Genomic DNA, 144179 nt, shown 5'->3' with positions numbered 1-144179 from the left:
TATTTTTTTACCACCATGTGGGGAGTAGACATCCATAACCCCCTTGTCATTCAAAGGTCAACTGTACTTTCCAGAAACTTCCATGAGTGCCTACTGGATACAGTGAATGAGGGGAACAGTCCTTGCCACTCTATCACCCTGCTTGAGAGAGAAACTTGGCTGATAATTAAGGGAAGATACTTAGAACCCTACTATTATTCCTAGTCCTGATAAAGTAATGGCAGTGTTAAATGCAGAGTTATTCAGACATCATTAAGGTGTTCAAATTCTGAGGCTCTGCTATTTCTGCAGGTTCCAAAAATTTGGTCACATGAAAGAGGCTTTAAGTGGCCCCTGTACTTGCCTTTTGCATGCAGTCATATCCAGAAAGGACAATGGCAAAGCATGGTGAGTGAAGGGAGAAAGCTTTGTCTACTCTTACTTACTAACCATTTCATTTGTCCACTACTCAATTACTGAAGACCCCTGAATTTTCTTTTTTTTTTTTTTTTTTTTTAAATTTTTTTTTTTTTTTTCCAACGTTTATTTATTTTTGGGACAGAGAGAGACAGAGCATGAACGGGCGAGGGGCAGAGAGAGAGAGGGAGACACAGAATCGGAAACAGGCTCCAGGCTCTGAGCCATCAGCCCAGAGCCCGACGCGGGGCTCGAACTCACGGACCGCGAGATCGTGACCTGGCTGAAGTCGGATGCTTAACCGACTGCGCCACCCAGGCGCCCCTGGACCCCTGAATTTTCAAAGTGGTCTTACTTTCAGTGATTTACTCTGAAAGATCTGAGAGAAATATGTTTGAATCAACATTAAATGTTACTCAAATATGAATACAATCCCTTGCTAAGCTAACGTTTATATACATGGAGGAAGAGATCCACTGAAGAATTTATACTCACTTGTAAAATGAATAAACACAATTCAGCAATAACAAAGAGGAAAAAAATCATTCTGTTTTCAAATCCTGGTTTTGCTACTTACTAATTACTAACCAGAAATTTACAATTTTGTACCGGTTATTTGATTTTAGCTAATCTGTGAATTTGCTATCAACTGTGTGAGATTTGGCTTCCTGCCTTATAAACTGGGTAACAAAAATTGCTATTTACATATTTTTAATATCCACATTTTACAGATGAGGATTCAAGCCATGGAGAGATTAAGTAACTTCTCCAAGATCACATAGCTAACAAGTGGGTAGAACCAGGTTTTGACCCAGGTAGTATTCCCCCGGAGTCCATGTGCCTATCTCTATGCCAAGATAAATCAGCAAAGGAAACTGGGAAGCAGCATTGTCACCGCAGACTGTAAGTTGGAATATTGAAAATTTCTAATTCACTTTCATAGCCTAAAATTTACATCATCAAACTGTTAATAGAACAATAGCATGAATTAGTCTGTTATTACTATAGTAAGGTTATGGAAGTGATTTTGAAGAAGAGATTAATATATTTAGCATAATTTTGTATCACTAAACTACACAATAGAAACTATCAAATCATACAACTGAGGGATCATGACGCGAAGAGGTTGAAGATGTTTTCTCCTTATTCCTCAATGACAACCTCCTTAGATTGGAAGGAACTAGAAAAAGTCATGTTTCTATGTATATCATGTACCATGTTCCATGGGTCTACGTACATGAGGTAACTATTCTGAGGCAACCATTTGAGTAGTGGTTCTTTCTATTAGATGAGTCAACATCTTCTAAGCAACATGTTTCAGCATCTGTCATTGTAAAGAGAGTCAAGGTGTTGTTCTTAAATTATAGCTTATTGTGCACATTTTCAGATAATTAACATTCAGACCATTGTGATTTAACTAATTATTTCTGAAAATAGCACATTTTGATGTATACCATAATCCTGCACTTACTTGAAGTCACAGAACACAGAAAAATCATATTTCTGACTTTTTTGAGTAGTTTTGAGAACAGTTAGTTTGAAAAGAAAAAAAAAAGCCTCAGAGTAAAAGAATATTTTATAAGGACATTTTTGATCCATTAGTATTCTAGCTCTTTTTCCTACTATTCTTAGATGTCATGACCTTTTTATTTCCTATTCACCACATGCATTGTATTTAATATAATATATTATGACTTAATTTGAATTCATTAAACTATACAATTAGCTGCATATATTAATATTTTTTTGCCTGCCTTTTTTCCCGAAATGATTCTCAGAAATTTACACATTAAAAGCAAATGAAATGTCCTTGACGAAGGTTCAATAACTGGGCCTTAGTAAATATTATAAAAACAATAACTTCTTCATCAGTATGGGGAACCAGTTTCAAAAGCCTGAAGAATATGAATTAAATGTTCTCTGGGAGAAATGGAAAAGGTTAAAATTCATCATTTTAACGGATAGGCTTTCTATGGGAAAATAAGCAATGCAAAGAATACCAAATATAGTTTTAATTTTACAGTCTTCCCAAAAACATTTTCTAGGGGAAAAATAATTTTATTATTTCAATTGTAAATAAGCTTCTTATGATAATTATTGATTCTATATTTAGTTCTAATTAGATATATTTTTGAGTTTAAAAAACATTGAATGAAAAAAATAGCACCTTTCTTCTTCTAAATTCAGTGCAACCATGAATGGTAATTTTAACTCTTTCATGTTTGATGTGCTAAGTCTCATTGTTTAAGTTTGAGCCTGTCTTTCATGAGTACAAGGAATAGAATTAACTTCAGCTATAAATTTATAACATCAATATCTTCTTAGGAATATGAATCAGATTCTTTAAAAACTTCCATAATTCTTACATATTTTTTAGCTTTAGTAAATTTGTTGGGGACTAAAGTAAGAAAAAGTTTAAGATCATTAACAGTCTCCTGATTTCATCAGAATAAAAGGCAATTAGTAGTGTAAACTATGGAGACCAAGATAAAGAATTTTTCTTAAGTTCCAACCTTGGTCTGATTCATGCTAGGCCAAAGATTGTTCCTGTCATAGAGAGGTTCTGGTATCATTCATTCCCTTTACTTAGAACAAAAATGAGAAAGGTCCTCAACCCCAAGAGTAAATATCAAATTATAGATTAGCTATAGACAACAGGAGTTAGAGAATTGGCATATTGCATAGGCATTTTTGTTGAGATTACTCCTCTTGTCTCCTAGTTTCTTTCTTTCTTTCTTTCTTTCTTTCTTTCTTTCTTTCTTTCTTTCTTTCTTTCCTTCTTTCTTTCTTTCTTTCTTTCTTTTCTTTCTTTTTTTGTTTATTAATTTTGAGAGAAAGAGAGCATAAGTGGGGAAGAGGCAGAGAGGATCTGAAGTGGGCTCTGTGCTGACAGCAGGGCTTAAACTCAAGACCCCTGAGATCATGACCTGAGCTGAGGTCTGAAATCCAAGGCTCAACAGACTGAGTCATCCAGGTGCCCCATTGTCTCTTACTTTCTTCATCTAGGGCCAAAGAGCCTGTGGGGAGGCCCACAAACTGTGTTTCTTGCACAAAAGAAAATCACAAATTTCCTGAAAATAGTTATTGAAAGGCATGTGACCTTAAATGTTATTAATACAACAGCTTTGGTTTTGTTTAAGGAAAGAGGAACTTGTGCAAATAATTGCAAAGGGAGCTTGTGAGACCTGGAAGAGTCTAGGAACAGGATAGAAATGAATCCCCAAGGACACAGAATTCCTTTCATATCAGGGTCTATATTGAACTAAATTAAGTTGTGGGGTTCTTTTGTTAAGGGTTAAAAAAGAATTGGCAGAGTGATTTTTCCAGAAGCATCTTTGTTTCTGTGAAAGAGAGAGAGAAAGAAAGATTTGAAAGAGTATATCCTTGATTCTATTACCAGACCAAAAACTAAAATGGAGTCCAAGGGCTAAGGTTGGCCAGGAAGTATTGAGGCACAGGTTAGAATGGACCGACTGTGATTAAATACAGAGAAAAATACTGAGGAGAGGTATTCTTGGTCAGTATTAGTGGAACTTCAATGTAAAAACACATTCCCAATGTCCATTTTCACTCATATGATTTTTCTTATTGCCCAACATCTAGTTTTCCATAGTTTCTGTGATACCTTAGCTTTTAAGAGAAATGGAATTTGCCTATTAAAATGGCATATGGAGCATTTAAGGTTAATCTTTTTGTAATCTTACTTTTTAACCTTAGATTTGTTTTCCAAATATGACCATGATTTAAATGTTATTAACCAGGTCATTACTAGCTCTGTCATCTTGAAAAGTTTTCTAACCTCTCTGAATCTCTCAATTGTAAAATGAAGATAATTATGCAACCACATGTTTTGGGAGGATTAAATAGCATGAGACGTGTGATTTTCTGGTAGTCAGCAATAATATATATTTATTACCATTAAATGTACAGTTCTGTCTAGTTTCTTAATTTTATACTTCTTTAATTCTTCAACCTGCTAGGAAAACCCAAAGTGTAAGATTGGTTTTAGTGATATTTTGGGCATTTCATAATGACACAGCCCATTTTCCTAGTTGTCTTGGCAAATTTGGCATTGTAGCTATCCTCTACTGTGGGGCCAGTTTGCTTTATCCCAGTGCTGGAGAAGAGAAGGGTGAGGTCAATAAAGTCTCCTTAGCACCCTGAAGCAATTCACCATAATGAGCAATTAATTTTCACTCTTGATGTTTTCATAATAAGTCTCCACTGGACATAAAAAGAACACAAACTATAAATTTGACACGTTAGCTAATAAAAAGTCTAAATAAATATACATCTACAGACAAAATAGATTATCTTCTCTTATAAATCTGTATTTATAATTTTTATTTTAATAGAGATTGAAGTAGCCTTAATTATTGATATTTTTAAGTAGTTTTTACTGTTGTGAGAGATTATTATCTTTAAGATTCTTAAGTACAATTATTTCAACCACAATTTAGCTGACTAGATTTTACACATGGTCTAATAAAGGCAAAATTAATCATAACATGTTCCCTTCTCAGTTCTGTATCTCCTTTGTTCATACAACCATGTATTTTTAAAGTTCTGTTTCATTACTACCATTTCTATTTAACTCCGTTGGTTAGCTCATGCTGCTAATGAAGCCAAGGGCCTGGGTGATATCCGTTTTCAGGCCAATTAGTTTTACTCTGTCCACAGACTGTAACCCTAACCTAAGGCAAATTGTACAAAAATTGAACGCCCTCTATTATAAAGCAGCCAGCACAGGGAAATGTGTGATTCCTTTGTTCCATCTGGAAAAACAATTTAGCATCTATGTCTGTACAAGTCAAATCACTGTAGTCTTACATAAACACAGCGCATTATTGTTTTTTTTAAATTACCTTTTCATGCACAAGTTTTTACTTTTTTTTTTCTCAGATTCTTTTGAAACAAATTCATTGATTTTCAAAACATTTTATTTTGATTAACCTTTGCACATAAACTCCAAATCACAAACAAGTAAATAGTAATTCTTACTATGGGTATTCTATCTGGATTTAGAGTCATCATCTTACAAAAATAGTTTAACTTTCATTTCTTTCTTCATGAGTCCACAAATAAAAATGTTATTTTAAATGTGAGGCCAGTTTCTGTTTTAGCGTTAAGTCGGAATGATGACTTCTCTTTGTAGTAGTGGTGCGAGTTAGGCTTACGATTCCTATGGAGGTGTTGGCTTTTAGAACTACACATATACTTCTTACCATTAGTAAGTCCTAAAAGTGTGGCTGAACATTTCAAAACACTTTATAAATCATTACAATTAACAACTTTTAAACTGCCCATCCAAAGCAACTGGCTTGACGTGCCATCTGTTATTTTTCCTTTAAAACCCTCTAGTCTGTTTATCTAAGGCAGCCATTTAACATTTAAAATGATGTTTCTTTTTAAGGTATGTGATGGGCTGATGAAGACAAGCTTTTGTTTTAATTATCAACAATTTCTGTGATGCGATATAATTTTTGCAGTGCTCAGGGCCCTTTACAAATCAAAAGGAATCCAACTAAAACAGTAATTAATGTCAAATGACTAGTCACAAAAGGCCCTATTTAATTAAAAAGTTCTAATCTTTGATTAAACCTCATCACACATTCTCCTGATTGCAAACTGTTGTCTCAAAAAGGGATGTAATTGGGTACATAGTATATTGTCTATCTAAAATGACACCTGCAAATTATATCAAATCACTATGGTTTGCTTAAAAGTTGAAAATCACTTGTAAGTTATATTTTTATATTGTTTTTCTCTTTCTGCTAATAAGGATATTTTGGACGAACTGTATATTCTGAAGTTGAAATAAAAGAGAGTAGGCTCATTTTTATAAAATCAAGCTCTGAGAAAAATGCCAATTTGGGTCAAATCATTATGACATATCATGTGCTTATATTCGGAAATATTTCAAAATATAATATTTTTTAAAATTCCCACATTATTTCTTATACTTCTTAGGTTTGAAGGCATATTGTCTTTTATTGTACATTGAAATCACTGATTATAAATTCAGTTTTCTTTTATATATTGCTTTCCACTGCACTTATCTTATTTTGTGATCATAGTGTTAGACTTAGTTATAGTTCTCCTAAATTTGGATACAGATAATGGTTATTCTAACTGGGTCATTAAAAAATAGGTATAATCCTAACTGGACACAAAGACAAAGACTTGTTGGCTTATTCGGGGAAGTTCTTATTGCCATGTTTTTCCTCCATTGTAATCATTAGTATCTAAACCATATGCAATCCAATAACACAATGCTCATTCAAGATTTGATATCACTGATTGACAAACTAATCTTCAATACAGTGTTTTATTATTATAGTTCAACCCATATTGTCATTGTTTTTATCCATATCCAACCAACTTTATGCTAATTTAATGTACCACTCCAACCTAACCTGTGTCATTCCAATCATTTCTATTCTTCTCAATGCTTGAATAAGGGAAAGATTTAAGAAAAGCTGAGATCAAAGTCATTCCCTCTGTGTCTACTGTTTAGTAGACAGTATTACTGTGTCTACTAAATACCTTATGTGTGGCATTTAATGTATATCCTTTCATTTAACCTATCAAATCATTCACCATACTGTAAATGAAAAAAACTCATTTTATATATTTATCACATGGAATATATATAAAAGTAGAATATGTGCATATTTTTTCATTATATAAATTAAAACCATAGAAATGTAACAAACTTTAACAGCAAGCTGTTGTGTTTTTGACAATTAGTGTCTCATAATTTTTTTTTTTTTTGGCTCTAAGATCAAGCTAATAACTAAAGAAATAGAAATGCTTTATTGAGTCTTTAGCTTAAGGTAGAATTAAGTCCTTGATTAATTATCATAACACATCTTATACTATAACATCAAATAATTTATATGTATGACTTATATGAGTAAAGTAGTTTGCTAAAATTTGTGGATCTGACACTTCAGTAAAGAATGAAATTAATTTCATAAAGATAATTGAAACAATAAAGCAAGTTAAAAGACATATTGTAAAATGATTCCAAAATTAATCCTGTCATGTACTTAACATATGATGTCAAAATTGATAACTATTTACCTAAAATGAAAATATAAATAAAAATTCTTACTGAATTTTGATGAGTCTCTTCTTTGAAAATTTAACAGACCGCTATAATTTTTTTTACACACAAAACGGTAATAAATTCTCTACTTCTGGAGACAACTTCTGTGATCAGATGTATAAAAGAAAAATTCTACCACCCTAGTTAAATAGGAAATGATAACTTCATAAAGATTATTACAATAGGGGAGAAACATTGAACTCAACCTCACTGAAACAAAAGACAGGAGAGTTTGTAAATGCCAATGTGATTTAGTGCAAAATTACTAGAGGACATTCATGGGGTAGTTTGGTCAATGTGATTTATCTGTATTTGTTAATTGTCACTTATGGAAGTTAGGCTCTACACTAGCACAGAAATTGGGAGATGGGGGTCCTTATCCTTCTAGACGGTTTCATTTCAAAGAGATGACTCTCAAAATTTTGAGAAAGATATTCTTTGGTCGTAGAAAATAAATATCTCATAGGAGCAGATAAAGAAATTACAACTTCAAGTTTTCTAAAGTTTTAAAAAGTTCTAAGAAAAAAGAGGTCAGGGGCCTGGAGTCAGTAAGAAGCCTGTTGAAGTCTAGTCAAGCTGAGGGGAATGTAAGGCCATCTTGGTCAGATGATCTGTTTCACCTTTACTTAAAATGAACTTTCTGTGAAGAGGTAGGGAATGACACTAATAATAGTTTGTCATTTTTTTTACTGTTCACTTCAAATTCCAATGAGTCTGTCTCAATTATGAAGCCATCTTGAATACCAGAATTTTAAAAAATATTAGGCTTCTTCCAGTTGTGATTCTTAGGACACCAGAACTGAACTAGACCATGTGTTATAATCACTTGACACAAACTCCCTGAATCTTTATAACACCACCTTGAAGTAGATATTTCTGTTGTCTGCAATTAACAGTTGAGGAAATAGGAGTATAGAAATGTTTAAGTAACTTGCCCAAAGACACACATCTAGCATTTGCCTGAGCCTATGTACAAACCAGGGTAGTGCACAAAAAACAAACACATTTCTCGGCTTAATAGTAAAAGCATCATTCCAATGACAAAATTAACATCAACTATGAAAGGAATTGGGGTTTTGTTTTTTGTTTTTGTCTCGGAAAACAGAAAGCAGAAAAAAGATCTAAATAGCACTCTGTATGTATACATTTTTCCTTTGTATTGATTGGGCATATCATATACCTTTTCCTTAAAAGATTATAACAGATCATGATAAAGATGATGATGATGATGATGATGATGATGACGAAAACTGAACTTATTATGGGTTCTGAGCTAGGAGATTTACATTCAATAGCTGATGTAACATTGAAATATCATGAGCTACTTTTTCTTCCCAATGGTGTTGATTTGATTGATTTCATTAGATCAATGCCATTTATTCTAAATCATAGCAATAGTAATAATAAAAAACATTTATTTGGTACTTATTACTTCTCAAGACTTGGATCAAGGCTTTTACATCTATTAGCTCATTAACTGCATAAATAACACACAGGCACAGACAAAATTTTTTAACTGGTATAGAGTAACACAGCAAGTCGATGCTGGAACCAGGATTTGAACTGAGGAAATCTGACTTTGTAACCTTCACTCTGAAATGCAAAGCTCGGCTGTCTTGTCAGATAGTCCTGGTTTTACATTATTAATGCAGAGTAAGATAAAATAGATTCAAAAGACCATGGATCCTTTGGTGATATGAACTTAGTCGTACTTACTGAATAGGGTTTTAACTCTGCATTTAATAGCCCTGTAACCCTGAGAAAGTCATTTGATCTCTCTGATCCTCAGGTTCCTCTTTAAGAAATGAGAAAGATGACTTCTGGCATATCTATTTCAGAAGAGTATTGCATAATTAGAATAAAAGAACTATAAAAGTGTTTTATAAACTGCCAGGTAGAATAGAAGTTCTAGTTAGCATTGCTTTTGTCATTTTCTTGGCCTCTAAATATAAATATAAATAAAAATAAAAACTAGGCCACTAGACCCAGATAATTGCAACTTAACCCCAATTTCCTTATTTTTTAAAAAAGTTTATTTTTTAGTAATCTCTACACTCGACCTGGGGCTCGAACTCACCACCCCAAGATCAAGAGTTGCATACTCTTCCTACTGAGCCAGCCAGGTGCCCCAACCCCAAATTTCTATCAGGGAAAAATAGTTCATTTTGGCTTTAAGAAGTAAGTAATTGTATTTAAACATATATTTAGGTCAAATTTAACAAACTATTTTTGAATGCTTTTAAAGTTTTCCTATTTCCTGTCTTTAAACTCAATACATATATGTATTTAGTTCAATAAATGTATTGGTGTATAAGCAAAGCACTTGATTTAGGCTATGTTTTTCTGCTTTATCAAGGTATTGTGTCTTACATAGACAAACATTTGACTAAACAAAAACAAGCTTCCTAAAAATGAAGTGTATGCTTGATTTTTAGAAATGCATGCCATTTATATGTAAAAATATAATTTGCTAATAATCAAATTATAATTTTTCACTTGTCAGTTTGGCAATGAAGAAAAATATTTTGTAATATCTACCAATGGGAAAATATGCAGAAATAGACAGTCAATACCCAGTGAGGTTATAATTTGGCCCTGCTTTATTTCTCTTAATTTTTATTTTGAGAGTCAAAGGTAAAGAGTCATTGCAAGAATAGCACAAAGAACCACCATGTACTTTTACCCAGTAAGCCCAGGTTTCTTGGTAAAGTTCTCTGTAGTCAAAGATCCAATCCAGAATTACCAATGCACCCCATGTGTTGCTGTCATTCAACTGGGAACAGTCTGTCAGTTTCTTTGATTTTTCCAAATTCAGCATGTTTGTGTATTATATGTCAGTCATTTTTTAGAATGCCCTTATGTAAGTTTCTTGCTGCTGTTGCAAATTACCACAGGCTTAGCGGCTTAAAGCAATATAAATTTTACAGTTCTGGAGGTCAGAACAAATGAGTCTCACTAGGTAAAACCAAAGTGCCAACCTGACTGTGGCTTCCTAGAGTCCCAAGGAAAGAGTCTGTTTCCTTTCTTTTTTGAGCTAGAAGCTACTCTCATTCTTTGGCTTGTGTTCCATACCTCCATCTTTGAAATCAGCAACCTTGCACTAAGCCTTCTCATTCTGCCACCTTTCTGGTACTCTCTCTTCTGACTCCTTTCTTTCACTTGTAAAGTACACATGATTATATTGGTACCACTGAAATAATCCGGGGTCATCTCTCCATGTGAGTTGATTAACAGGCTTAATTCCATTTGTTAATTTAATTTTCCTTTGCCATGTAACCATGCCTATCAACAGATTCTGGGATTAGGATGTGGTCATCTTTGGGGAGGCCATTATTCTGATGACTACAGCCTCTCATTTGGGGTTTCCCTGATGTTTCTTTAATTATTTTCGACAGGAATACTCTGACACTGTTTCTTTTTATCGCATACCAATGAGTAGCACCCAATATCTATTTGTCCCTTTATGGTGGCAATTTTAACATTTGATGATGATAAATCAGTCAGGTTTTTCCACTGTAGTGTAACTTCTTCCCATTTTGCATTTAATACTTATTTTTGTGGTGAGATTCTTGAAATTATGTAAATATTCCATCCTCTTCACTTTCATTCACTCCTTTTAGTATCCATTTCTGGGTCTTGAATGAATGATCATTCAGACAATTGCCAAATGATGATCTTCAACACCATCACTTCCTCCACATTTATTATTTGGTTTTCTAAGTAGCACTTTTGCTCTCCCTTGTTTATATATTTGTATCAGTGAGCACTTGTAGTTTCCTATATCATCCGATTGGTTATAATCTACCAGTGCCATTTTGATAGTCTAATGTGTCAATTTGGCCAGTGGAAACCTTTTATAGGTTGTCTTTTTTTTTATAATATCCCTATTATTTCTTGAACATCTTTTAACTTTTTTACAAAACAAGATTTTTCAGGCTCATTTTACTCATTTCTCTACCTTAGCCCTAGACGCCACGATGTCTTCAAGGATACCTGCTTCCTTAATTGGAGAGTGATATATGAAAAGCAAGTGGGCACGAGATGAGCTCACTGCTACTGGTTTGTCACTTGTCCTGGGCTTTTTCAGTGGAAACAGCCAGAAAATACATGTATGTGCATGTATACACACACATTCCCATGTATTTTTTTATCTATGCATGTATGTTGATAGCCAAGTATATATACCAGTACTTCCAATTCCACTGCTAAACTACAGAGTTCACACTGCCTCTACCAACTTCCAAGTTTGGGCCTCCCTTGGTGGAGTGTGAAATACTGCTCTCATCACCTCCACCCTCTTGATTGTAGCCAATTTCCCATCGCTGCCAGGCTGTGGCACTCCCACACAGGGGCCCCCTACACTGACTTACACCTCCCCTACCCTGGGGGCTGCTTCTCTCTTTTGAGTTTGCCAGATGGACTTTTGCCAGTAGAAGGAAGGAAAAAAAAGGAGAGCAGAACATAGATGGAGAAAAGCTGTAAGCACTGTTAAAAGGGAAGGGTAAAAGAAAGAGGAACAAGAATAGTTAGGTCTGTTTTTGTGAGAGCAATTTGTGAATATCTGTTGATTTTTGCAAGTTTTTACCTGGAAATAATTTCAGACTTGCCGAAAAGTTGCAACTATAACAGTAGTGCAAAGAACACCTATAAATCCTTTACTAGGCTTACCTTTTATAAACACTTTACCACTTTGCTTTCTCTTTCTCTCATCTTCTCTCTGTTCTCTATATGGCATGTATCTGTATAAATATGCATCTATGTAAGCACATATGCATACACATACGGATCTGTGTATACACACGCTTTTTTCCAGAATCGTTTGAAAGTAAGTTTTTTATGCCATGGTCATTTACTACTAAATAGTGTTGTGTATATTTCCTTAAGATAAGAGTATTGTCTTGAATAACACCAGTACAGTTACTGGCATTAAAAAGTAACATTGAGGGGCGCCTGGGTGGCTCAGTCGGTTGAGCCTCCGACTTCGGCTCAGGTCATGGTCTCACAGTCTGTGAGTTCAAGCCCCGCATCGGGCTCTGTGCTGATGGCTCAGAGCCTGGAGCCTACTTCGGATTCTGTGTCTCCCTTTCTCTCTCTGCCCCTTCCCCGCTCATGCTCTGTCTCTCTCTGTCTCAAAAATAAATAAAAAACATTAAGAAAAAAAAAAAACTAAAAAAACAAAGTAACATTGATACTTTTTTTGTCTAATCACCTATATGTATTTCAATTTAGTCATTCTATCCAATAATGTCCTTTATAGCATTTTAAAAATTAGGTACAGAATTCTGTCCAGGATCAGGTATTACAATAAATTGTCATGCCTCGTCAGTCTCCTTTAATCTGAAATATTTTATTTCCAAAGCTTTCCTTTGTGACATTGACATTTATGAAGAATACAGTTCCTTTAACATTTTAGTAGAACACATCGATTTGTTATTAAAATATATATTTCTTTTGACATAGCTAATTACTTTCTCGTAAGTTAATTTCATGTGAAAGAGGTTTCCACACATATATAAAAATATGCTAATAATTGTGTCAATTTCAGTATTTTGTAAAAACATCAGAAGTAATCTATATACCTATTGAGAGGAAATTAGCTACCTAAATGATTATGTGTCTACACAATAAAATTCTACATATTTTTTCAAAATCATAATGTTCTGGTGTAGAAAGATGTGCTTGATTTATCCTTACTGAGAAAAAAATAAATTATATAAAGGTGTGATTAGTACTTTTATCACATACATACTCTATTTAAGTGGCATGGAGTGTATTGTTACTTTTATAAATACTACAACTGATCCACATTTGAAAACATTATATTAATATTACTTTGTCCTAAATACTATTTCATATAAAACACAAATTTAGAATAATATCCAAATTATATTTCAATATGAATCTAAATAATTAAATGCTCTCCTATTCGAATATTTTAGTATTTTATAATATTTTATAAATGCTTTGTTGAATATCAGATTTCTGACGTTAGATATCTATTAGAATTTCAGTAACATCTAAAACTATTATTATAATTTCTAGAATTTTATTCAGGATAGGACTTCCAATAGCAAATTCTCTTTATATATTCAGAAAAACAATATCTAATAGTGTTTTGGAATATGTAAAAGTATTATTAATTAACTTAGCGGATAATATTTTATAATATACCTAGTATGAAGTCAAATTACACATTGAAGCTAAATGTATATGCATCAAATAATCTATCTAAACAAAGTGTATAAGTTATCTATTGAATAAACTTAAAGACATTTAACAGAAAAAGCCCCATGTAGAAATGCCTTCCATAAAATCAACAAGCATGTCAATTTCCCCCCTTCCCAGATCATGCAATAGGCAGCAGAATATTGCTGCTAATTGGTATATGTTTTTCTTCTGGACGTGAAAATTCTAACCTTTTACTTGACAGATGTTTGGGTAAAATGCCATGTAACATTTTGAGAGCTTATCTGTGCTCTTTACAGTTATGTTTATACTGCCACACATTCAGAAGCAAACAAATGAAATAGTAAACAAAAGTGAAAATATGACCTAGTTAGCTATTTACAGATAAACATATAAATCAAAAGCAAGTTAATTTCAAATATGTAAAATATTTGGTAGAGTAATCAAATAAGATATCAACCTTTTTGGAACATTTGAGAACAAATGACATATATGATGGTCAGGTGATGAGTAATTATAAATACAAAACTCACAATTCGTAAAATTTTCATTATACCCATTTTTGTCATATTTTAGCTGCAAAATGGACTAGTACCATAATAACAGTGAACTGGTTTTTAGAGTTAGCAAAATCTTTTCCAAATGTCCTCTGGTCCCTATAAATTTGGGAGAGAGGAACATCAAATACTTTATTAGTATTTTTGAGATGATAAAATGTAGTCTCTGGGAGGTTGACCAACTTGTCTACTGGATGAGATGAAACCAAATCTTCCGATAACATTTTCAGCATCATGAATGACATACGTTACCCTGAACAAACCACCCATGCCCCATGCCAAGACTGTCAGAAAATTTTAGGTGTAATTAAGACTGCCAATGATCCTATGCTCTGTATTTTGTAATATTTTATAAATGCTTTGTAGAATAAATTTATTTATTAATACTTTTGTTGAAAATATTAAGTCCACATAAACCAATTAGCTTTGTTCTTCTGTCATACGTATTTTTTTTTAACATGTATTTATTTTTGAGAGATAGAGAGAGACAGAGCATGAGCAGGGGAGGGGCAGAGAGAGAGAGGGAGACACAGAATCCAAAGCAGGTTCCAGGCTCCCAGCTGTCAGCACAGAGCCCCACGCGGGGCTCGAACTCACAAACCGTGAGATCATGGCCTATGCTGAAGTCGGACGCTTTACTGACTGAGCCAGCCAGGCTCCCCATTGTGTCATAAGTATCTTAAACTCATCAGGATGAATGATAAATGTATTCAACGAGGCAGAAATGAAGGCAGATGTAAGTTTCAATAAACTAATCCACACTTTTATAAGAAAAATAGCACTTTACTAAAATGGCATTAATCTCATTGAATCACTAAAGAAACCTATCAGATATTGGACCTCACATATACAACAACACTGAAACATAGCAATTTAGTATGCCTTATCTAAAGAGTTAAGTCACATAAATAAAAGTGGGAAGTACTAATAAATCTTTTTCTTTTGAAATGTTATGTTAAGGTGTACCAAGTCAAATGGGTTCTTATTTCATTTACCTATAAATTAATTCCCCTCTTTAGCATTGTTTGGTTTCCCAGCAATACACTAAAATAAAAAAGAATGTTAATCATGGACACACACCAAGGATGCTGTTATTCTACTTGGGGAATAAATTATTTATGATGAATGTAACAGTGAAAAACAAGAGAAAGTAGTTCTAAGCAATCAGTTGTTTCTTGTGGAACTTTGGCATTTTAGAAAACTGAGTGATCTCTGTGAGAAAAAGGACTTGCCTGGTGGGGAGAAGAACAAAAGCCAACATGGAAATTAATATTGCTTAAATGAGAGATAGTGAAGTGATTGAAATTAATGTGTTAGTGAGGGCAAATGGTACCGTTAGTTTACTTATGTATTTTTAACATAAATTATTATGTATTCATAATAGAAAATTTATATAATTGAAGATAAGAAGTCACCCATCACCCTACCACCTAGAATTAAACGCAAAGGACATAGCCTTATAAATGCTTGGTGTTTGTATCCCCACTTATTTTTTACGTACAAATGTGTATACACAGGTTGTAAGAAAATTCTAATAGTGTATACACTGCTTCTATTAAATGCTGTTTAATTTAAAATTTTTAATGTTATTCCATTTTATTAATGTTTCTTCTATTAGAATGCTAACAGATAGCTGTTGTATAATGTATTTATCCACTCCTTCTGTGGTAGCAAAAATGCTCCCTCCAAAGATATCCACATCCTAATCCCCGGAAATCTGCAAATACGGTATAGTACATGGAAAAATGGACTTCACAGATGTAAATAAGGTTGCAGACTTTTATTTAGAGAGATCATCTGAGTTATCCGAATGGACCCAATCTAATAACATGAGCTCTTAAAGCCAGGAAATTTTCTCCAGCTGGAGTCAAAATAGATGCAGCAGAAGGGGAAGTCAAAGAGATTCGAAGTTGGAAAAGCATCTGGCTTTTCTAGTTTGAAGATGGAGAGGGCAAATGACAAGGCATGCAGACAGCCTTGTGGAGCTGAGAAAATCTCCTGACTGACAACCAGCGAGGAAATGAGGACCTCATTCCTACAGTTACACACAACCGAATTTGACCAACAATCCTGGACCATGGACAAAGAGCTTTCCTTGTCTTCCTTGTTCATTATAATTCCAGAATCTACAATGTATCTCTCCTTTGCCAAATCAAGAATGAATGAATTGGGGCACCTGGGTGGCTCAATCGATTGAGTGTCCAACTCTTGATTTTGGCTCAGGTCGTGATCTCGAGGTTCGTGAGTTCAAGCCCTGCATCTGGCTCTGCGCTGACAGTGCAGAGCCTGCTTGGGATTCTCTCCCTTCTCTCTCCCCTGCACCTCCCCTGTGCACGCTCTCCCTCTCTTTCTCTCTCAAAATAAATAAATAAACAAACGTTAAAACAAAAAGAATGCGTGAACTGTATTTCTGCTTTTGTAGATTGTTACTATCGCTTTAGTGTTGTAAGTTTAGCTTGATTTGGTCTCCTGAGAGATGATTCCATTTTTCTTGATTTGTAGGAGCTAGAAGCTCTGTATTAAATTTGTAGTGTTGTTAGGATGAGAAAGTTGGAAGAGGAATCTATTTTAAAGGAGGAAAGAAATGCACCAAAATAAGTTACTAAAAATAAAAATAATTCAATAAAATCAAGAAAATTCTATATTGTTCAGCTATCCTATGGACAGAGAAACAAAATAAGAAGAAACATGCAGAACTGTGGAAATTTCTTATATACACCAGCGTTCCCGGTTCCAGGGAGGAGCATAGAATGAAGTCATGAGGGGAGAAATGTATATTATTTATAGAAGTCTTATATCGAGCCCCAGTGCTAGAGAGCTTCAGGGGTATGGTAGCCCTGTGGTTTCTTTCACAGTTTAGCTACAATGGTTTGCCTGCGAGGCAAGCTGTGTTGTTCATCTTCTCATCAGCTTGCTCCCTGAAAATGTCACTTGTCCTGGAGATGATAGGAGCCCTACACTGCGTTGTCCTGTGTGTTTGGGGCATGAGGAAATGCAGCAGGCTGCTTCTGTCCATCCTGCTCTCTCTGCCCACAGGGCAGAGCCCAGATGAAGCAGCCCTGGAGAGGATAACTTGGAGTTAATAATTAATATGTATATATTATATATATTATAATATATATATATTATATATAATAATATATATAATATATATATATTATAATATATATATATTTCATTATCCTTGAAGTTCAAAAATCAAGGGACAATTTACGTGGTTTTTGTTTGTTTTTGTTTTTGTTTTTTTACATTTTGTCTGGTAGTCAATGACCTTTTTAAATTCACAAGTCTTGGTCTTTTTTTTTTTTTAACCCCAGGGCACCCCTCTCTCATATTTTCACGGTAATAGATTTTCCTCATTTTCTCCATTCTGTTTTATACTTTCTGTTATTTATCATTGTGTTCTGTTAATGGGTGCCCTGCACCTGTCATTGTGTTTATTTTTCTCTGATTTTATTTCTCCCCTCATTGGCCCCTTCCTCTGAGTTATAGGAAAATAGCTAAACTTTTTCATGTAATTTTCCACAGCTGACACTTTGGCTTCTCCTCCCTAGGGTACATGATATTTACGTTTTTCCAAGTTTCCTCTTTTTCCTAGAAAAGTGGCTCTAGGAAGTTGGCAATTGAGAAGTTTCCTTAAATCTAGTCCAATCTCAACTGTATTTATAAAACACCGTCAATTATTCAAATGTCATTATTGCCCTTTCCAAAATGATGCAGGAATTTCTATATTTTCCTTTACTTTTCTAATGATATTTTCTTTTCTTTTCTTTTAACTTTACTCATTCATTTTGAGAGAAAGAGAGAGAGCCCTTGTGCGCAAGTGGAAAAATGGCAGAGAGAGAGAGAGAAAGAGAGAGAGAGAATCCCAAGCAGGCTCTGCACAGTCAGCATGGAGCCAGACGCGGGTTATCGAACCCACTGACCTCACAAAAGGTGAGATCATGACTTGAGCTGAAACCAAGAATTGATGCCTAACTCACTGAGCCACCCAGGTGCCCCTCCATGATGTTTTCAGTGGCAGTTTAGCAAGGTTAGAGGCAAGAGAGAAATTAGTGGCATCTACATATCACCAATTCACTTTGAAGCTAGGATGAGATTTTAGACTATGATTAATTATCAATATTGCTTTCCTTTAATGTATGTAAATATTTAAAACCAAATATTTTGATTTTCTTTCCTTAAATGGTTTTATTCTTAACACAGACTACTTGGAGAGATACCCTAAGCTACCCACAGTTCTTGAGATTTCTCTAATCAGGAGTCCACAGACCACAAGGAATTCTATGGGTTGCTTCTTCACAAATATTCCCTTAAAAATTATGTAATGTTTTCAATCTATGTTTATATATGTGAATATATTAGAAATAAGTTACGGGGCGCCTGGGTGGCGCAGTCGGTTAAGCGTCCGGCTTCAGCCAGGTCACGATCTCACGGTCCGTGAGTTCGAGCCCCGCGTCAGGCTCTGGGCTGATGGCTCGGAGCCTGGAGCCTGTTTCCGATTCTGTGTCTCCCTCTCTCTCTGCCCCTCCCCCGTTCATGCTCTGTCTCTCTCTGTCCCAAAAAAAATAAATAAAAACGTTGAAAAAAAAAAATTAAAAAAAAAAAAAAAAAAAAAAAGAAATAAGTTCCAAAGCATTCAGCAGATTCTTGGAAAGATCTATGGCTTAAGAGCCTAGCTACCACTTTTAGAATATTGTTAATTTATACTTGTTGAAATGGATAAGCCATAAATTTTTTTTTTTAAATCCTCACCATTTTTATGTCTCTGATTGCTCTTGCCTGCTCATATCAGCAGGGCCCTTTACCTCTAATTGGGTGGAATTATATGTCCATTGTTCACCGTCAGAGTGAAAAAAGCTCTCTAATCTCAATAAACCTGTTGCTACTAACCCCAAAAAGTAAAATGAAAGGACTGCCCCCTGAGCAATCTTTTCCTTTCCTAATGGTCATGAGATTTACTTGTATCACAATAGTTATAATCAATTAAGCTTCCACTGCAAATGAAGCCTCTGATTAGTGTACAGGAAGCTTTTTCTTTTAAAAAATGAATTTTTTAATTATTAAAATATATCTCATACAGTGTAGTGCATCTCATAAACTCATCTCACCTCTCTTAAAAATTTAGTATCTGGGTGCCTGGGTAGCTCAGTCGGTTGAGCGTCCAATTTTGACCCAATTTTGGTCTCGCGTTCCCAGGTTCAAGACCATATCAGGCTCTGTGCTGACAGCTCAGAGCCTGGAGCCTGCTTTGCATTCTGTGTCTCCCTCACTCTCTGCCCCTCCCTTGCTCCTGCTCTGTCTCGTTCATTCTGTCTCCCAAAAAATAAAACATGAAAAAAAAAATTATTATCAGCAGAGCAAAACTACTTTTTGATAATCTTCCAAAACAGAGTTACTTCAGTGTTTGTACATGAGTACAAAATCAAGTATATACAATTCCTGCAAGTGTTCATGAACATATTTATACAAACTGAATTTATAGGTCACCATCAAATTTATTGGAAAGGCGTTCTGTAGCATTCAGCAGATTCTTGAAAGGATCCTGCCACAAAAGATTTTAATTACCACTGTTTATTATTGATATACCTTCAAAATAGTGTTAATTTATATTTGTATAAATGGCTGAGCAGTACAATAAACTTTAAATACTTTCTTTCTGAGGCTCTTCTCTGATTCTTGTGCCCCAATCAAATCATTTAGAAGGGGCAAATAAATCATCCCGACTCATCTAATTATTATAGCCAATATATTTCAGATTTATTTGTGGTTTTCTAAGATGAGCTGGCCAACATTCAAATAAGCATGTAAATATCCAAATTATTTTTCTTTCATACTACAATAACTAGTTTTGTTGATAAAGATACCTCACTCACTACCAAAGTTGGACTTACGTTCTTCAATGTTTCAACTTAAAATATTATAAATCATTATATGTCTTTTAGTATTGGCAACGTGTAAATGACCATGTCCTTTTTTTCTGTATATTTTGTTCTCCTCTTTTCTGGAAACAGGTGACACTGACTCAGAAACCTGTGGACTCTCTAAGAATCTGAGGTTAGAAGTGAAGTTTCATAGGTAGCTACGTAAATCAATTGAGCCATGGTAATTTTAAGGATAATTCAATCCATTGATTCCTTTTATTTAACATTTAGCATGACTTTAAAACCATTTCTTGACTAACAACAGAAATAATTTTAGTGAGTATGTTATGCACCTGTTTATGTATGTTTTGGGGTAGGGGAGACTAAACAAAGGTGCTTTACCTAAAACAAAACTGTGCTACTTCTCGGGACATGGGCGATAGCTGTTTAATAGCGCTTGGTTTTCAATTGAACTGCTCCAAATTTGTAAAAGATAAGAGGAAATAATATGCTTAGCTCACTGAAAAGAGGAATTTACATAAGTAGCACATAATTATCCAAGGAAGACCTTGTCGCTGAGACTTGGGAGGGTTAATGATTATGATGATAATTAAAATGCAGAGGATTTGTAGAGCACTTATTTGCTTTCTGAAGAGCTCAGTGTACTTCCCATATATTCTTCTCATAGTTCTCTATGTGATAGCTATATAACAGGACATTTAAATATCTCAGAATAATAGACAGAAAGGTGTGACCTGTTATAACAATAAGTGATTATAAGCTTTTGGGTTTTGCCTCACCTGAAAGGCAAGACCTCCAGTGACAAAGCTTTTTGAAACATTTCAGGTCATCATAGCAGAACTGACTCTGAGGAAAGAGTGCCACCTACTGAATCAAACTGCCCAGGTTCCCACCAAGGGCTGGCCTTGCAGCTTTAGAATTGTCCTGACTTGCTTAACTGTAAGAAACAATGGGATGGCTGCACCATGCATGAAATACTTACTATCTTTGTTTCTCACCTTAGCCATTTTATTTTAACCATCCAGCATTCACATATATAAATTAACTATTTCATTCATAAACTTTTCATTTGTTTTAAAAAGTTGTATACAAAGATTGAATAAGCCTAACTCTCCTACGAAGGAAATTTTGAAAACAAATGCCTGAATGTCTTTATTGTCGAAGTGACCACAAGGGGGAGCTAGCATGTAACGTCTCATGGGGCAGGAGAGTTGAGGTTTCACAATTAATTGAACCATTCATTGTATTTCTGGTTAAGTCGTGAGAGGACATAAATATGACATCTGGAATTTATGAAGCTGAAGATAAGCTTTCTCGGAATCTCATTTTGCACAATGTAATCCAACTTCCCTCTCTTAATTATACGTTACTTAATACATTAGATGTAACATATTTTTTCACGTGACAATTCTTGTTTCTGTGTGGTCTCTTTCAAGTACTCTACACACAAGTACACACACAATTTGTTTACACCATACCAAATAACCTTAAACTGTCAAATTTAAACGCAGAATTGTTAAATTAACTTTTAAATTTGTCTTAGTACTTAAAAAGCAACATCCTGAAATATGTATCATGATTCAAAAATTGATCATTGATGACTAATTTATGAATATATTCTTCGGACTAACATACTTAAAAATGTATGTAAAATACATGAACACCAGTTGGAAATTGAGTTCATTTCTTGTGTGAATTTCAAATTAATAAATCTTTTATGTTTTTGTAGGGTTAGTAACTTTATTTTTGATGTTCAATAATAGGAACACACTTTGTATGTATGGAGGGGAGGGCACATGTATACGTATATATTATTATATCATAACATAACATATAATAGAGAATAAGAGTAAAATATATTATTTCCTAACAAATATTTTTCTAATAGCAAGATTTCATAATTTTAATAAAAATTCAAAAAAATAGCATTGAATTTAAAATACTGTTTATTTATGAAGATATTTTATATTTTTTCTCATTTTGTTGTGTGGGAGAGGTTGAGGTCTCATAAACGTTTTAAATTATAAAACATTTCCCCTGAAGCTTAACAATTATTGTTACTTTGCATTTTCATTATTATTCACATTTATCATAACAGAGAAAGATATGTTTTAGTGATTATCCGATTAGTGGCATCAATGTGTCATTCCTTAAAAGAGAAAGCTTTGGTTAAAAGTCAGAAATTGGCCAATTGCTCTGTGTTAGAGGGAAGCCACAAACATCTCTAAAAGGCAATGGGAATTAGGAGAAGTAACCGTTAATGAAATACTGTTATTCATTTTAGGGTTTAAATGTGATATTGAAACTTTTGAAACTTATTAGATGTACAACAGTTTAATCATTAAAATTATTTTTGAAGATTTTCTATAAACAAATAAAAATGAGATCATGATAAAAGTGATGGAAAAGGAAATAGAGAGGATATTTTTCATTCATATAAACAGTGGTTGTGTTGAAAACATCAGCATTAAAATTTCTTTTCAGAACTGTATTTTCTTGAACTCAAGAATACAGCAAACAGGACAAGTTTTTGAAAATGTTAAGTGCTGCCTTTATGGCTGCCTGCACAAATTCTCAGAACTATAGCTACAACTAGTAAGTAATGAAATACGAAGAGTCAGAGACAAAATTAAATAACTTAAATAACATGAGATTTACTTAAAAAGTATCCTTAAGATTATTTATTAATAATATTAAATTATTGATTTAATATAGAAGCATTAATCAGCCTTTATTCATCTATAAAATAGACCATAATGCCTCTGTTCGAAGCTATTCTAACATAACAATCCATTTATTTTAAAACTCACTAAGACCAGCATATCTTGTTAATTAAATGATTTTATATTTATAGTATAAGTCTTTTTCCAAGTACTTTTTCTCAGTAAGTGTGCACACACATCATATGTTGATTAAATCCATGAAATCTTTGGATGTTCAATATATGTTTAGTAAAGAAAGAATAATACAGTTTTGGTTTAAGGTTGAGACTACCATCTGTAATTATAAATTATGATTTTCAACCAATCTCTTCTTGAGAAATCTGAGATTGTAGATACTGTTCGTTATGCATAATACCACATTCTTCTAGATTCTTCAACCCCAGTACGTATGTTCATAGCCTACTATGGTATAAAATCCAACAGAATCTTTGAACTATTTAACCATATGTATATTGATTTTTAAAATGAGCTTAATATAAGCATAGTTAAAAGTAAATACTTAATAACTATATACCAAGCAAAAATATTGGGGATTAAAAATAAAACTTATGAGATGGCAAAAGCAAATAGTAGTGATTATAGTTTAAAAAATTGTGTCTGGTTAAGAGGAAGCAAAAGAATTGAAAATATCAGTTGATTCAATTTCCTTTAAAAATAAAGTAGGGATGAGACATAAGGATAAACATTAATTAGTTTGGGTACATGTCAGTATTTAATAACTGAACTCAATACTACAACTTAAATAAAATGTAAGTAACATATCTGATAAATTTTCATTTTACTCCCTTTCACAGATGCCCTGTGGCATGGTAGTTCTCTTTCTATACACTAGGGGGAAGTGTGACATAGTTACTCTGGGAGGGTGGTAGGCAAACTGTCTGTGGGGATGTATTTCCTATCACTGGTTTCTCCTTAGACACTGTGTTTTCTTCCCTCATTTGTGTAGCAGCATTTCTAATGAATTAAGGCTAATCAATAAGCCATATTACTCTTTCCCTGAAATGTTTTCATTCTCTTGTTTTTGCCTTATCGTGAACCTAAGTAAAGATATTTTATGAATTTCCTTGAATTAGTATATGATGCAAAATAGCCATAGATTTGTCATATTAAAAAAAAAAGTAATGATTAATAAGTGAGTGTGTAATTACTACTCTTTATTTAAGTTAACTGCTGCTTTTAAAGCATCAAAGCCTTAGCTGCCAAGATACATGTTTTGGGACAGAGGTACAAAGCCCAAAGAGATGTAAACGTTCAGTTGCACAAAGCAGCATGGTTAGATACCCACTCAGCAAAACAACCCAGATTTCTACAAAGCTTTAGCTTCCCTAACAAAAACACATGCACAAGCTACCTATTTAGAAAATACAAAGACACTTTAGGATTTGAAGGTCTGGCTGTAAATAGCTCCTCTTCAAATTATTAAACTGTTAAAGATCATCTCTTTAAGGGAGTGATGAATTTTGGATTCAGATTAGATTATAAACTCAGACTATAGGTTATTTCATTGAATCCTCCAGGAAATAAATAGCTCCTTTACTTGAATCTTGAAGCAATTATCCCAACAACAATCATCAGAACTTTCTGTAATTGTCTGGATTTGATTTTCTTTGAATCCTGAATGATTCATGTAACAGACTTGTACGTTAGTCATTCACAATTTATAAATGGCAACTTAACTTTAGTATTTATGAATTGCGATCAATACTCTAGCAATCAAAACACTCACCTTTTCTATTTCAATACTTCAATTTTCTTTTTCCTTCTAAACTCTTTCCCAGAACCACAGGATCGCGAGCAAACCAGTCTTCACTTGTGGATATTTATGTTAATAGTTTGGGAAGAAAGAACCTCTGAGATTGGAAACTGAAGTTGATGAAGTAAATGAATCAGGAGCCTCTGTGTATGGGTGTGTGTGTGTGTGTGTGTGTGTGTGCGCGCGCGATGGTGATAGTGGTGGTAGTAGTGTTACTAAACATGAATCTTAATGGATCTCCCACTGATCTGTCTTATGGTTCAGCTTTCATGCATTGGAGCTTTAGCAAATGTGGTTATCAACATTTATTTTGTATTGAGATGAAATTCAGATTGCCATATAGAACTTCAATAACAAGATGTAGTAGAGTAACAAAACAGGGAAAGTATGGGGGGGGGGGGAGAGGGAAATGTCCCCTTTACTTTAAATCTGGACTGAGCTGCAGGAGACAGAAAAAGGTAGAGTCCTAAGTGTTATTTAGTCAGACTTAAGCTTTAACAAACTACAAAGCTTGAATTGACAGTGAGCCTTTCTCCTTAAAGGAGAGGAGTTTTTTCCTCTGGGGAGACACGGCCTCTCTTTCACTGGGCTTTTGCTTTTCTTCTGAAACACTTTCATAATCAAGTGACTTTCCTTGCATGGGTGCCTGGGGACAGCTGATTTTTTCTCTGAGGATAAAGAAAGTTACATATTGATTGCTGTTGCTCCCCGTGTGTTTGCACCAGCTCCTGCAGAAGCGGGAGCGCGAGCGCCCTCGCATTCACACACACTCGCTTAAGTACACCTCACACACCCCAGAAACACGCATACACACACACACACAAACACACTTACACCACACACACACACACACACACACACACACCCCTCTGCACTTGCAATCAGAAGGATCCACACGCAGTCAGATCTGCACCTCTTGGCATAGGTGTGTGTTTGGTACCGGTGTGTGTGTGTGTGTGTGTGTGTGTGTGTGTGTGTGTGTGAGTGTGTGTACAGAAACCCATCAGGAAGACCGCAGCTACCTTATTCTGCAAGCACGCTGCGATTCCGGTTCCTGTGTACATGGAACAAAAAACAAAAAACAAAAAAAACAAAAAACAAAAAAAAATAAATAAATCGCTGTCAAACTTTTTTTCTTTTAATTCGCCTTTTCCTAAAGGAAGACGGTGGAAGAGCTTCTCTCAGTAGTTAAGGACTCGGGAGACCCGGCGGCGAGGCCCTGGGCGCCGCTGCCCAGACCGAGCGCTGGGCTCGGGTAGCCCAGCTGGTCTCCCATCTAACTGATCTAATCAATGACTCTGAAGAGCTGGGGCTCCTGGCTCCGCCCCCGCCTGTCCCTTCTCCGCCTTCTATTGGGCGTGGGCCGAGGAGGCAGGGCCTTGTTCCTCACGCTGATTGGCTGGCAGGGAATCAGTATCAATGTTTAAGCGGCGGCGTGAGGTGAATAGAGTCAGTCAGCAAGAGGCGCTGGGGAGAGAGCTGGGACTGCGAGCCCGGCGGATGCGGCAGCGGCGGAGGGCGGCTGGGGAGACGCTACTCCAACTGTTGAATTTTCACCTTTCATTTCCTCCGATGCCTTGCTTGCGGAAATGGATTTATTTGCTTTGAAACCCGCACGTCTTTCGCAGGCTATGAGCTGATCCTGACAGGCACCAGATTAAACGAGACCACCCGTGACAGAAAAGGAGGAAAAAAAAAAAAAAAAAAGAAAGAAAGCCCTCCACAACGGACTGCACAATTAACTATGCACACCGGTGCTGGACTTTGTGAATAGAGAACATTGAGAGGAAAATCGTGAACTATGATGCGGGGCTAAGCTGTGAACAGTCCCTGGAATCCTGAATTTTTTCTTTCCCCCCCCCCAAGACTCTGAAAGATTTGGGGGTTCCTCACGCCTAACCAAAAGGAAAGGTTTTTTGGTTTTTTTTTTTGTTTTTTTTTTTTAAATAAATAAGTAAATACACCTAGCAAAACAGACGTCTTGTTTTCCAGAGCCTCGGACCCCGGCAGAAAGAGGTAGAGTAAAAGTGCTGCTGGATTCAGCTACACCTTCCTCCTTCCCTCCCTCCCTTCTCTCTCGCTTTTTTTTTTTTTTTTTCTTTTCCTCCAAAACGTGGATCTGGCTTTTCTTTCCATAGAGTGAGTCAGAGAAAGCGGGAGGAAGAAGCCGCAACTAATGTCTGTGAAGGGAGGACCATGAGGCGAGAGTGAATACGATTCGTTCCACTGCTTGTGACTCATCGGGCAGATCGCAACACCTGCATTTCTGGATGTGTCATTCCCGTGCGTCGAGGCGCCTCGAGAACCCGAGATGATGTGTAGACAGACCCGTGCCTAACATCCCCTCGGAGAGAGGGAGCTCTCGGGGGAGGCGGTGGGCGCCCCTGGCTGGACCGCCGCGGCCGCAGCGCCTCGCCCCCTCCCTGCCCTCCTCGAGCCGCCCAGAGAGACTGTGAGAGCGAGACTGCAGAACGCATCACGCCAAACCTTGATGTGGCTCTTTCATCCAGCCCACTCCTACTATTAAAAAAAAAAAAAAAAAAAAAAAAAAATTGACGGAAGAAAAAAAAACAAAAAACAAAACAAAACCCGCACTTTATTCGCTTCGAATATCCACCACTTTTATTCCTCGCCAAGGTTTTCCTTTCTAGATGAAGAGGACTGGGAGGCAGGGCCATTGGAAGGAGATGCTGAATAGAAAGAAAAGAGAGGCACTTGACAGCCCAGCCCTGTGAATGCAGAGACTGTTTCCCTTCTAGCGAGAGAGACAGGGAGAGTGTGTGTGCGAGCCCTGGGAGGGTGGCTCCCCCTTCCTTTTTATTCCGCCTCCCCCTCCCCCTCCAGATCGGCACATCCAACCATGAGTTGCCTGTTGATTTCCTCTCGCCTGGGAAGAAAAGCAAACTGGAATTAAACTGCATCGAGACAAGTCCTCGCTCTCGGGGAGAGAATGGGATGGTAGCGGCGGCTCCTGGCTCGGCGTAGAGAAACCACAGAGTGTGTGTGTTCCACGAACAGAGGCGGAGATAGAGCTATATATCCGCCCCCCACCCCCCTCCCAACAGACTCACACCGCAAACGCCGATCAGGCTGTGGTTTTCCGGGGAGAGCCTTTTCCGAGGAAGAGAGGGAGGAGCGTGGTGGAGGGAGGAAACTACAAATCGGGACACTAGTTCCTTGCGCTGCATTTCCTCCCCTCCCTTTGGCTGCTCGGAAAGGAGACAGAGAGAGAGAGAGAGAGAGAGAGAGAGAGAGAGGAGAGAAAATACGCTTGGCTGGGAGATGCAGTCCGCCGCCGCCTCTGCCTCCGCCAGCAATGCAAGATTAGATCTCTAAATGCAGCAAAACACTGCCTGAAAACCCAACAGCCCGCGAAGCCAGCAGACATTTCACAGGGCTCCGGCGAAGCTTCAAAATCTATCTGACTCTGTCTCCGGGGCTCCGCGTCCCCACCAGTCTCATCACAGGAGACGAGAAACAAGTAAGGATTTCACTTTCCCATCTGCCTGAAGACACACCTCCCCGCTTCCTCCCCCACCCGAGGTGAAGAGTATTCCGGCGGCTGCCGCGGGAGTGGATTTGCAGCGCCCTAGCGGGAGCCAGCAAAAGCTAGGGGTTCTCGACCACCCCTTCTAAACGCGATTTCCGTCTTATCGCCGGCCTCATCGCTCAACTTCGAGTGGCCCCAAGTCCCGGCGGAACAGACAAAGCCCCGGGCTCGCCCCCCAGCCGCAGGGAGCCGCCGCCTTGCTCCGCGCCCCTGCAGCTTGGCTGCGCCGCCGCTTCTCGCCCGGTGCGGATGCTGTAGATCAACAGGTTCGGGGAACTTGAACGGAATAAGGAGACCGCCCGGTGCCGCAGCCCCGGAGCAGAGGGAAGGAAGGACCCACAGACTTGTGGCTCGTGTCGCGCGCGCACGCCGCGCCGGAGCCCCAGGCTGGCGCGCACCCACTCGCTCGCCCCTCCAGTTCGGCTGCTCCTGCCCCCACCCCACCGGTCTGGGATGTACCTTTCCATCTGTTGCTGTTTCCTCCTGTGGGCCCCTGCCCTGACGCTCAAAAACCTCAACTACTCGGTGCCGGAGGAGCAAGGGGCCGGCACGGTGATCGGCAACATCGGCAAGGATGCTCGACTGCAGCCAGGGCTTCCGCCCGCAGAGCGCGGCGGCGGCGGCGGCGGCGGCGGCGGCGGCGGCGGCGGCGGCGGCGGGCGAAGCAAGTCGGGTAGCTACCGGGTGCTGGAGAACTCAGCGCCGCACCTGCTGGACGTGGACGCTGACAGCGGGCTCCTCTACACCAAGCAGCGCATCGACCGTGAGTCCCTGTGCCGCCACAATGCCAAGTGCCAGCTGTCCCTCGAGGTGTTCGCCAACGACAAGGAGATCTGCATGATCAAGGTGGAGATCCAGGACATCAACGACAATGCCCCCTCCTTCCCCTCGGACCAGATCGAGATGGACATCTCGGAGAACGCTGCCCCCGGCACCCGCTTCCCTCTCACCAGTGCACATGACCCCGACGCCGGCGAGAACGGGCTCCGCACCTATCTGCTCACGCGCGACGACCACGGGCTCTTCGCGCTGGACGTCAAGTCCCGCGGCGACGGTACCAAGTTCCCTGAGCTGGTAATCCAGAAGGCGCTGGACCGCGAGCAGCAGAACCACCACACGCTTGTGCTGACCGCCCTGGACGGCGGCGAGCCGCCGAGATCCGCCACCGTGCAAATCAACGTGAAGGTGATCGACTCTAACGACAACAGCCCGGTCTTCGAGGCGCCTTCCTACCTGGTGGAGCTGCCAGAGAATGCCCCGCTGGGCACCGTGGTCATTGATCTGAACGCCACCGACGCCGACGAGGGTCCCAATGGCGAAGTGCTCTACTCCTTCAGCAGCTATGTGCCTGACCGCGTGAGAGAGCTTTTCTCCATCGATCCTAAGACCGGCCTGATCCGTGTCAAGGGCAACCTGGACTATGAGGAGAATGGGATGCTGGAGATCGACGTGCAGGCCCGAGACTTGGGGCCCAACCCCATCCCAGCCCACTGCAAGGTCACAGTCAAGCTTATCGACCGCAACGACAACGCGCCGTCCATCGGTTTCGTCTCCGTGCGCCAGGGGGCGCTGAGCGAGGCCGCCCCGCCCGGCACCGTCATCGCCCTAGTGCGGGTCACTGACCGGGACTCGGGCAAGAACGGGCAGCTGCAGTGCAGGGTACTGGGCGGAGGCGGGACGGGCGGCGGCGGCGGCCTGGGCGGGCCCGGAGGTTCGGTGCCCTTCAAGCTTGAGGAGAACTACGACAACTTCTACACGGTGGTGACCGACCGCCCGCTGGACCGCGAGACACAGGACGAGTACAACGTGACAATCGTGGCGCGGGACGGGGGCTCGCCTCCACTCAACTCCACCAAGTCGTTTGCTGTCAAGATTCTGGACGAGAACGACAACCCTCCTCGTTTCACCAAGGGACTGTATGTGCTGCAGGTGCACGAAAACAACATCCCAGGAGAGTACCTGGGCTCAGTGCTCGCGCAGGACCCCGACCTGGGCCAAAACGGCACAGTGTCCTACTCCATCCTGCCCTCGCACATCGGCGACGTGTCCATCTACACCTATGTGTCTGTGAACCCCACCAACGGGGCCATCTACGCCCTGCGCTCTTTTAACTACGAGCAGACGAAGGCTTTTGAGTTCAAGGTGCTCGCGAAGGACTCGGGGGCGCCCGCGCACTTGGAGAGCAACGCAACGGTGAGGGTGACCGTGCTAGACGTGAACGACAACGCGCCGGTGATCGTGCTGCCCACGCTGCAGAACGACACCGCTGAGCTGCAGGTGCCGCGCAACGCCGGCCTGGGCTACCTGGTGAGCACCGTGCGCGCCCTTGACAGCGACTTCGGCGAGAGTGGGCGCCTCACCTACGAGATCGTAGATGGTAACGACGACCACCTGTTTGAAATCGATCCCTCCAGCGGCGAGATCCGCACGCTGCACCCCTTCTGGGAGGACGTGACGCCAGTGGTGGAGCTGGTAGTGAAGGTGACGGACCACGGGAAGCCCACCCTGTCCGCGGTGGCCAAGCTTATCATCCGCTCGGTGAGCGGCTCCTTGCCCGAAGGGGTTCCTCGGGTCAACGGCGAGCAGCACCACTGGGACATGTCGCTGCCGCTCATCGTGACTCTGAGCACTATCTCCATCATTCTCCTAGCGGCCATGATCACCATTGCCGTCAAGTGCAAGCGCGAGAACAAGGAGATTCGCACTTACAACTGCCGTATCGCCGAGTACAGCCACCCGCAGCTGGGCGGGGGCAAGGGCAAGAAGAAGAAGATCAACAAAAATGATATCATGCTGGTGCAGAGCGAGGTGGAAGAGAGGAACGCCATGAACGTCATGAACGTGGTGAGCAGCCCCTCCCTGGCCACCTCCCCTATGTACTTCGACTACCAGACCCGCCTGCCCCTCAGCTCGCCCCGGTCGGAGGTGATGTATCTCAAACCGGCCTCCAACAACCTGACTGTTCCTCAGGGGCACGCGGGCTGCCACACCAGCTTCACGGGACAAGGAACTAATGCAAGCGAGACCCCTGCCACTCGGATGTCCATAATTCAGGTAAGAGGCTGTTAGCATAACTCGGACTTGACTTTATTGCTGATTTTGGAGCTGTCCTGAAACCTTTGGAACAGGACAAGCCGCACTGCCAGCAGCAGTGAGGGGGAAATTTTTAAATGAAGATGCTTCCCGCTTTTGCCACTCCGTGCACGACATACCCTATACATAGCCCCTCCCATGTTCATAGTCTAAAATCTCAAAGATGTGAATGTCTTACTTCGGTTGTATTTTAAAGATTATTTTTATAGGTTTAAAAATGTTAGCAGTGTTCAGGATTTAGAGTTTATTTTTTATTCGCTGCTCTACATTTCTCTCAGTAGCAAAGGATTCCTAGAGTAAAAAAACATGTTTTAGTTAAATTTGCTTTTGAATTTTATTTAAAAATCGGACACCAACAATGAGAGAAATGTACGCTCCAGTATTCAGAAGTTAACTTCTTCTTCAAGTACAAAATAGCAACCGCTCAGAATCCCAGAGCCTGAATCTGAGCTAAGTTTTCACTCCTCCCCCCAAAAAGTCAGTTTTACATATTAAAAAGTGTTTTAAAGAACATGAGTCATACTTTTTTCTTCAGCGGAAACTGCAGCATAACGCCTTAGTGTGCTTTAAACTTTTAATATGCCAATTTTGCTCTGAAGCTCTTTCAGAAATTTGAGTTGAGGTAGGCTCTGGATCATGACCAGTAACTGTCGATGAAAAGTTTATAATTATTTTGTCCTGGAATTTTCCCGATCTATTTCATTGAGAAAGCAACAGAGAATACCCAAGAGTCACAGACTCATTTTACACGGTTGAAAACAGGAGGCAAAGTTGGCATTAAAGGCACTTGATGCACCAAAAATGCATGTAGTCTGCATACTGTGTATTTTCAGTATTTTTAAGCGATCTTTAATATATTTTAGATTGTATAATTCAAAGTTACCGATGTATTTTTTAAAAACCCTAAATGACGGACCCATCATAGATTCTAACAATAGCAGGTAACTGTACTTTGCCTAACTTCTTTTATCAACTATTAAGTTGTGTCACAGGAAAAACTTAATTCTTGCTTATTATAAATGCATGTTGCCACAAATTACTCTGGATGGGCACTACTTGAAATTCAAAATTGAGTTTAACTAAAAGTGACACTTTGGGAGGAAGATTAGTTTGGGGCAAATGAAGTTAATTTGTTCATAATTTTATGCTTTGAAAAGCAAATACCCTTTAATGACACTTGACTCAGTAATGTTTTTATTACTAAAATGAATAGTAAAATATCACAACCTTATCCTTTCTAACATGATAAGTGTGACAAATGCTAAAAGTTGGCAAAACATATTTTCTTATGATAGTTAATGTCCTTGTAAAGCAGACTCTTGTAATTGATGCTACTGAATACTAAAGTATTGATTGTAGTATTAAATCCCACTTTTTACAGTGTCTACTATATTACCATTTATTATGACTTTTGATGTCTATATAAGACTGAACGAAAAATATCCCCCTTGAAAAATATTGTGGTTTCTATGAAAGTCTCCCGTGACTGTGTAAAACTTATTTATGATAATCTCCTTAGGGAGGTATGTTAAAATATATATTCACACATCCTCTGCAATCATTTTATGTATACACACGTTATATACCTTTCTTATATTCTTATCATTGACAATTATAAAGTTATCACAGAGGGTTAATGCTTAATCTTCCATTCCAAGTGCTGGTAGTTGAATTCTTATTTAGGTTCCAGTAACAATGAAGTTGGTACAGTAGAATTATCAGCAAGCCTGATTCCTTGGTCAGATTAGTGAGAAATGAATTTGGATGGAAGTATCCAGAAGGTTTTGAAGAACAGGGGTGCCTATACTGTATTTACACCATGCTGTTCTTTAAGATGTTCATTGCTTGAGGAATGGATGATGGTGATGATTCCTCCTAGCAGTAAAACTTAAGCCAAAGAAAATCTCATACATGCAGGGAAAGAGACAGATAATTTAAAAGTAAAACAAAGGGCACACTTCTTGCCATTCCCTTTTTCTAGAATTTTAATCCATGCCATGAAAACACAGAAAAAGTTTCAGTTTTAAGTTCTTGGCATTTTTTTCCAAGGTGACTCGATTTCCCATATTGTTTCCGCCCTAGAAATATCCTTGCTATAAACTGTTAAAACAGGCAGTCTCTCTTTCTCTTTTTTTCTGCTGAGTTTTTACAGTCTTATAAAGAATGCTTTGTAAGTTCCTAATATGTTAACTTCCTCCTAAATATATCAGGCTTTCCTCAATGCCTATTATAGAGAACAGAGTAAATTAACTATAGTGACCCTCCTTTTTTTCTTTCTTTTTAAACTAGTGCACTGCAAACACTTTGTGCTGAAGTGACATGCTTAAATTGAAGTGTTCAGGTATCCATAATCTTGTTTCAGAGTGTATTTATTGGTGTGTGCATTTAACACAGCCTGCTAAGGAAGCACACTGCTAATCTCACGCGTATTTCTGAAGGTAGTATTTTAATCCACAGAGTGCACTTGGACGAACAGCTGCTAGGTCTCCTTTACCTTTACTTCCCAGCAATTTCGTGCTGTTTAGAAGGCACGCCGGGTATTTTCATTGATGGAATGAAAGTATTTTGTAATTGTTCTGCAATACACTGGTAAAGATGGGCCTTACGAAATTTAAAAATTTCAAGATGTAAAAGACTCATATTACAGCTTAAATTAAGATTCATTTAAGTATCGAATGATATTGTGTGAGTCTCAGGGTCTAAAATTTTAAGGATGAGATCTGTAGGTTCTTGAGCATGAGAGTATTTTTATTAAAAATGAATGCAAAACAATCCAGTAAGCTGGTTACACATGTAACCATATGTAGAAACAGTGGTTTGTGAAAAGGGGTTTTATTTCAGGTTTTCTCCAAGTTTTTCAGGTGAAGTAAAGTCAGCCTATGAAGTTTTAAATAACAGACTAGAGATTAAAATAGCCTCAATAATGTGAATCATAATACAACATTCTTGTAATGAAATATTTTACTCATTTTAAAGCTATAACACAGATTTCGAAAAATAGCACAGATTTTGTGGGAGGTAAGGCAAATAGATTGTTATACAAATTTATAAATGTGCTTTTCATAGGAGTAATTTCCATGTGAATTATTTCATATGTTAATATGAAAATCTAAAATCAAGTAGAGATCATTGCTAATTGTCACGAGTAACTACATATGGAGGCTTATCAAGAATTATTTGTTCAGTCTCAGGGTAACTTCTCAACAGGTGTTTTCAAAGAAGGCCTGGCTGAGAAGAGACTGGGGATTTCTTCACTATTGGGAGAATTTCCAGTTTTGTTTGAACATCTGTGTTTTCAGATTTTTCTATGGCACTACTGAAAGCATTTCAATATGATCTCAAAGAAAATATATTGAGCCAGCAGAATAAGATCTACTAAAATGCATTTTAAAAAATAATACATTCTACATTCTCACGTGGTGTTTTACAGTTCAATTTCAAAAGATTCACATTAGGATTGACCTTAGGCTCTTTGTGCTAGAAAGAGAAAATCGTTTTGATATATATGCATGGCCTTTTCAATAAAAAGGAATTAAATACATGGTGAATATAGTCAATCCAAATATACAAAAATGAGATTGCAGCATCCAGGACGAAAGTAGCAAAGCATAGACAATAAACTCAGTATTTTAGAATGAAAAGGTGAAAGAAAAAGTATATCTTTACTAGCAACATTATCCATTGTCTGCCTTTAGTCCCACTTCTCTAATACAAGAGATTCTTGACTATAGGAACTCCAATGAGCTCCCAAGACCATGATCCTAAAATTTCATATTCTAGTATGTCAGTGATTTCAATAACAAACATGAAAAGTGTGAGCAATTTCTTTCTTCATTTAAAATTCTGAGGATATTTGTCCACAGTGTTGTTCTAAGAGGACACAGTTTGATTAGTTACATGCATTCATTTCCATAAACATTATATACATCTCTATTTATAAGGGTAATGGTGGGCTGGATAGGAAGGGGATGTCTCTTTCCTACTGCATGTCTCCAAGAGTATCTTGTCCACTTGTCTTTCTTTTTGTAATTTATAGATAATAGCTTTAAATTTCTACTTTAAATTAACATGAGTACACAATCATAAAACATTTTTTCTATGCTACCATATATTAAAATAGTATAAAGTACAAAAATACTTGATTAAGAAAATCAGCCATCAAGGTGATTTGAGTTTCTTTGCAGAAGAGTTTAGAATTCAAATTATTTTTTATCATTTTTAATATATTGTTAGTTTTCATGTAAGTTTTGTGTGCACCCATGAAAATCTCAGCTCCATTGTAAATTTGAGTACATTTCTTTATTTTATAATAAATGAAAACACAAAAGTTTTTTAACTATATGAGCTAGGAACCTGATAATCTTAGTTTTACTATTGGTTGATATAACTACTCATGGGTAATAACTTCTTCATCCATTAGTTTTTAGTTTTCAATAAAATTTCCAAAATTCCAGCCAGGTAAAATACTTCATCATTTTTACACTGAGATGATTATTCATCAGTCTTTTTAAAATGTAGGAGTAAGATAATTGAGTGTATGAGTGAGTTTATAATTTTACTTAAGTTCTGTGAGTGAGTTTTATAATTTCAATAAATATTATCATATTCAAGCCTACATGGAAGATTTTGGAATTTTATTCTTGGCATCTTAATATTATTTAAGGCTGTGTGTGATCATGCAAGTTATCAGAGCATAAAAGAGTATGTCCTAAAATTCCAATCTCAATTGCTTGATCATATTTTTTAGTCACACACAAAAAAATTTCCAGTTTTTAAAACATTGTCACCTATGACTACACTGTTCAAGCCACATAAAAAAAATTAAAATAAATAAATGCAAAGGTAATTTCTAGAAACTTTTCTTAATAAAGTTGAAGTTATACATTATTCGCTTTTTACAGTGCATATAGATGTATATATGTGGTTAAAATAAATTGGTTACCCTTTAAATAATCTCAAATATCTCTCCTAAGGGACTTAAGAAATATACATATTTTAAAATAAAAAAAACTTTGAAAATCTCTAGATAATTATTTAATACTATTTACAAATATAATATTTATATTTTCTTATGTTTCACTACCACTGTCAGGTTTCAAGTTTTTTACTTATTAAGCAGCACTTAGTTAGTGCTGCTTATGTAATACAATGCAATAGAAATATATCTATAAAAATAAAAGGTATAAATTAGGAAACTATTTTATGTTAAGATTAATAAAGGCTTACATGTACTTATTACAGTGAAGATTGGCTCTGGCTATATTTATGAAAATGTGAACAATAAAACTTCTTGGCAAAATTTATGTGTATCCATGTATATATGTCTTTATATTTCCCAGATAATATATATAAATACTCAAGCACAAATATTAGCCCATTTTATATATTTTTTTAATTCAAAGGCAGCTCTCCTCTTTTTAAGGATGAGCACAAACCTTTATTTTTTCTTTGAAAATATATGTAAACTTGATTGTACCGTTTTCAAACTTAAACATTTTGAAGTTCATTAGAGCCAGGCATTTTAGAACAGAGGAGAAGTTGAGGAACTACTGGTCTTCCATGGACAATAGGTTGGAGTTTATGTAGATTAAGAGAAAAAAAATTCATCTAGGTTCTGAGTCTTCCAGGAGGATAGTGGGATGGCTGGAGGCATTGTGAGAATATACACCTTGAGCTCTGATAATGAAACAACCACAGGAGGAAGATGAAGCCACTTAAATGGGTTCATGCCAGTTAGGAAGTAAAACTTAACTCCCTTATGTTGAGGTGTCTTGCAATACACTCAATAATGGGTAAATTCTTACAAATGCACCTGCTAATTATGATATTAGTCATTGCTCCAGAATGTATTCCCCTCAGTGATACTTCTGTTTAATAAATCCCACAGGGCATTATCTTAAAGTCATATTTTAGCAAAGTCATTAGGGAAGGTTTTAGTTATTTATTTTTTTGTACCGAATTCCTTTAACCAATGACTGCATACTTGTTAGAGAATGGCGTGAAGTTCATTTTACCCATCAATTTGAAGACACTGTGACTTCTGCCACCCACCTACAAAACACTTTCAAAGTTCATCAGACCTACACTAATCTATTGTCAACCTATTTTACTAAAGGAGACGTTGACAAGAATTTCCTTCAGTGGCACACGGTATTTTACAGTTAGTCATAGCTTTCACCACTAGCTTTGACAGTGATATATTGCTATCCTTTGGTCTCCTGAAATAAATTATCTATAATAAAGAAGTCCTTAATGACATCAACTTTCCCTGCTGTGACTAAGCAGAAGTTTGCTTGTGCTTCCTTGCTACTGCAGAAGTACAAGTTCAATATTTTTAAGGTAAAGGGAAAAAAAGGACAAAAATACAGATGCAAAACTGTGACTGTGTGGGTGGCCTCTTTCACTTGTGTGCACAAAGTTCTTCCAGTGATAGACTGTAAAATTGGTTTCAGATGGTGTTTGAGAGAATCTATTGATATACATGTGACACACTTCTATCTGTTCTGGTCCTACTGACATTCTGATTACTAGTATTTGTCGGCCTTCCCCTGGATCTATTCCAGGCAGTTTTATTGTAGTGAAATGGCTCTTACAGTTCATTGAACATCTAGCATAACTGTGCTGAATATGATTGGTGCGTTTGCATATATTTATTCAAAAAATAAGGCAGTTAAACAGCATAATTATGGGAAAATGTATCATAACAATAAAAGACCATTTAAGTTAACAAGCTTTGTGATCAAAGGATAAATACAGGTTGGATAAATGAGACTTTAGATGTAACTAATCTACATAAATAGACTTTGGTTTGATTAGAGGAATAGAATATATTAAAATAATTTAATGGTATTAAAATGCATTTTTAAGCCATTTTTGAAATATTTAAACACTTGTGTTCTTTTCTTTATGTTTCTGTTCAATAAGATAGTCAAGAACCATAGTTATGTTAGATGCAAAATGAGCAAGATGCAGATAAAAGTAATCATGTAAGCCTGTATGAACAATATTTAATATTTTTTAAACATGTAATGTTTCTGATTGATTTTTAATTAGTGGAACACATTAAAGGGACCATATAAAGGACAATTTCTTATTTACTCTCTTTATCAGCTAAAAGCAGCCTTGTAGAATTTGATAGTGAGAGCATTAAAACTCTATTTAAAGTTTTCAAAGCTATGCCTTCGTGTTTTGTAAATATATACTGTTTTTAAGAGACATTGGTTACATGTTTGTAAATTATATCAATACATACTGTAGATAATGAGTTTATAGTCAGAAAAGCTCATATATATATATTAAATAACAGATTAAACTTACAATGTGACTTTTTAAAAAGTGTTTATTTATTTATTTTGAGAGAGAGAGAGAACGAATGGGGGAGGGGTAGAAAGAGAGGGAGAGAGAGAGAATCTCAAGCAGGCCCTGTGCTGTCAGCATGGAGCCCAATGCAGGGTTCAGTATCATGAACCCAACCATAAGATCATGACCTGAGCCAAAGTCAAGAGTCAGATGCTTAACCAACTGAGCCACCCAAGTATCCTTAAATAAGTTCTTTCTAACAAGTATGGTTCTTTAGATATATTTTCTTCAGAAAGATATATTCTTTCTTCTTGGCGATGACTTTTAAAAAATGTGATTTACACATAAGTCATGAATTGGTATACCTCTTTCCAGTATTTCTTCCTGAATCTTTAATAATCATTGCTGAGCAATGATTAGATTACAATTATACCTAGACTTTCCATGCCCTCACATTCAATAAAACCCATGTTGAAATGTACAGATATTTCCTAAATGCCAATGGCTTACTTTTATAAAGCAGAAATGCAACAAGTATTTTATTGTAGGCAGAAATGGTCACAGTGGTTTAAATGTCTTTCTTATTTCTATAGCCCAATTTTACACTATCAATGTCTTAGATAAATTCTTAAATATATATTTGCAGTATGAACACTTGCATCAGTTTTGAAATGATAGTTTTTGCCCTCAAGATATGTTACTTTTCAATTCACCGACCCCAGTATAAATGCCTTGCTTAAAGCTGTTTATTTTATTTTTCACACAGCATATTTTATCAGAGTATCCTGAGATTGTTTTGTGATTGAACATTCAATAGATTTTTTTTTGCTATTTCACCAGAGCAATTCCATATGCAAAACTGATACTTATACAAGAAATTCACCTGTGATTACCATGCGAAGCATTATGTTACCAGAGTGTAAAGTGGCCAGCATGTGCTTTTTGCCAATATCTCCATTTCAGTAGATGAGATCACGATAAGGAAATAGAATGTTTGAGACATAACATACTTAAAATCTCAGCAAAATTTACTAAGAAAAAAACATTTTTTCTTTTAGTATTTGGAGAAAAAAGGGAGTTAGCTCCAAAAGGGGATATTTTCCAGCTCAAGCCTGATTATTACTTAATGATACATCTTTATAGAAATATTTGTCGTAGAAACTTTCCAAACAACCTTAAAAATAATTTGATTTCCATGGTTCCTCAGCAAAATCCAGGATATCGTCTAAATATTGGTGAATTCTATTGTGGTGTCTTCTTGGGGCACAAAGTCTTGCTTTCTATTTCACTTTTGCAGTTTTGCATCTATTTTAAAGTAGTTTATCCCAAATCAACTTATTGCATTAAGAAGGTGAATAAGAGGATCTATAAGTCATGAAAAATAAACAAGAAATCAATCATTTATCTTTATTATCATCATTAAAATAGAATTAAAGGTTACACAGAATTTATATAATTTCTATGAAATCTATAATTTATATAATTTCAAGGCAAGATACTTGATTGCTTTATTTTTATTATTATTTTAAGCTTTGTGTGACCTGCTGTCACATTAATGAATTTGTGTTTTGTTTTAAGCCAGTGCCTAATCTCTTATTTTAATCTTAGTTGATTTAATAAGAATATTCTGATTAAGAAAGTTTGGCGATACACTTGACAGTTGACTCTTCCTTGGCACGGTATGCCTGGTTTGCAATCAAAAAAAAAAAAAAAAACAATGATAATATGTTGGTACTAATGCATGAATTGTAGAGTAAGAAGATTATTGAGTGTGTGTGTGTGTGTGTGTGTGTGTGTGTGTGTGCGTGTGTGCCTGTGTGTATGAAAAATAGCATTTTAATACAACACATAGATTGAAATAAAAAGTCTATAACTTTGCACTTTTAGTATTGGCAGATGCATTGATAATTGTAATTATTAGCTACATTTCCAGATCCTGACCTTCTAGGAAAGCTAGTATTTATCTCTAGATGATAATAAGACAGGAAATAAGTGAACTATCCTATTAAATCCCAGTCGGAGGAATTTGTAAGGGTTATTGGCAAAAGCCTATTCTACAGTGTGGCCCTGATCAGATGTGCCAGTAACAACAAATGAGGCTATATGCCTAAGTGGAGAGAAACTAAAAGAACTAAAAGACAGTGAATGCATTTAAGAATTTTTTTTTTTCTGATTTTGAGCAATAGACTTTTTACGATTTTTTTTTTTTTATAATCAAGACAATTACATAGTAATTTGGGTTAGAATGCATGCCTAGTTCCCCATCTCAAAACCCAATTTGTTACCACCTGTGGCTATTTCTATTAAAAAAAAGAAAGAAACATAATTACCATGAGTCTCAGCAGTCTTAGAGTAAATTTTTGCAATTACAATACCTCCCTCGGGCAGATGTGTGAAAATGGCAGATTAATTCCTGCCAGGATCTTTCTGTTCCTCCTGCATTTTTAGGTTTGGTGTTACCTGCTTATTAGAGCGGCTCTGTTTGCTCTGGTTAAAGGTTATGTCAGTGTTTCCATAGTAAATCTCTAGAAATAAAGATCCACAAGTCAGCCATTAAATTTTGCCTTAGGTGAAAAGTTGACATGTAACGTTTCAGCGAAGGGGTAGAAAATATTTCCCATCACACTCCTCTGTTGGCTGGTTAAGTTTGAAGTAAATGGTAGTAAGACCATTTGGCAGTGTCGGAGAAAGCAGGACAGGTCAGGAGGTAAAAAGAAAAGCACCTTCTTTGAACTATAAAATACTATGTAATCAGCAGAAGTCAACGAAAATATTTTTCTTCTATGCTTGATCCTAAAGCTACTTAATGCATAAGAGAAACTGGAAGACTAACAGATTTAACACCCTACCTATTTTCATTCATTCCTTCTTTGGTTTTTTATGTAAACTTTGTTTCTATAAAGATCTAATTGATGTACACACAAAATGATGAATATTAGTAAGTCTAAACAGTTTTAAAACTCTGGTTCAGTGTTATAACTCTCTCTTAGCAAAGCTAATTTATCACAAAGCAACTTAAATAGCAGAATATTGGAAGACAGAGACCATATACGTTTGCTTGTTTCTGTAGTTGGGAGAACCTAAGATGGTTTCTAATACATAGAAAGCACTTAAAAAATACGGATTCTTGGTAATCCTATAATCATTAATCAGTCATGAGCTGGAGTTTAGATTCAAACCTAGAAATGAGGGAGGCCAAAGTTGAAGATATTATTCATATAAACATGCTGGTAAACAATTTATTTGAAGGTGGCATGCTTTGATAATTTTATGTATAATTTTTACCTTTGTAATAACTACAATGAAAATTCCTATACAATTCTATTGATAGTCACATAAGTTCTGAATTTGTTTGTATCTCTCTCTCTCTCTCTCTAGAAATATATATATAACACACACATATATATGTATATATAAGTGCATTAATATATTTGTTCTTGATATACAGCATATGATATACATATATACAGTATATAGATATACAGTATATAGATATATAGTATATAGATGTATATCAAGAACAAATGCTGTTGGTAAGAGCATATCTTTTATCTTTTGTCCTATTCCTTGAAGTGCTTTATACAGTATTAAAACCACACAATTCAAATATTATGTCTCTTTGTTAAGGCTTTAAGAATCACACAGCTCTAGCAAATTATTAAGTAACTAATGTGATCCTTTTTTCTATATGACATTTTTAATGAAATGAAATTATAAGCCATAAATAGTAATGTGGGGATTACATTTATTTGTATTTGTTAATATATAATTTCATGATTTAATCACTTTGGTACCAACCAGTTGCCATCTGATATTGCAAAAAGAAAATCACCATGGGCAATTATCAATGTGTATAATAATAATAATAATAACCCAACTACAAAATTTTTCTCAAAATCTCAGAATCTATTTCATGTAGGTGGTATGAAATTTCTATGCATATACTGAGGAAGCATAAGCTAAGCATTCATGTAAACAGTATGCTACCCATTTCATTATCGTTATTTAAAATATGTAACCTGCAGAGCTGTTCAATATATAATTATCAATTCAATTAATAAATAAAAAATAATTAAAAAGCTCTTAATTAAAATAATTTACTACTTTTAAGCTGTTTTAGGACTTATTTACTATTTTATCTGAATTTTAAACTTTAACTGCAAAATCTTTATCAAACAATAAGAAGCTTTGATAGAATAAAGCCTTCAAGCAGAATGAGCTTTCAAACCATATTAAAAATTTAATTATCTCCACTAGCCAGATAGTTGGGATACAAAATTAAAGAAAAAAATAATAGGAAGGAGCAGAGAAATGACATTTAAAAGTTTAGGATTCATTGTCAATTACCATTCGAAAAGAGGAGAAAACTTTCTGAGAGATTATAGTGTTAAATATCATATAAGATACACCAACGAATAATAAGTTTTCAAAGGGGACATTTATATCTACAATTACCCAAACATTATAGTTTGAGCCCATCTGTAAATTTACTCTGGAATATTTGGCATGTTGGGGAAAGAAGGCGTAGCAACAATGGGTGCTGCTTTCTCCCTACAGGATGCCAGTCTGGGTCTTGCTGTCCTGTTACTAAGAGAAGTCTGAGAACCAGGAGCAGATCAGTAAATGGGAAACTGAGCCTGTAATGTTCCATAATCTCTCTGAATTTTACTCATTTCTCTGTATTTTTTCTTGAACTATCACACATGCTTTCTTTTAAGGAATACAGTTTAGAAATCTACTAGAAATGTGACTTCTAAACAATACTGGTAAAATGGGAACGTCCTACAGGTTCACCAGGTTTCATGCATTTTTGTTAGTCTTCACATGAAACCATATGATCTGAAAACACATATCATTTGTTTAAAAATTCCAAAAAGTTGTTTGAATATTTGGAAAGTATCATCAAAACATATAATTTGAAACAAAAGGAAAGGAATTGTTACATATGCCTTACTCACATGACTTGTTCTGATTCTTTTATTCTTATTCTTGCCATCTGGTCTCTTTTCTGTGATATCCATTCTGAAAATATATTTTTACAGGGCTACCTTAAGAACCTTGTATATTTACATCGAATGTAATTATTTTTAAAGAACTCAGATATATATATTCAGACCTGAGGTGCCTAGAGTTGATTCCTATAGTGGAGCAATATAGGAATGGGTTGGATTAAAATGGGTTGGATTCAACAATATTATATTTAACATTATTAAAATGCATTTAATAAATGAGAAACTTTTGTTGGTTAGTTAAAATAAAAAGCTTCTTGGATTCCCTTTTTTCTAGATTTCTTTTTTATAAATGTTTTTATTTATTTTTGAGAGATAGAGCATGAGTTGCGGAGGCACAGAGAGAGAGAGAGGCACAGAATCTGAAGCAGGCTCCAGGATCTGAGTGGTCAGCACAGAGCTCAATGCTGGGCTCGAAATTGTGAACTGCGAGATTGTGACCTGGGCCGAAGTCGGACACCCAACCAACTGAGCCACCCAGGCCCCCCTCCTTTGTTCTAGATTTAAAAACATAAAATATTGGGGGCACCTGGATGGCTCAGTGGGTGGAGCACTGGACTCTTGATTTCAGCTCAGGTCATGATCTCATGGTTTGTGGATTCGAGCCCCATGTTGATCTTTGCTGGAAGCACAGAGCCTGCTTGGAATTCTCTCTCTCCCTTTCTCTCTCTCCTCCCCGTTCACTCTCTATCTCTCTCTCTCTCACAAACAAAATAAATAAATAAACATGAAAAAATATTTTAAAAAGATGAAATATTGGTTTTCTTTTTTATAAAAGTAATTAAATAAACCTTTCCATAATTCCTTCTTTTTGTTCTTCATGCAAAAATGTGCTCTATTGAGATATAGTAGAGATAAAATCCTCCATCTACAATTCCTGAAAACAGAACATTTAATTTTTTTTTTTAAGTAAACTCTCTGCCTGACTTAGGACTTGAACTCATGACCCCAATATCAAGAGTTGAATGCTTTACCGACTGAGCCAGGCAGGTACCCCTAGACCATTTCATTTTTTGTCCTCTTGATAAAACTTCCCTCTATATTTATTTATGCTTATGCAGGTCAGAGAAATAGACTAATGTATCTGTTTATAGCATAAGGAAAAGAAATTTATAGTTAATCTTATCCAACAAATACCTTATAATTATTTTCATTACAAATTTCCCGTTGAGCCTCAGTGGACTTGGGCTTCATTTTAAGTACTTATCATTTAACTGGAGAAATCAAATCTCCAGGACACATCTGTTAGTTAATGATATTAGAGTTTGGATTTTGTTTGGTGTAAGTGTAGGATTTTGATGGAAAGGCACTAGGGGTGGGAGAGGAAAGGAGCTCTGATTCAATATCCCCAGGTAATATGATATGAATAATTGGAAAATGGAGATATCATTTCAGTTGGTTAATTGTAATAAACCTATCATCTTGTTAGAGCATTAAGGTAGAATCAACATGTTGGGAAACAGATAAAAGGTGCAAGAAAGCATTTAAAATTCAATCATTAGGTTTCATTGCACCCATCTGCTCCCAGGAAATATAATTGGAAATTCGATTCATTGACCTTTAGCTGCCATTTTGGACCACAGTTTCAAAATCTATGTTTTCAAGTTGGACATTTGAAGTTAATTTGATAAAAGCCATATTCGGTACATTTTTAACCAATTATGTTTTTGAGCAAAATTTAGAAAAAATAAAATCAGGCTTAATGTGCTGGTGTATATATGACAAAGAGTCAGCATAGTTATTTAATCCTGGATCTAGTTAAAATAACTGATGTTCAAATTAAGGTTTCAATTAACTAGAGGGACTGCTGAACTTTTTACTGTTATTTTATGCACGAACTCCTGCTTCTCATTAATTATTCTCTGGGTCCATATTATACTACATTTATACTTACAACATCCAATTATGCTAAAATTACATACCATGGTATTAAAAAAAGCAATATATAGTATTTCAGGTGGTTATCCTGAATTTAAAAAAATTTTCCTCCCCCTCACTCCCTCTTGGCAACATAAGTATGACAGCACAGAATCTTCCCCGAATATTGCCTACGTCCTCATTCAGAAGAGTTACATGATAAAATTATATGCATAACACGAGAGATACATTATGTAAATTGACCATCATTTCTTGTCAGCATTTGTGTACTGCTCTGCTCGCTGAAGTTCATGTAACTTGGAAAAGAGTCATGATTAGACAGGTGTTTCTTCAGCCTATGAGATCAAGTTTCTGAAATATTTATATGGTGGCGAGCCAGATGTACACAGATTAACCTTATAATCCCATTTCACAGCTTTTCCAAATACTTGGAAACTTGTTAAGTATGAAGCTGATTATTCTGGCAGCGTATCTCCATTAATAGGATTCAGATCTTCCTTGTTTACAAGCCAATGCTGCTAATATGATCTAGTATATTAAATCAACAGAGAAACAGAAAAAGTAGAATCCATCCAAGGGCTAATTGACAGGGAAGTCTTTTCTAAAGCTTTTTAATGTGTTTTTTATTGACTTCATAATAACAGAACACACGTAGCGCAGGCGAATGATGTAACTGGGCTACTATGCTGCTATCATTTGGGATGAAGTAGTTATTTATCAGATTCTTCATGCTTCTATTGTAATGTTGATATAAGCCACATAAGACCGTGCATCTGCCCTTTACAAATATTCCCTTCAACATCATCTCGATTGGAAGGCTTACTGTCATTCGACGTGTGAAATTATTTTAAATGCGCTCATCTTTTTTTTTTAATGAATAGAGGCAACACGGAGTAATGTAATAGTATGTCATGATTTTCACTATGCTTATTTATTGGTTCTGCAATAATAGACGGAGACCTTATTGTTACACATTCAGCTTGAGCCATTTATGCACAGTGCTAGTAGGTGCACCATTTCATATTGTTATGTTCTGTCCTCTCACGAAAAGAGGTATCAGGAACCTTAAATCAAATTAGACTACAGGAAGAGTTTTATACTTTGTCTATTTTATATTAAGTGTATAGCTTTTATAAACTACCTCACTCTGCTTGAATAAACTCATGCTCCTTCAGAGACAGGAAAAACCTATTTTTCAAACTATGTATGACAGCCTGATTCCATTTTCAGAAGAAGGAAGGAGAATGCAGGCCCTCAGCAAAGAGAAGAATTCTTCCACTTTTTTACTTCTTTGGGGGACAAATTATCTACTTTGTGTTTCATATTTATACGTAATATGTCTAGTGCATGTAAAAGAAGAAGACATAATATTTCTTTAAACCTAGGATTAAGTGACCCTTAAAGAATAGTTTTTCAAGGACAATTGAAATGCAAATATATGAGATTTGGGGGCCCTTGAATTTTTGGCTCCGTGACAGATATCCTAAAGATGAAGCTACTCCATTGAGACTATGCCTCTGGACCTGTGTAGTTGAGAGTCAGGCACCGCTAGTGTATTGCCTTTTGGATTTCAACTACTCTAACATTGAACTGGGAGTTTGTAGTCAGCCTCCAGGGATGAATTGGCTACATTTGACTGCAGGGCCACTTACTCCTTTCCTATTTGATTTTTACCAAGTCAATAGTTTCCCTAGAAGAGATTTTACTCTCAGGAATAACAGCAACTATTCCAAAACTCTTCTATGCAAGAAGATCCACGTTTTTGCATTTAAAATAACTTCAGGTGTTCGGTCCAGTATGTGTGTCTTTGAGTTTCTCTCTTTCTTGTTTTTCCCAAAGTTAAATGACTATATTTTTTTCCTAATTTTAAGAGGAATTTTTACTGCAAAACTTCCACTAGAAAACCATACCTAAAACAGCACCTGGTGTATAGTAAGAACTCATTACATGTTTGTGGACTGAAAATAGAGAAAGTTGCATTTAAAAAGTTATAATTGCTTACAATTTAGTACTCAGAGGTAGTTATTGCTAATCTTTTGTTGTTCAGACCCACAATCCCTTCTCTAAATAAAAATCCAAAGAACTTAGATCTGAACTGATTTAAGATTATTTTTAATCTTTACTTGTCCCACTTAGTGTTAATATCAACATTTTTTTTTTTTTTTTTTTACTGAAGAAATACTAATATGTTTAAATTTGAGGTATTGTATCAGTCTCTGCTGGGATAGGCCATACATGACATGTACAACAAAATGTCATTCTGAGATATGGAAGACTTAAGGATTACAAAACATGTCTGAGTGCAAGGATTTTGAATAAGGGATTATAAACCTGTCTATCTTCCCATGCTGTAATGTGCAAACACATGCAAGACACACGACTAGAGTTTTGTCTAAAAATATAAATGTCTCATACATAGACACTATTCCATGTCAACAATGTGGTTTCATATTATCTGAACAATAATGGAATTCTGGGCCAATTAATGGATAATTCATTTAGTCAGTTCCTCCCTGATTGATGGTTTGATTCTTTACACTGAGATTCAATTCCCAAGGTTCTTGGTCTAAAAAAAAAAAAAAAAATTAGCTTTTCTGTCCAGAGTAAGATGCTTAACCTTATTTTTTTTTTCTGGTTTCTTATTAGGTGTAATAATATTTGTTCCTCATAAAATTGTCATAAGAATTAAAGATGAAATATGATTATGCATATAAAGGATATGATCAATACTAAATTTTGAATGAATATTAACACATACGATTATTATTGTTAGCAGTAAATGACGTAACACATGGAAGCAGGTAACTGATATGCAGACATATTCTCCATAAAAATAATATTTTATGTTAGCAATTATGCAAGAGTACAATTTTAAACCAGAATACTTACGATTATAAAAAAGTAATTTTATTAGAATGCTAATTTATTTATTTTTATTTTTTAAATATTTAATATTAAATATTTATTTAATATTTAATATTTAATATTTATTTTTATTTTTTTAACATTTTTTATTTATTTTGAGACAGAGAGAGACAGAGCATGAACGGGGGAGGGTCAGACACAGAATCCGAAGCAGGCTTCAGGCTCCCAAAGGTCAGCACAGAGCCTCACGCGGGGCTCAAATTCATGGACCGTGAGAACGTGACCTGAGCCGAAGTCGGACTCTTAACAGACTGAGCCACCCAGGCGCCCCGAATGCTAATTTATTTTATTCCAAATTTCAGTTTATACCTCTTTAAACCAGGATTGGTTACTTTGTTCTAAATGCTTTTTTTCTTAAAGGTTATTTATTTATTTTGAGACAGAAAGAGAGCAGGGGAGAGGCAGAAGGAGAGGGAGAGAGAGCGAATCCCAACCAGGCTCCGCACTAATAGCGTGGAGTCTGATTTGGGGCTCGAACTCACCAACTGTGAGATCATGATCTGAGCTGAAATCAAGAGTCAGACACCTAACTGACTGAGCCACCGAGGCACCCTTGTTTTAAATGCTAAATAGACATTTAAAAAAGTGATCAATTTTTGATAGACTGTCTTGCAAAAAAAATAATTTGCAGATATTTTAAACTTCTTAAACCACCAAAGTGAACTCTGAAGTGGAAAGATGTTAAGTCTTCCTTCAGAACAGTGCTTTTTATGCAGAAAGAACTTGTGGTAAGTAAAGCTCACCCCAGGTAGAAACTGAAGAGAAGTTTCCACAAAAGAACTGTTGTAGAGCAATGAATACCAGAGTTAGAGACATATGATAACATCTGATTTCATTTACACTTCTTTTCATGTGAGAAAATTGAAGCAGAGAAATATTACTCACATATATACAGCTAGCTAGAAATAGAAAATTAATGTCATGTGACTCAGAGTTTAGGGCTTTTGTTTCTATACCAGTTGGGATATCATGTTTGGCCTGCATTCCTATGGAGGTATTGATGGAGTATGAAAACATCCTACAGCATGAATAATTGCTACTTTGAGTAGTGAAACTTAGTTCCTAGAAGGCAGGTCAATTTGGAAAAGAATTCTTTAAGGCCTTCATATATTAAGCTTCACATCTCTGCTGGGACCTGTGTACGTACGACACATTGCCACAAGATCTTTCAAATTGATAGCCAGCAAGTAGTTTCAAGAAGTTCTGTAAGTTGGTCCTATAGAGTGAAAATATTTCCAGATTTTGGAGACTCCAGAAGCAGATTCTCAGATTCTCAGATTTGATCATAGAACTGGCTTTGATTCTTGTGTTTGAACCAAAGCTATCCAGTAGACCTCATTGCTTTCCTCTGTGTTTATTATGATTCAGAGCTGAACAATTGCAGGAACAAAGCCATTCAGGGGGGTGGTGTGTGACCTGGTATCAGAACTCTGTAGGGAGCATTGATTAACAAGCATTATTAGAATGAAAGTAATAAATCTGTAAAATACATCAGACAGTGATAAATAGTCTAGAAAGCAAAGCACAATACTCACAAAAGGGAGATGGGTCATATAGGACTTGCAGGATTTTATTTGAAAGAGTGTGAGATTTTGAGTCAAAAGAAATTTATTCCTATTACTTACTCATAAAGGGACCTCCAGCTAGCCTTTCATGAATTCCATAGGCCTCAGTTTCTCCACCCATAAAATAGAAATAATTATAATGGTTCCACTTGGTGAAGTTGAAAGGAAGTTTAGATTTGGAGAGGTTGAGAAACACTGACAAAATCACCCTGTAAAATATGTAAGGAAGCACAGGAGACAAAGGAACAAGAACGGAAGAGTTCTTTTCTCTGGGAAAGAACAGGTTACTTACTCTTATTCTAAGTACACTCTAGAGGAACTTGTAATACACTTCAGGAAACTTAATGTGCCTAAGTACATTTTGTTTTCAGGTGTTCCCATGATGGTACTGTTTGCACAGTTTTAAGTAGTTTGGAATTGAATATAAACATGCTACAAATCACCTAACACTGAAATCCACTTAAAAAATATGAACAATTTTTCAATCAGGCAGCTTCCAAATGCATACTCTGGGAGAGAAGTCTGTGTCCCACAGAAGATGAAAATAACTTGTGTGTTTTCTTGTTTTTTTAAACTATGACCTAATTAAACGTAGTGTATATGTGAAAATGCCTCATTAGTATTTTATCTACAGGAGTGAGTAGACTAAAAATTTTAATTATAACGTTAAGAACTGAGACGTAGATTTTCTAAGCCAAGAGCCTGCAACTTTTCCTATTAAGGATCAGATAGTAAATATTTAGGGTTTGTGGGCCATATAGTTTCCATCAAAACTATTCATCTCTGCCATTGAAGCATGAAAAACAGCCATCGACAACATGTAAATGAAAGGGCATGGCTGAGTTCCAATAAAACTTGATTTTCAAAAACAGATAGTGGGCCTTACACCATTTTTGTAAGGTATGATTAACTGTTAACATTTCTTAATTTCTTTCCGTTTGTGTATTTATAAAAAAAAAAAAAAAAAAAAAAAAAAAAAAACACCAAAAAACCTGTACCATGTAAATTACAAATAACCTCTAACAAGATCAAGATATTTGTCTGTTGTTTCAAACTAGATATGGAAGAATGCAGGCCTATTATCTCATGAAATGATTGTCTGGGTAAGCCTGCTGCTTTTTCCAGAGGAGAAAAATTCTTAGCACTGAAGTGTCCAAGCAAAGAAAGCTGGGGATACTTGAATTAGGTATTAAGTGTCAGTCTGATAAAGACTAGAGATATTTCATTTCATTTTGTGCTAATGTTTAATTAAAAATCTGTTAGCATTAGTAAAGACACTTAGCTTTATTTTAATTTCAGGTATGAATACCAACCTAAAATAGACTCTTTCCATTGAATCATACATTTTGAATGTGATACTTATTTCTGTATTTCAGAGGGAAAAATGATAAATATTCTAGTAATCTAATACTCATAAATTTGATTAATAATTAATTTCTTCTTCAAACTTAGGAATGCCTTTACTTTGTTAAAGTCATATCTCAGGGCAGATCTTCCAAATTCCCTGTATATTATCTCCTAAGTTTTTGTAATTGTACTCTTACATTACTCATTTTGTTTTCAAATACAATGGATAATTTTTTCTGGAAAATGTAAAGTTTATTTATTTATTTTGAGAGAGAGAAGGAGAGAGAGAGAGAGAGACTGAGAGAATCCCAAGCAGGCTCCTGTAGACACAGGTCTCAGTCTCCCAAATCGTGAGATCATGACCTGAGTCGAAATCAAGAGTCAGACACTTAACTGAGACACCCAGGTGCCCCTGAAAATTTAAATTTGTATATATTTTTTGTTGTTTTGGAAGGGGTTAGTAACTTATCTTTGAAACCCATGCAAAAGACCAGGACCACAAAATTCCCCCAAAGTAATTATTTAAAATAAATCATTATTTACTAATTATTGTAAAATAAATTGATTGGTTGGCTGTTTGCATGAATTGTTGCTTATAAAGTTAAAAATTCTCAGGGTACCTGGGTGGCTCAGTTGATTACATCAGACTTTGGCTCAGGTCATGATCTCACAGTTTGTGAATTAGAGCCCTGCGTTGGGCTCTGTGCTGACAGTTCAGGTCCTGGAGCCTATTTTGGATTCTGTGTCTCCCTCTCTCTCTGCCCCTCCCCTGCTCATGTTCTGTCTCTCTTTTTGCCCCTCCACTGCTTGTGCGCGCTCTCTCTCTCTCTCAAAAGTAAATAAATAATTTTGAAAAAAAGAAAAACAACTTCCTTTTATAAAGAGTTAAAAACTCTTTATTAATGTGCTAGAGGAGGGCCACCTGGGTGGCTCAGTCAGTTGAGCGTCCGACTTCGGCTCAGGGCATGATCTCACAGTTCATGAGTTTGAGCCCCGCGTTGGGCTCTGTGCTGACAGCACAGAGCCTGGAGCCTGCTTCGGATTCTGTGTCTCCCTCTCTCTCTCTGCCCCTAATCCACTCGCATCCTGTCTCTGTCTCTCTCAAAAATAAACATTAAAAAAAAAATTTAAATTTTAGAGGAAGGAAAAAGTAAGAAAGGTATTTCATCCTTCAATTCCACCTTGAATTCCTTCTATTTATTTTTACTATTAGGAACTGGAATGTACCTATACAGGTGATGAGTTGAAAGGCAGATGCAAAATCAGACAGGAACCTTATCTTGCTGATATTTTTTTTTTCTTTCATTTGCAAAATTTAACCGATTATTTAAATAATAATAGACTTTATCTTCTGATCAACAACGTTATTTGGAGGAGGAAGACTGGTGAACTGTGTGTACCAAAATCATTGTATCTGTAATGTTTTAAATTTTAGTGTATTTTGGAAAAAAAAAAACAAACTGATGATATGTGACAGACAGACAGTTTGGTTTTTAAATTAGTTACTTACATTAGTTATTTATATCTTTTAAATTAGTTATTTTTGGGGAATTTTCTGTAATGATTGGCTAAATGTAATACTTTGAATTTCTTTTGCACTTTAAAAGGTAAGTGTTCAGAAGTGCCTATTTTGACAATTTATATGACTGTCATGATGGTAAGTAATCATACAGTTAAGCCCACTGCTTGCATTAGACTGTTTGATAATACACGGCCATTATTACCTTTTTATGTTATTGGCCAAAGGAAGAAAATCTAGTTATTGGAGTTATATGCAATGCTCAGCATATTCAAATAATTTAATGTGCAAGCATGGAAAGGTAAAAGCGCATACTCTTTCAGTGAGTTGTCTTATTAGTACGGGGGATGGCAGTACTATTTTTGCTTGGTGTGTAACGTAATTTTTAAAAGCATTTCAAGGCAAGTTACATTCATTTCTCATTAACTTAGTTCTGAAAATGTTGGGACGGATCCTGATTTTTCTCTATTTGCCAGAGAGGTAGCACAGATACTGACTGGTCCTGGTGGTTCCCGGCAAGTACGTTGTTCTGCAGTGAATTGGGTATATGAAGGGTAACTTTGTGAAAGTTAGTTAGCTGTCATTTCTCTTAAATGTCATTTCTCTGTTAAAAAAATGTAGACAGTAACATTACTATGTGTCCTAGGGCAATTGAGGAGAATGAGTAATAAATATCAATAATACTGTTGTGTGGATACTAAAATGGAACAGCATACTCCAAGCCTCCTAACATAGAAAGTACACAATGACTCTGTTTCCATAAATTTAGATTCAGTGCAGTATAGTTTCAAAACATGTCCATATTAGCTAAATAAATTAGACTGAAAACTGGCTTGAATCCAAAAATAAATTAATTTATCAAATTTTTCTTTCACTTATTAGCAAGTTTTTAACATTAATGAAATAAGAGTTTAAGAACTGTATCTTGCATTCACAGTGACAGTAAATAAAATGGTGAGTCACCAATTTGTCTCGCTCCCTTTTCTCTCTTTCTCTTCATATGTCGGAGTTCTAGAAGTTCAGACTTCTAATGAATTTTCACTGGCTACATTTACCTTTGGGTTCTTAGTTTGGAGGCCTGATTGCAGAGAAACCAGTTGTAGGTATTCCCTCTGGTGGGATAAATCTTCCATATTCTTGATAGAGAAAAAGAGCACTATAGGGGGAAAGCAGAGAAGAATCTTCTAAGACAATATATCTGGCTGAGAGATAGCCAAAACCAACCAACCGACCAACCAACCAACCAAACAAGCAAACAAACAACCAAACAGAAAATAATAGAACTCCCAACTCTCCCCCCCACTACCACCACTGGAAGAAAACAAAAAGACTGGGTATAAGCTAGGGTTGAGATAGAGACTGACCTTACTAAAGAGAATGGACTAATTGCAGGTATTAAAGCCAGCCACTCAAAGTTTGAATTTTTTTCCCTAAGACATCAACTTATGGCATAACTCTATGCCATTGCCAGAGAGAAAGCACATCTAGCATTCAGGGGCACCTTGGTGGCCTATGGACTCCAAACTTCAGCAAAAATAAAAAAGAATGCACAGCATTCTCTACTTTGTGTGCTTTTCTAGATAACAAACAGCACTCCTCTTACCTTTTGATTATTTCAACATTCTTCTTTCTTCTCAAAGCTGATTTTCTTTACGATTCATAAATTAAATGATTAAACTCCAGCATACAAGTTATTATTAAAATTATCAGTGTTGTTTATGAAAGAGTTAACATTTGCAAAAGGTTTTAATGTACAGACTCATTACTTTCAGAACAAAATCATCTAAGTCATCCTAATTGAGCTGTAGACTTAAAATGCTTGCTTACAGGATGTGGCTGTTCTTGCTCTCTCATTTCTAATTTAAAGTAATGCTAGCTTTGCTAAATGTGGTAAGAATTTCTCATGTTTTTATTATGCCTTTAGTAGCAAAACACAAATGTCGACCACACTATACTTGTATAAAATGTATTATTTTGAAAATCATTGATAAATACAGTTATTGCCATACCTCATGCACTTTGAAAATTCCAGAGCCATAGGTGCTGTCAGATAACTTTATAAGTGGTGGCTTAAAGTGCTGTTGCCTACTTCAGCAATGTAGAAAGAACCACACCATATATTCTGTTGAAGGCAAAGCTATCAGAAGCGATGTCGGTATGAAAAGGCTTAAAGTGAATTATTCACCTCTTAACACTCCCTTGTGTTCAGTCTGCTGCAAAGAGAATGCTTACTATCAATGTGAAAAGCAGTGCCTTTGAATTAAAGGAAAAGTTCAACTTGTTTGGCTTTGTTTTCACCCCAATGGCATCAATATGTGCAGTCAACCTTATGTCCGTAATTCAAAAGAATTTTCAAAATTCCACTCCCCTGTGCCCCTGGATGAGGAAAACACTGATCATCTTAGTATAGCTGAAGCTGTAATGATATGATTTAACACCATAACTACACATCCAATCCCAAATTCGTGTGTGAGAAGCCAGTTTTCTCATAATAATGACTTTAAAGAGTCGAAGTATGTCAAAGACATACTTTCATTTCTCTTTAATAATTCCTATGCTAAATCAATACCTCTAGAATGAAACCTTTCTTCATATTTGTATCGCAACCTTTGGGAGAGTCTTCTTGTATTAGACATAAATATATTACAAGTTTATCAAGACACTGAGGCAAATACGCTTTTAGAACCTGGTACAAAATGCTGCGTCTTTTCCTTCTCAGTGTCTAATCTGCTGTCGGTCCTATTCAGTGTATTTTTAATTTCAAATGTTGTAGTTTTCATTTTTATAAGTTCCATTTGGGTCTTTTCTATATCATCTACTTCTCTCCTTCGGGCCCAAGATGAAAATGATACAAGGGAGGTACTTAGGGCTCAAATTTTAAGAAGGCACTTGCTCTCAAAGCCAGGCTTTTACGTTCTTGACCATATTTTTAATATTCTAATATTTAAGATTCTTGTTGGTTAAGTCCATCATCTCTTTCATGCCAGGATCTGTTTTCATCGATTGATTTTTCTCCCAGCCATGGGTTATATTTTCTTAACTTGTTGCAGACCTTATAATTCTTGATTGGGTCTCAGCTATTGTGAATTTTATATTGTTGAATGCTGGAATTTTTATATTGCCTCAGGTCTGAGCTAAACATATGTTTGTGGAATGAATTTACCCACTGAGCCTCTGTCTCAAAGGTCTCCTTTCTGGTAAAGAAACAGACATAGAAAGGTAAAAGGATAGCAAGGATGCCAGCAGTTTATAAAGCACTGCCTCCTACATTTCCACACCAATGATTCTGGAAATGCGAGAGCTGTTTGTTTTGTCAAAAATTGTTCTCTCCATAGGAAATTTCCTGACTGCCCCATGAGTCTGTAATGGGAAATATAAGAGAACACTGGCAAATTAGCACCAAAGTATTGTGGACATATTTATCACATAGTGATTGGATTAATCACAGATTGAATTCCAGAATTTACTGAAATAGCATCTGTGATGAGAAAGACTAAACCATACAATCCACTTTCTTAATGATTGAATTATTTTTTTTCTCTTCCTTTTGCAGGGATACCTTTGAAAATAGTTTTCTGATGTTTTCTTTCTTAGAAATTATTAGAAATGGGATTCAAAATGATGATGTCTTTAATTTTCTTATCCATAATTGTCTCATTTCCTAGAAATCCAAATATTGTTTTAAAATTGCTCAGACTTTCCTCCAGTTATCATTATTTCATGATTATTACAGTGCTGCATGCAGGACTTAAAAAAATGTAAAAGTTATAATGGAATTGTATTAGATAACTAAGAAATTTTCATATATTGTGTCATATAAAGTATAAAACAACATCTTTTAAATAGTATATCCTAATTTTACCACCAAAGTTGTAAAATTATTTTGAAGGTATTTTAATACACTTTGGTATATCTTAGATGCTAATCATTTCATATTCAATGTGTTTACACTCTTTACAAATATATTCTGTTCACTCTCAAATGTAGAATCAATATACAAGGTATTTTCTTTAAAAAAAAAAAAAACAAAAACAACTCACCGTTTCTGAGGATGGATCCCCGTTCTTCACAATCTAGCCATGTTTGTTTCCTGCATTGAAATAAAAAGCCATTCTTTTGTTGTGGAGTCTATCTGGCTTATTCGGCAAAGCATGCAACTCTTGACCTCAAGGTCATGAGTTCAAGCTCCAGGTTGGGTGTGGGACCTATTTTTACAGAAAGAAAAGCCATCCCTTTGCAATAAATTCTGTCTGCAAACTTCATTTGAAGTATTTATGTTATGGTTGGGTAAACAGGAACTGCACACAAGGAAAACATCTTTGAAAGAAATGAAAATTTAGCTAAATAATTCATATTAAGGTGACTGTCTTATAGAGCTGTTGCTTGGGTTTGCTAGTGTGGCTGAATAGATCTCTATATCCTGAATCCATTTGTAGTCTGTCCAAATGAATACAGAATTTCTACATAGGTTTTATAAGTTGGCTTTGTATAATTTTTTAAAGGTTCAGAAACACTCCTTATTGAAGAAACTTAATAAAAGAGCTTATAGATTTATAATTCTCTGTGAGGCAGAAGGATCTTCAGCATATATGACAGGCAAATAGCGCCTTAGATTTAATTTTCGAATTACCTTTTTGAGCATATAGTAATGAACTTGTTTTGAGTGTAGAGTTCCATGTATTTTTAATCATGTACATATAAAAGCTTCATGAAACCACCACCACAATCAGGATAGTAAACAGTTCAGGAGTTGAAAATCTTCATGCTGAATCTCCCTTAGGCAGTTTTAAAACTTGCCATCCACTGATCTGTTCTATGTCATCATAGTTTTTGGTTTTTTGAAAAGTTTTATAAATGGAATTATACAGTGTGAAATTTTCTGTGAGTGGCTTCCTTCAATCACCAAAATGCTTTCGAGGTGCATCTAAGTTGTTGCGTCACTAGTTTTTTTTTTTTTTTTTTATTGCTAAATAGTTGTCCAATGTATGCATGTACCACAGTCTGTTTATCTATTCACCTATTGAAAGATATATGGGCTGATTCCAGTTTTGACAAAGAGGGCTTCTGTAAATATTTATGTACAAATCTTTCAAATCTTTGTGTGAACATAGTTTACATTGCTTTAAAGTAAATCCCAAATGTCTGCATCAGTCTGGATGGTTTTTTTTTTTTTTTTTTTTTTTTTTTGGCTATGGATTATGCTTTTGGTATCATGTCTAAGAACTCTGCATATTGCCAAGTCACAAAGGTTTTCTGCTAGGTTTTCTTAAATGTACAGGTTTACATTTATATTTAGAGGTGTGGTCCATTTTGATACATATATTTGATACATACATACATTATATATATGTATACATCCATACATATGTATAAAACACACACACACACACACACACACACACACACACACAGAAAGACATGGAGAGAGGTGTAGTTTAAGGTTCATTTTTATTGAATTATCTATCAAATTGCCTTTTGAAACTGTGTCAAAAATCAATTGGCCGTATTTCTGTGGGCTACTTATGGACAGTCTTCTCTGTTCTATTGATCTATGTGTCTTTTTTGTCTACAGTACTACACTGTCTTGATTAGTGCAGCTTCATAATAACTCTTAAAATAGAGTGATTCCCCCAACTTTATTCTTCTTTTTCAAAAATTTTTTGGCTATTATAGTCACTTTGCTTTCCATTTTGAATTTTAGAATCCTTGTCTGTATTTACAGTGAATCATGCTGTAAATCTGAATGTTGTTATATTACATGTATAGATTATTTGAGGAACATTGACAGCTTTACCTTGCTGAGTCTTCCACTCCATAAATGCAATATATTTCTTCATTTATTTAGATCTTCTTTGATTTATTTCATCAACTTTTGTAATTTTCAGGGCACAGATTCTGTACTTGTTATTGAAAATATTTTTTTCTAAGCATTTGATTGGTAGGCAACTATGATAAATGGATTGCTTTTGAAAGTTCGGTTTTCAATAGTTCGTTGCTAGAATATTGAAATATAATTGATTTTTGTGTGATGACCTTGAATACGGCAACCTTATTTATTGGTTCTAAGAAGTTTTGTTTCCAATTTGTTTTTTTTTAATTCCTTTTTATTTCCTGCCTAAACAGTAATATTATCTGCGAGTATAGTAACTGAGAAATTTCCCCTTCCTTTTTAATTTATCTTTTATTTATTTTTCTTGCCTTGTTGAACTTAATGGGTCTTTTAGCACAATGGTGAATAAAAGTGGTGAAAGCAAGGGTGAAAACTTTCAGTCTTTCACTGGTAAATATAATATTAGTTATACATGTTTTTTGTTTGTTTGTTTTTTGGTAGATGCTCTTTATACAGTTGAAGAAGTTTCCCTCTCTTTCTGCCTTTGCTGAGAATTTTTATCATTCATAGATGTTGACTTATTTCAAATGCTTGATACATTTTAAGAATTGCTATTTTTACTATTTACTAGTAAAAAATAATCTATTTGACTCCTTTTACTATCCACTTTCAATTCAACTTCTTTAGGCATATGTAAGTGGTCATATCAAATTAATCTACTTCAACAAATAAAGAAGTTACCCAATTTGAGCCAACGTGGTTTAGTTTCAGTAGGTGCCTTCTTTTGGTCTTTCTCATAGATGCTTTTTTAACTCATGATTTGTTTTCTAGAGTTATAACAGAAGAAGCAAATTGTAGAGTATGTAAATATATCTTCGGATATACCTGAGAAATAGCTTATTATTGAGTACTCCTGATAAAAATTCTGATTTTGAATGTCATTTATAAATTGACTACAATTTGCTGAGTACTCCTGGAGAAATGCATGAAGGCAAGTAATCAAAGAAACTCTTCATATCATGCAGACTTATCCACTTTGTATGTTAGTTTAATTGATTACTTGTTTATTTGTGTTTTCAGTACAAAGGAAAGTAATGAATACTAAGTTTTCATGTTCATCAAACAAAAAAACAAGAAATGAACAAAAAAATGAAACTAGGAGAATGGACTCAGTTTTATAAGATAGTTCAGATCTGTTTTCTTACGAGCAAATAATCAGTAAAAAATGGCCAAACTTCTGTCTTTTATTCCAGACTGAACTAGATTAAAAAGATGATCACATTCTAAAGTTTTTAACGTGTCTATCTTGGAAGTTTTCTGTAACTACCCACCAATTCCGAGTACTTTTACAAAATAATAAACAAATTATATGTTTAAAAGTAATAGTTAAAAGTCACTGTGTTCCAGTTGAATTTGAAGGGAAAACATTAGTGTATATGATTAATTTGTATGGAAGAGGATAAAATTTTCAAAGATATAAATATTCATGTTTAATAACTCTGATGAGTCCTAAAAAACTACAAGTGTCTGACCTCAAGTTTTACCTTCTTCTTAGACTTAAAAGTTAAGATTTATAGATATGCAAGGTAAAACGAATTTTTTAGAGTACATTATCGGGAAATATCTTAAAACCCTTCCATTTCTAAATTAAATGATGCTGTGGTACATATGGCTTTTGTTTTGGGTCTATTTTCATTTTCCTATGCAAATACAGTTATTTTATATTCAGATTATTTTAAATGAGTTTTCTGACACCCTTGGAGCCTGGATAATGAAAATGTTATTTTCTATATTAAAACCAGTGTGGTTTTTATAGTGAGTTAGTTATATGTTTGTTAAAGGCCAAATGGCTATTTCATTATGGTAATCATAAACACACACACAATCTTTCAGGCTTCTACGTATTTAATGGATAAATGCAGGCACTATTAGTAAACTTCTGATACTCTGCTACTGATTAAGCTGCAGATTTTTAACAATTGTATTTTGTGAAATTCTATAACGATAAACCAATCTTTCTTTCTTTCTTTCTTTCTTTCTTTCTTTCTTTCTTTCTTTCTTTTTCTTTCTTTTTTACATTCTTTTTTACCTCTCTCCACGTCATTCCTCCTCCTGCGTATACGTATCTTTTTGTTTCTCTCTTTCTCCTCTCTACTTTTCTCTTGCCTTTCTCTGAAATTATATTTTTCTCCTCTTTCTTCCCCTTCTAAAATCCCTTCTCTTATGACTTCTTCTCGTTTTTCAATTTTCATCAAAATAACATTTGGTAGCAACACCATCGCTCAGTGGTCATCAAACACTCTGATGCATCCATGCAAACAGACATCGTACAAACATACATATGCACATGTGCACATGCACACACACATAATTTAAAAATAGCTCTTCATTCGGTGGGAAAACGTATTCTATTTCTTAGCTCAAGTCTTTTAATTTATTAGAGCTGTTTAGAACTTTAACAATAGGCAAACATTTTTAGATACTCTCCCTAGTAGAACAGGGGAAGGAAAGTTTCCTTATCTGTTTCCCTGTGTTTAACTGAATAGGGATCCTATCCTGTGATGCTTCACCTAACTAAAGCCATTACAATCACAAAGTTACTTATAATAGCACTTATGTTTTCTAACTAGAGTTTCTACTTTGATTTATATTTTATTCTCTCTGTAATACTCAGGATTCTGTTTTTCTGAAGTGTTCTAAGATACTCATGGCCTAGTCTGTAACCGACAACAATAATAGGTTGCATACATGTTTTTGACTAATTCAAAAGAGGAACTTGATTTTATTAAGCTAAAATGTGGAGTTTCTAAATAATTATAGTTTTAAAATTTAGCAAAATTCTGTTGCAAACATTTTTGCCCCAGTGTTGTTTTCTGCTATTATTTTTACTAGAAGATTGTCACCCTTAAAAACTGATAGTTTGCCATTATGGAAACAAAAATTAATGTGCTTCACAGAACCTAAACACTAATAAAACATGTTAATGAAAAATGTCTGCTACCAAATGCTAGTTAAAGCAGATTAGAAGTGAGAAATGCATTGACCTTGTTTACCTTCATCTTTGCATTTTGATAAAGGTCATTTGAGCACCGACAAAAGATTATAGATTCACAAATTTATGAGGCTATTTCTTGTCCCCAAGCTTTTAGCAGACAGTGAAACTTAGTATTTTAAGCTATTACTCTTAACATGTCATTTTCCCCCCAATAATAAATAGTTCCCAAAAGCCACATAATTAAAATTATTTCATGGGAAGAAAAAAGAGTACTGTTAGTTTAATTTAGCTTTATTTATACGGAAACACATATTGCACTACGTTAAGCCTTACCTTGGGCCCTCTTCTTCATGAATCGCATGCTCCTGTGTCACTGATACTTACATGCTGGATGATCTTGTATGAATCCATAGCTGCTTCAGGGCACAATGGTGTGATATGAAGTGATGCTGAAAACAGGAGAACCTTTGTCACTGAGTCAGCTGCAAGAAGAAGTGATGTGTATGAATGTACAGTATAGGGAGATCTATGAAAGATCTAGTCTCTTTCTCCCAAAAGACTCTGTTCCATGATACAAGGAGAATTCAGTTCTTTTTGGCAGACCTCCACATCAGTTTGGAAGCAGTAAAAACAACCACAAAAACAAGCCTGGTTTCTCAACGTCTTTACTCTCAATATTTTAAGTGACATTTTATTTCTTATTTTTATTTCACTTTGTTTTCGATAACCAGCGGTAATACCCCTTTCCACTGTATCGTTTGAGTTCAATGCCATAATAGGAATGTAGATGAGAATGAATTATAGAGAGGAGTTCAACCATATGTTCCATGCTTGTAATTGTTATTGGCAAAATTTGAAGGAAAGGCCCTGCATCTCTTAATTGAGGAGTGGATGACTTTAAGTGATGCTACATGGAGGGCGTAAAATCCCAGCAGATGATGCAATTATGTTTAAAAATGAGTATTATTAAATAATTCACACTTTTAATATGGAGAAATTAGGTCATTTTTTCACTCCTCCCACAAATGTTCAATCTTAATATCTAGGTTATGAAACAACGCAGACAGTGTTATCCATCCTGGTAGGAACAGAGAATGCCAGTTATGACAGGCTCATTGTTTACTTTAACAGGTAATTTGTGGACCGGAATCATTTAATTGTTCTGAGTACATAATTACATGTCAGCAATTTCCAATTTAATTAAAATTTACAAATCTGAAGATTAAGGGAATTTTTGAATTATTAATCATTTTTCCACTAGGAAATCTTGTTGCTCTGCAGGAGATTTGTCCAGTGTACAACTATACGTATTTTTTTCCTTCTCTTTCGCAGACAGACAATTTTCCCGCAGAGCCCAATTACATGGGCAGCAGGCAGCAGTTTGTTCAAAGGTAAGGCCTATTAAATAACTTTCTCGGCTTCCCCATTTGCATTCGTGGCAAAATTGCTTTGCAAGAGACTACACTTCAGATTCAAACTCGTAGAGACAACACTTTCTCTTCTTTTTCTTTATATGTATTTCAGTAGCTCCACGTTTAAGGACCCAGAAAGAGCCAGCCTGAGAGACAGTGGGCACGGGGACAGTGATCAGGCTGACAGTGACCAAGACACTAACAAAGGCTCCTGCTGTGACATGTCTGTTAGGGAGGCACTCAAGATGAAAACTACTTCAACTAAAAGCCAACCACTTGAACAAGGTGAGTGAAGCCTTCCAATGCTTACGACGTGTAAAGCTTAAGCAATCATTATAAACCTATTAGTACTAGAGTCGCAGTTTATCACGGTGGAACGGACCATTGATAATATATCAAAGAAACAGCAGATCCCGAGCTTGTCCCAGACAGAAAGCAACTATTCAACACCTCAGGAACAACAGAAAAAGGAAGGCCATGGATATTAGTCTGTAACCATCTTAAAATGACAACTTGACCAAAGTCACCAGATTGTTCGTAGCTTTACAGACATTCCCCAACCTGTCCCATTTTTTGTTTCATTAGCAAGGAAAGCAGGGCATATGTTGGCTAGATATGCACATTCTAATATACTAACTTACAAGATCAAATTTAGTAAATTCACCACGTTTAGGTAAAATGAAAACCTGGTTGGAATTTTATAGCTTTTAGCAGAGTTTGTTTATTTTTAATGTGCATTTTAGCCTCAAAGTAGTTTTTCAAGAGTTAAATGACAGCAAGCCAGAATTTTGGCTCCTTTTTTGATTTACATCTAAATGTGCATGGGTGTCAAATAAATATGTACTTGTTTACCCTGATAGAGATAAAAAAGAAATACTTCCTAATAATACAAATGTTTTCTAAAAGTCTACCTTCAATTTATCCATTTGATATGCCTTTTTATTAGTTTTGATGCTTTTATTGTTTCAAACACAATGAAATATTTGCTAATGATTCACCCAGAGAATTAAGCTACTCTGACATATAAGACTTAGGCACTGTGAATAGGTTTTTATGTCTAATTATAAAAAATGAAAAACACTGTTGTATAAATCGGGTTTCAGAATTGCAAGTACGTATTACATTAGTTAATACTAGTTTTCAAAGTATAATAGTATTTAAATATATCTAATATTTATTATTTCAGTTTTTTAGGGAGAAACTACATTTAAACTTTGTGAACATAGTCATTTATTCTTCTAATTCACTTCTTGATTGTCAATTCATAGAAAGTAACCTTTTGCCTGTAGTGAAGCCTGACATATTACATATGTGTCAATAGATATTATTAATTTCTCTAATCTAAAATTAAAATTCATTTTAATACAAACACATTCACACATATGTGAATTCAATACAGAAATAAATACATAGGTTCATAATAATATATATGCAATACAGAAATAAATACATATGTTCAATAAAATATAATTTATATTTCTGCACTGAATACAACATCCTGAATTTATTTTAAGATTGGCCTCCAAAAAAGCCTTTTTTGATAAGTCATAACTGCCATATACACCATAGCAACTTTTTGTCCAACAATGCAATATTGTGTTTTATAGTAATTGAATTGTAATTGAATTGAATTACAATTGAATATTGAATTGAATATTTATAGAATATTCATAGTTCCTACAAATTTGAATGTTTACTTAAAGTGACTTAAATGATCTTGATGGGTTTTAACTATGTCATATTATAATATGTGAATTTTTTAGACAAATTTTAAGTAGTGGGTTCTTGCATCTTGATATGTGAATACAGAACCTAACATAGACTCATCTTTGTGTGTAATAAAGTGATTGATGGATAATACATTGGCTACTTTTTTCAAAGCTGCATAGAGTAAGTAAAGAGTTTGCATTTATTATCATATTTCATGAGAAACTTTGTTAATCAAAGAAAAGTTTATATGCTGTTCACATTAACTCTTTAAATTATTTTCATCCAACTGAGCAATATATTTGATGGGAAAGAGCAAAGGCCCCTATAGAAAATGGAAGTGGTTTTATTTATGCCTAAAGATGTAATTTATACTGAAAATCTGTTTTTTCAATTTTGATATTAGAAGATAATACCTTAAAAAAGTAGGCCATTCTTAGAAGAGCATATATTTGGTATATATTGTAAATAACATTCTACATAAAATAATTGCTAGTGTAAGAGTGAGAATGCTAATACAAATGTGTCCTGGAAAACAACTAGTTTCCACACATCTTTCTTAATAAATATGGGAAAGTTATTATGAATCTATGAATTATAGAAGAAATACAGACCTCTACTTTAAAACATGATTTTGGAGGATTAGATAAAATAGTATTTCATTGACTGATTGACTGATTAATGTATTAGTTCATGTATTTAATAAATATCTATTAAATCATTTCAATACTTGAGGAAAGTTAGTTTCTTCAGGAACCTCAAAAATAAATTTGACTTGGAGTCTGCCTTCAAGAAACTGTATGTAACTAGTAGAGATGGGGAAGCTCTCCCTCTCTGTCTCTCTCATCTGTCTCCATTTTTCATCTTCAGTCTCCCTATTTCTTTCCATCATCTATATCATCTTTTTTGTTTTCTTCTTTCCTTCCTTTTTGCCTTCCTTCCTCCCTCCTTTCATTCTTTCCTTCCTTCCTTCCTTCCTTCCTTCCTTCCTTCCTTCCTTCCATTCTTCTTTTTCTTCTTTCTTTCTTTCTTTCTTTCTTTCTTTCTTTCTTTCTTCCATCTATCCATGTTTATACTTATCTATCTACCCATATAGATTCAGAGAAGGAGACTAGCATTTACTGAGTTCTTACCATTTACTATAAACTGTGTTAGCTCCATTTCATTGTTAGCTTATTTAACCTGAAAACTCTAAAATGCTTAATCATTTTTGTCTCACTCACAAGAAAACTGAACGTATAGAAAATATATTAATCTGCTCAGCAGGTTGGAATTTTATGCTACATCTAGATATAGCTAAAACTTGTGTCTTTTCTACACAACTTTGTCTCCAAATGTGAGAATTTGCTCAGACATTCTGATTCACTGCTATGACTAGATATCAAATAAACATTGAAGAATAAGTTAAAACCTGAGTCATGTATGCAAACCTTACGGGAGAATATAAGAATAGCTCATATGCATTGAATGAATTATGCAGTACTTAAAACTTATTATCCTATTTAGTTTTCATTGCATTTATAGATAAGGAAGTACTGCTACTCTCACATTTAACAGATATTAAGAAATGTTCTCAGTGTTCTGCAGTTATAAGCAGTGAAGTCAACATTAGAAATAAAATGACATGCCTTCAGAGCCCGCCCTCTTACCCAATGCTTTATACTATTCACATAATGAACAGTTTACTCAGAAATAATTTTAAAATGTTTGAAGAAGCCATCAGCCATTGTCTTGGTCAATGTACTCTGTTAATTTATTTGAAAAGCGTCAAGAGAGGCAATGCCAAATTAATTCAATGCACACCCATAAAGAATAATTTTCTTTACAGATGAAAGACGATGACAGCTGTATTTAAGCAATTATCTCATGTCAGATTTCAAATATTAAACCCTAATCTTTAATACCTTCAAAAATATCCTAAGAATCAACAGTAAATTTTCTCTTAGGAGAAAGAAACCAAACACTAAACAGAAAGAAATCCATTTATGAGTCTTTTTTCCTTTCTAAAAATTTGTAGTAGTGCCTTAACACATTTCAGTTAAAACAATCAATAGCATATTATATTTTATAGTTTTTGTATTAGCTTATTTGATTTCTTTCCTTGTTTAAATTTTCTCTATTAAGAAAAATGATGTTCTATTTCTAACTCAAAATATTTCTTTAGCTTAGAAATTAGAATTAATTCCAAAAATAATCTTCACATTTTCAATGGAACTTTCTACTGATAATGGTTTTCCTTTGCAAATGATTTAGGCCTTTGAAATCTTCTATTATTAGTTCAAATATTACTTTTTCTTCTCTTTTGTGCAGACTTTTTCCATTTGTTCTATTCCTGATAATTATGTTTATTGCTACCATCAGTTTAGTCGTCCCAAATACACAGCAGTAGTATGTGTTGCTCATTATTTTAGCAAAAATATTTGAAAGAGTTCAGTAGTTAATTGAAGGTGTGATGGATAGCATGACAGCTGGGGAATCGCCTTAAGGATTTTATGTTAAATCCTCTAATAGAAAGAAGTGGTTTTAGTTTCTCTAGTGGGACTAAAAAAAATTCTCAAAGAATGTACTTAGTTTTTTTCTATTTGGTTGCATCTTTGTGCCCTGCCAGTCTATTTGTCACTTAGATTTTCTCCATACTCCCTTTGTCCAATATTATAGGTAGGTAGGTAGGTAGGTATCTACCTAGGTAGATAGGTAGGTAGATAAAGCAATCCACTTTGACTTCTTTCAGAAAACATCTGTACTTTGGAGTTTCTGTCCATTACAGAGGTCTGGTAAAGTATTTTGATTGTGAGCAATAACTTTTTCTTCTTTAACAACATTTAGTAAACTTTCCCTAAAATTCAGTAGTCTCTCTTGATTCCCAAATAATAAATGTGCAGTTTTCATAAATGCTGTCTGGTGATTTCTTTGAGCTCTTTATTGATAACTCAGTGACTGTTCTCAAGTTTTCAAGGGTAATCAGTCTTCTGCTATCTTTATAGTTGACTGAAACCAAGTTCGTGAATTTAAGCCAGAAGCTAGTGGAATAGCATTGCACCCTGTAAGTGTTGACAACCTTTGCTAGGGACAGCAGTAGAAGCATCACCGTGAGGGAAGCTAATGCCCTGTTAGGTGGCCAACTGTCCATCCCTTCCTCTGTAACTGGATTCCAGGACTTTTCTGATCCTTAGAAGTTGCTTCATTCAAGTTCTTTCTCATTTCTCCTTTTATTTAATTGCCTTATACTTTCTTTCCTTCTTTTTTTTTTTTTTTTTCCTATTCAATCCTGTGCCTCCTCTGTCCTCTCTCTTCTGCTAGAAAATCTGACTTCTTAAATTACATTCTGGGTTCAAAACATTTCAGAATAGAATCCCTGATTAAAATCTAATAAAAGTAAAATCAATAGAAAGTTGAGAATAATAGAAAGACAAAATAAGGTAGGTTTGCTCCAGTGAATTCAGTTTTAAAACTAAATTACATTCTTAAGGGTTGCCTTCCCTCTTCCCAGAGGACATTCTGGAAAACTACAAAAATTAAAGCTAATGGATTTTTTTGTTTGTTTGTTTTGTTTTTTACAAGTCACTGTTTGAATTTTGCTTGTGGGCCCCATATTTAAAACAGGATTAGGCTAGTTTAAAGACTGCAGTATTTTTTATGTGATTTCAGAGTTTGGCGAGGCTCTGAGCCCTACTCTTTCAACATCGCCCTCCCTAATTTACTGCATAATGACTGCAATTTCACCATATTTCTAATTATGTCTGGAAAGGAAACAGTTTAAGGTTTCTACAACCTATACTTTACCATGGAGGAACAACTTAAGGAAGAAATAATAGGGAAATGGGAGAACACAAGGTGAAGCTCTTGTCCACCAGAGTAGGGGTGGAGCCATACATACAGGGTTTGGAAAGGAGTTATTGAGAAAGGATTAGGGCACTGAACGCAAACTTGACCTACTTTGCAATTGCCCCTAGAACTGACTAGCGATAGGACCGTACTTGGATAGTACTGTAATATTCTCAAGTTTCCGTTCTGCTTTCTATTCTGCACCTATGGTTACTGCAGCTGTGACCCTTCCAATCAGTCGATGTCTCTTCCCAGACCTTCCCATAACACGCATCAGCAAATTGCTTCTACACAAGTAAGGACACAGAGGTGATGACGTCGTCCATCCTCGCAATCTCTGAAAATACTTTTAAAAAGAAATGCTGCTGTAAACTTATTAATATCAATTTGTCTTATGAAGGAAATGGAAAATCACTGCCATATAGAGAGATGGGGAGTGGGGAAAGCAAAAGGAACAGTTGACTATTTAATACCAGGAAGAAATCACTTACGGATTTTTAAAGGCACTGCTGCTTTTATGATTCCAATGTGTGGCATTTAAGAAATTGTATTATTTGTCAAGAATTCTTATTATATCAAGCCATCTAAGTTTGTATTCGGCTGCATTTAAGAGCACCTTAATGTCAACTTTTTCCCCCTCTTGTGCTGTCTTAGGACTTTCAGAATTCATCTGGCTTTAGATTTTACTGGATAAAATATTCCCCAAACTATGAGCAGCTTAAGTTCATTTTTGATTACCAAACTTTGCAAATGTCCCATAGTGCACCTAACTTTAAAAGTTTCAATGACATCTCTTTCTCATGTGCAAACATCTGTTTCTAGAATCCAGCAGCTGGTATCATGAAAATAGAGAGATTTTATCACCCTCACATTTGTTCTCATCGTAAAGCCTCCCTAACAAGTGTTGCATGATTTACTATAGATTCAATGTGATTTTTAGGTTATCTTGCTTTTAGTAATGACTTTTGCTAAAACACTCCAAATAGGGAATGTTGGGACAGTAGTTCCCAAACTTTTAGAATGTCATTTTGCCTTGGGGCAGGGGAACCCTTCCCAGACTTAGAATTATTGTTTCTTTCAAACACTGGGATACAGCTAGAGGATTTTGGTTTTTGTGTGGTTTTTTAATAAGGACTTTTTTTCATTTTTACAAATAAAATTGTATATTAATATTATGTACATTTCTATGAAAATAAGAGTATGACATAAACGATAAACTATGACAATCAAGCATGGTTATTAGTTCATCTGTTAATTAAGAATTGTGAAAAACTAATGTTGATAGGTCTTAAGCTTCTTCAAGAAATTTTCCATTATTTCACTTTAAACCCATGTTCTAGTATTGCAGGTTCAACGTTCTTTTGAAAACCATATGAGGAAACGTTAGGGTAGGAAGATTCCTTGAATCCTTGAAGCATAATTCCCCTGTTTTATAAGTAAGAAAACAGATTCAATGAGTCTTAAAGTTAGAGGCAGAGATAGTGCTAGTTCTAGGCTTATCATTTGCTGGTCTTGAGTTCTTTGTATCCTTTATGCCATTCCTGTAATTCATGATAGAGAGACTTCAGCGTCTCCAAGCAGGTACTTCAGATTTGTCAAAACACTTCATTTTTTTATAAATCTGAAGATGTAGGCAGTTATGTCTGAGAGCTTAATTTTCGATTCTTTCATGTATATTGAATAAATATTTAACATATAAGTATATAAATATATATTATATATACATTGAATAAATGTATTGAATAGAAGCTCCAAAAATCAAAAAGATGTATCATACCAGATGTAGACAGTGACACTATTGTGTTATTTGTCACCAAGCATAAGGGTGTATATGTTTCTCATCTAGGCACAATATCTACACTTGTAATTGTGAGTCCCTGATATTGTCTCAGTGCACCGAGGGATGATGGTTCCAAGGAGAGATTTATTTAATCACTTTTTTTTTTCTTTTAATGAACAACTGTGCCAGGGATGCAAAGACAAAGTAATGCACAGGCTGGGTTCTGCAGGAGCTCATACTCTAGTAAGAGAATTGGACGTATAAGCTCTGAGGTTGGTGTAGTGAGAGCCATGCCCTGAGTATGCATGGAGTCGTGAGAAAGAAAACCCAGCTGAGATTTAAGGGAATCAAAGAAAACTCCTGGGGAAGGAGACATTTGAGTTGACTGGTTCATTCAGAAAATGTTTACCTGTTTGGGGAGGCAGGATAAGAGGGCACTCTAAGAAACACAGATGAAGTAATGTATGGCAAGTTGCTGTTGGATGCATGTGAGTAGGAAGGTGTGAGATGAAAAATGGGGCAAATGAGACCGAGAGGTTGTGAGAAGCCCAGTGATGAGACAACTGACAAGGAGCCATTGGAGGTTCAGGTGGCAACAGTGCAAAGTCTCATTTTATTTTTATATTATTTTTTATTTCTTTAGAAAGAGAGAGAGCACGAGCAGGGAACAGGGGCAGAGGAAGAGAGAGAAAGAAGCAGGCTCCATCCTTGGCACAGAGCTGGACGTGGGGCTCAATCCACGACCCTGAGATTATGACCTGAGCCAAAATCAAAAGTCAGAGGCCCAACCGACTGAGCCACCCAAGCCCTCCCAAAGTCTCATCTTAAAGAGATTATTTTCTGTCAATGCCTGGGGAGACAGGGATACACTTAGGAAGCTGAGGAAGTAATGTAAGACAAGGCAAATGAGACCCAGAGTAGTAAACAGGTAGCAGGAATGGAATTAAGTGAAAGATTAAAAACTTTTTAGAATATGACAGTACTTTTATGATTATAAAAAAATTGCTTATTATTCACTTGAAATTGATTTTGAGATAATGGTTTCTAAAGGAAAAAAAACATTTCATACCCAAATAAATGGACTATACCTTGAATTATTTAAGTCTCTTTTTGTGTAATTTATACCATATATATTAAATAACACACAAATATTTGAAAGTTTCAGCATTTTCTCTAAATTGACAATACTGATTTGTATGCTGAAATCAACTTACTAACAAAACTTCACCATTTAAAGATGATAGAAAAAAAATAAAAAATAAAGATGCTAGGACCAAACAGAAATGAAACAAAAAAACTTCAGCTAACCAGAGAATTTTTAGAAAATGGAGAGGCAGTGTGGAACGTGGTATCATAATGAGTCTGAGAATCATGACTTGGGTGACTAAGTTCAGTTTACTAAAGTGGAAAAGACAGGGTGAGGTCACCACGGGGAAAATATTTGGGAAGTAAAAAAGAGTTTAAGGTGAATATCAGAACAGGCAACTGGAAAATATAATTTGGCAATCCGAATAGAAGTTTGGAGGTATAAACTTGGACAATCCTATGGACATAGGATCATGCGTGAAGTATGTACATTGATGAAATACGTCATTGGGAGAAAAGAATCCAGGAGACTAGAATCCAGGATTATTGGGAAAAAAGGATCCAGGACAGAATCCTGCAGCATTTAGAAGTTGGGAAGGGAGAAAGTTCAATAATGGTTCCACCTGCCAAGAAACATGTTCAGTATGTTTGTGACAATCCAAAATCTGGAGACGTCATGGATGAGTTTTATGACCAAAACCTAGAGTTTTTAGATTTCATTTCCAACCAAATATCATTGAGAGCCAAATTAAATCAATACATTAAGTAAAGTTAGATAATACTGTTTTTGTTAAAAACAGGATGATACTGAGAAAGTTGTTTTATGAGTCAACAAACAAGCTTAGAGTAAAGTCCCAAACAGGTGACCTGGCACTACTGGGATAAATGTATAACTTCTGGAGCTCACTTGCTTTGAAAGAAGGAACATTCACTTGGAATCAAACGTTCTGAATTTTTCATGTAATTCAGTAACACTTTCTATAGTATCATTGTGTATATGGCACTATCTTAATTGCTATGTTGTATATTTACTCAACAAATATTCCTTGGGTTTCTGGTATGTGCCAAGCACTCCCCCAGGTGTTGAAGACTGAATAGTAAGCAAAACAAACATTCCTTCACACTGAGCTTACATTCAAATGATGATGAAATAGTCAAGTGAACTCTCTCAAGACTCACAAAATCCATTTTCACAGAACTGGTAGTCTAGTAAAGGAAGTGAAACATGTACTAAATATAATAAAATGTATAAAATAATGTACTATTGATTAGGGGTAAATGAAAGGGTCTGAGAGTTTCAAAAAGAGGATAGAATATTGATAATTATTCAATGAAGACTTCATACTAGAGATGAAATTTTAGCTAAGACTTAACAGATGAACAAGGTTTTTACTTTGAGAGATAGAAGAAGCACAACAAATACATAAATACAATCATGGGATATGGAAAGTGGATTTAATATCTGGGGGATAATGAATAGTTCAATGTGTCCAGAGAAGGGACAGAAGGAAAAAATGCTGAAGAAAACAGAAAAACGTGATCAGTAAGGAAGGGAGGAAGTAGGAAAGCCATAGAGTCATGGTAGTCAGAGATGGATAAGAACAAACATTTTGATTCTTTAGAGAAATCCAAGAAAATGAGGCTCAAGGAACAGCTATACAATCTGATAACTGACAGACCACTCTTGATTTTAATGAGAGGAGTTATAATGGAGTAATGAAAAAAGAAAAGGGATTTCAGAAAGATAGACTATGAAGTAAGGTCAGGAATTGGAGATAGCAATTTCTCTTATTTCAAGACTGGTGAATAATGGAATAAGGGAAAGACAGGGAAAATAGTAACTAAGGAAGATGGTATTATGAATGGAAAATGCTTTAATCATTTAAGATAACTAATTATTAATATACTGAGGCAGAGGATCCAATTAGAAGGAAATATTGAAGGACAGGACTGGATAGAGGATATGCATGGGAGTGTAATGGAGATGCTAGCCTTAAAGTAAAGATCAACTCATTTTCTGTAAAGGAAAGAAAGGAGAAATAAATTAAAAAGATCAATGTATAGGTGAAATGAAAATACTTATAGGGAGTTCATTATAGGTGGGTCCAATATTCTCTATAAAGTGCAAGGCAAAAGACATCAATCTCATTATTTCACATAAGCCTTTAGAGTATATAAATGACTTCAGATTTGTGAAAAACCAGGGACATCATGAAATTACCAAAATATTCTACTCCAAAGTGCACATCTGTCAAAAACAAATATGGATGGCAGTTATTTTATATTTATATTTGTTAAAAAAAAAAGAAATAGGAACATGTTATATAGCGAACTAAATATATATATTTATATTTAACCAAATATATTAACATTCAAATTTGCTCCCCTGGTACTTTCCAATTTCATAGCTTGAATAAATTTTTGAAAGTTGATGTTTTGATATGTATGCTTATAATTCTTGGAACAAGATGTTTTCCAGAATTAAGGATTTTTCAGATTTTACAAAGGTGATATAATACGTATATCATATATTATATAAAATCCTCACTGGAATCTGGCAATACACACAATCAAACACATTAAATTTTGTAGAAAAAAACCTGAATATTTGCAGTAAATGGAGTAAATGAATACTATAAATAGCTTATGTTAGTTCAAGTCATTTTTTACCACTAGATGAGTAATAAAACAATTTCCAGATCTGAAATATTTTTGGGTTTCAAAATTATGGGCAAGGAATTATATAGACTTGTACTTAATTTGCATGTTGGGGCTTTGCTTCCTTAAATTCTTGACAACCAGTTATACTGATTGTCAAGTGGTAACATAATGATGATTCAAGTGGTAACATAATGAAAAAATTATTATGTACCACCATAAGAACTTATTTAATCCTCTCTTCTATTAAATCATTATAGAAATATGTAGTTGGGGTCTTGCTTCAAATGTAGAAAAAAATAGTCTATCATCCCTGTAATAGTTTTAATGTGATAAATATTTACTTTAGGAAGCTAAAGAGTAATCTTGGAGCATTTAAATGTTGGACTTGAAAGTGGACTAAGACTGTAAGATACAGGGTGAATTAAGTATTTGAAACTGGGACAATACATGATCAAAGATTTAGAGATGTGGCAACTGAACAGTATAATACAAGAATGGCAAAAAAAAGTAGAAATATTTGTATTTGAATATGGGATATAAAATTATAATGGAGACAAATTGAACCAGATGAATGGGTTAGGGTCAGATTATGAAAAACCTTGAATTCCATACCAACGACTTTGAACCATATTCTACAGGCAATTGAAAACTCTTTTGAGTGGCGTTACCTGGTCACATTTTTCTTTTAAAGTGATCAATTAGTAATAGAACAGGGGAGAGTTGGGAATGAAAAAAAAACAATGGCCAAACCAATCCATCACCAAAATTCAAAAAGGGAGAAGTATGTTTAATATTTCTTTCATTTTTATATAACATGTCATGCACTTTAATTGCATATACCCAAGAAATTTTATTGAAATTATTCTGAGCATTAAATACGATTAATTCAAAAGACACATTACTCAATTCAAAGTACTGCTATTTATATTTGTTAATAAGCAAAGTTGATTTTTTCCTTTCCCTTTTATTTTACAGCAGAGCTAACAACCCTATCTTAAATATAAATCATAGTGAAGCCATTAAAAGATCATAGATAACTTGACAAACTGTGTGAATTTATTCAGATAACAAAAGATCAGCTACTAGTAATAAGGAATTTAAAAAAAACACACACACATTTACTGAACATCTCTTACGTGACAAGCACTGCCCCAAACACTTTTGTGTTTTTACTTTATGTATTTATTTTGAAAGAGAGGAAAAGAGAGAGAATCCCAAGCAGGCTCTGCACCTTCAGCCCAGAGCCTGATGCGGGGCTTGAACTCATGATCTGTGAGATTATGACCTGAGATGAAACCAAGCTTAACAAACTGAGCCACCCAGAGGACCCTGCACCAAGCACTTTTAAACAAATTTGTCCTAATGGCAAGCCAGTGAGATACTGTTATCTCCTGTAATAAATGAAAACCCCGTGCATCAGAAAACGGAAGGATCTTGCCCACAGATGAGACCCTTAACTGTGTAGCAGTTGTCTGTCTGATGTCATGTCTGTGCTCTTTGCACTCTTGTCCCTTCTGCTTATTTACAGTCTTCAATAATCATGTGCAAAGAATAAATCCCAATCCAGTTATATTGTATGAATTAAGCGCTAGTATCAGTGTCACTTTTAGAACTATGATAGACTGCTCAGAGATATTGAAGTGATATAAACAAATTTAATCCCACTTTACTGATGATCTACAATTTGTAAGACATTGTAGTCCATATGTATTCTTAAGACATTTCACAGTTCTCTAGGTATTTGATCAAAGGTTTTGAACAATTAAAACACAGCAAAATAGCTTGAAAATTTCATTTACCTCGGTTCCCCCTCCATCCCAACCCTGCCAATATTTTCTCTCTACTTTCACAAGCTCTTCCCAGCCAGCTCTATTCTCATCCCAGTAAGTGGCATCACCATCTACTAGTCACTCTAATCAGAAACCAGCAAAGGAACTCCTTTTCTATCTCTTCAGCATCACAGTATGTGTTATTAAGTCCTGTTGTTACACGACCCAATTCATCTTGAAATGTCTTCAGTTCACTTAGTTAGAGTTTATTTCCCCTGTCCAGGCTGCCTCCCTTTCTCAGAACACCTCCTAGGCAGGTGCCCACCTGCTTCCCTCAATGCCCTGTTAGTTAACTACCATCCATTAGCAGGACAGTGATCCCCTTGAGAGATAAATTTGATCATTTCACTCCTCCAAGTATAAACATTCAGTGATTTTCACAGAGTTCTGGGAGGAGGGGGGGTGATCTGCACTTTTAACCTTGGTCTATAAGCCTTGCCCTTGTGCCAGTCTCCTGCTAGTTTACTGTACCCCAGCCAGGGAGGTATTCTTTCAGTGTCTTCTTCCCTATTTCAAGAAAAAGGCTCCTGGTGAATAGAACTTTTTTGCACTAATTTGTCTCCCCCAGTAGTCTGCAAGCGACATGTTGTGAAGGAGATACTTCTCTTGCACTCCCTGTATTCTCAATATATTCCCAGTATTTATTTACCAAAAAAAAAAAAAAAAAAAAAAAAAAAAAAAAAAAAAAAAAAGAAAGAAAGGGAGAAAAAAAAGAAAGAAAAGAAAGAAAAAAGAAAAAGAAAACAAAAAGTTATCAAAGATTAAAAATACAGATCACTAAGAAGATCTTAAAGAACTTGAAGTCACAGGATAAATATTAAAAGATCTTGATCTGGTAAATGATATGATATTGAATTAATCTTTAAAAGAGCCAGTTTTGTTACAGTTAGAAACAGATCAAACAAATATTTAATGACTTCAAAGAACAGAATTATGTACATTTACTTAAATTATCTCATCTACCAGACACAATTTTGAATAATTTTATAAGGTATTATAATTTAATAAGATATAATTGCCATTTCCATTTTGAATAGAGGAGATAACCAACCTAAGGTCCTCAAGCTTTCATATGGCTGAACCAGAATTTTGGTTATCATGGGTCTGTTCATCATCTCATGGTGTCAATTGCCCATGTGAGAAGTAATGAAGTTCTCACTAGTCTAGGTGATATTGAAAATAAGAGCGAGTCTTGGGGGTGCCAATATTTGGAGACTAAAAGCCTTAATATCTTGGTAGAGAGTAAGAAAGGGCCATCAAGTTTTCAAAATTAGAAACTTCCATCAGGTTGTAACAATATTGTTGGGTTATTGAATAGTATTGGCTGGCTAAAACGATGTGCAGAGAAAGCAAATGGTGCAATAGGAATGAGTAAAAGAAACACAGGATAATGCAAAAAGTAAGTACAATTTATTTGAAATATGTGATATTCTACTTGAAATATCTGACTGCAGATTTTCAGATCATTCTATAATATTGAGGGAAAGATGGATACATTTGGGTTATCTTTTGAGTGTCCATTACTAATATTGGATTATAAAGTATATATAAAAATTTGAGTGAGTGGATAAACTGACATATTCAGGAAAAAAGTAAAGCAAATTGCCACTATGAAACACAGGAGACAATTTAGGAAAATGAAAGCTTATCTTGAACCTTAGATGAGGCAGGTAAAGATTCCACAAAGCTCAGAAGTGATCCTTCTTACTACTAGGCTGAGAAGCTATATTTGCAATGAAATCATTTTATTTGAATACACAGAAAAGTGGTGTTCATTTCTTTGTATGAAATACTGATAAAGTTGGCCATATCCATGTAACTGATTTAAAAAGCCATCAATAATTAGATAAGTCTATTTAGAGTGAAAGCAGAGTGGTGAAAATGAAAGATTTGTCAGAAGGAATAACAGACAACACTAGGAAAAAGAAGAGTAGTAAGGTACTCAAATATAGAAGAGTTTTGAAAGAGAAGGGTAAGTGTACCTCTTCAGAGCATGATGTGAAATCCTCTTGAGTTTATACTTTAAAAAGAATATATATTTCAAATATTAAAAATTAGAGAAACAACCCTCTAGAGGCCAGGGTTTTCCAGATTTCTTCCTTGCATTTTACTGAGGATACCAATACTGTTTCTACTCCTTCTTTCCTTCTATAAAACACTGAACATGTTAAAAGCCTAGGCTACATCAAACTCCAGAATTTATAAAATACATTTCCTTCTAGATTTGTTTTAATTAAATTTAATTTTGATATTCTTTAAAAAAATTGTTTTATTTGAGAGAAAGAGAAGGGGTGCACGTGTGAGTGCGCATGCATGCGTGGGGGATGGGCAGAGGGAGAGAGAGAGAGAGAGACAGAGACAGAGACAGAGAATCTTAAGCAGGCTCCATGCTCAGCACAGAGACTGATGTGGGGCTTGATCCCACAAACCTGGGATCATGACCTGAGCCAAAATCAAGAGTTGGTTGCTCAACCAACTGAGCCACCAAGGTACCCCAACTTTGACTTTCTATGTGATTACTGAACTTATTTTCTGTTTTATGCCCATACATATATGTATGAAAACATATATGAGTTTACATATATACATACATTTATCTCCAAAATTTGAATGGCAAAAGCATTAAAAATATATATTTAATTACACTTAGAGTACATCCATCAGAATATCACTAACTTCTGACGTTTATTGTAACGTTGCCTGGAAATTCTACCAGGTTACTAGACACTTGTCCTTGAAATCACAAAATGTTTAAATAATACATAATAATGCATTTTCACACAGATTTATTAGCACAAGATTATTCAATACCCATTAACAGTTTAATTATTTCCATGTTCACATGACAGTATTTTATTAAACGTCATTTAAAATTTTTTTGAATGTTGGGGCGCCTGGGTGGCTCCGTTGGTTAGGCGTCTGACTTTGGCTCAGGTCATGATCTAGCAGTTCGAGCCCCGCGTCGGGCTCTGCGCTGACAGCTCAGAGCCTGGAGCCTGCTTCAGATTCTGTGTCTCCCTCTCTTTCTGCCCCTCCCCTGCTCATGTTCTGTCTCTCTCTCAAAAATAAATAAAACATTAAAAAAAACTTTTTTTTTTAATTTTTTGAATGTTGAAAACGAAACAGTTGAACAGTTGTTCAGAAGTGAAAGAAACAGCTTTGTAAAAGCTATGAGGAAAATTAGTTGTTTTAGGTTATAAATAATAATGTTTTATCAGTAGAGGTTACACATTTTGTCTAACCTGTTTTTTGGAACCATGGTGTTATAAATATAAATACGTACATTCATTTCAGTATATGTATTACTTACATGCCATCAGCTCATTTAAACACTCTGATACATTTATTAACACCATCAATGTTTGAGTGATATTCTATCATTTTCTTCAGATGTAAATAGTCTTTCTCTGATATCAGTTCAATGATGTTAAACTGCTCACATTCACCTTAATAATACAACATAGTCATTAATTCTCTCTGGGGGAACCTATCTGCATCATAAATTACTTTAAAAAGAAGTCAGATTTCTATTTTCGTTTGATTCAAAGACAACTAAAATTCAAATTGAGCCTATAGTATATCGCCATAAAAATCCTTATTGAAACCTTCAATGATGAATAGATATGATAGATAGAAATTAGTATGTTATCTATAATTTGCTTCTAATTTATTTGAGGGAGACTAAAAGTAGTTTGTTCCCTTGATACTATAAGTATCCCCTTATAATTATGTTTGTGCTCTTAATGTGCAATATCTGTTAAAAATATTGCAAAAGGTAAAAAATCTGCTTAATAATAATTATACTGATGTATAAAGCATTACTGATGTTTCACAGTGACACACATTCTCTTTTATCTTCTCAAATATAGTTGCAATAGATGACTCAGCATTTACTTGTGCCAGACACTGTATAAGGCACTAAGCAGTAAAATTATGCACAAAATAAATGTAAGTCCTGATCTCTAGTAGTTTACCCCAGTAAGTATTTGTATCATTCAAAACTCTTGGAACATCCATTTTGATTTTTTGTTATTGAAGCATATTAGTCTGAAAAACACACCTTAGATCTACCATGTGAAATCAGCATACACATAAGAGTTGACTTTAAAAATTGGGTAGAGGGAGCGCCTGGGTGGCGCAGTCGGTTAAGCGTCCGACTTCAGCCAGGTCACGATCTCGGGGTCCGGGAGTTCGAGCCCCGCTTCAGGCTCTGGGCTGATGGCTCAGAGCCTGGAGCCTGCTTCCGATTCTGTGTCTTCCTCTCTCTCTGCCCCTCCCCTGTTCATGCTCTGTCTCTCTCTGTCCCAAAAATAAATAAACGTTGAAAAAAAAATTAAAAATTGGGTAGAGTAAAATTTATCTTATCTGCAGCTGTGAAAGTTGTAGGATGGAATTTTCATCCCTCTCCTATAGATAAAATTATTGACGAACTATATCCTGCATGGAATTCTTGAACAGAATAAGGACATACAGTGAAAACTAAGGAGATTTGAATATAGTATGAACTTTAGTTAACAATAATGTATAAGTAATGGTTCATTAATTGTGACAAATGTACTATATGAATATTAGATGTTAACGATAGGGCCAGTTGGGTGTGAGATTCATGGAGCTCTCTGTAGTATCAATTTTTCTGTAAATTTAAAATTATTCTCAGGCACCTGAATGGCTCAGATAGTTAAGTGTCCAACTCTCGATTTCAGCTCAGGTCATGAACTCATGGTTCGTGAGTTCAAGCTCTGCCTCGGGCTCTACTCTGACAGCACGGAGCCTGCTTGGGATTCTGTCTGTCTGTCTGTCTCTCTCTCTCTCTCCACCCCTCCCCCACTTGCACATGCATACCGTGCATGCTCTCTCTAAATAAATAAACATTAAAAAAACAAAACTATTCTAAAATTTAAAAGTTTATGGGGCGCCTGGGTGGCGCAGTCGGTTAAGCGGCCGACTTCAGCCAGGTCACGATCTCACGGTCCGGGAGTTCGAGCCCCGCGTCGGGCTCTGGGCTGACGGCTCAGAGCCTGGAGCCTGTTTCCGATTCTGTGTCTCCCTCTCTCTCTGCCCCTCCCCCGTTCATGCTCTGTCTCTCTCTGTCCCAAAAATAAATAAACGTTGAAAAAAAAAATTAAAATTTAAAAGTTTATCTAAAACATTATTAAATGTAGAAAAAAAGAGACAAAAATTGTGCAGAACATTTGATGTTAACATAAGAATTGGGCATTTTTAACGATCAGTAGAAACCATTAAAAATGTATGGGTAGGAGAATAACCAAAGTAATACAGCTACTTAGGGAAACTTTCTGTGCGACAGCACAGATTGTAGAGAGGGAAAGTTGGCTTCAAGGAGACCAATCTGGTTCACTAACTTTCATACAAAGTGGTAAAGACCAGTCGGTGTGAATGGAAACATACAGGTTTGACACAGTACAAATAAAGTAACAGTATTTGGCAATTTATTGGATATGAAGTCTATCAGAGAAATGCAATGTGGGTGATTCAGAAAAGAGATTTATAGCATAATAAACTGGATATAGGATAGGAAAGTAACATAATTTTAGACTTAGAAACTGGTTGCTGATGGTATTAGGCAGGGTAAAAGAAGGTACAGTTGAGTTTGAAAGCTTAATGAAAGTTTAATCATTTCTTCCAGGAATGTCCTGTGTTTAAATAATTTGAAGCCTCTTTGAATAGTGAACAAGGAATGTTTGGAATTTTTGAGCCTAGAATGTCACTGTGGTCTGTTTCACAATTTTTGTTATGATGATTGTATTCTTATTTGAAATTAAGTGCCCAGTGAGTCATACTCTCAATGCACAAACTAAGAATCAGGAGTAAAATGGGAAAATTTCTAGCTGCCAGGCTATCACTTAATCAGTAATCTCTAATATGTATTCAGAATATTAATTAATGGTTTTAATAGAAGTCTAAAAATGGCACATGGCTACAATTCCAAATTCACTTGATAAAATGAAATTTTAGGTAGTTAACTTTTATTTTATTCTCATTTACATTTCTACTCTTGATTATTAAAAGTAATTTTATGTTCCATATCTCACAAGTGCAAAATAAATTACTTCTGAAACTTTTAAAGAAGGGTAAATGATTGAAATTATCAAATTTGAAAGTGACCCACAAAACACTAGTAATGAGAGAAAGAGACCTGAATTTGTTCCCATTGTGTGGAACAGTTACCCTGGAAGTCAATGGAGGTTCCTAAGAATGTTTTTATAGGCAATTTGAAGTGTTCAAATTAGAAATAACTATTAGATTAAACACAATCTCAATTGGACTCAAATTTTCATTTTATACTTGTGACCGGCTCTTTAGGGTCATTCTTATTAAAGAAAACATTTTTTTCATTAAAAAAAAAAATCTAACATTGCATCATCAAAAGAATAGTTTGAAATAGTTCTCTGGGTCAGAGAGAGGGAACTCACATTTATTGTTGATCTGTACAGTGCTTTCATTGGATTCAGTAAAGTGTGGTCTATATTTTTGTGATTAAAATGAAGATGTATATATATTTGACCACCAAGTTGACCATGGATACCAGAAAATGATATTGGAATTTTTGTCAGACTCCAGGACAGATACCACAAACTCTCCTGTGATGAACTGTTCTCTCATATTCCACTGTCATTGTTGTCTAAGGCTGACAGGAGGAGGAAGCTTCCTTAGGGGAGTGAAGTCCTGGAACATGATAGATTTATCATGTTATCATAGATTAGGAGGTACAATATTTTCAGCATGGTTAGAATCCTGTGAGAGTATTTTGGTCAGGATAAGGCGTGGAGAGGGTGACCGTTCATTGAGATTACCCTTACTGCAATGAGGTACAAACATCTTTGGAAATTTTTTCTCTGCTGAAAAAAGCTGAATACAATAATCCCTGTATCTCCAATCCATTTTCTCTGAAGTCTTTAGAGGTCATAGGCTTTTCTCTTTGGATCGTTAGATACTGCATTTAAACATTCTTTAGGAAAAATTGGGCTTCTGTATAGCAAGTATAACACAATTTCTATTTTATACTAATCAGCACATACTAATACAGTTTGTATTGTGTTTTATTTTTTGGTCAGAAAAAAGCAAGGTTAGTGATTATTATATCTGAAGCTGATCTCTCCCTTTAATACAAGATTTGTTTTTGTTTTTGATTTTTCACAAACGCCTACTGACATTTAAGTTTCAGCCATGTTTGCATGAATATTTGTAGAAATGCTATATATTATATACAGTTGCTTTAATGTAGCATCAAATACACAGAAGACTTGAAATTTTTTATATCATTGTAATGAATGTTATATCTGGAATTAGTACATTCATTTGTGGTATTGGCTCAGTAATAATACCAGTTGCATACTTTGTCTTTTACTATGACTTTAACTTGGTGGGTGTTTTTAATGCCTTACCTGTATATGAAAGGACCAAACTAGATTATCTCTAACATGCCTTAGCACTTTATAATGCTGTAGAGATAAGATATATAGATGATAAATAGATAGATGATAGATAGATAGATAGATAGATAGATAGACTGAAAAGTTGTGACATTGTAAGATTGATTTTGTAGCCTCTATTCAAATTCCATCAATTATTTTCTCAGTATAGAAATATGATTCATTCTATATATGTAATATCAATAACTAAGATTTCATTGAAAGAGAATTCATTTGTGAAGTCCCAAATTATCAGCAGTCCTGTTGTGGCTAATAATAAGGATGATGATGATGATCTATTAATAATGAATAATATTTCTGGGCAATAACGTTCATTCACTTAATAATTTTTCATGAAATATCTACACTAAGCCAGATATATTGTAGAAAGGGAAGACAGGAGCATTCATCAAGAACACACATTCTAGTCAACATATAAATGTCATGAGGGAGGAGAGCCATGAAGGTAGTGAGGAAGTACAGACTGATTGTTCTATGGGGAAGAGAGTTGTAAGCAGTGAACCACCAGTACAGTCCCTGCTTATCTGGCATATTGAATAAAAAGCACAAAGTCAAGATTGGAAGTGAGTTTGAGGTAGAAGGAGGCGTTAAAGAAGAGAGAAGGGGTAGATAAATAGTATAGCACCATACAGTCATAGAAGATGGAAAGGACACAATTTCTAGTTAATTATCTTACTGATGATGCTTATGGTCTGTTTACTCAAAGAATCATTTAAATTGGGATCTCTTACATTAAAATATCCAACTTTGTGGGAATTCTAAATTATAATCAAACTTCCCTGAAGACAACCTTTGTAAACATATTTGTGTTTCTTTAGTGTCTTTGAATGTATTGTGTGTGTATGTGTGTGTGTACCTACATGTGTGTATACACACATATGTATCTCAATTGGATTCATCCCAAATATATAATTTGTGCATTTCCCTTGACACTTAGCATTATATCTTGAGCAAATCCCTGATCCCTAAATCTTCAAAACCATTAGTTGCATTCAACTCAGTATTCAAAACTGTGGTTGAGCAATTCTTTATTGAAGCAAGCCTCTACTTGGGTAAAATTAATTATAATACACATATACATACACTTCAAAATTACTTTTCTAAATAATAGGCTATTTTAATTACTCTTACAAATAATGTACTTTTAAATTTACAATAATATATCTTATTATTTCTCTAAGAATTTATCCTAGAAGCAGAATTACTAATGTTTCAAAGAGCATTTTTTAAAAGTTCCTCATAAAAACTAAACTTCCATAAGAATTTTATTTTTTGAAGCTTTTATTTAAATTCCAGTTAGTTAACATACAGTGTAATGTTAGTTTCAGGTGTACAATATAGTGATTCAATTCTTCATACAATACCCGGTGCTCATCACAAGTGCACTACTTAATCCCCATCACCTATTTAGCCCATCCCCATACCCTCCTCCCCTCTGGTAACCATCAGTTTGTTCTCTGTGGTTAAAAGTCTGTTTCTTGGGGGGTGCCTTGTTAGCTCAGTTGGTAGAACTTGCGACTCTTGATCTCAGGGTCATGAGTTCAAGCCCCACACTGGGTGTAGAGCTTACTTAAAAAGAGTCTATTTCTTGGTTTCTCTCTTTTTTCCAATTTGCTCATTTGTTTTATTTTCTTAATTCCACATATGAGTGAAATCATATGGTATTTGTCTTTCTCTGACTTACTTCGCTTAGCATAATACTCTCTAGCTCCATCCACGTTGTTGCAAATAGACATTTTTTTTTTTTTTCAAAGAAGACATACAGATCCCATAGGAATTTTAAAAAATTGACAGGCTATGTATTCCTTAAATTTTTCACATAGAAAACTAGCCATAAACTATCCATAAAGGGAATATTCTTAAAAAGGAAATATAATTAGTTTTGCATGTTTCATACTTAATTAGGTTTCAGAAATCAATATGAAAAATAATTCTAATCTTCAGACCAGCACCCTAACCATCTTCATTCTTGGTTTTTATTATATTATTGCCATTATTTGTGCAAAAATGTTTTCACAAATAGTTTTAAGAAATACTATAATTATCAGTTTAATGCAATAAAGTCTTTACAAGATTGTGCTCAAAGATTTTTTATTCAATTAGAATGTAAAGATATCATGTAACAAAGTAAGAGAGTTCAGGTTTTAGATACAGTGGTTTAGAAAACCTAAAATTATTACCATAATAACTCACTCAGAAATATACCTTGTTTTATCAAATTATGCAAGATAAACTGAATGGAAAAGACAGAAATGAGCAAAATCATGAATTTTTAGTAGGTGAAATAATATATTTTGTATGTAGCTAGGATCAGAGAATATGACTTCTGAATAAAACTGAAAATTCTCATGGGTAAAAAAGAAACAATTCAATGCATGAGCCATATTACAAATCCTTTATAGTATCATTTATGTTTGATGATGTGTGATGTGTAAATTGTGTAGTCTTTACTTTGTGCCAGGTACAGTTTTCAAAATAATCTAACCACAGCATGTTCACTAATTGCATTACTCTAACTAGCTATATTGTATGCCCTTCATTTGACAGTATAACTGTATAACCTTTGAAAATGGTATCCCTTGTGATTTTTAAATGCAGCATCAACATTTTGGCAGAATCACTTTGCAGCCTTTTAAGTTACATGCATTTGAGTTAAAAATTATATCTTCTGAAAAATGTCTGCAATATAGTTTTTTTTTTTATTTGCACTTGTTCAAATAATAATTGCACTTGTTCAATAATAAGTTACTAATTCTTTGGTAACTGTTTACCAATTCATTAGTCAAAAGTGTTTCCCAAAATTGATTATGAAGAAATTATAGATAAACATTTAATTATGTTAGCCAAAATTCTATTAAATAAAAAAATAGAGAACCGAAACAAGCATTTTGCTTATTTTAACTTCATTCACTCATTGACTCATAACCACCTTAACACCACTTACAGAATTTAGTAGGATGACCATATGATTTATTATACAAAATGGCTCATATTTTAGAGAGAAAGGGACACTTTTAATATTTTCTTTGAGGCAAATCAGCCTGTGGTTCTCTTACTATATAGGAGTTTTTAATATAATAAGATAAACAGTGATTGTGCAGGAAAACTGAAATATAAGAACAATGGAGAGATTCAAAAGTGAAGCATAAAAATTAATATTGGTGTACTTGGCTCCTGTGTGATTATTTTTTAATGTTAAAGGTTTTAACATTTGCATTTTAATTTTTAAAAAGAATGCAAGCTATTTTTGTTTCTCATAGATGTAGTGTGTACACGTATCAGTTAAAAGTTTAATAACTTTACAAATCACTTTACTCATCTCCCTTATGTATTTACAAGTGGAAATGTTTAGTTTGAAAGAGAATCCGTGAGAAAGAAAATCATTTAAAATTTAATTCATAGGTAAAACAGCTTATCTAGAATAATTTTAGCTGCTACCAAAGGGAAAGTGTATTGTCCTTACATATTTTACCTTCCCCTAAATCAATGAACATATTAATATTATGCCAACCAACAAAGGTATTTATTTTGAAATTAAAGGCGTATCAGACTATGGCTTTCTATTTTGAATGTATACTGGAGCTTATTAAATTTTAATACAAGTAAACCAATTTAAGGTGACTTATGGTTTAATAAATGCCAGTGAGAACAGGAAGTTAAAAGGCTTATAAAATTCAGGAAGATAATTTCAACTTGATAATATTTCATGGTGCAGACTGATAAAAATTTCTGTTACTATTTCTTTTCATCCTCTATTTTCTGGTATCCAGACATTGATATTTAGCATTTTCATGCTTTGAATAACAGTTCTATGCTTATTATTAAATTGTCTGCAATTTTATGGATAAATAAATGAGAAATTCTCCATTTCTCAGCCATGCCCAGGAAGCATACTGCCAGCTTTCATTTCTATACAAGGATTGACTGTTACTTTAACTAGCTACTTTCTTCATTTATCAATTTTAATTTTATCTGGATTAGTTTACTTTTTCTTTTGTAATAGGTTTTGAAGTTAACCCGGCTGATATTTGGCAATCTTATTTACAATGAAATAAAACTTTGAAAGCCTTTTATTAAAATGAGTTAAGATGTGCTATAAACTAGTTCAGCTGGTTTCTTCTATAGGAATTTAAATATTTTATTTAATATAAAAGAGTTACATCTGGGAATTCTAAAATGCTGTATGCATTTCATATCCACTTATAGGAATGCAGCTCTAAAAGTGGCAATGCTCGATGAACTAATATAATCTGGAGCAGAAGGGAAGAACACAAATTAACTTGTATTTTCACATTCACTTATTCTAGATTAGTACTTTTCTCGTTTCTTTGTTTCTCTTTATCTCCTGTTCATGCTGCCCCTTTCAAAGGAGAGGAAAAAAGTGCTTGTTTAATTTTTCCAGCTCATTTTATAAAAGTAAATCTCATTTTCCAAATTACCATTCCAATTAAGAAAAACAAACATGTATGTAGGAATGTTCATGCTCAGCAGTAAGATGATTTATATGATATAATATCTGATTTTATATTTACTTGAACTTGTTTTATAATCAAAGCATTCCATGTCCATTTCTCTAATAAATAAACTCTTAAGAGGTTTAAAGATTTTTTCAGTTAAAGAAATAGAGGCAATGGAATTTCTCAGCTTTCCCGTAGCCAAAAAGAAACCCATGACATAGCTTGGATTGGAGGTCATCACTCCTAACTCTTCATTCCAAGGGATGTGACTGTTGTCCGTACTTCCTCTTTAAGGTATTTCCACAATTTTCAAATTCCAGGGAAGCTCCTGCTGTTAAGTAAGGAGCAAGTGAACACTCGAACACAGATCGACACTTTTTTCTGCTTCAATGTGATAAACTCATTGTGAATTAAAATAGCACTTAAGGAAAAAAAATTTTTTTCTGGAACCTAATATGTTCACTTTCATTAAGCCTATCAATCATTTAGGACACAGAATATATTTTCTCAAATAATACTCTAAGTTTCAAATTCAGGCCTACTAAAAAATTTGCATTGTTCTTTCGTATTTTAAGTTTGACCTTATTAGAGGAATTGTGGTTTGATCAGAGGAGAGGTGGACCCTATATATTTTATTTGGCAGTGGTGAATTAAATTGTGCAAAATCATTTGGATCTTATTATTTCAAATAGTATGGTGGTGATAAAGTAATTTAACATTGATTATTGTTTAATTATTAATTTTGAACTACTCAGAAATATCTTTTATAAGAAGGATTAAATTATTACACAGCACTTCACATATGTCAAATAATTGTTTTCTTAATTTTATAAGGCTTTTTATGCTACTTTTCTTTCATTTTATGATCTTCTATTGTCTCTGGATGGTATACATATTGCAAAATAAAGAAGAACATGGTTTTATAAATCCCTGATTTAAGAAGGAATTCTAAAAACCTATTAAAATTGTTTTTACAGTTTCATATTCTATATTCTTTTATATCAATTTAAGCTCTGTCTTCAGAGACCAATTAAAGTCAAAGTAGTTTGTAAGAATCTTCCAATTTATAAACTGTAGCTTCATAAAGTGAAGTATATTTTTAGTCGATCTACATAAAGAATGGCATATCAGGTCCAGATAATTGATAACAACACATCTTGGATATTTCATTGTCAAGTTTTATGTATTTATTTTCTGGGTCAAGTTAGGTGAAAGTGAAATCAATCCTGCCTTGATGTTTCAAAAGTTGAATCTTGACTCAGTTATTAACTTTGTAAAAGCTAGAATTAGGTAAACCAGTCAAAGTGTATGACTCTTTATGTTATAATTTTCTCAGCCAAAGGTGTTCATTGTTAACAATGCCTGCTGGAGGGGCTCCTGGGTGGCTCAGTCGGTTAAGAGTCCGATTTAAGCTCAGGTCATGATCTCCTGGTTTGTGGGTTTGAGCCCCGTGTCAGGCTCTGTGCTGACAGCTCAGAGCCTGGAGCCTGCTTTGGATTCTGTGTCTCCTTATCTTTCTGCCCCTCCCCCACTCGCACTCTGTCTCTGTCTCTCAAAAATAAATAACCGTTAAAAAAATTAAAAAAAGAAAAAAGAAAAATGCCTGTTGGAGAAGGGTTCTCTCCACAATATTTGTGGAGCACAATGTAACTCCTACAGTATAATAGCTACTATTTTTTTATCTGTAAAATTATGTCAGCAAGCCTTACATACTTATCATCATAGAAAGCAATTGTTAGAGTCCAAAAAGTGATGAATATGACAAGGTTTCTAGGAGAGTGAAGGACTATCCTGGTGTCAGTCTTCGTCTTACATGCAGGGACGTCCTGTGGAACTGAATATGCTGTATTAAGAAAAGTGTCATGAAGCATTAGCTAATGCAGAAGTTAGAAGCAAATTTTTAACCTTCAGAATGAAGTCTGTGTGAATTTATTTATTGTTGAATAAACACGCTAAGCAGTAGTTTTAGTCTCTAAAATAAACCATACAGAGGTAAAATTTATCTTCTTTTTACGTTATCCTAAAGTCTCCTGAGATCATCATTTGATTATTTAAAAATTTTTAACCTTTTTGTTTTCATTTTGTTTTGCTGTGAACTGAAACACAGTCACAGTATAGGGTAGTATAATTGTTCCATTTTAATAGAGTCTATTTTTTCCCTAGTCCTCAGAGAGATCCTATGTAGGCCATTGCCAGATGTATCATTCTAGAGTATATTAATCAAGGATCCGAATCAGGATGGCAACTCCTGTGTGTCCAGAGAGCTGGGTCAGGATGTTTCTATAATTCCCTGATGAGGAGTAGAAAGATATTGGCCTTTGTGCTATATAGACTTTAGCGTTTTGTATGTTATTAACCAGTTGATTGCTGCTCAGCATACCTGCTAAGTAGGACACACTTTTGTTCCAGGAAGTGAAAGCCTCAATTATCCAATTGAATATAATTTTTAAGGCAGTCTCTTAATGCCTGCAAGAAATGAAATTAACTATGTTTTTCTGTTCTAAATAAGTTAAAATTGCATGTATGGAAAAGAGAACGTTGAGTTGCCTTTTCTGTGTTGTGGGGTATCTGGTATAAAACGATGGCTCCAAGTATGTTGATAATTTCATCTTAAAAAATCAAGTAATTCTCAAAAAGAAGGGGCATGATCATGTTTAGTTTGTAAGTTTTTGCGTCTTACTATCAGTGCTAGCTTAACAACTTGTTTTGGGGATGATGCTAGAAACAAGTTTGTCATATAACGAACATACAAGATAAAGGTAAGATTACAAATGAGAAAGAAGAAAGAAAGAAAGAAAGAAAGAAAGAAAGAAAGAAAGAAAGAAAGAAAAAGAAAGAGAAGGAGGAAGGGAAAGAAAAGAAAGAAAGGGTGAAGAGGAAGGAAGGAAGGAAGCAAGGAAGCAAGGAAGGAAGGAAAAGGGAAGGAAGGAAGGAGGGAGGAATGAGGGAGAGCAAGAAGGAAGGGAAATGACTGGTTTCTAAAGATAAATTATGTCTTTAAGGGGGAGTTGTATTTACTCCAAACATTGTACTAAAAAACAACCCATTTTTAAGTTATGGCCTGCTGATTATCATTCCTTTCCCTCAAACTATGCTTTTCTGAAGTAAAGTTAATTTTGGATAGGAAAATTGGGCAAAATTTAAGAATTATGGACCGATACAGTAGAATACCTCTTTGCCAGTTATCACATCTCTGCTCTGTATTGAACTCTTTACATATATCATCGATGTCCTCACAGATAAAAACAAACAGGGGCGCCTGGGTGGCTCAGTTGGTTGAACGTCTGACTTCGGCTCAGGTCATGATCTCTCGATCCGTGAGTTTGAGCCCCGTGTCGGGCTCTGTGCTGACAGCTCAGAGCCTGGAGCCTGTTTCAGATTCTGTGTCTCCCTCTCTCTCACCCTCCCCCGTTCGTGCTCTGTCTCTCTCTGTCTCAAAAATAAATAAACGTTAAAGAAAATTAAAAAAAAAAAACCTGTAATTTTGTAATTTAGATGTTATTTCCACATTACTAAAAAAGAGATTATAGCTCTGCAATTATTCTTATACTTTAAGTCTCCTCAGGATATGTTGTTTCATGTAGCAGTAAATAGGAGGGAAGAAAACCTAGATTCTGATTTAGTTTTGCCACTTGTTCTTTTAACTGTGAAATTCGGGACCCTTTTGAAAAAATAACAATGACCTATCTTCTTTAGAGATGAAACTCAAATGTATTGATATATGTGAATAGAGTTTGTAAACTCTATACATATATGATATTGTAACAGTTCTATTAGCAATAAGAAGAGATGGTTGATAAAATTATATTTATTTGTAACTATTACCTGGGTTTTCTAAACCCGTATTTTTAACTTTCAACAGACAACATTTTATGAAAATATTATTTCATTCTAGAATACAAAAAGGAAACTGCACTTGGTATAAAATTATTTAAATCCTCAGTTTTAGACAGCTAAATCCTTCTTATTTTGTTAATTTTTATGAGTGGATTTAAAATTTCACATAAACTAATTTATTTAGCCCTGACACTTTAAGAAAGAATATCATATTATATGAATAGAAGAACATGTTAAAATAGAATATCATTAGAAAATGTCAATGTTGCTTCAAATAGATTATTTTAACAAAATAAATAATTTTTTGCAAACAAAAAAATAAGGAAAATAATTGGACTGTTTTAAATGTCTTAGAATCAGTTCTTTGCACTGTCTTAAACTGTATCCAGTAAGATATATTACATTTTTCAAAGCATTAATAGTGAGATTTAAATTTATTTTTATCATTTCCATTGGGTAAAAGCAGTTAGTGGTTCTTTTTTTTTTTAAGCAAGGTATAAGATTTTACACATTTTAAGCATTAACAATAGAGATTAGAAAAGAATTATAAATTGAAATTCACAATGAGGAGAAAACCATTTTCCTTCTAAATGGCAGTGAAACTGCTGAAGTTTTTATGTGTGTTAGTAGAAGAAAGGAGTCAAATATGAAGGGTGGCAGTGCTCTCATCTGCTTAAATTCCTCCCACGTCCATAATTGATTGACATACTCTCAACAAACTGATAATTGCCCACTTGATTTGTTTTAAATAATTCTCATTTTTTTTAAAGTAGACTTAAATCGTTAGGAAATTACTTACATCAAGTGGAATCATTTGTGGGATTTTTTTTTTTTTTTGGTCTTTTATCCTTTATTTATTTATTCATTATTAAAACTTTACTTTTTTAGAGCAATCATCTGCTTTTTTTTTTTTTTTTTTTTTTTTTTTTTTTTTTTTTTTTTTACAGTGGAAGATCCATTTTTTATGAAGGCAATCTTTTGTTCATTTAGGCACCTGCTCATATTTTCAAATACCCCTCTCTCCATTGAGCTTGTTTTCATTAAGCTGAAAACCTGTGAATTCAGGTTGTTTTCCCACTCTTTCTAGACTTTCATGGCTATGCAGAGTATTTCCTATTTATTCATAAAATACAATTCTTTTTATACAGAGTAGCCATGTTGGAGAAAAGCAATTTAGCAAATTTTTGCATGAGTATTTCATGCTAGAAATCTAAGATGACTTTCTTTATTCCTGATGAGATAGTTTTGTAAGCTATCATCTGATTTATGTTAATATAACATATACTATATACAACTCATATAGAAAAAAATGCAAAGATTTTGCCAAAAAAAGCGAAATGTGGAAAATGTTGTTAAGAAGCCAAGTGTCTCCTATATCTAACATGAATAGCTCTGTTACCATATTATCTGCTATTTATTATAAACACATTTCTACCAAAAGTGAACTGTGAAGCACTTGTTACCAAATCACACCTCTTGAATAAAAATGACTGTCTTTATATATTCTCTATATTCTATCTAGAATATTCTAGAATGTTTTTTTAAGATCATAGAATACTAATAATGAAGTAAAACACAGTCTATGTGTTTAGCATCCTTATCCTACAGCTCAAAACAAAAGTGGCTTTTTTTAAGGCTACCAAGAAAGTTGGAAACAAAATGGAACCAAGACTATAAGTCTGGCATATTGCACATTAAATGAATTTATCTTTGTTACATGAAAACAAATAAATCATAATTCTACTTACCTCACCATCAATCTTTCAAATATATTAAAACACATTAGCATTTCAGATATGCTTCAGTTTCTTCCATGGATAATCAAGTCATAACAGTGGAGCATATAAATTCTAGGACAGTGAATATCCATAATCTTGATTAAGCAGTAAAATGTATATATAGGTATATATTTAAAGCTTATTTTGTTTTTGAAAGAGAGAGAGAGAGGGCACTGAGGAAGGGCAGGGAGGGAGGTAGAGACAGAGGGAGGAGAGAGAATCCCAAGCAGGCACCACACTGTCAGCACAGAGCCTGACGTGGGACTTGAACTCACAAACTGCTAGATCATGACCTGAGCCAAAATCAGGAGTCAGTCACTTAACTGACTGAGCCTCTCAGGAACCCCAGTAAAATGTATATTTTGATGTTAACAGTGTACACAGAGATTTCAGCAGGTGGATTTTTATCTTGATCTGATGTATTTTGTGACATCATTGACCTATAAAATGTTCTGAATTGATTGCACTTGTGTGTGTGTGTGTGTATATATATATATAGTATATATATATATATATAGTATATATAATATATATATTGCACTTTTGTGTGTGTATATATACATGTATGTATATATATATGTGTGTGTGTGTATATATATATATATATATATATATGGAAAGAATATATAAAAGGTTACATATAGAAGGAGGAGAGGGGTTTTGGAGTTATTTGTTTGTTTGTTGTGCTTATTTTTTAAATAGCATATGATCATTCATGTGCTTATTTTAATTACCATTACTGGGAGATACTCTTAGGGACAAACTTTTCTTAGTGACCTCATAGATAAATTGACGTGACAGAACATTTACATGCACAGTCACAGTTTTGAAGGAAATTCGGAGTCCTAACATTGATCTTCGGCGTTTTATAAATATCATACTGCTTTCTCTTAATCTTCCAGAGAAACAGCAAGCTGAAAACACCAAAGAGCACCATGTTGTGTTTTGAACAATTTACTGCAATTCCTAATTTTGAGTACTATGTGGTGAAATGAATTCACCTGTTTTACAGATATCATTAAATAGTGTGACCCTTTAGAAAAATATTCCAACATATTGTCTCTCACTCTGAAGCTGATTCATTCAGGTCACAGAGATATAATAATCAGAAATGTTGCCTTGTAGAATGGCCTTAAACACTTAAACACTGCCAAAGCCAGTTTTCTGAGGTGAAGGACTCAAATGAGCAGTCACCTTCACGTTATGTAGCATATATTTATAAGGGGGAAAACTGACCTTTGACACCTTGAGGAAAGTCAGAATAAAATGTACCAGCTAATCATTTCATGTCAACAACTGAAAGGAAAAAAAATAGAAAATCCTTGACATCTTTATTTCCCCACTCGGATTCAGTTCTATGTAAACAGAGCTCCGTTTTGACAACTGTTTAGCTCAAGGCACAGATTTGAAGTATTAAAGATAATGACAGATTTATTAGATTAACTTTTGCCAGGATCTTTTAGTGTCCTAGATAATTACTAGCCATGGTACATCTGAATGGTTTCGGCGTGTATTATTGGAACGTGTGCATTCCCTTGTAGGCATTGATGTTGTGTCAAAAGAGATATTAGAGAGTCTATATTTACTTATGTTACATTGATTTGTGTTTTTAAAGTTTGTGTGTGTGTGTCTGTGTGTGTGTGAAATAATTCATATCTCTGATTTATTTCTTCCCCAAATTAAAAAAAGAGGTCAAAGGTCCTTTCTATCCATTTCCTGAATTTTAAAGAAACTACTCTTTCAGTTATCTTTCTAATTTTAATTATTGATCTGTCATTCTTTGATTACTCAAGTGAGCACCACCAGACTTGCTTCATCAAATTTGCACATTATATTTCTCCCTTCTGTTTTGTGTGATTAATTCATACAGTCTCTTGGCATACTTGCATTTTCATGCTGGGTAGAATGAAAGTATATACAAGACAATGTATATACTTGTAGAATGCAATTATATAAAAAGGATCTAATGCCTTTTTATTCTTCTTTTATTTGTGTATGTTACTTTTTAACCAGCTGCTATATTTATTAGGCTTTTTTACAAAGCATATTTTTATTACTACTTTTTATAGCTCTTAATTTGGTTTAAAGGTTTTTGATTAGCTTAATATTCTGTACGGATTTCCCTAACATTCCCTTAGTTTTGTTCGTGGTGGTGCCGATTTTTGTCACAAAAGCAGTAAAGATTTCCTACTGCATTCTTCTACGTATATAGACGAAACATCTTTTAATCCAGTCAATAAATATATCATTGTTTTCCAGTTTTAAAGGATTAAAATTCATATTAGTTTCTAGAAAAATAATGTTAAGATTGTTGATCTTAAATAAAATTTGTATGTCTTTTATTTCTTAAATGACCTTTTCAGAAACAAATCCTAGGATGCTAACCTTGACCTTTCTGGGTAGACTATTCATTTGTCATGGTTTCCTCAGGAAAAATCTCTGTCTACACCTGTTGTCCAGACATAATCATTAATAGTGGTCCCTATCACTTTCAAAAATACCCTTGCTTGGGCAATATGTTATGTGGTCACCTTTTATTTATGGGTGACTACTACAGAAAAGCAACATAAAAAGAAAAATATATAGATACATGGAATGTGGGAAAAGAACTGTACTCAGGATCAGTAGAGTTATTTATTTATTTATTTATTTGCTACTAGCTCTTCTGAACTTCAGTTTTCTTACCTGGAAAATAAAGACATTTTATTGCATGATCTCTAAACCTCTCATCCCTAAAACTTAAATTACCACACATAATTACATTTCCTTTGAGATTTAAACTACACAAAGACTGTGTACGCATATAAACAATAGTTACAAGGAAAGAAGTTTGGAGTGTATGCTTGATTTAAGAGAAGGCCTGATTGTGGGAGTAAATACTGCTTTCTTTTGTTTCCAGTTATGTTGATATTTTCTAACTACCTTTGGAAAAAATATAAAATAACTGTATCAATGTAGCAATTATTCTATATGTAAGCAGACAGTCAGACAGTCGTATACATGGAAACCTGAAACTGACTTAGAAAAGTTCAGACCAAGTAATTCTGAAAATGAGGTTCTTTCCACAATGTTTAATTAAGAATAAAAGAAGATGTATTTTTTTTGAGTCATCATGTCTTTGAATGTTAGTAAACCACATGTAAATAACGAATAGAAGGCCAAATGGGGTGCCTGGCTGGCTCAGCTGGTAGAGCATTAGAGCATGTGACTCATGATCTTGGGGTTGTGAGTTCAAGCCTCATGATGGATGTAGAGAACACTTAAAAATAAAATATTAAAAAAAAAGAATAAAAAATAAATCTTCCTCATTATTTTCTCCCACCATTAAGATATGGCAGAAAAAAAGAATTTTTAATTTAAAAAATCAAAGGAAAACAAAAGCACAACACTTTTCCCAGTTTACCAAATTACCTGTCACTGTATTTATCTCTTTTGACTCCCTGATTTTTTTGAAGAAATTCTAGAAGTAGAGTGTGGAAAAAGACCTGTATGGTAGATGTGGGACATGAGTTCTAACCTTCAATCTGCTTCTAGTTTGTGGGTGGCCCAAGTGAAATCCTTTACCTTTCTGGCATTTCTAGATTTTTCCACCAAAGTATCCTTACAGGCAGAGGACAGTAAATGCATACATAGGAGTCTTCTCACAACTGCTAGAGTTATTGGATTCTCATGTTCTAATTGTAAAATACCCATAATTTTGCTTTCTGTTTTATAATATTTGTTTTAACACGGAGGTAATGATTTAAATTGTTTTCCGTCTAGTCATTTTATCCTTCAGGAAAATGTGCCTCGTCTATTTTTGTGAATCTTGAATACCCAAGCATAGAGATAGAACCTCAGTGTTTCTGGAGTTCTGATTTCATTCATTCCAAAAATGCCCTGGAGGAAAAGAAACATATATTTATGACTTTTTCACTGCAACTGTGTGTCATTTATACTGCCCCTAAAAGATACGTATGTTACTCATTTTATGCTTGAATTTGGGGTGAGAAGTATTCTACTGAGCATATTGAAAATAAAAGCAACAGCAATAATGGCATGTTTTGTTGGGGAATGCTAAACCACTGAGTCCCAAGATGAGTGGCTTTCTCTTCCAACAGGCTCCACATTCACACTCAGTCTGTGAACAAGTTGTATTGTACTTTCTTGGACTTGCCGGCACTGCCCTGGCATTGCAACTTAATGGCAGCATTCCCTGAGTGGCTTCTGTGAACTGTTCTAAGTGCTTTGCATGCATGTGCTCATTTAACCTTCACAACAGCCCCATGAGGATAGCCCCATTTTGCAGATGAGGAAGTGACGGAACGCGGAAGTTCAGCGGTTTGACCCAGAACAGACAGCCTGAGACGTCAGACCCAGCTATGGGGTTTGCTAAATTCCATCGCTGGCCTTCTTCATTGTTAATTATTTGTGGGCCAAATATTATTTACATTTGTAGGAATACAGTTTTAAAGACTGAAATTTTCAACTGCCCACCCAGAGCGGACAGCCAGAGTCAAAGACTCTAGGACACGGCTGCCCTCTCATTGCCTGCACCGCGCCCTTGGAGTACTGAAAGAACTCTGCAGTGTGATATGCAGCTGCGTGTCGCAAGACAAGCGGTGTCTGATTTATAAATGACCCACATACACAGCAGAACACTCTCCCTTCCTCATTGTCTTTGCCACATTCTGAACCCCTGCTGCTGGCTGTGCCTTCAGAAAGCGGGAAAAGGAAATAGCTATTAGAAGCAGGGCCGGCTAGGGATGCTGGCAGGCTCCATGTGACACTGGCCTTTCTGTCTCTCTGCACGAGCGTGCGTGCATCTGTGGGTACGCAGGTGCCCGTGCGCATTTCTGTGTGCCGCCCCAATTGTGTTTATATGTCACCGGTTGACTTTGATCAGTTTTCACAGATGAGACCGTTACCTAGTTTTGTAAATGTTACCAGTTTTGCAAGGACATGGACTCTTTGGCCAAGAAATCCATTAAAAAGTTCAAAAGACGTGCAGTGTTTTCCTCTAAATTTTGAGAGAATTAGGGGTTTATTCAGTCCCATGAATTTGGATAAACTTAATCAGCTCGCTTTCATGTTTGTATGCACAACGTACACCAGATATGAACTGCTTGGCGTGAAAGAGCGTTTTCTTGAGGGAAGAAAAGCCTTTAGGTAATTTGGGAGCATAGCAAACTTATTGAGGGAGTCAGTCAGACAATGTGATATTTCTCAATTGGGAAAAGAAGGGACGTCTAATAAATTGAGGGGTGGAAGAAAGAGTGTTAAATGGAGGAAAGACACAGAAGCGAGAACAAAGGAGATTGGAAGAAAACAAACTCTTACTCATATATCCTCATGGACTCCCTCCGGTGTCTGGGCTGAAGGGAACCAGCTCCTTCCTCCTCCACTTCCTCTTATGTTTTATTGTTCCTTGTTGCTAGGACTTCAAAATAAAGCCAGAATTAGTATTCTTAGTACTATAGTTGGCCACCCTGCGAGTTAAGCAGGTTTTTGTAAACTGAACTAAGAATCTATTTTACTATGGCCTTTTAATGCAATAAAATACACGTTGAATTCCAAAGTAAGAACAAGGAATAAACTTTCAGAACATAACTCATTTGTACTTGTGGAATATATATAAGCTCAGTATTTTTGCCTGCATAGCCCTCTAGTGATATTTGCTTTCTGTCGCAATAAGAATGTTGACTTATCTTTTTCTTTTTACTGCCATTGCTATTGTTGAATGAAGGAAATTCACAGAGAAATTTTCAGATAAGATTTTCTTCTGACATAGTTGGATGTTTTAATATTCTTAGATACCTGTCCTCTGATATCAAAACTAAAATGAATGAGAATTCAGCTACATAGGTTTGTAATCTCTGAAATTGAATCATAACCCGGCCTGTACCTGTCAGTGTGCCATTTTGTTTTGACATCAAAGTAACATGGATTAAATGATTTCCCTCTTCTCTTTAGCTATCATCAAAGATAATGATGATTACATGGCCTATAATGCCTTCGTGGCTTTTTGGGAAGCATTACAGATTATAAAATCTGCTCACTAAAGCAGCCTAATAATAGCTGAACTTTTGTAGAAAACCCAAAGTATATCAAGTATTGTTTCCTTTTGATTACAGTTCTGATAATATAAATCAGTTTTTAAAATTTAATTTTGCATTCTTTTTCTGGGTCAGCATAATGATTGAGAGCCAAATAGCAAGGAAAAATTAATTTAATAGCTCTTTGCTATTGTAAAGCATAGCTCGGTGGCTCAAATCCCTACCAAGAACCCACTGAAACTTAAGAGGGAGGCACGGTACTTAGAAGACATTATTTGGAACAGAGTGACAGGGAGCAATTTTCTATGCTGCAATAAAGCATGCATTGATTTTTCATTTAAAGAAACTGAAATAACATGGAAGAAATATTCTACTGTGAACAGTATAACAAAACAGCAAGAGATACATTTCTTGCATTTATGTGTAAGATACTAATGTCAGTTTTTACACACCATTAGATGCAATCACTTCGAGAGATGCGTAACTCGGATCGATTCTTAGGCTTTGCACTTGCAAAGAGCACATGAATACTCAATAACTAACATATACTGATATATATCACTTTTTTTTTTTTCATTTTTAGGTCGTTCCAAAACAGACCAGTTGTGAGATCTGGTTGCATTTCTTTCGTAGAGTTACTTGACGTGTAGTCTTCTCTCCTCCTACAGCATTTGTTTCCTTCATGCAGTGGAGTGCTGCTATGGACTGAATGTTTGTTTCCTCTCAAAATTCATAGACTGAAACCTATTCTTCAGTATGATGATTTTGGGAGAAGACTAGGGCATAAGGCTAGATAGAGCTCTTTAGAATGGGATTCGTGAGGGCGCCTGGTTGGCTCAGTCAGTTAAGCATCTTGACTGTTGGTTTCAGCTCAGGTCATGATTTCACAGTTTGTGGGATCAAATCCGGCATTGGGCTCTGCACTGACAGTGCAGAACCTGCTTGGGATTCTCTGTCTCCTTCTCTTTCTGCACCTCCCTGTTCATGCTCTCTCAGTCTATCTCAAAAATAAATTAACATTAAAAAACATGATGTGATACTAAATTTCACCAAAATATACTGTATATTACAATAGTTATATGCATCATTAGCAAAAGTATTTCTTTTTAAGTTAATTTAGTACACACACACACACACACACACACACACATTGTGTTTCTTTTGTACTTTATGTCCCAGTATATTAATATTAAATGATCTTTTCTCTGTAAATACTTACCTTAGTCCTTTTGGGCTATTTTAACAAGTTTTGATAGACTGGATGTTTATAAACAGAAATTTATTTTTTACAGTTCTGGAGGCTGAGAAAAAGTCCAAAATCCAGCAACCTGCAGATTTAGTGTTTGAAGAGAGAGAGAGAGAGAGAAAATCCTAAGCAATGTCTACACTCAGCACAGAACCCAATTTAGGGCTGGATCCCACAACCCTGGGATCATGACCTGAGCCAAAATCAGGAGTCAGGCGTTCAACTGACTGAGCCACCCAGGCACCCTTAGTATCATGTTTCTTAAGGGAAATATATTTCTGCCATACTTTTTCCACTTAAATTAAAAATCAGGTAAAATAAAACAAGTATAAAAATTGACTATTTTAATGTTTATGCATTCGTTTCCCATAAAAATGGAAACATTTATTAATACATGCCTTCAGGTAATGCTGAGTAAGTTTCTAACTGAAAACATGCATGTATTTGAAGCCATATTTATATATATGGAGATGTTTTCTCCTTATATGAGACTATCTTGTTTTTGTTAATCCAACACTTATGCATGTATATGTACATATGTGCATTTTGCTTAAGTTATAAGTCACATTTTGTTCAAGAGCTCACTAGTATAGATGGAAATTTTAAGCAAAGTTTGCATTACATATGGTACTGAAGATGTGATTAGTAGACATAAAAATCAAAGTAATGGAGACTGAGGAGAGTAGTTAAGCAAACTTAGAAAATTAGAAAATAAGCACAAGGAGCTATTAATTTGCAGGCATTTAAAGAAAATACTCTATTTCAAAGTATTTGCTACGATTGAATTATCTTACACACACACATGCATACATATATTTTTTCTTGGATGATTTCAGTTAGGTCTTATACTCAATCTTACTGGCATATGAACCCATCTCTTACACCAAATTTAGTTTATTTATGAACCATAATACAGAACACAACATTTTAATTCCTTCATATCTATCTTGTTTTACTCTTCTAGAATCTGCTTTTTATTTGCCCCATGTCATTCACCATAGCAATTTTTTGCCATCTGGGTATTTTATATTTTGAAGTTTTTTGGGTTTTGGGGGGTTTTGTTGTTGTTTTGTTTTGTTTTGTTTTGTTTGTTTGTTTGTTTTGACAATCTGTATTTGTTTCCTAGGTCTGCTGTAACAAAACACTACTAATTGGGTAGCTTCAAAAAACACAGGGATTTATTCTGTCACAGTTCTAGAGGCTAGAAGTCCAAAATTAAAGTATTAGCCGGGCCATGCTGTCCTAGCTCTAGGTGAGGATTCTTCTTTGCCTGTTCCTAGCTTTTGGTGGTTGCCAGCAGTTCTAGACATGTCACTCCCATTTCTGCTTCCATGGCCATATGGTATTCTCCCTTGTATGACCATCTCTGTGTCTTGTTTCTCTTCTTATGAAGAAAGCAGTCATGGGATTTAGACCACCCTAATATTAACTTACCTGACTTCATCTTAAGTAACTAATACTGCAAAGACCCTGTTTCCAAATAAGGTCACATTCTGATTTTCCATGAGGACATGAATTGTGGAGGAGCAGTATTCAACCCAGTCTATCCTTTGAACCCCCAAATTCACATGCATCCCATTTACAAAATCCATCCACCTCCTCTCGCTATCATCCACGCATCTCAAACCTTTATAGCAGGACTCTAAGTCCCAAATCAAATCTAAATATCAACTAAGAAAGTCTCACATCTCAGCAGCTAAATCAGGTGTAGGGGAGAATCTGGGTATGGTCCCTCCTGGGCAACCTTCCTCTTCTTTCACAGACCTATCACACTAGAAAAGAAATTACCTGTTTCCAAAATACAATGATGGAACAAGCACAGGGTAGACATTCTTATTCTTAGAGGGTGAAAATGGAAGGAACAAAGGGGTTAGTAGTCAAGGAAGTTGGCAACGCATAGGGGCAAATTCCATTAGGTTTTAAGGCCTGAAAGTAATTGTGTGCTCACTCCTTTAAGCTTTCTTGACTCTCTGGGGCAGTAACCCACCCTTCCTGGTCCCTGTATCTGTGGCTGTACTTTAGAGTAATTTTTCCTTCATTTTGTCTCATCTCTGTCTCTTTCAGTCCACGTTAGCAGCGTGATGTAAAATTCTCAAAAACTTTGACTTCTGGATGTTGAGGGGATCCACACCATTAGACAAGAGTGTTCTCCACAGACCTTTCCTCAGTAACCTTATCTCTACTCCTGACTTCTCTTATGATGGTTGATTGGAGTCATAGATAACACCCTAATCACTACAGCAAAAGACTGTCCAGCCACACCTTTGTCCTTGTTTCCAGAAAATGCGATTTGATAGTGAATTTTCCAAATCAATTGTTGGTTTCTTTTTGCTTAAAAGTTCATTCCTTAGTTGATCTCTTTGCTCTCACATTTTACTATAGTCAGAAAGGAGAAACCAGCTCACACCTACTACACTTTGCTGGAAAGCATTTCAGCTAAATATCCAAATTCATCAAGGACAAGTTCTACTTTTCACCCAACAATTTGGCCAAGTTTCCTGCCACTTCATAACAAACATTGCCTTCCAGTGTCCAATAACATTTCCACCTGAAACCTTATGAGAAGCACCTTTAACATTCATATTTCTGTCTACATTCTGCTATTGAGGATAAAGCCGCACGTATATCCTCAAACATGATAGAAACTTCCTCTATAGTTAGCCTTACTTCTTACTGAGCTCGGAGGAGAATCATTAAATTAAGTTTTTCAATGTCTGTATTTCTTCCAATAGTCTCTTCAAGGCAATCCAGGCTTTTAAAAACCATGCATATTAAAACCCTTCCAGCTTATTCCCATTACCCAGTTCCACAGTCATTTCCACATATTTACATATTTGTTCCAACAGCATATCACTTCTGGATACCAAAATCAGTATCAGAGGGCTGACATAACAAGAGCCATACTAGGTGGCCTAAAATGACAGGAATTTATTCTCTCCCAGTTCTGAAGGCCAGAAGTCCAAAATCAAGGTATAAGCAGGAATGGGCTCTCTAATGGCTCTTGAGGAGGATCTTTCCTTGCCTCTAGCTACTTTACTTCTGGTCATTGCCAGCAATCCTAGACAAAACACTCCACTCTCTACTTCCACCTTCGCATGGCATTTTCTCTACACGACTGTCTCTGTGTCAGTTTTCTTACAAGAACATCATACATTGGATCAGGGCCCACTCTAATCCAGTATGACTTCATCTAAAGTAATTAGATTTACAAGGACCCTCTTTCCAAATAAGGTCATATTCTGATGTTCCCGGTGGACATATGGGGGTCAATACCCAACCCAATGCACAGCCTATACCTGTCTTTTTTTTTTTCCTCCAATTTCAATTAAATATATTTTTCTGAACAAAAGGATTCTATACCTTATATGACTCTGGTAATATTATTTAAAAATATATGATATACTTTGAATATATCTAAAATATGTTAGATAGTGATTGCTGAGTTTGAATTATTATCAAGGGAATGTAGAGTGCCTTTTACATAGTAAAATGGTCAGTGGGTAGAAAAAAGTGCAATTTCTGGTAGGACTGAAAATTTAAGAGAATTGTGCCAAATGCAAAAAAGACAAATGAACTTGTTAACAAAATAAGAACAAATGAAGGTTGTAGACTATAAACTTTGGCAAATGTCTTTGGAAAAAACTAGATCATCTCTTCAGAATTTTAAATTGAACATAGTAACAAGGTGACTTACAGATTATTTTTTTCTGTAAACCAATATTCTCTATTCTCTTTTCTGTGCTAATATCACAATAGGCATCATTTAAACATGTGCATGAGGCAGACTTATTTTCAGGTGTTTCCATCTGTTGTGGGAATATACTTGAAGAATAGAAGAGAAACATACACAAATTAAACACAAAGCCAGGGGAGAAAAGGAAAAAAAAATGAGAGAAAACATCTGCAGGGAAACAGTGTGGAAAAATGTTTGAGCTGCCTGTTATTAACTACTCAACCTGTTTTACATTGGAATCCTGCATAATTACATTCCAGGGGAGGGGCAAACAACAGATGTTGAATAAAGGTTGGAAATAAGAAAATGAGACTATTTGAAAAATAAAGCTACTTTGCTCACCAACAGGCTTTTTTTTTTTTTTTTTGGCATGACTTTTAGATAGCAATTGATTTCATATATTCACTATGCATTTAGATGCACACAAAGCATTCTTTTTTTGTCTAAGAAACTGATCAATTATACACATCCATATATGCCCAAGTTAGAGGTGCTTAAAAAGAAAAACAAAAATAAAAACAAAATGCAGCATTTCTTTATAACAATAACATTTATGGTTATGTGTTGGATAAAAAAAAGAGTTGAAATTGTTTCAGAAATATATATATTTCTTATTACTAAAATCAATACGCTTTTAACAATTGACGGTTTCTAGGGGATTGAGTAAACAGCTAAGTTTCAAACAGTTTGTTGTTTCAAGCTCCAGACAATACACATCAAAATTTCACTAGCAGTGAAAACTTTTATTAGAGCCTTGTTCTCTAGGGATATTAAAGAATAGACAGTTTGCAACTTTGATTTTGGTGGCCTAATTTTTTACATATTCTACCCACTACTACAGAAAGGTTTTTTATTTTATTTAGGATAAATGAATCCATCATCGCAGGCGTATTTTTCCCATTGACCTAGGCATTCTTATTGTTACTTTGCATTGTTTCTATCTCCTCTAAATGGAAATACGCCCCCAAAGTAATTTTCTTCCAGTCACACTAAGTTTTATGCACCTGGGGAAATACAAATGACCGTATCTGTTAGGGAATGATCAATCTAAAGGATTTTAATATAAAAATTTCAATCAATAGAGAAGGATTCATGATTCAATTGGCCCTTTTTTCCCATTTGGTTTTTCTATTTGTTAACTAAAAATATTTTATTTTTCAAGCATTCCCGACTTTGCTTTCCTTTGCTATCCTCACCCTACACACCATCACAACTAGACTTCAGTCTGTTGACCTACTTCCTCCAGGTGAGCAATTTCTTCATCTGCTGGCTTTCTTCTCTGTGATCCGAATTTTACTTGTTACATGATGACACTCATAAGACTATCCACACATAAATTCAGAATGTGTAGACTTTATTCCTTTAAAGGAAAATAGAATAGTAAATAAGTAATTTATTCTATTTTATTTGCATCGCTACTTTCAATATTTCAGGAAAAGCTGTGTAAGGTTAAGGGTTGAAAAGAGAATCTACATATTCATTTATATCAGGGTTTGTTTTTTTCACATTATAGTTCTTAAATGAGTGTAAGTGGTCCAATTCTTAATTGCTTAATGTAAAAAATCACCACTTGTACAAATTTCACTTCAGAATTAGTGCTAGGGAAATGCTCAGGAAGAAATTGGTGGAATAGAGGGCTGATATAGGGGAAGGGGATTGGTTATTTTCCTTGAATGTTAGTTGTTGGTATAGAGCAAAGTACATCACTGTTGAGTTCTGAAGAAGAAACTGTTTCACCTGAGAAATTGGGTCCACAAATTCTTCTTTCACTTTGGACAGGCAATTACATTCCAAATTAGATGTGTTATTTTATGGAAATATATTAAAGGCTTCTTTACACATTACTTTGTAAAATCGGTACACATCACCCTAATACAGATTCCTAAAGGCAGGGCAGAACCAAGTTCATGTCAATTGCAACAGCTAGTGAAGCTCAAAATTAAAACCCCCTGAACTCGATAAAATTTTGTCAATATATTTTAATTTGGAAGTATGCTCTACATGTGACTCACATAATCTAGGAAAACACATTGAAATTTGAAATAACTGGATGGATTAAGTGAAAGACAGAAAGAAGTACATATCTCAGGTGAAATTTTAACTCATTTCATGATATTCTTCTAACTCTGGGTTGTATATAGTCCAAGTCTGAGTCATTTGAATGCTTTTGAGAGATTTCATTGGTTTCTCAGTAGTTTAATCTCTACACGAGGGAAACAAGCCAGTGGAGAAAATTAATATATCAAGTTGTCGCTGTGGTTGAAAAATACACATGTATGTTACAGTAATCTATTACTGTTATATTTATTTGTGTTGCTTTACTCAAGCCAAGAAAAGAGAATAGGTTGCATTATTTCTAGATGGAAATGAATGGAAATTGGAGAGAAAATACAAGAAAAGGCCTCAAACAGTTTTGCAGTGAGGAAATTTTTACTTATTTCCAATTTGGGGGAGTAAGGTGGAAAGTTTGACAGCATGAGTGCATGTACATACACATATACTGACACATCTATATAAAATCATCCTTGTCATCCTTAAATAGTTATTATTTCACACTTACTAAATTATAATCGATTGGGAAAAAAGAGTTTTATTTATCAATTCTTATTTTCAACTTCAATGGAAGAATTAAATTTAAGGGTAAAATTTATAGCAAAAAAAAAGCATTTTGGCCTTTAGAATGTAAATGTCTGCACATTATTTTATGTGTCCCTAAAAATCTCTCTCTTAATCTGACACTGACACTCTGCTCATGTGCACATGCATGCTTCTGGTGAATGTACATGTGTGTGCATGTGCACACCTGTGCTTCACCATGACTGTCTATTAACTTGAAACACTGGGTCCTCTGGGAGCTATCACTGAGCATCAGGAAACCCAAAAGCTGTTGTAAGGCGGGTTAGGTCTTTATTTTATTCCCATTAAATAGTTCCAGAGGATTTTTGTCCTTAGGCAAGGCTCCTTCCATTCATTTCCATTTGGTATGGGAATGTATTTTTTCATCATGTGTACAAAGGGTGCTTATATAAGGAAATGAGTGCATGCCTTTTTAGTTGTATTCCTTTGTTGATAGTTACCTGATGTATTGGAAGCTGTCATTTTAAAACGTATATTGCCTTCACTTAAAATATTAAGATAGTGAAGCTTATGAATATTTTCCATCAACATATATGCTACAATAAAAGTCTTCAATTTAAAACTCTGTTACTGGAGCTCATTGAATATAATATTTTCTTATTGTTGTACATATATATTTCTTTGATTTTTAAAATACTAGAATGATTATATGTAATATAATAATTTCATGCATGTGTGTGTTGTAAAATAATCATAATAACTTTAGCTTTTTGTTGAAATCACTGTTATCTCTCAACTATATGGTTCGTATAGATACAACCTTTATGTTTATGGATAATAAGTAGATCAATGAGTTATATATGTTAGACTATGACCTTTTAAAATAAATGGTTAATCTTACAATGAATCATTTATATTGGAATGTTATGCAGAATTATGTGCAGATATATATGTTTTTAATCGTAAAAGCATCATTCCCAATAGATAAGAAGTTACATTTGCCAAGTACTTCTAACTTAATAATTTTTCTATTTTGTAATAATACTTACCACAGTGACCTTATTTACAATAATAATTAACTAGGTAATTTTCTGTTGTGATCATGCATGTTTTTTATCAATTCAATGAAGAAACACAAATACATATTTTATTAGAAATTTGTCAGATCAAATAGTTATATTTCATTCCGTTTTGCATTGCACCTTGGGTTTTAATATTAGATAATTTTAGAGCAAGGAACATAACCATCAAGTCACCTAAAAATTTAAGGTTAAAGTGACACTTTCTCAAATTCAAGTTGTTCTCTCTTTTGAGCAGACACATGGTGATCCCAAGTATATGTCCACTAGCATGTTCCACATCCTCCAATTGACCTAGGTAATAATTACAGCCTTCTAAAGGAATTTTAGGGTTCAGTTAGATGATTGCTACCATTTTCCTGAAGATTACGGAAATATTTGCTGGAACAGAAAGTATACAAATTCTACTTGTTAGAATCTAAGTTTATTGTTTTTGTTTTTTGTTTTTTTAATGACAGAATTGCCTAAATAATTAATTTATTTGGGGCAGATTACAGAGGGTTTTGAACACGAGGCTGAGTAGTTCAGATTATAGCAGTCCCCCTTATCCACAGTTTTATTTTCCATGGTTTCAGTTACCTGAAGTGAACCTCATGGTCCAGAAACAGATGACCCTCCTCTGACATCTCATCAGATGGTCAATAGTAGCCTATGTCACGTCATAGTGCCTACATCATTCACCTCACTTCATCTAATCATATAGGTATTCTATCACTTCACATTATTGCAAGAAGGGTACATTCAATACAATTTTTATTACAGTATATTGTTATAATTGCATTATATTACTATTATATATTGTTAATCTCTTAGTGTACCTAATTTATAAAATAAACCTTTTTAAAAATAAACTTTATTGTAGGTATGAATGTATAGGAAATAACATCGTGTATATAGGACTTGGTGCTATTCGTGGCATCCACTGGGGGTCTCGGATCATATCTGTGTGGGAAAGGGAGGACGACTGTATAACCTTTTTCAGGAATGACCATGGAAATTGTTAGGCAGCTCCTCAAAAATAGCTTTGGCAACACAAAGGATCACTTCATCTGAAATTGAGCATACATATTCTTGGGGGGGGGGGAATCAAATATAGCATGCCTGAATTTAAAAAAGACTGTCTCAATGAATTCAATGAATTCTCCTTGTGATATCAATATGAATTTCCAATTAGATTAGATTTAGATTGCAAGTCTGAAAATAAAATAAATTTTCATATATTTATATTTATTTCCCCGTTAATATTACTCATGGGGACTACACTTCACTTTTATCATCTGTTCTTTGCTCCAGGTATGACTGATTATCAATTAAATCATAGAAAGTACTCTCCAAGATAAGAAAGTATTTAAAACATCACTGTAGACACCTTTTGATGTTAATACTGCATTATGGATGGAGAAGCCTTCATATCCTTTAAAAATACATTTTTATCTTTGCTGTGATTCAAGGATAGCCTTCTCCAATAGCTTTTGACTCTCGGTTTGATTACATAGCAGGGTGATATAGAGGGACACATCTCCTATCTTACAATATATGAATTTCCAGACCTCTTTTCCCAATTTCTCCATTGCTTCAGTGTGCTTTAATGATTACAAAATATTAAAGCTGTTACAGAAAAATGGCTTGTCATTGCCAGTAAAATCCATTACAAGAAACACTTTTGTATATTTACTCTAGAACATAGTATTGAGTGTATTGATTTTGCTTAAATTTTCATTCTTGGGATGACCCAATCATACAGGATAAAAAAACATCAGCTTCCAATAAACTTACAGCACACTAAAGGTAATAAGAACAGAATGGTTTCAGAGAAGTAATTCCAAGAACAGGCTTTATTTAAATTGTTAGTTCTCTTTCCTTTCCTACTCTTTATGTATTTTAAAACTATCTATAATATAGTAGCAATAATTGTGGTAACATGAGCAGCTTGGTAGTAGGAGTTGTTTTAATAAAATCAAGGCCAAATTGTTTCGGTTCAAACTATTGTTATATTACTCTTTTTTTTTAATTTTTAAATTTTATTTATTTTTGAGAAAGAGCATGAGCAGGGGCGGGGCAGACAGAGAGAGAGAGAGAGAGAGAGAGAGAGAATCCCAAGCAGGCTCTGCACTGTCAGCACGGAGCATGAGGGACTTGAGTTCACTAACCACAAGATCATGACCTGAGTTGAAACCAAGAGTCGGATTCTAATCCAACTGAGCCACCCAGGCGCCCCTCGGTGTATTAATCTAAAGTTACCTTTGGGACACTATCAATCTGAATAGTACTTTCAGACAAACTTCATTTCACAGAAAGCATTTTTGGTGAAAAATACATATTTATTATCATTTGTGTGTGTGTATGCATGCACATCAAGAACATTTACCTTTGGTTCACTTTTAAGTTGTAATATAAGCAATATTTGTAGGAATCATTTATAGAGAAGTATAGTTTCACATATATTTCCCATTCATATATGTCCATAAATACATTTTGTATTGCGTCTTTCTTTAAAAACATTATGTTTTTAAAAAGTCCTGAACTGATCTGCTCTTTTGGAACCGTGTCCAACTAATTTAAGGTAAGTGAATCGAAACTTTGGATCTATCTCTAGAGTAGAGCCCTATGAATTTTATGAAAAGCTTTCAGAGACTAGAATGTTATTGGAAATATGAAAACACAAAAATCTTTCTTAAAAAATTTATCTTTTGGGACTCCCAAATCCTGTTGGCAGGTGTTGATCACTAAATAATAAGCTAGAGAGGATTAGTTGCATCTGAATTAACTCTGTTTTCTGAGAATGTTAAAAATGACACCCAGCTCTGTGTACTTGTCTCTAGCAATTGAAAACAAGTGCTAGAAATGAGAAGAACAACGGGATTTGAACTGGTACACGGATATATATCCCAATAGAAATAAGATAGCAAGCCTGAGAGAAAAATGCTCATGAGACTATCTTCCTTGCTTCTTGCAAGGAGTTCAGCTTAACAGGCATGCTTTCATTGACCTTCCTTACAGGATTAGCACTTTGCTGGGAGGATGCCTTGAATTTTGGATGTATTCATCCATGTCATCAAAAATGGTGTCATTATCTGAGATGGGGTTAGCTAACAGAGGCAATAAAAGCATAAGAAAACATCGTCTTTAAAGATGAAGAATAGTAGCATATTTAAATAGTCTTGGGCCTGAAATTCGGAGTAGTGTTTAAGTTGTTATAATTTTAAATTTGTCCTTGTAAACCAAACGTCTTTCACTAACTATTTCATGCCAGAGCTAGGTTTATCGCCGGAATATAAATCAGGTTCTTTTTGGAAGTTGCATTAACCCTTTCAAGACTCTAAAATTACAGGGACTTATTAATGAATTCACATGTGATGATAGCTATCAGATAAAGTACAAGATGTAGACGCAGCTAACTTAAACTAAAACAGAGAAACTGGCACGTTTGACACAACAATGAAGTAGAATCAAAAAAGGACAAAAGGAGAAACCCAGGAGTGAAGGAAAAAAAAAAACCTATAGATGCTGAGGTGTGGGTTTTCAGGATACTTGCTGTTTTCTTTAATTTAAAAGTATAAAGAGGTGATTATTTAAATCTAGACTTTAATTTCAATAAAGGTGTCACTGATCTAAAAAAAACCCTAAGGGGAAATGCTCTGACCTCTGTGTTTACATATATATCCCAGGCAGATTTATTTATCTTATTTTAAATTATAATAAATAAATAATAATATGGAACTCTATAGGTTATCAATAATAAATAGAGAACTTTAGATTTTTATATACGCATCGTATCTAACAGACAGATATGATGTTACTTCATTTTTTTTTTTAAGTAAGCTCTAGGGCCAAAGTGAGGCTTGAAGTCATGACCCTGAGATCAAGAGTTGCGTTCTCCACTGACTGAGCCAGCCAGGTGCCCCAGATCTCATGGAACTTTAAATCCTGTATAATTCACAGTGAAAGAGAGCCATTTTGCATAACATTGTTTAGGTCCTGGGATCATTCTGAAAGCTAACCTCACAACCTCATAAAAGAATGAGGAGGTTTTTTGTTTGTTTGTTTGTTTCAATTTTTTTTATTTAAATTCTAGTTTGAATGATTTTAAAATAAGTAAATTATAAGGAATAGTCTCTTCTATTGTAGATTACCAATAGTATTAGATGCCTTTTTAATTTACTCTTCTTTTACATCAATGGCAGCTTTCAGGTGTAAATATTGAATGTGTTCTGTGTACTCAAGGAATAGAGCATGAAAGAATGAAAGAATGGAACACAGTATCGGTACCTTGATCCTCAAGGTGTGTAAGGATCTCATTGAGGCAAATGGATTAAAAAATAATGAGTTACGAAGCAATGCTGGTATATATAATTCAGTGGAAAAATGTGGCATTATCTTCATCCTAAACGGAATGCTTATTTTGGACATTTTCAGGAATTTCCTGTAGAAATTTATTCTTCATATCCGGAACCAACTTTGAAAAGTTTCTGAGATTCCTCATCTACCTTATTTGTGGCCATTCTCCTTACCTTGTAAAATTATTTATTACCTCTCTCCTAGACACCAGACAGATCTTCTTTCTTCCAAACCTTTCCTCTTCTGGCGTTCTCAAAGAAGCCTTTAATCTTTCAGATGTGCTCATATGCAATCTTATGGTTGGGTAATAATAATAGTAAATTAGAGAAAGAGTGAAGACAGATAATCTAGATTTAAGAAGAAGAAATATTTTCCTAATGCAGAATTATAAAATACAGGATTTATCCTATTAATATAAAATACCAGTTGAGTCAACATTCATTAAGACTTTCTCTAGTTTATAAGGAGTAGGATGTTAGCAGAATGGGGTCACAATGGGGTCTGAATGACTATGCCAGTGAATCATGTCATGTCCTATTGTGCTCTGCTGGAGATATCCTGGTGGGGACCAAAACTCTATATATCTGTTTCCAGAAATAATGCTGATTTGAATGCTGCTTGCCCTGTGGCTCATCTCAGTTTTGTATGTTAATAAGTGCTGTCTAATACCTTTTGATCAAGCACATATTTTAAAAATCTTCTGAGACATAGGACATTTCAAATACCTATAATTTGAGGGCTCATTGTCTGCTTCATTATTTATTATTATTATTATTCAGAGCCTTTCTATTCTCTTTTAAATCCTACTCAATGTTCTGTACATTAATACTTTATTTTTTTGGTATTGCCACATATGTCCTTTGACTTCTAAAGTGGTCTTTACTATCTTGTGAAATGCACAGTCCTGTGTGGTTACTGTTTCACTTTCTAACCCTTTCACCTGGATCATCCTCTTCCTGCTCTCCACTTTTTGTTGAAACTCATCATCCTTTGAATTTTAGATCATGCACTATGACTAGTACAAAGCCTTTCACAATATTGTAGTCAACACTTTTCTCTGTATTTCTGTTGCTTGACACTCATGTAACATAGTTCAAAATGTAATTGATCAGGAGTTATTTGCCCTAGCTGATTTTAAACCTAGTTTCTAGTTTCCAGTCAGAGTGGAGATGCCTTAGTGAAGAGATAAATTCTTACAGACTGGAGAATTTTAGAAGTGGATACACATAGGTTTGTTTATGACAAACTTTTACTTGATACATTACTGTTCTACAACATTCTATTCAAGATGACTTTGCTTGAAAACCTCCAATGCCTAAGCACAAAGTTTGTGTTTGATTCGTTCTTACCTTGTGAATTCTTGAGTATAGCTTCTTCAAACTAACCACCGAACTGTACATATCTAATGCTGTCACTGAATTTGAGCTGTTATTACTCTTGTGGTGCATTTGAGTTGTATTGTTTTTCTTTGAGTAGCTCTGTCAGAGTCCCTCACTCACAAAAAAAAAAAAAAAAAAAAAATGCAAACTTTGTTTCATTAGTATAGTATCAAGTTTCAGAGCCAGTTCTTATCAACATACCAGTTAAGAAAGAGATGGCCTGGGGTGTCTGAGTGGCTCAGTGGGTTAAGCGTGCAAACTTTTGGGACTTCGGCTCAGGTCATGACCTCACAGTTCGTGAGTTCATGCCCCATGTTGGGCTCTTTGCTGTCAGTGCAGAGGCTGCTTGGGATCCTCTGTCTCCCTCTCTCTCTGTCCCTCCCTCATTTGTGCTCTCTCTCTCTCTCTCTTTCTCTCTCAAAAATAAATAAACATTAAGAAAAGGAGCAAAGAAAGAAAGAGATGGCCCCACTTATCTGTGCCTTCACTTTAAGCATCTGCTGCTGCCCCAGGTGATGATGGCTGCACCTACAGATTGGGGAAGGGGAGGGACAGCTAAAATATGACCGTTAATCTCAGGGCAGTGCACTATGGGACACAATTATATTTGTGCTATAGATTCCCAATGCATGGTTTAGATTCTCACTTATAAGATATTCTTGATACTTCCATATCAAATTTCCTTATATCCTTTGGCTTTCATTCTTTAAGTTTCCGTTTAATTTAAGTTTTCTACATCTTAGAGCATTACCTATATGTGGTCAATATATATGCCAGAAAATTCACTCTGGTAGACATGTTGTTCTGTCCAAAGGGTCACAAATACTTAAAACCATCCCTGAAGGCATGCAGGTGCACTGAATAGTATGTGCAAATGTTCCCAGTGCCCCACATACCCAGCTGCAATTGGATTCGGTTGACTATGATATAGGCCAGTGGTTTCTGGTGTCTGAATGCAGCCGTGGCAATACATTCGGAAGCATTGTGCAATGCACGTGCACGCTGGAGGATTGCTGCTTCAAAGCTGCCATGGTTTGACTATTTGATAGTATTATAATAACTTCCACTTCAAAATGTGCTTTCCACCTATCAAAAGCAGCTAGAATGGCATTTCACAACTGAAGTAAAACCTGGAAGCCTGATTGGCAGTGGATCAACCTAAAAATATATGCGTTTCTCTCTCAGTGTTTTTATTACGTGAACTGTGTGTCCAAATTCTGCTTCCTGATGGCCAGTTGTTAGGACAAAATGCAAGTTTCTGGACTTGTAACCTGCAGTTTATTCGTGGTGTCACTGCCAACGTGTAAACAGACATCCTCACAAAATGAGCATATCAGCGTACGTAACACGATTCATGGTCCTGTTGACATTAACAAAACAAAAGAAGCTGCCTCTCTCTGTCTCAAAATAATACATAGATGTTAAAAAAATAAAAACAAAACAAAACAAAAAAAGAAGCAACAGCACATCCCACAGGTGTATTTGTGTGTTAGTTCCTTGATCAGTAAAACATTAGATCCCCGTGCACAAGAAACACAGCAAATACAATGCGGTAGATGAAAGATCACTTAGTGATCTTAGTGGTTGGTTCTCTGTGCCACATTTTCCCTAACTCCTTCCTTGTCTTCCCTGCACAAGGGATGTACCAACCTTATTAAAAAATTGTGCTAAAATTAAGCCTGGCAGTCATGTGAACACTGGCAGAAAAAAAAAAAAAAGCGTGTGATAAAATTGTAATATATTCTTTTTCTTTCTTATCTGACACAGAAAAAAAAAAAAGTTTTGAGACAAGTTTCCAACACTGTCTCTAGAAATAATATCGAGAGTGAAATTTTACCCCTCTCGTAGTCAGATAGACTGAAATCAGAAGGTTTATTTTTAATTAATCGGCTAGTAAATGAGACATAGAAATCATAAATGGAAATAATTTGAATGAATATAGATAAGGTGCCATTTATACAGAATGATTCACCCCATCATGATAACAAGTGTAAGGGGTTTATAGGATGGTAAAGGAAAGTAAGTGAATAATCATCAACCGCCAAAAAAAGAAAGAATTGTTTATGTTAGCAAAGTGTCAGTTCACAGGATCTTGTGAATTATGTCAACTCACTGGAAGGAAAATTTAATCACAGATTTGTTGGACTGTATTCTGATGAGGTTTCTATTTTAGCATTGATACTTTTTATCTGATACGTTAGAATATATTTGGATTAAATCGGAATTTGTTGCACTCGTAAGGAAGTGTGTGTGCATGTGCGAAATTGAGTGTGTGTGCTGAAGAACAGAAAAAGACAGCGAAAACAAGCTGTTCTCATACCAGCAAAACCTTTCAGTAGGAAACTGATACACAGAAACTGCCAGTCAAAGGTCTTGGTTTGTCATTGTTTCCTGGTAGATAATCTGTGATGGCTTCCTAGTTTAGATTCCGTAGAGTTAATCTCCCAAACACCAGTGCCAGCCAAAAATAGAGATGGGTCCCTGCTCTCTGCTTTTCCAGACAGCTAATTAGGTGTTATGAAAGCTTACGTTGGCGAAAGAAGGTAAATTAGAAATAAAAAAGAAAAACGAGAACAAATAAAAAATGGACTTCCATTTATAGAGTTGTCTACTTGGAAACAACTCTAATTTTAAGATGCTGCTAGAAACCACCACTCTAAGGGAAGAAAGCTATTCCTATTTAAAGCTGTTTACAAAGCAGAAATAAAGCCATTTTATTGACAGTCAAAAAGCAAAGAAAACTGTCTCTCACATGCCCTTCCCCCATGGCCACAGCATTTTAGAACTTCCTCATTGACTCCCTGACTTGTGGAGTTTGGTTTTCGGATTTCTGTGACACATTTATTTCTTCATTATAAAAAATTAAATCTAAAAAAAAAATTAATTCTGAAGCATATCTGAAATTCTTATGCTAGAAACTATATGCATGTTTTCATACAAGTATCTGGGCTCTGGAGGCAGCAGTCACATGGAAACTGAGGGGAGGAAATCCTTTTATGTTTTCTAATATTTCCCTAAGTAGTTACAAATCAGTTGCCAGGCATCTCTCTTTGGGTAGTGTGCTATAGTGCTTTGAAGACAGGGAAGGTAAGCTTGATTCTGGTTTGTGATAAATTCCGGCCTGAGAGTGAGCGAGACTAGAATAAAGGGGTAGATGTACTCCAGAGTAGGAAATTTTATGGGGGCTGGCTTCTTGACACGTTCCCTTAGTAATGAACACCACCGAGTCATGCATGATACGCAAGGGTTGTTTCCCCTGACTCTTCCCAAAATAATCATGTTTAGCGAATGCGCCCTTAATCTTTATTAGTTCCTACTGGTTTAAATAGTGATTTGGCTTCAAATTATAATCTTATACATAGTAATGTTTGGTACCTTTTACCTATCCTTGAGATGGCTCTGCACCCCTATTGATAAAGTGACATCACAATGTTTAAATCACATTGTAAACATGAAGTTATGGAAAGTTTTATGGAAGACAGCTAAAACCCAATAATTTAAGGGCAGGTAGTTTGATGTTTTACCTAAATATTTTTTTTTTTTCCTTGCAGGATGTAACTTCCACAATGACAGCTCCTTTGAAGGTGTATTTTCGCACCAAACGGTTGCTTGCCTACTATCGCTAAGATTAAGTTATTAAACTGCTTAGTCTAGGTTAAAAAGAAAGCTTTCAGACATGTCAGCCAATATGAATATGCAGATTTCAGACATCTTTATGTCTAAATCAATTTGAATTATATAAAGTTCTAAAATCAGAGGTAGTCAAGTTGTTGATCCAATCATGGATTTTGCACCAATAGTTGTAGGGCCAAGGGAAAGATTAAAATGTTATTGGAGATTGATTTATACCTACCTATGTACATTATACATGTAATGCTTTATATAAAAATGTGTACATATATATGTGCGTTTTATATGTATGTATGTTATCTCCTAAATTATGAATATGGAACATTTCTGTGCATTTCATTTTTTCATCTGTATTTCTCTTATGGCAATAACTGCTAGTAAATTTTCAGGAATACATTGGCTATACATTTCAGTTTTAAAATTTTGTTTGGACTATATCCTGGAGAAAGGTCAAATTTAACACACACACACACACACACACACACAGATAAAGATCTCTACGTGTGTGTGTGTGTGTGTGTGTGTGTGTGTGTGGCTTGTTGTGCAGCTGCATTGCAAGTACTATAATCATTTGTGTGACTTTATATCTTTTGCAAAAATATATAAATTAAGATGGAAAATTAAAATAATTAAGATGACTATGTTTAGATTCCTCTTTTTGAGAGCTTGTGTAATACTCAGATGTGTCTATAAGAGCATAGAAAATAATTCTTAATACTAAACAAGTGCTTAAATTTATCAGGTTGTCACATGATCCTTCAAGGAATCATACATTTTAAAAATGTGACATTGGGGCGCCTGGGTGGCACAGTCGGTTAAGCGTCCGACTTCAGCCAGGTCACGATCTCGCGGTGCGTGAGTTCGAGCCCCGCGTCAGGCTCTGGGCTGATGGCTCAGAGCCTGGAGCCTGTTTCCGATTCTGTGTCTCCCTCTCTCTCTGCCCCTCCCCCGTTCATGCTCTGTCTCTCTCTGTCCCAAAAATAAATAAACGTTGAAAAAAAAAAAATTAAAAAAAAAAAAAAAAAAAAATGTGACACTGTAAACCTTCCCTGCAGGCAGAATTGCCCAGAGTTCCAGCTGTTGGACTTCAGAATAGTTTTCTCTTTGTAATATAAGCATGCTTATCTGTCAGTTTCTCATCTGCACACCATTTGGATTATGATATCTTTCTTGGCCAAGGGTGCATTTGTGAAAGGGTAATCATGTTATATTGAGGAAATCATTAAATGAGGGTAAATAATTTCTTTGTAATCTCACATTAGTCCAAAAGAAAAAAAGTGAATCTTGGACTAGGATCAATTACTTTTACTTCTACCCAGGGTCTCTGAGTTTGGTTTCTGATACAAATATCTAATCTATGCAAATAGTGGCTGTCTATATAATTTGCTTCTTTTTCAGTTCTGTTGTATATAATTTAACATATCTATTCTGGGTTCCATTTTCCCTACGGTATAGGCAGAAGTTTCATTATTTACCTTTGTAGCTCTAGATCTTGAGAAAGTGCCCCACACTATTATTTTATAATAAGAATACTTAGTGTACTGAGGGGATCTTAAAAATACATAGGAGAAGGTATACATGACAGGAATCCTTCCGTACAGCTCCTCTTCCCTCCCATCTCTCTCCCTCCACTTAGCTTTCTTTCCTTCTTCTCTCCTTTTTTCTTCTTTGTTTTTCATTTTGTCTACTTTCTATGTCTATGTGGTCATTCGTTATATACTACCTGTGTCTCTTTCTTTGTACCTACCTATTCATCTATTTATTTATGTTCCTTCAGAAATAATTTCACTTTCTCATAAATTCTTTCTTATTTGACCCTTGGCAATTATAGTTCACTTTTTGCTCATGGTTTCTGTTGCTTGTACAAAAGTGTCCACTAGATTTTCTTCACTGTCTGGGAACCACTGTGATCAAAATTACAGTCTAATCAGAAGGTGAACAGCTTATAATGTATCATGATCAATACTTAGAATTTGCTCCTTAGGTTGGGACATGAAGGAGTGAAGTAAAAAGGGGCAGATTTTTCAGCTGTGAAGCGCAAACAATCATTTCATGTTGATGGTTTCAAATTCAAGGTCGATTTATACTTTCATACATCTGCATTATTCTATCTCTTTTACTCCCTTTTTAAATTCATATTGAATTTATTCAGTGCTAGGCCATCCAAATTGCTGATATTGAAGGCCAGTCAATATTGGAATATAAAACTATGTTAGCATATTTCGAAGAGAGTGCATTGGTTGTAAATGACTTTTTTAGAAGTCATGGCTCTAAAAGCTACAAAAATATTATCTAATGAAATAGACAGTATTCTACTATATTTGTGGAGGACAAAATTGGTTGAATGAAATCATACGTATTTTCTTTCTAACACAAACAGACACAGATGTAAAGGTGATTTTTATGATTCCCATGCAGAATAGATAAAGAAAACAGATACCTGATATGAAAATTTTCTAATATCCATTTGTTTTCAAATTTCTGTTTGACTTTAATTCCATACAGGAAGGCTTCCTAGAAAATGTATAATGCTAGATTTTTCTGCTGCTGTTTGTGTCCGTCTAACAATCTTCCAAGAAACAGATAGTATTTGAGTCTCTAGGTATGAGTACTTGAGTTCACTATTCTTGCCTGCATTACATAATAAAATTAATATATTTCATCCATTCATATGGAAATATATTTTTGAAAACATGACAAAATTAAAATACAGGCAGGCTACCTGAATACATTTTTAACATTTCACCAATATGAAAGACACGTGTTATGAAAAACCACAATATTTTTATTCTGTCAAGACACTATTCTAACTTCTTTCGAGAAAAAAATTAATCTCATAAGAAATTCTTTTATCTTAAAACCTTTTGAGATAAATCAACTTGTAGTTTATGTTTTCTTTTTTGGATAAGGAATTATTTATATGTTTTAAATATGAACTCAGATTTTACATATGACTTTGAACAGTAACTGTATAATGTATCAGGGCTATTAAATATGGTGCTTTCTATTTTAAGTATTTTCCATGTGGCCTTTTTTCCCTTGCACAGGACACTATGAATTTGTAGAGATCCTCTCACATCAATTAAATGGCTGCCCCAAGGGTTGCTAAATGTGTGGGGAATTCTAGTCCCATCACACAGAGGTGAAGTGTAAATATCCTCTCCTGGAAAAAAAAAAGGTCCTTGATTTAAAAAGAACCATTAAATATAAGGGGAAACAATCATTTGTAGATGAAAGCGACAACTGGGAAGAGGTATTTCAGTTATACTTCAAAATATTGGGGCAGTGGAATTATGCAGCTATCGTCATTATGAAGGAATTTTCTTTCATATTTTCTGTTCAGCATCTTTGAAAGAGAGATCATTAAAGACTGCTTTATTTAGATTCTCTGTATGCCTATTGGCAAAAGAGAGAAGCAAACATTTTCACAGAAGACATTATCGTGGAAAACAGGAAATCATGAGTTGTCATTCATCTGAACTCTGTTGACTAAACCCATTTTCACCTACTTACACCAAAAAAAAAAAAAAACACTGAAGTGAAGAAAACTGTTTGCATGATCCATACCCATATCTAATAAAATAGGAATGTGCACTTTTTGACAAGTTTATTCATAACATATTCTGATAGAAAATTCCATTTGCTCCTCTCAGTAGGAAAGGTAGGCTTTTAAAGGAAACCTTTTATTTCATGACTGTCACCAAAATAACAATTACAAGCAAAATAGGGATAAAACATGAAAAAAAAAAGCAGCTTAGGGCTTGTTATGGAAGTATGTGATCTAGTTTTTGCCCCATTATTTGATTTGAAAAATTAATCCTGGTAATCCTTTTTGAAGTTCACTGTTTCCAGGATGGGTTATACAGAACAAAGACTAACTGATATCTCCAGGAGGTTAGTTTACAGTGATGTTCTATTCCACTGAGAATGATTCTCCAATGGCCACTTTTTACTTCTTCCCAGGCTATGGGAATTCATTAATATCTAGAGAATAGACTTAAATAAAACCATTGTCTCAACCAGCAAGTTTATGCAACCATCCTGAAATGTTTTAATTATTGTTTTCTTTTCCTTTTTAATTAAGAGACCAGAGGTCAAACAAGCCCACTGAGAGCTGATTGCAGCCTCAGTAGAAATTTAAAAGCAACCCTAATGATTGGATTTGCTGTTTTCTCTTTTGTTTTGCAGAACCAGAAGAGTGCGTTAATTGCACAGATGAATGCCGAGTGCTTGGTCATTCTGACAGGTGTTGGATGCCACAGTTCCCTGCAGCCAATCAGGCTGAAAATGCAGATTACCGCACAAATCTCTTTGTACCCACAGTTGAAGCTAATGTTGAGACTGAGACTTACGAAACTGTGAATCCCACCGGGAAAAAGACTTTTTGTACATTTGGAAAAGACAAGCGAGAGCACACTATTCTCATTGCCAATGTTAAACCTTATTTAAAAGCCAAACGTGCCCTGAGCCCTCTCCTCCAAGAGGTCCCCTCAGCATCAAGCAGCCCAACGAAGGCATGCATCGAGCCTTGCACCTCAACAAAAGGCTCTCTGGATGGTTGCGAAGCGAAACCAGGAGGCCTGGCCGAAGCAAGCAGCCAGTACTTGCCCACTGACAGTCAGTATCTGTCACCCAGTAAGCAACCGAGAGACCCTCCATTCATGGCTCCCGATCAGATGGCAAGGGTCTTTGCAGATGTGCATTCTAGAGCCAGCCGGGATTCCAGCGAGATGGGTGCTGTTCTTGAACAGCTTGACCACCCCAACAGGGATCTGGGCAGAGAATCGGTGGATGCAGAGGAAGTCGTGAGAGAGATTGATAAGCTTTTGCAGGACTGCCGGGGAAATGACCCTGTGGCTGTGAGAAAGTGAGGGAAAAAAAAAAAAAAAAAAAAGCATTGGCATTTTCTTGTGTCTTCTGTTAATTTAAAAATGATCCTTCCTGGTGACAACCCATTTCACAGGGACGAAGAAAGACCAATGCTGCTTTAAGGCTTTTAGTGAACATCTGAAGTGCCCACAAGTATGTTCTTTTCACTGCTGTTTCTTTTTCAGAGATAACAATGGTTTTGTTTTGACCAAACTTATATTAGGACAGAATTAATGATGCCGAAAGAGAAAAGAAAATGAGAGAAGAAAAAGGAAAGAAGACAAAGGAGGATGAGGAGGCGAGTTACCTTTTGACAATCTGTTAGGAAGGTATGCAGCGTGAGAGTTGAAGTATTTCTGATCACTCTGAGACTGTCCTCCGTGATTTATGCTGACTTAACTGTTTACCTATAAACCCCATACAAAGCAGGGTCATAATTTGTGATCTGTGGTGGATTTCTAGCCGTCATCACAGGCTTCTACTTAAAGTCCCGAAAAGACCTTGCAGTAGTCCAAGCTACCCCAAACATTAACACATATTTGTGGTAAACATTTCTGTACAAAGTTACCTGCCACACATATAAACACAAAGGACATTCCATATCATCAGTCAAAAAAAAATTAAAAAAAAAAAAAAACTTGGTCATTTGTAAGACACTTCATGTCGTATAAAAGTTAAATGTAAAAAGATATAGTCCATTTTGTCCTGCACACACATAGACTAATTCACGTCATTAAAGGAGAAGAAATTTTTTTAAAAGCTTAAAATGCCTCTTCAGCATTTTAGTGTCCAACAAACATATAAATAATGATGGATATGTTTTAAATTTGACCTGAAGAATAGTTACTATTGAATGATAATATTCGGAGGAAATGAACACGATCAATATATTTCATTCGTTTCTGGACACTAAAATAGCTCAGGAAAGTGAAAATGTCTTAGACATCACAAATCACATGACCATTTAAATGTGCAAATGTAAGAAGATTCAATGTGTTTACATCAAATGACATATTTTTATTGATTTATTGCAGATTCAGTGCATATGAGCCAAATTGTTGAGTGTATAAGAGCTATATTGTGTATTTTATTAAATTAATATATAGTTGTGTTGCAAAAATATTTGGGCTTATATTGTAAATGGCAAGTGTTGCCTCGGTAGCTGTCGAACTCTATGAGTTTTGTTTTTTCCTGCTTCCTTTTCCCGATGGAATGTGGGAAGCAGTGCCTCAGAGCAAAGTCTCTTGTTTAATGTATAGTCTACCAAGTACTACAGTACATAATCTGTTCAAAATGTGTTTGAGTGAGCTGATGGAGCTAACTGAAAGGTCAAAAGATACATCCGTCAGTCATGGTTACGTGCAAGTCCTTGTAGAAGCTTTTATTAAAGTCACGCTAAGTCACAAGAATTACATGTGTACCAATACCTGAAACTTGTTCACGTTTTTCCAATAACATACAGCTTCTGCCTATGTAGATATCATAACGTTGATTGGTTCTCAAAAGTATCTTACGTGGTTCAAGATGCGTGTTCCCATTATATTTCAAAACCATGAAAAATGCTTTAATGCATGTGTGGTACCAGCAAAGGTTACTTGCATTGTGTAGTGTTTTTCAAGAGGTCTGGGTCTTAGCAAAATGTTTTTTTTTCCTTTTTCTCAGTACTTTTCTGCCTCCTTTTATTGGCGTCCTTCGAGAACAATACACCTTCTATTCCTTCCTTTGGTTACACCTTTTCTTGTGACATTTAGCAAGTTTCAAACTTACTTCCATATGAGGCTAGGAAACCTCAAATTTCAGGAATTGGGAAAAACAAAATTAGCACTTGCAGAAGTAGCAGCAGATGGGAAAATGCCTTGATTGACATTTTCCTTCAGCGTCGAAAATTTTTGGCATTTTACAGCTTCATGACAAACAGTTTCCAGCCCATACCTTACAAAATGTGGTGCTGAGTTAAATAAAGGCTGTTTGTGCACTGGAGCAGAAAAATGCATTATTTGCAAACTGGTGGAGAATTCTGTGCCTTCTTTTCTGGCCACCAAGCCAGTGTAGAAACAGCATAAATGTCATAAAACCATTATATTAAAAACAAAAACAAAAGCAAAAACAAACAATGAACTGAATTAAGTTTTGTAATTTTAAACCTCAAAAAATTCAACTGAAAATATTTCCGTCAAATGCCGTCAAGATTTTAGACTGTACCTCGTTTGCAAAGCCGCTGTGAAAGGGAAGAGCGGACAACTCCCATCAGCCTTATTCTCTCGAGAACTGGATTTGGTTCCTAGTAACAGCCTTTCCAAAGCTCTACTCTTGGTTTTTATTATTCATAAATGTTTAAATTAGCAAAGAAGGGATCTTGTACATGTGAAACCTAATCGACTCTCTATATTTTGGACAATTTATGTATCTGAAATGTGTTGTCTCTGTTATATGATGTTATTTTTTGCCAGGAGACTACAGGTTGATTTAGCTTGATAGCTGAAATTTGATGGAAAACGAATTTCCATTTAGTCTTACCAAGTGTCGCTTCTCTCTTACTAGGCAGATAGCCGCGTAGTTCAATCTAAGGCAGTATGTAAATGAGATCAACAAAGAGAGTAGGGTTTATTTTTAAAACATTCTTAACGCTGAGTAACCAGTTGTTCAATTTATTATATGTCTGAAGACATTAAAACACTATAAGATTTTAAGAATTGGTTGTGCCAATGTGTGAGGGATTTACCTTTAGGCTCTCTGTCACCAGTGATTTACTAGTGTTAGCTGTTTAACACATTATCTGTATTTAGTAGTGATTATTTATTTACAAGTTGGTGGTAATTTCAGCAGTCAGGACTCTAAGCTCTTATAGTTGAGTTGAGGGAATCTCACCTTTATTCATTTGGCTGGCGGCTGCCTTTATCACAGACCTCTGGTGCTCGGCTTCCAAGGAAGTCAATGAGATGCCAAAATCACCCACTACAGAGCAACTTGCTTTAAGGGGTGATGCATGATCCAACAGTGATGTTTCAAGGGGTTTCAGCATAATTCAGAATGTGGAAAAATTGTCTTAATTCACATCCTCCAAATACCAACCCCTCAAAAAAACCCCACACATTCAAAAAGAATAATTTGATAATACTTTGTCTTTTAGGTCCTTAAATAACTGAAGTGAAGCACAGACTAAGAATTTATAGAAATTTTTGTAAGAAAGTCAAAAAGTTGTAAAAATTGTTTACCGATGAACTAAAAAAAAAATCAGTAACGAAACAACCTTTTCATTAAATGTTAATGATAAAAGATCTTTTCATCAAAGTTCAAAGTAGTGAGAATCAGTGTTAGTTATACCTATACCAAAGTAAACATTAAAGAGACATATCATGCAATTTTAAAGAATGCTTTCATATTACTTCTTAACCTTACATACGTATCCTTATTGCAGTCAATAGACAAAGATTGGCTCACTACTCCATGAATTAATTGAATTCCTAGTTGGGAAATTGACTCTGTTTCCTTTTCCTGAGATTTTGTAAAACATGACTTCCCTTTAAAGGATTTAGGCAGTGCTCAATTTAAAAAATGACACCAGAAAAAAAGTCATGTAGTAGTAGGGCAGTATGCTTTATTAGAACTAGGTTAAAAGCTGTTTGTTGCCTAATGGAGTAGAAGTTGCTGAGGTCAACAAGTAGACTGAGGTCTGGCATAATATATGCCCACTCATTATTGTCTAATTATATTCTTTTGACAACAGACAGCATTTATCACAGCATTAATTCAAATGAGAGTTTTGGCTATCAAGATGTGTTGATTTGAAACATAATTGAATGAGACCTGATTAAAGTCTGACTTTCCTGGCCCCAGTGTTTTGCAGGTTGGCTATTCCCATTCATCAGCCCCATTACTCCATAAGGTTCTTAGCTGCACCAAGCGATTGGTGAACAAGGACAACAACAACAAAAGCAGCATACATTGTATGGATTTATCTCAATGCTATTGTTTAATGGCTGTGTTTAATGTGACCTATCTGGAAAATGAGGACTCCGAATAAAAAGCTATTACTAATAGCGGTGTTGCCTTCCCTTGAATTCATTAACACGGAGGTGATGTGCTATACACTGTGTACCACAGGGACACTGATCGTGATTATTTTGGAAAGCAACTGTGGTATCACAACTGTTTTGACAGTTATTTGTTTGCCGGTAAAATAAGATTTTTGAAAAATCTCTTTGACAGTAATCTCACTGGGTTCTCGACAGGAATGGGTTAACCGTCTTTCAGATAACTTTGCTACTTTGGCTAGTCAGATGGTTACCACAGAGTCATAGCCTAGATGCTTGTGGCTTCCAATTTTTACAGTTGGTTTGAAATTAATTTGGGGCAAGAACCAAAAGGATTTCGGAAAAAGTCCCTTTTAAAAACCATCTCATAATCTCACATGATGGGTGAAAACACATATTTATAAATAGCATTTTAAAGTCAATATATACTTACCATGGCATTGTAAAATAAGAAGCCTCTCTTTCTACTCATTCAACAAACATCCACTGAGTTCCTACAGTGTGTCTGCCCTGGGCTACTATGCCCCAGAAGCAGACAGTAAACGAAGGAGTGGCCCCTGGGTCACAGTCTTGTGAGTTAAAACAGATGGGTAAGTGCTAATGCACCTTGCTCTTTATAACTTGGATGTAGTTGTTTGCATTTCTCCCTCGTTTCTCCACATATCCCTTATTTCTACCGTCTCATTCTCCGTGAATGACGTCTCCTAAATTAAAAAGAAAAACACAATAATCTGCCCAATTGGATTTTTCTTTTAATTTTCTTCTGACAGCATAATACATATCAAGAAGGGTGCACAGCTTGTCCACATCTCAGAAGATCTTTATGGTTTTAGGCTTATTGGGATAGACTGAATGGCTTACCTATTCTTTCTTTTGCTCATTTATTTGTTGAATTCTCTGTTTCTTTCATTGAGCACCACTGAAGTGTTATACAAGGACCCTAAGTTACAAAGAACGAAGCCAATTACAATATGTTGCCTTCAGGGTACTTGTACTTTGTGCCTAGGTGGCATAGACTACCATAGGAATTTGACCTTATGTTGCCTTGACATTACCTTTTCATAATGACAATCTTTTAACGAATAACAGAGTCCCTACGCCTACCATGCCGTTCATTGCTTTCAAGTGTGAGCGGAGAGCAACCTGTCAATTGACTCACCAGTCTAACCAGGGTTGAGGGACCAGAGTCATTCAGATGAAGAATCCTGTCTGGCTATATGCCGCAATTAGAAGAGAGTCAGGAGTGGGGCACATATTATAGGCTTCTTCCACGCCGCTAAAGTATCAAGTCTTTAAACTGTTATGCTTTTTAAAGTAAATGTGCCCACAAAATACAATTATTTGACAATTGTTGAGAACAATGCTTTGTAGGATATAAAGAGAATGAATTCTTAAAGGTCACTATAGCATCAATATAGCACACAGAAATTGATCAGCGAGTTAATGGACCATCCTCAAACTCTTTATTACATGCTTTGGGAGATGCTTGCACATGGTTCACCAATCCTTTTTCTGTTAATTTTAGACACGAATAGTACTGAATATCCCATTGGACATTAGGGATTATATTCTCAGTATTCTCAAAAGAGGGTGCAGCTTCTTTTACTGTTTCAGAGAGAATAATCAAATACTTCAGAGAGTTACCAAAAAGTAACTTTAGGGGCGCCTGGGTGGCTCAGACAGTTAAGCATCCTACTCTTGGTTTTGGCTCTGGTCATGATCTCGCAGTTTGTGGGTTCAAGCCCCACATTGGGCTCTGTGCTGAGTGCAGAGGCTGCTTGGGATTCTCTCTCACTCTCTCTCTGCCCCTTCTGCTCTCTCTCTCTCTCTCTCTCTCAAAATAAATAAATAAAATTTGAAAAAAACTTCATTTATTAAAACTACTTTAAGTGGTAATGAGTATCTTACAAGGACTAATTAAAAAAGGGAAGATTTCAGTGATGTTTTACAAATTTTGTATCATAGAAGTTGACTTCTCACTCATTCGGTCAAGATATGTATTCCCGTTTTTGTCTTACAAGTAAAAGATTTCACTTTGAGAGAAACGTTTCCCTCAAACTTTCCTCCCTCAAACATTCACTCCCTTTTTTTCTTATACATAGTATATTACCTATAGCATTTTTATCAACTAAATTGTGATTATGACTTATATTTTAAAATCCACTTCCTGAAGTTATGTTACTCAGTCAAATTATTTCATAATATTTTCAAAGATTGCTGAAAACAAACAAAACCAAGTTTGGAACTCTCATTGTTTACCTTATACAGACTATCATTATATTTTGTTTAAAATATTGGTATTCAGCACTACTTATGTGAAAATCACACTTGCTTTCCTAAGGGTTTACAGGATCGGGCAAGGCAAATAAAAGAATAATTACACAAGCCTAAATTAATACTGATAAATTCTGTTTCCAATTCACAGAGCACTTTCGCAAATCTATAGGACATTAAGGAATTAAGGATTCTGTAACTCAGAATGGTAAAAGGACTTATCCAATGGCAATTCGCTCAGAGGCTTAAACCCACACTGAAACCAAAAGTACAGTTCTGCTGTTCCAGATTTTGTGCATGCTGCAATCCTGCCCTATCTAACATCTTTCCTGTTTAGTATCTTAAGGTTATGGTCTGAAAAAATTAAATTATGCCGGCAATATGCCTTCTCCTTTAAATTGGCAGTCATATAATTTAGATAGTGTCTATGTTAATAGTTCATAATAGTATTAAATAATTTGAAAGTAGGGAATAGGGATTATAGTCTCCAAAAAAACAAAAAGATATCATAGAAATCATGCCTCTCTTAATATTGCTCTCAAGTTTTTGTTACTGTCTGTAAAAAGGTTTCATAACATTGGTGGTATGTTCTCCAAAATATTCTGGAGAAATATGCAATATTAATTTTTCTCGAACTTGGTAGTCTCACCTAGAAACAATCATAGAGGCTTTACTGCATTCCTTTGTATCATGAAGTTTTGTATATGCTAAGCCAATAAGACTACTTATTGGTTTCTTATAAATAATTCCATAAACTAGTAATCTTGACGTGACATTTTTAATACAACACCCACGAATATGGATTAATATGCATATATAAAGGTATCAGAGTCAACTAACTTCAAAAGCCAGTATCACAATACAAAGGTGAGAAGGAATTTAAGCGGTAACAATATGGCAAAGTGATGAACACATATTTTTTTTTATTTATGACTTGCCACATCCACATTCAATAGAATATTGTATCATTGGTTTCTTCAATGACCAGATGAAAAAGTGAGATGGCAATTGCTAAAAGAGTCATTTTCAGGCTGGTTAATCGAAAGTGAAGTTGTCCTGATTCCGCCTGGATTATTTTATCAAAATGTTTCATATCTCTCTTTACAATTTACAGAAAACCAACTTTATTCTCAAGAGGTCCAGAAATAAATTTTTATTTTATTTATTTTATTTTTTAATGTTTATTATTTGAGAGAGAGAAAGAGAGAGAGAAAGCAGGGGAAGGGCAGAGAAAGAGAGGGACAGAAGATCCAAAACAGACTGTTGAGAGCAGAGAGCTCGATGTGGGGCTCAAACTCAGGAGCCATGAGATCATGACCTGAGCTGAAGTCAGATGCTCAACGGACTGAGCCACCCACATGCCTAGAGAAATAAATTTTAACTTCCCTTTACCACTAATCAGCTATTTTACGTTTTGAAAATCTAAATTCAAATACATGGGATGTAATATTCATTGGTTTTATTGATCTGCTGAATATCTCGGTATTACCTCTTTAGCATTATTAAAACACATTTTCAGGGGCGCCTGGGTGGCGCAGTCGGTTAAGCGTCCGACTTCAGCCGGGTAACGATCTCGCGGTCCGTGAGTTCGAGCCCCACGTCGGGCTCTGGGCTGATGGCTCAGAGCCTGGAGCCTGTTTCGGGTTCTGTGTCTCCCTCTCTCTCTGCCCCTCCCCCGTTCATGCTCTGTCTCTCTCTGTCCCAAAAATAAATAAACGTTGAAAAAATAAATAAATAAAAAAAATAAAAATAAAACACATTTTCATACTATTCTTTCTTGCATTGCAGTTGAGAGACTACATCTTTAAGGTAATAATTTGCTTTGAGATAAGATTGTTAAGCTTTCATCCTCTCCTTTTTAACATTAGATTTTTGTCTATATTTGTAGTATCAAACATTCAATATTAATCTGCTGTCTTACATGTGATTGTTCACTTATTTTCATCATAATTTCGTAATTTTCTCTCAATCTATTATTTAGTCTTTTTCATCTATTTTCCATTAAATGTATATATATACATCTCCATGGCTATGGACCAATTATGGAGGTAGTGATGTCTCCCCCAATAACTACTTCAAGTAGAATGTGTCCAAGCTGCTTTTATTAACCTATAAGAAAACTGATAATATTTTTTAGATGTAACCTACATGGAGTGTTAAAACTGACAAAATGCAAAATGCATACTAAAATATAACAGAAGTATGAACAGGATGCAGAATCTTACTTAAAAATCTTTATGCAAGACTGCCAAGCTATTTCATTGAAAGGTTGAAAAAGAGATAGAAAGTGAATAATCTTATGCTATTATTATTAATGCCTATACGTTATGAAATCCTCATTTTAACATCTCATGTGAAATGTTTGGCTTTGACTGAAGATAAGAAAAGACCGTTACCTCTGAGATTATATGCCTATGATTTCTCAATCTGCATTTATTTCCCACTTACCTCTGATATTTAACTATTATACATATTTCATCATTTCTTTCATTTTGGATAAGTACTAGAATTTACTTTCTGTTCAATGTCCAAGAGGAGAAAGGAAATAAATGAATTGGTCAAATGTGGCTTCTCTGGTGATTTTCCGCCTTAGAATGTGACATCCCAATTCAATTCAACACTGATTTGTGGAGCATGTATTGTGTTTTCGAATACAATCGAGCATACAGATATTAACAAAGGATAGTCTCTGTCTCTATGGAATTTAAGATATACTAGGAAATGAAGATATTTACACAAATACAGATTTTAGTTGGTAAACGAGTGAGGTCAGGGGAAGGAATCGGAGAAGCTTCTTGGAGAGAACAGCATTTGAATTGAGCATTTAAGGGGAACCTGGGTGGCTCAGTTGGTTGCACATCCGACTTCAGCTCAGGTTATGATCTCGTGAGTTCAAGCCCCATGATGGGCTCTCTGCTGACAGCTCAAAGCCTGGGGTTTGCTTCAGATTCTGTAACTCTGTCTCTCTCTGCTGCTCCGCTCTCTCTCTCTCTCAAAAATAAACATTAAAAAAAATTAAAAAAAAATGCAAACTCTGAATTGAGCATTTAAGGTGGGAACGGCTTTTGGCAGTGGAGGTGTACAGGAAAATCCATTCGTTGCAGTGTGTGCAAAAACACACATAAATAAAGTCTGGATTTTCTGATTAGAAAGTTAGAAGTGTTGGGAAGGTGGGTTAGGTCGCCCTGAGAATTGTAGTGAATGCTGAGTTTAGGAGATGCCACGTGAATGCCTAGTCCAAGGAAGAAGAGGCTCGAAGCCACCTGAATTAGGTTCACCAGCTGGGAGAGTTCTGTGAAAGGCCTGCCAAGTAGAAAGCGAATTTAGGAAAATAACACTGGGACAGCTTGCTGCTGCCTGGTGATCCATTCTTTGTAAGATGCTGCCTAATAGCACCTTGTTCTTGGGGCACATCCAACTATTTAGCGGCAATGCCAACTTTGCTGAATCTTGCAATTCTCAGCTTCAAGCCCTCAGCAGAGTATTTATGTGTGTATTTCCAACTTCCCAGAAATAATTCTTCCTTTGAAATCTGTAATCATGTTTGAAGGTTTGGGAGGCAAAAAGAGTCAGAAGAGAAAGACGAAGATTAAGAGCATGGGTGATATCATCCCCCGGAAAAGTGTTTTTTTCACATGTCCAAATTCTCCAGGCATCTCCTGGTTATCTGCAGTATGAATGCTGTGAGGCAGAATAATTCTATTCCTAAGAATTTTTGTCTACGTCTGTTGTCCCAGGAACCCCCAGGGCTGATCTAAGTATCCTATCTTATTGCTTCCATAATGTTCTATGCATATCAGTAGAGGAGTTTATAATTATTGATTATTTAGACGCTGAAATAGGAAATCATGACTTAGATTAGTGCTTCCCAACTGGGGGCAGTTTTGTCTCCCATGGACATTTGGCAATATCTAGATACGGTTTGGGTTGTCAGGAGGTAAGGGAGTAGGGTTGCTATGGTTGCTTACCAGCCACCAATATCCTGTTTTGCACATTACAGACTTCCACAACAAAGATTTACCCCATGAAAAATGACAGTAATGCCCAGGTTGAGAACTCCTGCCTTAGAGAGAAAGGATGCAGTTAAGAAAAGAGGAGTGAACAACATTAGGCTTTGGATAATGGGTACTGAAAACTAAATGGATTGACAAGTCTTCTCCCATAGTTTTATGGAAAATCCTGGAAAGTCTTCTGAATTACTTAGCATAAGGACTTACGTTCAACTTTTTGTGGGTCTAGTCTGCTCTGGAGGGTGGCAGCGGTGGTGTCTTTTTGCAGATGAAAGAATGATCTCAGATTCTAATCAATACCAATAACACATATATTGGGAGAATTTCCATGGAATGAAAGGAAAGGTGTTTCTTGGGATAGCTGTTTACTTTACTCCTCCTGAAGCAGCCTGAAGCTGATTTCCTAAGAAGGACAGGCAAAACAAAATCCCCTAGCTGGGAAGGGAGAGAAAGAGTCTGCCTCTGGGACCATCTTGAGGGTCTAGTCTACTGTTGCCTTACAGGTCCATTGGCACGATCAACGTATCCTCTAGTCTCAAGTCACCTGTCCTTAATGTGTATGTAGAATCTTCTATCACGGCACTGGGAGTTTGGGGGAGCCTGGTACTAGAAAAGGTGATGATGGTAGGGGGTGGCAGATCAAGGGATGGCAGGGTTCTAGAAGCTGGGTGACCATAAATATGCCTGGGTGCTGTAGAATGAATGTCTCTATTGATCTCTTAGGCATCTTCCTACCATAAATACTGATTTCAATTCTTTCAAAGTAATATGCGGAATGCCAAAAAATGTCAGACTGACTTTCTAAATGAGGTGAGGGGAAGGTTAGAGCAAATGGTTCCTTAAAAGTTTTATTTCTCTTGACACATTCTGTTTTACCCATCTGTAATGCAAGGTGGGCGGTTCCAATGCACATTTTATGAATTTGAACTTGAAATGACTCTGGTTTAAAAATAATAATGATAATGTGTTGAAAGGGTGACAGGAACTCCAGTGGCAAAGTTGAAAGTCTGCACATTGACAGGCCAATTAATGTAAATAGTAATTACCATAGCCAATCCACATTTGAGATATTATTTGGTATAACTTGCCTAGATGTGCCTTATGTGTGTTGAAAGATAAGGTTATTGGGGCGTCTGGGTGTCTCAGTCAGTTAAGCGTCCAACTCTTGATTTCAGCTCAGGTCATGATCTCAAGGTTTGTGAGATCGAGCCCTGCATCCAGCTCTGCTCTGACAGCCCAAAGCCTACTTAGGATTCTCTCTCTCTCTCTCTCTCTCTCTCTCTGCCTCTCCCTCACTCTCTCTCTCCCTCAGTATAAATAAATAAACATTAAAAATAAAAAAAAATACAGTTATTATACACTGTAGTGAATGCTGGCGCTACCAACGGACCAGGAACGTGCTGGTAACCACTCGAAAGACAGAACAGAAAACCACAACCACACCCCCCGCCCCCCACCAGCCAGGAGACTTCCTTCCAGTGGAGACTCAGTCACCGACTCAGCTCATATACAAACTTGCTCTGTTTTATTTATGCTGGAATCTCTCCATATTAAAAAGCAATATAATTGCTGAAATACCACTACTGTTCAAGCTAATTTACTTCCTAATGGTCTATTTGCATAGTGGAATTTGCATTTTATTTCACAGCAAATGTTATAACTCCACCTGCCCTATTTTAGATAAAACACCAAAACCAAGAGATAAAATAGAAACAGTTAAAGGAGAGAATGAATATAAGAACCGTCTCACTCATCCATCCTTACGTGGCAACACTGAACCCAGCAGCCAGAGAGGACATGAGAAATCCTGATATTTTCTAACCTTACAGCTAGTGTACTGGCTTTCTGTTTCAATCTTCTCTCTCTGTGTCTTTGCTGCTGCAGTTCAATAAAGGTAATTTCCACAGGTGACACTGAACCATACAGAGTTCATTTTGAGGCTATATTCATTTTGAGAAATGTTAAAGACAAGTGAGGAGTTACATGCAGACGTGGAATGTCTTTCCAAACTTCGACAATGCTCCTGGTTGTTTGACTTATATTGGCCTCAGACACACAGGGGATGCAAACTTACACCACAGCCTAATATAACAAAGCACTGCCTTCTGACCCCCTTCTGTGATCCAGAGCCTGAAATTTGGGAATATATTTTCCTTTCCTCATTGAAGCACACGCATCTTTATGTATATAAATATATTCTTTTTTTCATGCTTCAAGGTTCATATCCTAGGGTGACAGCTGCCATTTTAAAGGTGACTCATTACAGTCATTTAGAGAGTCCCCTAACAGATGGATAGGACTTTGTTTCCCAGGGAACACTGACAGGTTACAATTCTCAACAGCTTTTAATCATTTCAGCAAACTATACACATCTGTCAATTACCCTATTTGGTAACGTTAATAATACAGCAATCTGAGGGTGACAAAGTGCTGGGTTTAAAAAAGAAATTATTCCATAACATTTTTACATAAAGAGAAAAATGTAGGCCAAAATATATTCAATAGCTTATTTTTTTAATCTGTAGGAAAAGACTCCTTTTATTTTCCATAATAAATTTCATATTGATGTTATTATTCAGAAGAATCCTTAAGAGCTTCATAAATAAAAGCGTTAGGGAGAAAACAATGAACATATGAAGAATAAAACAGAAAAAAAAAAGATTTTAAAGCGCGTAATTAAGCAAAGTCGTTTTTCTCTTTGAAAACTTTAATCATTACATAATAAAGGTTCCCAGATGAGTGAAAATGGAACTATTTCCAGTTACAAATGTACAGAAAGGAATAGAGGATGGTAGTTAAAGTCAAAGGCTGAGCAGGTGAACTGCCTCAATTAGAGCCATAACTCTCTTCCATGACTCTAGCTACGTGACCTTATATCAGGAGTGGGCAAACAATAGCCTTTGAGCCAAATCCATCCCTCCAGCTTAGTTTTGTAAATAAAGATTTATTGGAAGCCAGGCACACTAACTCATTTCCGTATCGTCTATGGCTGTTTTGCAGTACAACAGCAGAGTTGTGTGGTTAGGAATACACTGTATGTCCCACAAAACAGAAAATCTTTACTCTCTGGCCCTTTACAGAGGGTATTTGCCAGTGCCTGAATTATGTAACCACTATATATTTCAGTTTCTCCATCTGTAAAATGGGAATCAATGAGACAATTGTAAAGAAATAAATGAGATGTTACATAAAAAGCTTAGAAGCACTTTGGACACATAGTAAACTCTCATTGAATGCCACCCATTGTTGCAATGGACTCTTCCTGGTACTATAAATCCACCCACACATAACCATAATAGAGTCTGAAAATCTTCCTGAACGTCTTTGTCAGACGAATTATTCTAAAACAAAACACAACAACAACAATAACAAAGCAGTTCGAGGGTTTCCTGTTTATTGTAGTTTCCCCGCCATTACAGGCGACCATACTTCTCGCACATGAATAGCAAACAAGCCACTTAACCACTCACCACTACTCCACCAGAACCCTGGACTCCTTTACCTTGTTTGCTATGAGCTTTCAGAAGTATGTAGTCCATGGTCAAATGCTTCTCAGTAAAGTTAAACAAGTGGCAGCTGGCACCATACAGCTCTCTTATAATGAAAACATGAGGTGGCTGCCATTACACAGTCCTGCACTAATGAGAACAGTGGGAGGCTAGCATTACAATGGTCTAATGAAAACAGGAAATGGCTGGCATTAAATTGGTATAATAAAAACAGGAGGTGGCTAGCATTACACTGGTAGAATAAATAAATTAAGACATGTCAGGACGCCCCAATCTCATCTCCATTATATATGACCATGGTACCCACAATTTAGACCAGATCCACTCCCAGTCAAACCAGTGTGGGATGAAAATAAGATTTGTTTTTTTCATACTGTGCTTCAAAAGTTTCTTCTGTTTCAATTTGTGTTTCCCTTAGGCTAATGCAAGCGTGTTGTAAAATAACGATATAATTTACATTGAGATCTTTTTTTTCCCTCTTAATTCCAAAAAAAAAAAAAAGTAACATTCTTTCTGACTCAGAAGAAGATGGCTAGAATAAAAGCCAACAATTCAAAAGGAGTTTCTAATTTAGTCCTTGCCTTTTCCTCTCCTTTCTCTTCTAAGTATCCAATGGTGACTAAAGACGCAGAGTTGCATAAAACACACTAAAAAGGAGCACAGAAACAAAATCAGACGCAGTAGAGAAAAAAAAAAGAACACAATCCATCATTTAACTAATGGATTCCTCCCCCCCACAACTCCAGAACAAAAGGTAGGGATTTCATATATTGAGTGACATAAAATATATTTATATATTAGTATAGATGTGTACATCTTGTGTACATCTCTCACACAATAGATTTACAAGAACTTTACGTTTTATTCTACGTCACAGAGCCAGCTGTATCTGATTCATCCTGGTCTTTTTAATCTGGGCTGAAAACAGAGCAAGTTGGCACAGTTCAAGGTCAGCACATTAAGACAGCACATCTATCCTCCAACACCCATGTGCTCCAACACCCATGAAAAAAACACCTACGTTAGTAACTGTAAAAAAAAAAAAAAAAATGTTTGGGATGCCTGGGTGGCTCAGTCGGTGAAGCATCTGACTTGGCTCAGGTCATGATCTCCGGGTTTGTGAGTTCCAGCGCCTCACCAGGCTCTGTGCTAACAGCATGGATGTGGACAGGAGCCCACTTCGGTGTCTCTATCCTTCTCTCTCTCAGCCCCTTCCCACCTGTCTCTTTAAAATAAATAAAGATTAGGGGCGCCTGGGTGGCTTGGTCGGTTGTGCGTCCGACTTCAGCCCAGGTCATGATTTCAAGGTCCGTGAGTTCGAGCCCCGCGTCAGGCTCTGTGCTGACAGCTCAGAGCCTGGAGCCTGTTTCAGATTCTGTGTCTCCCTCTCTCTCTGCCCCTCCCCGTTCATGTTCTGTCTTTCTCTGTCTCAAAAATAAATAAACGTTAAAAAAAATGTTTTTAATAAATAAAGATTGAAAAATTAAAAAAAGAAAATGTTTGATTTTAAAAACATATATATGAATGTTGTACATATAACATATATGTTCATATATACATATGTATATATGTTATACATACAGCATTCATATATATTTACACACACTTACAATGATTTCAGAGGAGAACAATACCAGACGAACTTTTATGCAAAGGATGGTGTTTCTGCAGGTTCACCTACACTGAAAGTTTTAGCTTCCCTGTGTAGAAAACAAAGGGAAACATTCTGGTCAGGTAGCCAGGTGATAAAATAGCGGTGTGATTCAAATAAAGTAAAAATATTGATAATAAAATAAAAGCTTTGAATCTAGCTTTATACATTGACATTTAGTTTTCTTTGCGCCATAATTTTTATTAGTCTTCTCTAAGACTTGTGAATTAGCTTAATGAACAAATCCAAATTCATGATCTAATATATACTGAAGAAGCAAGTAAGTGGAGAGAGAAGATAATCCTACGCTATTGCTACCATATTTTTGTATTTATGTATGATTCGCTTTTTCTTCCTGAACACGCCCTTATAAGAAATGACCAAAACTGATATTATTAAATTTAAAATAACCGTGGACAAAAAAGTCAATTAACATTCTTTATTAATTGTTTTCAAAGAGGTGGAATTTATAATGTAAAAGAAGTCATTTCTGCCACATGTTTAAAGCCAGAATTAAATCTAAGATGTGCTGAACGTTAATACATGCGTTGCGTAAAATCTGTTGCTGGGCTTGCATGGGATTCACAGACATGGCTTAATCGAGACACAAAGTGATGTGTGCCATGCATTCAAAATTAGCACCTGGCCCAGGGCCACTAAATTTGGCATCCCAAGAACTGATTCTATCCTCTGCCAAGTTTCTGCAGAGACTAGACTCACTGAATTCTGAATCACAGCCTCTAATTTCCCCTTCAACAGACTCTCTTTGAATTGTGGGATGGGAGAAACTTGCAAGTGAACATAAAAATTGAATGTGAAATATAGAACTCTCCAACGAAGAACATTCTAGATAAAAGATGGATACAGAACATGAAATATTTCCAATTAATCAACTGTAATGTGGACAGCTTACTAGCCAGCTCACCCTGCGTTCAATTTGTTTGTTTCTTACACAAACAGAGAGCACACTACAGACTGCCCGCACTGCCAAACTCCAAAGAAATACTTGAGAGCTTATGAATTTTGCATACCATAAATTTCCTTGACAGGTCTCATCACATTGTAAGCAATATTTTTTATTAGACAACTTTGTGGAAGAAATGGCATTTTGCCCTAATATCAAACTAACCAATTCTGTCATGGTTGGCATCTTTATTACATTGTTAAATACATCAGTCAATACCACCTGGTGTGATTGAGGCTTGTTATGTAACTCAGATGGTTGTTAAAAACTCTGCAGTGGTGGTGGTGGTTGTCGTGTTGTTAAATCAACAGGCAGAAAATATTTGATTGAAATTTCAGAAAAAATATGTATCACCACTGCAGCTATTTCTGATTCAAAATAATGAATTGACCTTTTCTCAGATTATGCCCCAAATCATTTTATGGGTGTGTTCCAGTGAAAGTACGATGTGAAGCATTTGATTCTACGGGATTTCAGCTTTGCCTAGCATACTGCGACCCAGGAAACCTAGCACCTGAGAATTCCAAGGGGATCACAACTGAATGAGGTGGCAAATGTGAGAGGAACTTGAAAAGGCTTGCTTTGAATTGAAAAGGGGGAGGGTAAAAACACTTAAGGAAGAGGCGATTTAACAGAAGAAAAAGGAATCATTCTTTAGTGTTTTTTTTTAATAACTCTAAAGAAAGAGCTTCATAACTTTTCTCAGAGGTCAATACGGTAATTTTTAAATAGGTAGAAATAATGCTAAGGGAGAGAAAACTCAAAGAAACAAATTGCAAGTGTTTAGCTTCCTCTTCTCTCGAAGCTCATTAAAAGAGTTTTAAATGCCTAATAAGGGGCGCCTGGGTGGCTCAGCCAGTGGAGCCTCCTACTTGGGCTTGTGTCGTGATCTGGCAGTTCCTGGGTTCAAGCTCTGCATTGAGCTCTGTGCTGACAGATCAGAGCCTGGAGCCTGCTTCAGATTCTGTGTCTCCCTCTCTCTCTGCCTCTCCCCAACTTGCACTCTGTCTCTCTCTCTCAAAAATAAATAAACATTAATTTTTTTTAAAAAATAAATGCCTTATATAGCAACGGCATAGGATCAAGTTAAATTTCCACTGGCAAAGTCAGCATTATTTAAAAAAATATATATCAGTATCTAATCTGGAAAAAGCAATTTAATTTCTGATTTTCCCCAAATCCTGAAACCTAATGCCTTATCCCATTGTTTTTCAAAGAAAAGTCAAATATTCTTACAGTCTTATCCAGAAACAGCAAAACTGCCATGAGAAATTTCTTATTTTTGATATACCTGAACTCTTAGGATTCCACAAGAAGAAATCTTGGTAATAGACCACATTGAAACAATTTATATCTGACTCACTTGAAATAAAAATGAAAAGTTGGTGGAAGATTCCTTAATCCAAACGGAACCTATCACCATGCACTTTCGACAGTACTTTGTAAAGGATATCAAGTGTAAAACAATCTTCTGAAAATGTAAAATATTTAGGTTTAAGAGATATACATATTTTAATAATACTACTCAATAAAAATAGTTCTTTTAATTTAAGATCAAATTATCCTTAAAAAAATAAATGCCTCGGGGCGCCTGGGTGGCGCAGTCGGTTAAGCGTCCGACTTCAGCCAGGTCACGATCTCGCGGTCCGTGAGTTCCAGCCCCGCGTCAGGCTCTGGGCTGATGGCTCGGAGCCTGGAGCCTGTTTCCCATTCTGTGTCTCCCTCTCTCTCTGCCCCTCCCCCGTTCATGCTCTGTCTCTCTCTGTCCCAAAAATAAATAAACGTTGAAAAAAAAAAAAATTAAAAATAAATAAATAAATAAATAAATAAATGCCTCAATGTATATATGCCTATAAGGCGAATCTCAAGTTTAAAAAATTTAAAAATGACCACCTGAGAAAACTAATCCCCTGGAAAGATTCCCCTTTAATTCTTACAACGCTCTTATCTCTGTCAACAGAAAAACCTTGCTGAACCCTGGGAGAGGGGAAGAAGGGGTTGTGTCACAAGTAATTATCAGAGCTCCCACACCTTACCTGACAAAAACAGACTGTGTGTTATTGCACATTTAAATGTCTCCAATAAACTCTACTGAATACTTTGGTAACGTCAGGGTCATTTACTAGACAGCTCATATACTATAATCTCATTAAAAGTTAGACTTTTGTTGTCTTCTTTATCCCATTTCAGTTTCTTGGCTTAAGCTTTTTCTCGGGAAATTATCCCTGTTCAGTTTTCATCACTCTTTCATCTTTCAGAGATCTCAGGAAATAATAACTAAATTTGGCATGCAGTTCATAATTTAATACTAAATTCCTGAGAATATACGGAATCCACATTTGGGAGATCAGTTGAAGGTGTGAATGGTCCATTCGATGCTGGATCTCCCAGTAACTAGATTATGTTAAGAACACAGTAAAAAGGGGTTTAAAAGTAAAGTTTCAAAGTGATTTTTATGTTTGGTATTTTTTAAAGGGTCAAATTGATTATGAGGAGAATAAAATAATTATTGGATCTCCTCACAAATATGTTTTGTGTTCATAATATTTTTATTTTGAATGATGTACGAAGGGGTGCAATATTCAATTTTATGTGTAAATTCCATGTGATAGCTATGTATCTATCATCTCTCCATCATCTGTCTCTGTCCCATTCGTTCGCTAGTGAATGCCAACTAATGCAAGTGGTGTACCACAATATTATCAATGCTCAGGACCAATTTGTTTACTAGTAGTTAGGTTTGGGACAGTTGAGGACCAGACTGGGAAATGTAATCTGAATTAATTTTGTGTCCGAGGAATGTACAAGTTAATTCTCCCAAACGTCTTCATCGAAAGAGTTGCCACAGAAAGTAACTACCTAGCTGTTTTAAAATTTAAGTAGAAGTCAGTAAATAAATGGAGGGATGGAGAAATTGGTGTTAAGAAAGGAATTCTCAAAAAGGGAAGGAGTACATATGAAACCAGGATGACTGAAAGATTGTGACTTGGTTACAAAATTATATTAGTAGGAAACTTTACACTATAATGATTGAATGCTGTCAAAACGTACCAGCCTATTGAATGAGTTTTTGGCAAGTACATTGTAGAGGAAGTTTTTTCAATATTTCCTTGCGATATCTCTACTTCCTTAAAGTAGAACATACCTAAAAGTCGTCAGTTGTCAACAAATTATTTGCATCATTGCGTTAGTTAATTGTGTCCAAGAATCAATGCAAAACTAGGTATGAATTTCATACGTTGAAAGTTCTTGACTGAATAAAAAAGGGCAAATCTAGAAATTATATCCAAACAGGAGAGCAAATCAAATAAAACTCAAGTTAACCACAATTAATTTAAGACGGTGAATGGTTGTGTTTTGTCGAAACTAAACTGCCATTTGAAACGTGAATAAGAATATGACACAATGCTCTGTTTAGGGACTGACTGCAGGTGGTTTCAAGTTAGGCATTGCTAAACTACTGTGCATCTTATAATGACACAAATCTCCTATCACTTTCCTCTTCTAGAACTATTGTAAAACATTCATTAGTACACATACCCTGATGTCTTTTGTAATGAATGCTTTACATATTAATTGTCTCTATTCGTTTCTCTTTAGCTTACTGCAATATAGTGTGGTATAGGTCTTAACTAAATGACTAAAATTTTTATGATTTAAGAAATGAAAACGTACACTTTGAAAGCTCTGGTAGAGAATATTCTGACACTCAAGGATATATCTGCATATCGCAGAGAACATATGGGCCCTGATTAAGAGAAACTTCTACTATAGAAAGATTTTTTTTACTGTGCTTATTTATTATCCTAAGACTTTTTAGTCCAAATTCTTTTTGTTCTCCTTATCTTGGGCCTCATATTTTTTTTTCCTCCAGAATATATGCATTCGATTTTGAAATGGCAAAAGGATGTGCCATAGAAACATAATGAAACACATGGTCCAACATTAGTAATTGATTTTATAAATAGAAGTAGAGTTTATGCCCTTATACGCAACTCATTTGTAAAAAGCTAATCATTGCCATCCAGGGAATTTCCACCACATGGCAATGAGTTTAGGTGACACGATAGTCTCCCAAATGAAAAAGGTCAATGAGATAAGGCATTGCTTAACAAATCTTTAAATTTCTCCATTTTGGCAAAGTTCCTAACAAGGAAGCAAGAAGTGGCATTGAAGTGTCTCATTCTCACCTTGATGAGCCCTTAAAATGTAATTTACTGTTGCTCTCAATTACTATATATTATACAAGTGATGACTATTTTTGGCTTACAGCAGTCTCACAATCAAATGATGAAGAATGAATGTAATGATCGGTTCTTTTTTAACAGAAATCTGGTGTTAAAGCAAAAAAGATATTTAGACTAATCTGTACGACTCCCACTTGGAGTTTTAATAAACTGCCAAAACAATGTGCTAAAACCAGAGTAAAAGAGTTATTCCAAGAAGACAGATATTTTTCCCAAGGAAAATCAGTGATTGCCTTCAAAAGGAAGTGATAATTTGGTATGTTTCCAAATGTGTTATTTGTATTAATTATCTAGATTCTAGAAGGTCTTATTTCACATCGCTAAGAAACTTTGTAACCAGCAATGAATTCAAATGTTCTGAGTATGGCAAGCATTTGATAATATACTTTGATTGCAAATACGTTTTCTGAAGTTCTATCACATGTGCCATATATATATCTCATGATACATATGTATGTACATACATTGGTTGTTTAGGGTCTACATGGTGGCCGAAAGCAAAACAACAAAACAAAGCAAACTAACTGAAAAACATTGGCAGGAAAGATGATACATATGGATGTGGGTGGCAGTGTTTGAACAACAGATCTGGTCGTCCCTAAGGGAATATTTTAGGGAAAAAAAAATATTTATACCAAATTAGTGCATTGTGTTACATTGCGTGAGGGTTTCTACCAAATATTTGTGTGCTATCAAAATGATAACCTTTGCCATTTTTGGCTTGGTGCCTTTAGATCTCAATTATGAGACGGAATTTTAGATGTTGCCTTGCTCTCTCTTTGTCTTACACGTTTAAAATTTTGTTTCTCTTTTACAGAGTTAGTTTAAAAATATTGAGTTTGAATTATTTATGTATATATTGAACAACATGAATAACTCCCTGTATTTATTTCACCAGGCCCATCATTTGGACTAAAAACAAACAAGCAGAAGCAATATATTTGAGATTCACTATGTAATAATATTATTTTTCTTAATTTTTAAAAACTAAACAAACTCACAGAGAGAATATGACATAATTCATAAAGAGTCTCAGGGTTTACTTGCCTATAATTAAAATACTAATTAGGCAGAAAATTCTGAGGAACAATTGTGCTCTACTTTTGTTTCTTGTAGGCCCCTGTTTTGGCCCTTCCTCATTTCAGTTTTTCAACTCT

General features: G+C 35.3%; 1 protein-coding gene and 1 long non-coding RNA gene across 4 annotated transcripts; one reads left to right on the top strand and one right to left on the bottom strand.

Annotated features, from left to right (window-relative positions):
• The first annotated feature begins 26066 nt into the window (after window positions 1-26066).
• On the top strand, window positions 26067-126373 carry PCDH17 (protocadherin 17). Of its 3 annotated transcripts, XM_086710996.1 has the most exons (6): window positions 26067-26627; window positions 26750-31215; window positions 62954-63012; window positions 63146-63318; window positions 105624-105707; window positions 121653-126373. In XM_086710996.1, exons 2-6 carry the CDS (start codon window positions 28615-28617, stop codon window positions 122333-122335), a joined length of 3600 nt encoding a protein of 1199 aa, XP_086567122.1. In that variant the 5' UTR covers window positions 26067-26627; window positions 26750-28614; the 3' UTR covers window positions 122336-126373. The 3 variants fall into 3 exon arrangements, with proteins under 3 accessions (XP_086567122.1, XP_086567129.1, XP_086567137.1); XM_086711003.1 differs by having other exon boundaries at window positions 26067-31215; window positions 63149-63318; XM_086711011.1 differs by lacking the exon at window positions 105624-105707 and having other exon boundaries at window positions 26067-31215.
• On the bottom strand, window positions 42694-55476 carry LOC147584730 (uncharacterized). Its single transcript, XR_015252732.1, has 4 exons — window positions 54806-55476; window positions 53852-53952; window positions 43512-43575; window positions 42694-43151 (listed from the first exon to the last, which is right to left on the bottom strand). It is a non-coding gene; the product is annotated as an uncharacterized LOC147584730 (long non-coding RNA).
• Window positions 126374-144179: the final 17806 nt, after the last annotated feature.

Source organism: Puma concolor, chromosome A1 (genome assembly GCF_028749965.1).
Source record: "Puma concolor isolate L17-30 chromosome A1, mPumCon1.1.hap2, whole genome shotgun sequence".
Classification (NCBI taxonomy): Eukaryota; Metazoa; Chordata; class Mammalia; order Carnivora; family Felidae; genus Puma; species Puma concolor.
The sequence above is the reverse complement of the archived record's forward strand: the minus strand, read 5'-3'. Positions and strand labels throughout refer to the sequence as shown.

What these genes read in the sequence shown, in the direction of transcription:
- PCDH17 (XM_086710996.1), top strand. Translation starts at nt 28,615, where the DNA reads ATGTACCTTTCCATCTGTTGCTGTTTCCTCCTGTGGGCCCCTGCCCTG. An exon ending in AAGCCAACCACTTGAACAAG is followed by an intron (nt 63,319 to 105,623) that starts GTGAGTGAAGCC and finishes TTATTTTTCAAG; the next exon opens with CATTCCCGACTTTGCTTTCC. An exon ending in TGTTGACCTACTTCCTCCAG is followed by an intron (nt 105,708 to 121,652) that starts GTGAGCAATTTC and finishes TTTGTTTTGCAG; the next exon opens with AACCAGAAGAGTGCGTTAAT.